This window comes from Dasypus novemcinctus, chromosome 8 (assembly GCF_030445035.2).
Source record: "Dasypus novemcinctus isolate mDasNov1 chromosome 8, mDasNov1.1.hap2, whole genome shotgun sequence".
Lineage (NCBI taxonomy): Eukaryota > Metazoa > Chordata > Mammalia > Cingulata > Dasypodidae > Dasypus > Dasypus novemcinctus.
Genome location: NC_080680.1, coordinates 25,632,104 through 25,776,282, shown reverse-complemented (window position 1 = coordinate 25,776,282; position 144,179 = coordinate 25,632,104). Strand labels below are relative to the sequence as shown.

The 144,179-nt window shown below is 40.4% G+C and overlaps 1 protein-coding gene across 1 annotated transcript; it reads right to left on the bottom strand.

The window, feature by feature from the left end:
- Positions 1-47,783: 47,783 nt before the first annotated feature.
- Positions 47,784-142,273, bottom strand: RASEF (RAS and EF-hand domain containing). The gene is made up of 17 exons (XM_004449478.5): positions 141,517-142,273; positions 100,589-100,735; positions 97,717-97,807; positions 91,500-91,595; positions 88,425-88,502; positions 85,138-85,253; positions 81,797-81,865; positions 79,825-79,909; positions 78,875-78,963; positions 71,026-71,260; positions 70,627-70,761; positions 70,363-70,510; positions 69,173-69,254; positions 67,893-68,007; positions 59,586-59,705; positions 57,140-57,216; positions 47,784-49,036 (listed from the first exon to the last, which is right to left on the bottom strand). Exons 1-17 carry the CDS (start codon positions 141,945-141,947, stop codon positions 48,931-48,933), a joined length of 2,220 nt encoding a protein of 739 aa, XP_004449535.1. The 5' UTR covers positions 141,948-142,273; the 3' UTR covers positions 47,784-48,930.
- Between the last annotated feature and the right edge of the window lie 1,906 nt (positions 142,274-144,179).

Sequence of the window (144,179 nt, the reverse complement as noted above, 5' to 3'; positions counted from 1 at the left end):
CCTTACTCATCTCCTCAAGGTGGTCCTTGCTGAGTGAAGCCAAAGCAAGCATGGTTCAGCAACCACCACTACCCACACCCTTTTAGCTTCTGGTTGGCATATGTTCTGTATCTCCTTACCCCACACTAAAAATTGAAACAGAACTTTGGCCCCAACTGACTTAAAAAGCTTATTCACCAAGGGATATTCATATCTTCATGCTAGTATAACCTTCTTACATTATTGATCGTTGCTATAGGAATCTATAAAGACAAGCTTAGAATTTTGTAAGGAAAAGCATTGAAATCTCTTCTGGCTCATGGTCACTATGTCCTTTTTTTGAGACAATTGACCTTCATGATGTTAATCATTCCATTTAAAAGGGACCAAAATACTTGTCCTGCTTCCTTTTTAATAAAGCTATCAAAAGGACTGATGAGAAAAAACCCGCTAAACAACTCCGAACTCCCTCCAAAAAGGCAGCAGTAAAACAGCAGGTGCCTCATGTGAACATACATTTGTCTTCTTTCTGTAAACTCATCCTGAAGGACACCAGGCTTCCAGCTTATATTTAATTGGTTGATTATGTTGTCACTCTTGAGCTCCTTGCCAAGTTACAGGGAAGAGTTTTCTTGGAAACCAGAGTTTCCAAACTTTCTCCAGCTATGCAGTTTAATTACATCTAGCAAAGTGACAACAGAGCTCATAATTAGCCTGGAGATTAATTACTGCTGAATCAGTCCAAACACCACAGCTACCAAATGCAACACAGGTGCTTAGGAGAAGTGAAAAGAGTTTTCTCAATACCCAGCAGAGGGTGGACATGGAAGATGCTTTATGACTCTCTTCCCATGAGTTTAAACAGACAACCTGGGCAATATGCCTTATATGCCTTATAGCCAGGATGCCCCTAAGTATTTTATAAAGAACCAGTCTGACAAACACTCCAAATAGGAACACTATACTTCCTGAAATGTACAACAGCTAGGGCAAACCTATTATATATATAAATTTCTGCAACCTCGAACTACCTTTACACCTCTCATATTGTTGAAGAGTCTAAAATTCCTACCTAAGCCACCACCTGTTTTCGGAATTGTCTTAGCTTCCTGACTGCTGTGACAAATATCATACAATGGCTTGGCTTAAATAATGGGAATTTATTGGCTTACTGTTCCTCCTGGGGCCAGCAGCATTCCGGCTGGAGGACAACCCCTGGAGTCCCTGCCCTCCTCACTCATGGTGATGTCCTCTCCTCTGGGTTCCAGCTGACATACAGCTTCTGGGTGCTCCCCATGACTTTTTTCTCTATAAGGTCCCTAGGAATAAGATTAAGACCCATCCTGATTCAGTTGGCCACACCTTAATTAAAAAGAACATCTTCAAGTACCCTCTATACAATGGCTTCAGACCCACAGAAACAGGAGTAAGATTAAGAACATTGGCGGGGGAGGTACATAATCCAACCTGCCCCCAGAATTGTGAATGAAGGAGTGGGATAGAGAAAGTCAAAAATCAAGCAGAAATTTCGGTGTACCTCATTCATTCCGTAACCTCTAAAAGTGCCATAGGTGGCTCACATACTCCCAGGCTAAGTGGGTGATGCATTGACAGAATAAAGACTCTAAAGTCAATAACCACTAGCTTGGGACATCTACATCCTGTCCAAGAATTACTGAGAGAGAAAAGGGGTATGCAGTAACACAGAGGTTTGCCAGTTTGTTTTTCACAAAAGACACTCCGTGGGTCCAACAGAGAAAGGTGGTAGAGAAAAGAGAGAACTGAGGTATATGAGACAGAAAGAAAGTAAAGTTTCAAATCAGAATCCCAAAATCGTGTATTTGAAAGAAGTTAAAGGTGTGTAGCAATAGACCAATACTTTATTCTTAAATTATGTACAAAACCAGAAACCAAAGGGAAGCTGATCTGATCGAGCTGAAGAGGCACTTTTAATGGATTTGTAAGATACATTTGTCTACTGGCTTAATTTTCCATTTGATGATTTGTTTGTGTGTTTGGAGTTGGAGTTCCTTTGTTTGGGATTATTTTTCATAATCCTAATATCGACTAAACTGAGTTCGTGCAACCCAAAGGGAAACCCATGGAAAGGAAAGAGAAATCTGAGACGGCCTTATGGAAAATGTTTAAATAAACACTGTGTATGCAAATCCTTGGGCCTAACACTTGCATCCTAGCATACCTCTGGTCGTGAGGGAAGCTGCTGCAAAGCCATTTGCCTGCCCAGGACTGGAGGAGAGAGTACATGGCTGCCAGGAGCGGAATGTTGTCAGAGCAACTTCAGATGAGCACAGCGCTCGGGGGCCAGACGACAGTGCAGCCAGCAGTACCGCCATCTGCACAGGATGCCTTCTCTGTGCTCGGCCAAACGAGACGTGTGAGCAGGTAATCTCACAGCGCATGGCTCCGTGGGCTTAAAGTCCAGGACCCAAAGGCTTCCTGGAACAATCCCAAGCGCACATGTGTACTTGCATGGTGGGAAAGTGTTCAGTGGAGGGGGCGTCTCCTTCCTACACAAATCCTGAGGCAGGATTGTTCAAATCCCCTTGATGAAGCAGCAAGCACACTAGATTTGAAACCAGAAGCGTGAGTTCAAGACTTCATTTGACATCTGACTTACTGGCTGACGGTTGGCAAACCAGCTCATTTTTGTAAGCCCTCATTTCCTCATTTGTAAATGGAGAGAACGTAGAATTTTAGCGTTCATCTAGTCTGACCATACCATTGTATGGCTGAAGAAATGGAGAACCAGAGAACATAAAGTGAATTCCCAATTTCTCCCAGCTAATTGATGGCTAAGCAGAATTCATGCTAAAATTTCCCAGCTTGGGTCCGATTTTCTTCCCCAACTACCCCACTCAGCCTCGATATTGTCCCTCTCATAGATCATGTTAGGAAACTATCTGAGGAGACAGTAATAGCTTCTGTTCCAAGATGCTGGACTGACCACACACACCCATCTCCACTGCCTCCCAGAGGCCTGGTGGAGTGACGGAAAAGATTTTCAAAAGAAGGAGGAAAAGGATGAAGGTGAGAAGAAAAAAATGAACCTTAAATTTGAAGAAATCCTATATGAGAGAAAGCACATTGAGATCAGATTGGTGGAGAAAAACACCTGTAGGAGTAGAATACATCTTCATGCAGTAGCATGGAAATATGTCAATAATGTAATGCCAAGGGAAAAAAAATCAGTGTCAAAATTATACAACTGATGGGAATCTATTTTGTGTGCAAGTAATACATTCTCATATAGTAAAAATGGCAAACACTTCCAGAGCATTTGCTTTGTTAATGCAACACTACTATTAGCACCATTTTCTACATGAGAAAACTGAGGCACAGAGAGGTTAAGTAATATGCCCAAGGTCACAGAGCTAAAATGAGTAAGTAGTAGGGCTGAGATGCAAATCCAGGCCATTTGACGCCTGAGTCCTCACCTTACCAACAACTCTCTGTTTCTAAGGACAGAACGGCAAGGTTTAAGGGTTAATAACCAGCCATGAGTTCAGGGGAAGTTAGGGGTGGAGAGTTTCAGCTTTACTTTTCTTGTCTCTCTATTGTTTAATTTTTTTTTAAAGATTTATTTATTTCTCTCCCCTTCCTCCCCGCTCCCCCCCCCCAGTTGTCTGCTCTTTGTGTCCATTCGCTGTGTGTTCTTCTGTGGCTGCTTCCATCCTTATCAGTGGCACAGGAATCTGTGTTTCTTTTTGTTGTGTCATCTTGTTGCGTCATCTCTCCGCGTGTGCAGCGCCATTCCTGGGCAGGCTGCACTTTCCTTCGCACTGGGCGGCTCTCCTTACGGGGTGCACTCCTTGCGCGTGGGGCTCCCCTACGCGGGGGACACCCCTGCGTGGCAGGGCACTCCTTGCGCGCATCAGCACTGCGCATGGGCCAGCTCCACACGGGTCAAGGAGGCCCCGGGGTTTGAACCATGGACCTCCCATGTGGTAGACGGATGTCCTAACCACTGGGCCAAGTCCACTTCCCTCTATTGTTTAATTTTTAAATAAGAATATATGATTTTTATAATTTTATGTTTTAGAGTATCATACTGTCATACTGATTGGGGTGGGTACAATTCTATGTATATGTAGCATATGTATGGATTTTTAACCATCAGCATAATCAGGACCCAGAACATCTCAGCATACTCAGGATACAGAATATCTCTATCACCCCAAAAGACTCCTCCATGCCTTCCCTTTCTAGTCACCCACACCCACAGCCCTTCCCTGGCAGGCACTGCTCTGTTGTCCACCGCTACAGTTCTGAATTCTTGAGACTGTCGCACAAAGGTGCAGTCTGTTGAGTGCAGCTTCTTTCACTAGCACAATGCCTTTGAGATTAGTTCCTTACATAATAGTTTGTTTCTTTTTATTACTCAGTAGTATTCCATCATCCGAATGTAAGGCAGTTTGTCCATTCACCTATTGAAGAACATTTGGATTATTTCCAGTTTGGGACAATTATGAAAAGAACTGCTATAAACGTTTGTGCACAGGCTCGGGTGAATACAAGTTTTCTTTTATCTGAAGTAAATACCTAGGAGTGGGGTTGCTGGACCTTATGATCATTGTATGGTAAATTTTATAAGAACCTGCCAACCTGTGTTCCAGAGTTGCTACACACTTTTGCGCTCCCACCAGCAATGTATGAAAGTTCCAGTTGCTCTGTATCCTCACCAGCACTTTGTATTCTCAGTATTTCTTTCATTTAGCCCTTCTCACAGGTGTGTTTCAAGAATGAGTTACCTTTTAAAAGATGGAAAAGAATGTATCAGTGCTGGCAGGGATAGGGCCAGTAGGTAATCTAAACTGCTGGTGGTAGAAATATAGGTAAGAGAAGAGTTTTGGAAAATTCCATTCACACATCAAATATTTCTCGAGCACCTAATATGTGCCTGCTGTGCCCCTAGCATGCACGTTTCAAAGCCTTAGGAATGTTCATGTACTTTACGATTTTTCTTGTCACTTTTGATATTCTTATTTTCCATTTTTACAGAATAGCCACAGTTTGTTTTTATAACACTAAAATGTAATAAAATGTGCAATCAAAAGAGATGATTTATTTAACTCTAATTAAATAGTATTCAGTTATTTAGACAAATACAATATAAATTCAAAATAATTTCTTTGTGAAGACATTGTCCTCCGTGGACAATCAATCTCTGCTCCGTGCCTGGCAATCTGTCTCTTTGGGTCATCTGTGGTGGCTTCTGCTACCATGATCAAAGTTCCTTTGCTTACAAGGAAACCACACTGCTTCAGCTTGGCCTCATCTTCACAGGTTCTTGGGAGATACTGTTTTAAAATGAGTTCACACCCACAGGACTGGGAGTTAGGACCTGAACATATCTTGGTGGGCGACCTGAGTCAATCTGTCACAACAGAGAGAATTTTTCCCACTTGCTCCACTGTGAATGGTTCTTCACTTTGCCATCTATGAAAAACACCTTTAACAGGTGGGAGAGTTAGTTCATTCTGTACCAACACTTTGTGAGTGATTGACAATGAGAACAGGCATAAGGGGCCACTGATTTTCTGGCTGCCAATTGTCCACTTTGCAGATTATTTATGAAAGCCAGAAGGAAAACAGAAAAAGGCCAAGAAGTGTGCTGGGCTTGGAAGGCAGCAAGAGGCTGCCCAGGAATTCAATTACAGTCATCGCTGCTGGCTCAGGACTTCCACTGAGTCATTGCCACGTCCCTCTTGCCAAACCTGGCCACAAGGGCCAAGTGACTGTGAGTTTAATGCATGAGCCTCCCAAAGGTCTCTTTCCCCTAACTCTGCATAGATTATCAACAACCGCTTCAAGGATACAAAGAAAGCAGCTCTAGGTAAATCACTTGTGATAATAAAAACCCCCATTTCAGAGGAGCTGAAGAACATGGCCCAGACTTGAAGGAAAACTAGGAAAAGAGATAATTCTCAGGAATTGCATTTCTCCAAGGAAAGTGTTAGATTCAGGGAAATATTTGCATTTTTACCTAGGGCAGTTTCACATGAGTTAGTGACCCCAATCCTCCTAAACCATTTGAAATTGAGTTGGTTAGAAATGCTTTTCATAATTCTTTTGCATAAGGTCCTAATCATAGGAGTGGAGAATTCCAAGGATGTTGATTACAAGATATCCTCTCTTAGTCCAGATGTGCCAGAGAGGAAACAGACTTAGAGAAGGGCAACAACTTGCTTCAGAACAACACAGCTGTCAGCGCAGCGTCAAGACAAGGAAGTCTTAAAAAATAAAAAATCAAATAAAAAAAGACAAGAAAGTCTTCAGACTTCCCGACCAGGAAGTGGGTCAAATGTATTTATTTTACATATTTGTTATGGCTATTATGCTCTTAATATGCATGGCTTTTGGAGATTACTGTCCTCAACTCTGACAAAGTATGTTTTTTCTTAATGAGATTTTGTTGCAGAAATGCCATTCAAAGAAGGAAAATAAGAAAGAGGAAAGGAGGACAAGGAAGAGGAGGAAGAGGAAAATTCCCAAATGCACATTAAAAAAATCACAAAAGAGTTGGGGAAAAACATTTTTTTCATTAAAGCTGTTTTTGAGAGTAAACTTCTCATTTTTACTGAGTTCCAGATGATCCTAAAGATTTTACGACCCTTTTACAGTATTTTAATTAGATTCTAGTATGCCTGTCATTTGTGGTAAGATGCATAATAAAACTGCAAATTAATTCCTCAGTCAGTTTTTAAAGAATGAAATTCTGCCACACTACTTTGACTCTTACTATTTATCCAAGAACTACCTGTGTGGACTTGGCCTTCAAAGGGAATGAGAATAAAAAGGGTCCAAGGAAATGAATGAGATTTCTGGAAGCAAAGATAAGTAATGGGTTTTCTATTTCCACAGAGTTCATTTCTTGGCTATACGAAAATATATTTAAGTTCATTTATGACTACTTAAAATCCTATCCAATTTTCATGTTATTACCCACACTCAGGTTACGAAGCACCTAAAAATAGTACATCCAGCTGACCTGACCTGTCCTCGCTGGGTACGCTCTCAGCAGAACAATTGCAAATGCCGGTTAAATCCTCCACTTTCAGGGACCTCTCCTGAAAATACCTGAGTGGGTACTTTTAGTTCAGGACTTTATGAATAATTATCATAGTTAGCGATTTCTAAGCCCTGACTGTGCATCAAGCACTTAAGAAAATAGCACGCATTAAAACTGAATTTAATGTTATTTAATGAATGTAATGAAATACATCTGTTTAGTTCTCAGTCTACAAGGTAAGTCCTCTTGTTATCCCCACTTTACAGACAAACAAACTGAGGCAAGGAAGTTTAAGTAAATTGTCAAAATCACACAGCCTTTAAGAGGTGGAGCTGGGAAATGAGCCCTTGCCGGTAAAGAAACAAAACCCACTAATGGATGAATTATGTCGAGTTTAGTAAAGAGTTCATATTTAAGTACACATGTGAATAGATAACGATAGGCAGCAAATAACCAAAAATTAGCATGGGTAACCATGATCTGGGCGTATGGATAGCTCCACCTCACTGGGCCTCTGTTAAAGCTGCTAGCCAAGCAATGAGACGCGGCTCTTTACGCCGGTCCATGCTCTCACCTCCTTGCTGACACTGATGTCCCTCCTGTGCATCCACACAGCCCAACCTCTGACGCTCACCCGTGGTGCCCTTCTCCAGACCACTCAGTGCCTTTTTCATCGTAACTCATATCCCCATTGCAAAGGGTTTAACTTCTTCTTTCAACTATTGCATACATTTCAGTCTTTAAATGAGAGAGCTTTATTGATTTAAATTTTTTAAAAAAAAATTTTTTTAATTTACGTGACTTTCTACTGCTCTTGCTATTGGTTTCTATCTTTGCCAGGACCAGATACATAATTCCTCAGCAGGCATGCCCCCTGCTCATGCTTTCTGAAAACCTGTAAATATCCTCTAGGTTTTTTAGGTCGTCCTGGCTTTAGTATCACCCGTTTCAAGAGTCGCCTATAGACCAGAACTTCTTAAACGTTAGTGTTTGTGAAAATCAGCAGATCTCATTAACTTGCAGATTCTGATGCGAAGGTCTAGGGTAATATGCCTGAGAGTCTGCAGTTTAGCAAGCTCCCAGGTGATAGCCATGCTGCTGCAAGGACCTGAAGTAGCAAGGACCTGGAAGTCTTGTCATTTTCTTCTTTCCCTCCTTACCAGTTTCTTTTATCCTTCCATTAACGTCCCAACAGCCCCTCCTTTTATCTCCTGTGCCAGCATCAATATGTGCATTATAGTCTCTTCACATGCAGCAAAATATTACATCACCAGGTTTTTGCTTGTTTCCTGTTTCTCTGTTCACCAAGGTGTATGTTTCTATGCTCTTCTAAGGACACAGTGGGCCACACAATCTAGAATTGTTCTCAAGGAAGTAATTCAGAGCAAATGAAAGAGTGAGAGAAGCACCCTCACTGTTACCCTTAGAAATGTTTAATCCATAAATAGATAGGCTGTGAAATTGCCCTCTCCTCTGCTTGTATTTATTCTTCTCTAGCAGCTGAATGTAGAACTAGGAGGAAATGGAAAATAAATGAGAGGAGGGCTTTGCCCAAGAGAGCTTTCATCAGTAAAGAACCAAAGTAATTACTGCACCTGACAAATTCCTACTCCTTGTTTTAGCCCAGCTTTAATAAAAGAAAGATTCAACAATGGCTTATATTACCTAGCATTGCCTTTAATTTCATCAAACTCCAATATGAAGACTTGCCACATTTACACCAAACTGCTTTTTCTCTTGAAGTTCATTTGCGAATGCAGCCGCTGGGGCTTTAATCATCTTTTCTTCAATCTTTCAATTCCAACACACCATGACTGATAATGGCTCTCCCAGGTCCCCTGCAAATTCGGCAAATTCTACTTCATGTCAGACCCAGGTAGTCAGTGCCGAGAAAGCACCCATTAAGAACAGAAAGGCCATTTCAAATACTTGGGGCATCAAGATTTAGCATTCACATTCATGACCAGCCACATTCAAAGGTAAGTTCCTCTGACCTGCTGGATGGGGCTTTATTTAACCAAGCTTGGAAACAGCTGGGAAACCCTTGGCATTTCCTAAATTATGTTGAAATCTGGGGTAATGGAATGCTGCTCATGTTGGGCTGCCCAAAGCTCTTAGAATAACCTTGTCAGAGCTAAGCAGATCACAGAAGTTCAAATCTCAAGTATTGAGGCACCATTGTCTCAAGGAGCAGTTAGGGAGAGCCTTGACAATGTTTTCTGCTTCCAGGATAACTCTTCTGGTATTGATGATATTTAAAGAGTTCATTTTCTCTGACTTCATCTAAGAACCTGTAGACAGCAAGTTCAGCCCATTTGCATGATTTAGAGAGCATCTAAAAGTCAGTCCACTTTGTGGGCAAGAAGTTACAAAATTTATAGTGCAGAGCTATGAGTCCGTAATTGAAATGCAATTGAAATGTGGCATCTATGAGGTCTCTAGAGTAAAAGTGTTCAAAGTACCTTGTTCCAAAATGTCAGAAGTAGGATTAGAACTGCACCTAATTTGTTCTTACAGGGCTGCTTTAAAGAGTGTGGCTGATTGAGAGTCTTCTAAAGTAGAACGCTGCCAAATTCTCTGAAATCTAAGGCAACCCCTCAGATTTCCACAATCTAAGGACAGCATTTAGAACATTGCACACTGAAGAAAGAAATGACCCCACCAAATATTACTGGGTGAACCCCTGTCACCCAGCTCAGGCCTGAGTAGGCAGGAAATAAATCTGCCTACTCCTGAGGTCTGATGATCGGTATTTTAGTAAAATGCCAAAGAATGAGCTAGAAACAAGATACAAAATTTTTATGAGCGCTTGGGCCAACAAGGAAAGGAGCAGGAGCATGGGATGGTAGTAAAATTGGGAAATTATCACAACAAAGAACTGCAAGAGTGTTAAGACAAAGAAGGAGGACATGAGGAGTTGCTTCTGTGGGACCAATGACTGTCCTTTGACCACACACTTGGAGGAGAATGATTTGGTTGAGTTCCAGAAACTCAATAGTTGGTATTTAACATATCTACTTGGACAGATGCATCTGTCAATGTATAATTGACCTGAATCACCATGGGTTTCACCTGTTTGTCGGATAAACGAAGTTCTAAAAATGTTCATAAGCAAATATTTGCTGGTTTATAGTTCCCTCATATAATTGCAGCACCATAATTAGTCATGTAATAATTAATATTAATTGAATAATCACTAATTAATCTTATAATATTGTCTCCCTGGCACTCACATCCTGCCTCCCCTAGTACTTTCTGGGCATCCTCAGAGATGCTTTGCATGAGTTCCAAAAATTGGTGCCAATTTTTCTTCCACGTTGGCAGCCACTGGGATGTCAGGTATTGACAAAGCCAGCTGAGGACAGCTCCTCATCCCTTACGTTCCTGCTGTGCCCTCCAGGAGAGAGCCACCTTCGCTAGTATTAGTCTTCCAGAAAACTAAGAGTGGTTTGTTCCTTGATAATGGCTCTCTGTGCCCTTCACTCTCCTTTCCTTAGGACACCGGCTTAGTGCAAGAGACTGACTGGGAGAAATGAACCTTCTTGTCTCTTTCATTTCTCCATCTCTTCGTCCAAGTATTTGAATCAAAATCATTCCAAAATCCAAAAGCATTGATGAAAGACATATGTAATTTGGAGCTTGGTATTAATAAAGTGGATTAAAACTCTCTTCTCAGAGCATAAACTTTAAGAGCTATCAGTAAGAATGGAAATTCATATATACACACAGTGGCCATGCTGCCAAGGTTTAGTGAACAGCTCCTGTTTTAAGTAATGTTCCTCATAAAAACACTCAGTTTTTATAGATGACATATCACAATTAGGGGTGTGGATAACATGTCACTTATATAGGAGTGGTTTAGTTAAAGCATACTGAATATAAGCTGAATGGAATATTTCACATGAGTACCTAGGTAGGAAAGACCTAGAGATCTTTTGAACCCTTTTCCTTTTGCTTTTCTTTGTTTCCTTTCATTTAGGATATATGAAAAACTCAACTGAAAAATATGAAATTCTGAGGGCTCCATCGGCAAAAATACTGTATATTCATGTATTCTTATATTTGAATTTGATATTAAATGCGTGTCATGCTTAACTTCCTTCCCAGGGAACTGAACACAACTCTATATTCATGCAAAATTAAAGTGAAGAGTGTCTCTCCCAAGAGACACACTAGCTCAGGACAGTGCTATGCCCCAGCCACCACCTGGGATAACCACGTATAGACTTTCTTCCCACGTACTGACTGAGCAGATTTCTAATAGTCAGAGTGAGTGAAGGAGGTTGGGTGAAGCAGGCAGAGCTCTCCCTCTACTCCATGGCAGACAGGGCATACTGCTGATAAGGACTTTTCTACAACAAAGAGGCTTAAATAGTGTCTAAAAGGTATTTAGTGAACAAAATAAAAGTAGACAATGCAATTGCATGTATCCATAAATATAAATTCCCAAGGAACAAACTGGACAGTCCAGAGAGCAAATGCGCCCCTCACAGCAGATTTTGTGATCTTCATTTGAAGTGAATTCAGTATTAAGGATTTCAATATTTATTGTTGTGTGTTGAGAATCTGGAGTAAAGAGACTACAAAAGTAAACAAAATATATTCCAAAGCTTCTCAATGATGGGGACCATATGAACTATCTGGGGAGCTTATAGGACTAGGGTTTTGTGGTAGCCTGAGTCATTGTTCGCGATTATTTGCATGGATGTGTAGAAGTATATGTACTGTAATTCTTTATGCCCAAGCCCATTGCCATGTGACTTAGATGGGCTCTGCTCCATTCATATCAAGCTGAGCAGTGCAACTTGCCAATGAATCGTGGGTTTAAGAGACTGTTAGAGATCCAGGTTGAGGTTTCAAGTGGCATCACTTGTTTCTACTTATTCTCTTGCATTCCTGCCATTTTGCATATGAAGAGCAGACTCTGGATAGCTGCTGATCCAGGAAGTATGGGAGACTCATCAAGCAGACCTGAAACCAACCTGAGCCATAAGGTGGAACCCAGAGTCCAGCCAAGCCCAGTCAAAGTGCATTTGGTCTATAGACCTGCAAGCAAGTCTGTGGGGTGCTGGAAATGTAGCATTGTTGCAGAAATAGCTGGCCAATAATCTCCACACCGTCATGCCAAACATGCAAACATACACACTGTCCTTCACCCCTAGTGGCTGTGATGGGGATATATTTATGATCTAAAACATCCTGGAAGCATCTTTCTCAATGTGTGCAGCAGCGGCCAACCACTGGCTACTTTAATTCGAAAGCACAAACTTGCAGGGTGGTACTGAAATTTACTCTATGATTTTCTGTTTATTTCCACTTTGTGCCACTATATAAATTCCCTTCATCTCTCCATTACTAGCTCATCATGTGATTACATGATCACTTAACACATCAATTCTTCAAAGGGGGCAATTTCAATTACACAGAAGCCGCCCAACATTGTCATTATGAAGGAAACCTAGTAGGCAGCAAAATTCCAGGCTAGATGTTCATACAGAAGAACTAATGATTACCTCCCAAGTCCACATTTCTTTAATTATAGCATCACATTCAGTAAAGTTAAGTCTTTGTCAGCTGTCTGCTAGACTCTCTAAGCTTAAAAGGTTTTTGCATTTATGGGGGCAGGGAATCTGTACCATTCAAAATTGATACGTTATAAAAGAGAAGGTTACCATCAAAGTGGAATGAAATAGATTGCACCACAGTCCTCCCTTTTAAAATAACAAATGCTCCTAAAATAGAGAAAATAGAAGAGCAAACCGTCTCTGTCATTACATAATTCTGAATCCTACACTCTCACGATACATACCCAAAAAGAATTCCCTCTACACCATGTACTCTCAAACATGAACCAGTTTGATTGCTAGTCCTGACAATTGAATAAATTAATGACAACTCTACACACACACACACACAAACAAACTCAGTGATGTTTCCAAAAAAATGTCTAATTTTTTGCGAGGCTCAGATAAGATATAATAAATAACTTCAGTTACTGCCTCTTGAGTGAGATACGACAAGATAGGCCCTAAATGAAAAGAAATACTTCTGTTTTCTCTGATTATTTCTTCTCTGAAGAATAAAACAAAACTAATCTAGACTTCTTACAAGATACTATATTAAGCTGGGCTCCATACTTGCTCTATAAACTGGACAGCATTGACCTGTGGGGCTGAGGGGAGGGAGGAGGGAGAAGAGAGAGGAAATATATCCCATTGAGGATGACTGGGAATGAGGAAATTATCCAAAGTGTTTTCTTGTTAGTACCAGGTGACCTTGTCAACTGACATACTTTCTTTCTGTGTTTGTGAAAGGAGAGGAATATTTGTCAGTAAAAGGATTGGGTTAAAGTAATAATAGATAGTATTAGTATAGTTTGATGGAAAAAAATATCAGACTGGGGCTGACGGGTCATGGTCCCTGTCCTAGCCTCACCACTAATTTTCCTTGTAGCTTTGAAATTCGGGAGATCCTCCATGATTCCATTTTATCACCTGTAAAATGCAAAACGCCTACACTGCTGTGGTGGTTTAAAGCTGTGTGTACCCCCGGAAACACGTTTTCTTAAAATGAATCCATTCATGTGTGAACCCCTTGTAAGGAGGACCTTTTGGTGAGGTTACTTCATGAAGGTGCAGCCCACTTCAATCAGGATGGGTCTTACCCTCATTGCTGTCTTTTATAAGTGGAGTGAAATCCATTCAGACAGAGAGAAAGCCACAGAAGCAAGAAACCAAAATTCAGTGGAACCCGGAAGGGAACGGAGGGACCAGGAGAGGCTGCCACGTGCCTTCCCATGTGACAGGCTAAGGACCAAGGACCGCAGGCAGCCCTAGTACACCGCAGCTTTGGGGAGAAAGCACTGTTGTGAGGATGCCTTGATTTGGACTCAGTCTCAAAACGCCCATTGTTTAAGCCAGCACATTTCATGGTATTTGCTTGAGCAGCCAAGGAAACTAAAACAACCATCTACTGCCAGTGAGTGTAGACAACCAGGAAAAAAAAAATTGGTAGACTATGCTATGCAAACAGTATCATTCTGGGTAAGTGATGCTCACCAAAAGAAAAATATGCCCACTTCTGTATTTTTATTTATGATTTGATTGTATATTTTTATTAATAATGTGCTAGGTAATAACAGAAAAAAAGGCAAATGAATCACTCTAAGTGGTTCCAGCTAACTCTTATTAGAATCTATTTCTCAGGACCAGACACCAAACTTGGTTTTACAATCTGGCCTTGACTTACCTTTCTAGAGTCATTGTCCCAGGCCATCCTCCATCTTTCTAGATATAACAAGTGGTTTTTATACCTCAACTGAACATTTTCTACCTTGATGCAGGCTAGTTTCCCTGCCAGAACTCTTTCCTATTAAAAACCAATTAGAAGGCCTGTTTGGGTCTTTAGAGGGTAGAACCCCCTTAATCCTTCCTTATGTCTTTCTCCTCTTTCCTCCCCAATTTTTTCCCAGCTTCTCTTATAGTGTCCTTTTCCAGGCATTGCTTATAGGTGTCACCAGCCCTCCCTCAAGACATACCAAACTTACCCCCACCTACTCCCCACCTGGAGAAAGACAGCGGTCCAGAGCAGCCCCTTCAGTGTCCTGCATACAGGGCTGCCGTTGGCGCCATCTGGTCCCATGGAGACTCCTCCTGCCAGGAGGAGTGAATCCTCCTTGGGAGGAGTCTGTGACTTAACTCCCTCTCATCACTCTCCACCAGCAGGAGCGAGGGAGGGTTTCCTCCTAAGAAACCCAGAGACAAGCACAACTGGTCTCCATTATAATGCATCGTCTCCTGGAGGTCACCTGTTTGGGGTTCTCTGAGGACTGCCCTCTCTACCTACACCCAGGCTATGGAGTAACGCACAGGGCTGCTCTTAGGAGCACACCACTAATCTAACAGCTGCATAACGCTCCCCAGGCTTATCATCCTGAAGGTGTACCTGCTCCTTCCTGGACCAGTTTTTATTTTACAGAAAACCCGCAATTACTCCTGCAGCCAATTAGGATGATGGCTACTGCAAAGTCCTTTCCATCGTTCTGTTCATCAAGTTTCTGCCTTGGTAGGGGGGTGGGAGCTTCAATTCATCTTGCCAATGAGGAATTTTTCTTTTTTTGAAGTCACTGGAAATTGAACCCGGGACCTCCAACGTGCAAAGCAGGTGCTCAACCCCTGAGCTATACCCACTTGGCTAGAAATAATTTTAAGTGTGTGTGGTATGTGTCTCATACGGAAGCACGTGACCAAAATAACCTGTATATTTACTGATTTTTTTCTAGTTATATAATTTTGTCTCTTTTTGCTTTCTTTTACAGTAATAGAATCCTTGGAATCCCAAAATAGCAGGATCTGGAGTCAATAGTAAGTAGACCCTCAGAACTTATTATTTTTTTTTACTTAAAAAAATTTTTTAATACTTTAGATTACATAAATGTTACATAAAAAATATAGGAGATTCCCATATACCCCACTCCCTACCCCTCCCACACTTTCCACATTAACAACACCCCTCACTAGTGTGGTACATTTGTTACAATTGATGAACACATATTGAAGCATTGCCACTAAGCATGGTTTAATGCAGAAAATCAGAACAAAATCTGAGATAAAGTGCCTTTGACCACGGCTTGATTGTTAACACTTTGCCACTGACCCAACCTGGTCACATCACTTTCCTTCTTGGTGCCTGCTTCCTTCATCTGGCAAATTATGGAATGGTAATCAGTGCTCCCTCCATCATAGGCTGCAAGGAAGAGCCATTGTGAATGCCTTCCCCACACTCAAACCCTGAATCAGACAGCACAGTAATACAAGCAATGGAAGGAATGTATCTTAGGAGTCTTAATGAATTAAAGTATTAAGTAGCTTTCAAATGCAATGGCAAATATATTTCAGAAGTTGAGTGCTATTTAACCTTAAATTGGAAAGAATTTTCTCAGGGAGAGCATGTTGAGTGGGGCATCTGAGGCTCCATGGGGCTTCCTCACTGCTGTGGCTACCTCATCTTACTACATGAACTTGGGAAAGCCACTAGCTCTGCCAACCATTCATTTTCCCCATATTCAAAATGATGAGTTGGAGTTTCTGTTTCTAATTTACCCTCCAGCCCAGAAGTTCTAAGATTCCTAACATGGGGAGGAATCTACTCCTTTCTTCTATATATAACAAAAGAATTTACCTTAGAACCCATTTCTTGGTGGCCAGATAGCCAAGAATAGGCCAGAATTATTTGTTTATATCAGGCTGAGATCCTTTTTCAAGGGGAAGATTTACCTTGTTTTTCATTATAAAATAAATTTCAAATTAAAATGTTCTGGAAATATATTTAGAGAAGGACAACAGCCCATTATCTTACTTCTCTTATGATAACAATTTCCTATAGTTTCCTCCATAGTTTTAGAAGACCATACATAAAATCATGTATTGTTAATAATAATAGTTTAAGAAAAATGAATTTACCCTCTATATATCAATTATACGACTTGCTTTGTTCTTAGAAATCCTTCCTTGTCAGCAAGTATAAGTCTATCTAATTCCTTTTAGCAAATGTCATATTCCCCTGAGTCTGTACCATAATATAGGAATCCTTTTGACAAATTTGTTTTAGCTAATTTTCCCCAATCACAAATTTTCTGTGCAGAACATCCTCATACCTACCTCTTTGTACATGTGAATGAGTATTGCAGAATAATTAACCCCAAAGCAGAGTTTGAAATCATATTTTAGGGTGCGTTTTAGTTTATTAATAAACGAACATGACAGAGTGCATGCTTATTCAAATATGGCACAACACGCTGTTGTGTGGCAAGTCATGGGTGTACAGGACATAACTTACACGTAAAAAACTTAATCAGCCATTTGCCTCAAAATGATTATATCTTTTTTAAAAATTTCTACTCCTTTGTTTGCTATAAATATTCATTTAAACACATAAAATATACTAAGCGGCATTTTGTCTGAATCCTATCTAGCAAATTCATTGATGCGTGAGGGCCATATAAGCAGCAGAGCGGAAGGCCAGGCTATTACATGGATAGATGCTCTGGAATTACTGAAGCAAGACGAAAACAATCGGGGAACATGGGGTTCTGAATATGCTGAAGCAACCACGCTTGGGGGGAGGGAAAAGAAAGGAGGAATGCTCATAAATAGGGAAAATATGGTTCCCATGATATTCCATACAATTAAGGGTAAGTGTTTTGTTTGATTCGGATAAATTGTTATGCTAGCTGCCCATCAGATATTTCAAATTCATCAAGAAGTCATGGTCATTTAACAGACATATATAATGGAAAATTTTATAGGATGATTTTCTTTTAATCACCCCGAGGTCTAATAGGGTGGTTGGCCTGCTTCCCTAATAAAATTTAAATAGCTTTTGCCTCAGGTCAAAGTAAAGTCCTCTGTCCTAGGAGGAGGTCAACCGTGACATCGTAATAGCTGCCCAGTCTCAAGAGGCTATTTGAGATCAAGGCTTCTGTTGGGAAAATAAATAATCTCACACACGCACACGTGCATTGCAAGCACCAGTTTCCAACCAAAACAAATTCCAGCCTCTAGTCTCTGTCCTTTGCCTTAAAAGGGCTTGAGAGAGCAGCTCAGGCTCCTTCTGCATCTACCTGGCTTGGTGCACCTCACAGTTGCATCCTCACCCACTGCACACGCCAGAGTTGCCCCGTAAAAGAGACCATAGCCAGACCCAGCAGCTCAGGGGCTTTCTCCAGGCTCCACAGTTATCCCATGCTCATCCCTCAGGCTGTGACCCAGACTCCCTAGTGCTGGTTCTGTGGCTTCACACCCATTTCCCTCCTCTCTGCTTCATCCATGCCTCTGCTGTAAAATCTACTCGGCTTTTTCAGCGGTGGCTTCAGCCTTGGATTCTGTCTCATCAATCATTTCTCAGGCCTGTTCCCCAATACTGAGACGAGATCCCAGGAACCAAGGCCCTCATCTGGGAGAATACTGAAACTGGACAGTTGATAAACATTTAATTGGACCAACATACACACACACACACACGTTTATAAATGTATCTAACCAGTATGATTCAACCTTGCCAGTTACTTTTCAAATGAAGCTCAAAAGATTTCCCCAGGACTTGGCTTCTCTCCCTCCATATCTTGAGACAATTTTTTCTCTATTCCCCTGGCAGTAAGGAAAGATGGCTCTGGCAACTCTGATCATTTTGAGTTCAAGCCCAGCAGGAAAAAGTCTCTGCCCTTGTTCTTGAATTCCCAACAATGCATTTCATTGTATTTTATTGACTCTGAATCCACGATCTCTGAACAAACTGTGTGGCTAGGAAACTTTAAGCATGGATTGGTTTAGACCTGAGTCACATATACCTTCCCCAGCTTCACCCAAAGCACATGGATTGAGGAGTGGGTAGAATCTCTGGGGGAATCTCTGGATTGATACCTGAAGAAGAGATCATGAATAATTGGGTAAGTGAACAAGTACCTACGCGGCAAGATAATCAAAGCAATTGCTGGATATTTTTGTGGCAAATATTTAATTAAGAAGTTGTTCAAGCAAGTGTTTCTAAAGACTCACCGAATCAGAGAGTTGGAAGCCTTAGCTCCAGGTAGTCAAAATGTGCCTCACAGGCTAACAACGGCAACACTACCTGGCAGCTGGCTAACTAGCAGAATCCCAACACCCTTGGGCCTATTGGACCAGGATACAAGATTTTCAGTCTGTACAGTAAAAATGAAAATGAACAATCTAGACTTAATGTTCATTACACGTATGGTAAGGCAAATGAAGAGTTAAACCCAAGTAGTGTGAATTCCTTTCACGAGTGATGAAATTGCAACCAGAATTGGAATTCAGGTCTCTTGTCTTTTGGGGAAGGCTTTACTCCCAGTTGACGTCACTTCTCTTGGTGAATTTTTCTTTCACTCACATTTACGTTCTCCATCTTTTTTGTTACCAAAACATACAAATCAGGAGAAAAGGCATGATAACATAATAGTTCAGAGGTACAGCTGTGCAGTGAGAGCCTGGGTTCAAATCTCAGCTCTAGTGTTTTCAACCTCATAAATTTAGGAAAGTTATTTGACCTACATCATAGAATTATTATAGGAATAGAAGTCTATAAAGCATATCTGTATGTCATATATATTTAAAAATTAATTAGCCCTCTTGTAGAGAGAGCCCAAATATTATTTTCAACATTATTTTCTACAGTATAACTTTATCGATTCATCTTTTTCATCCATAGCTTTTCAGACATCAACAAAATAATGATGGATAAAAATGAGTACCTGACATCAAGGATACTATACCCTATCAGAGGAAAGAGGGTAACAGCAAATCAGACTGTGACAAATATAAAATCATCAGCATTAATAAAGTGTCGTCAAAGCACAGAAGAGGGAGTAATTGGTTTCTCCTAGAAAAGGAGAAAGTGATGTCACAGGAAGATTTCCATTGGCCTATACTTTGGGGGAGGCCTGACGTCAATCAAGGTAGTCAATTTTTTTTGTTTGTTTTTTTTGTTTTGAGGTATCAGAGATTGAACCCAGGACCTCCATGGGCAGCAGGCACTCAACCACTGAGCTACATCTGCTTCCTACTTAAATTTAGTTTTGAGGAATTAACATGCATTTGATACTGACAGGTAAGGGCATTAAAAACTAAATAAGGTCCCAACCCCGATAGAATCGTGGAATCATAAAATGCCAAGCAGACACGGGCTTCTGACAGAGGCTCAGATGTTCACATAGATCCAACTCCCGTGCAGTTCAGTGTGACTATGTGACCGAGTTGTGAGCAATGGACAGGGACAGAAGTGATGTGTACCAGTTCCAGAACAGAATGCAGAAGAGAAGGCTCAAGAGCACCTTCCAGGTGGTGACAAGATGAAAGCATGTCGGTGACAGCACAGAGCAGAGCCTCCTTCCATCAGGTTAGACATGTAGGTGAGGGAGAAATATATTTTGGTGGTGTGAAATCACCAAGAGCTGAGGCCATCTGTTACCACAGCATGACCCAAGCCATCCTGGCTGACATAAGATGCTAATGTTATTGTAAATGACTCCTCATTTTCAGATGAGGAGACCACAGCCTCCAAAGATGGGGCCAGGGGGAATGAATGGATTAGCCTTAAATAAAATGGGAGGTAGTGTTGTGGCTCAATCCGCCTAATATTTTCTTTATTATACCTATTTCTAATCATATTTTCTCTGCTAACCCAAAGGTATTTTTCAGATATTTAATCTTGAAATCCTAACAAGGACATGTACTCTGGTGTGGCCAATGAGACTGCAATATGTCATGGGTCATAGTGCATTTCGGTATTACAAAAATAGTTGTGAATTGCCTTAAGCAAAACAAATCCATCTGTGTCTTTGCATGCTACTTCAAAGCCATCCAACCATTTGAAATCAAACATCTGAGGAATAAATGGGCTACAAGGTTGAGACTTAGAGTGTCACTTTTAACCTCTAGCAAATTTTCACAGCTGAGTGGCAAACTCCTCCCCAGCATTTCTAATAGGAGGCTGACACACTTCTAACTAAAGCAGTTCCAATGTGCCACTATAATAACCTACTTCTTTTGATTGCATTTATTTTTAATCATTATTTTCCCTGCATGCCAATCCAACCGATGCTGCCAACCCAGAAAGAGGGGGAGGGGAGGACACTGAAGACAGAGAACTGTTGTCTTGGACGGCACTGCCACCTAGAGGTTGTCCTGGAGAACTAACTCATTGCTATTCGGAAGGAAGGGGCAGCTGTTGAGTTAAATAAAACCTGACATTTCTTCCACTACATGGGGCTAAATAAAAGAATAGATTCCCTCAGCTTCACTCAAACAAAATCTATCATGAAAAAAAGCATGATCGTGGGCAGATTACGTGAAAATTATTATTATCCTGAAAGAGAGAGGGCCTGTAAGGAATGATTCAGAAGGACATTTGAAAAGTTCTTTTCATCGCAAAGGTTAGATTTTATTTGCGAGTTGAACTGAATTGACAGAATATCTCTTGGAAATGGATCATTACAGAAGTCTGAATAGCTCCATTTGGTCGGAAGTATGATTTGATTGCAAAAATAAAATTTGACCAAAATTATTAAGGCTTGCCTCAGAGGAGAGAGTATTATAGAGATAGGATAAAGGACATGGCCAATGACAACTTGCTATTTAAGTTCTGCAGATGACAGCATTTGATGGATATGTTCCTAATAAACGTCACTATTTTAAGGATAAACTCAAAAAATTTTTGTTGTTTGGGCAAGGACTCTTTCTCCTCGGGCAAGGCCATCCTGTTCAGAAATGCAAAACATCTCAAATAAACACAAGGAATTTGTGTTTCATGGAGTAGTTATTTCTAAACTATGACAACAATGAAAACACAAGTTCTGGGAAAAGATAAATTAGGCAGGCTTTTGAAAAGATAATGAATAATTTAATCAACATTATTAATAATACTGCCAATAAAAGATGGGCAGCCATCTGAGACAAATCATTCAAGAGCTCAGGAATTTTCAGCTGCAACTTCTGTGACATTTTCAGCCAATAATGATGGGATTCTCTTTGAATTTAAGGAGCACATACATCCAGGGTACCACAGACCGTGTGGGCACTTTAGATTGTATCAGTTCTCTGGGGTCAAGACTAAAGGTCAACGGATGGAAGCCAAAAAAAGATTTTACATCCCAAAAATCTTATTACCCATTCAAGTGGAAATTCAAAGCAAGGCAAGTTAATATTCCCATTCAATGGAAGATATGGTCATTTTTCCAGAAAGGCAAAAGTAGTCACAAAATAACTTTATACTTTTGAGTCCCTTGTCAGGGTTCTGGAGCCTAACAGCTTGTTCTTCTGGATCCACCTCCGGTCGGCACTGAGCCAGCCATTAGTCAGTCACGCCACGAGGAACATCCTTTTCCCACCCAGTGTTTGTGTGCCTCCCCATCCCAAACCTTGGGCAAAGGTGACTTTACTGAGGTCAATTCAGATGCCATGTCTGAGGTAGGTGTTCAATAAGTATTTGAATAAGATCGATGGGGTATTTCCATAGCTTAATCAAGCCAGAGACATTTTTGATATTGATGGGGTTCCTGGCAGCACTTCTAGCCTCCCCTAAGATCACTGGTGGCTAAAGATAGAATGTGGTCAATTGTCTATAGACATCCCTCGTTCTCCCAGAGCTGCCCTCTGGGAGAATGGTACACAGAAAAGCTTCAATAATAAGGATTTTTGCTGGTTCAAAAAAAATCATCCAAGAAAAACAAGTGTGATCTTCAAACATCATTAAACTAAACGCCTCTTTGTTGTACCTAGTATGATCCTCCGTGTGTAGGGGTGAAGGGGGGGTCATTTCATTGTAATTCCCCAAAGCTGCCACTGCTCCTGCATCATGCTCTGTTGACGATACCTTTAGTCTCATTAAAATCTAATCTATCTGTAGGTTTGGTGAAAAGGATATGAAATCATGAGACACACCTTAATATTAATCCCATTGGACCACAGGTTCTGTTTCTTTCTTTCAGAAGTATTGGGTGAATGAATGAACAAAAGAACCAACCAACAAACAAATGGAGAAACAAGTCATCAAGATCTCCGGGGCCAGTTGAAAGAAAAACATTGCTATATGCAGCCCTGTGTGAGGATCCATCCAGTGGGGCTACCATGTGATATAGAGCATTGCCTAATTGTACCCAAGTGATGTCTGAAGCTAGGAGACCATGAGCCAAGCAGATTAGAGTGGATGGGCAGAGGGCAGTCTGTGCTATCACTAGAGACCACAACTATTTTGCTTGGTTGGGATTGCTTTGTATTCTGTGTTTATTTTTCAAAACAGATAGCTGCTCATGTACATGGAACAAATCACAAAATGTTCAAAAGGATATATGAATGATAAAATCTCATTCTCACTCTGTCCCTCTGTTTCCCCATTTACCCATTTCTTCTGTATCTTTCCCCAGATAGTCCGTACATATATAAGCACATATGTGTCTACATCCTTTAAATTACAACCCACATCATATTATGCATATATCTTTATCTATCTTTTTTCCTTTAACAAGACCTATTAGAAATGGTTCCATAACAGTATATGTAGAGCTGGCTCTCTCCTTTTATGGTGTTATAATATTCCATTGTATAAGTATACTGTAATCTGTTTGACCTGTTTTCTTTGATGTTGTGTCTAAAATTTGCTACAGCAGAAAATGTTGCAACAATACATATTTTGGATGTGTCTGAATATTTTTTAAAAACTGCATATCATTGTATTTTATTGACTCTGAATCCATGTTCTCTGAAAAATTGGAGGAATCTTCAATTATCCTCTTCCTGTTCCAAATTATCCTCCAAAGAGGTGATACCAGTTACAGTACAACCTATGACTATGCCTGTTTCCCCAAACACTTGCCAGTACAATTTATTATCAAATCCTTTGAACTTACCCTGCTGATCAGTAGAAAAATCGTATCTTATTATGATTTGAACATGCATTTCTCATATGAGCAATGTTGAACAAAGTTTCTTGTGATAAATCTGACCAGTTTTTGGGATTTCTTGGTATCATTTCATAAGTGTGCAATTGAAGGGTAAGTGCCAATACTCTGTGAACCAAAGGAACTGGGTTTGGACCTCAAAATAACATCCCATTGATGAAGCAACTAGTATGTGCAGACACATTCGATCCTCACCACAAGCAGAATTTTGTTCTTCCAGGTATTCATCTAAGAAAGCCTGGGTAGGAGGTTTTTCTAAATCTACGTAGCTGACAAAGGGAAGAGCTAGAATTCAAGTCCAAGTCAATTGGACTCCACATTCTGTGCTTTTTCCAATGCTGGCTTTAATAAAATGCTAACTTGGAGTGAAACCAGTGAATCTGAAATGAGAAAATCTGTGTCCATTTGTCAATCAGTTTCTCACTAACCATGTGACCTTGGTTAAATGGTTTGACTTTTTTTTGGTGAGAGTTAGTTTCCTTGACTAATTTTTTAAAAGCTGGAGTTATTACCATAAAGTTATCCCAAATATCAGATCTTAGTGCTTTCTATTATGGCAAAAATTCAGACATCTCAAAGGCACAAAAGCAAAAGTCCTGCATTATCTAAATGCATCATCACCATCTCCTAAAATTGGAGAGCAGATGATCTTCCTATGCCTCACTTCAAACTAACCACTCAACTCCTTTCTGAGTGCCACCAGCCCTGTGCAGGAGGTATTTTCCTCTTTCGTTCTGCTCCTTAGACATGTCCCCCATCGCGCTTTTTCCTTTTCTTTTTTCTCTCTCCCACTAGACATGTTTGGAGTCAACTTGTGCTAAGGAAATACAAAAATAACTGAAGACAAACCAATTTTCTTCTAGACATCAGCTCATTTATGTGTTGCTCCTTTGTTTCAAACATTCTGAAAGTTTAAGCCTTTTCATATTTTTTACCATATCTCTCCAATTTGGCTTTTTGGATTCCTTGGCAAGGCCCTTACATTGGGTACTGTCACCTGATAATGTGGGGAAGCAGAGGGCAACCTGCTGCCCTCTTTGTGGTTAGAACAGGCAGGTGAGGGGAAGCAAAAGCTGAGTTGCCCAATGTCCCCAGCCTCCCAGGGCCAGCCAAGCTCCTTTGGAGAACAAGGTCATCATGCTCTTTATGGAAAAGATGCTTCAAGGAGGGAAAAATCTCTGCAAATTCATGGCTCAATTTTATATAACTTTTTGGCTTAACTGTCATAGGTACCCTCTCATTTGGTGGTCTGTGAGGGTGGCACCATAGCAAAGAGTTAGAAAAAACTTCTATTTTGAGCACTTCGCTTGTCAAGTCACAAGCTAAGTATTTAATTTACTTTACCTTTTAATCTAAATAGCTCTTCATATAGGTAAGATTAATGAGGAAGCTAAAACTCAAGATAGATTGTGTAAGAAGTGGCACAAGTGGAATTCAAGATAAGGTCTGGGTCTGGCTAATTTCTCAGCCCACACTGTTCACAGTGACCTCGGCCCCAACTCAAGGACTTCTATGTCATAGAGTAAGTTTTCATCTAGATCAAGAATTCTTAAGGGGACACTATAACCTCTAAGGGAGAGAAATTAATTTGGGGTAGAGGATAGCAAGGGGGGTTAGAAATCTTATACTTTTTTTATGTATAAAGCACAGATATGCAGAGAGTACATAACCAGATAATATATGTGGGGTGTTAAATTTTCAATGGGAGTAATCAGGAAAAATGTGTTCAAAAAGAGTCCTTGAGGGGACAATAATGAAGAAAAAGACTGAGAAACATAGTTCTAGACATATCCCTGATCCAGGAATTTGGTGCCTGTACTATATCTCACTGCCTCCTAGTCATCCAATGTTTTCATCAGACATTAAAAGCTCTTCAAAATCAAGGGTTGCCGAACTTGAAATGATCCATTGGTGGACAGCTTATTTTAAAACTGGAGCATTTCACTGCTATTTTTTAAAGCCAAGGTTGGAAAGCATTCAAGGCAATCTCTATTGTGGTAAGGGCACAATTCTAAGCATCCACTGGGCTGACCCACATGGACACCGCTGTTTGGATGCAAACCATCTCCTCATCCCACTCTCACTGCTGTCTCCTCCTCCCCCAGGTTTGGACTCTTTTTTCCTCCATATTCCTCTCTTTCCATCTTTGCCAAAATCCCTATCCAGAAATAGTTTGAACTGGGCCTCAGAGAACAAGCTCAGCCTTGGTGAGTTCATCAGCAAAAAGAGGGAACCATCATGGAGCCCCTCTTCCTTCTTTCCAGAAATGAATATACATTATTAATAACTCAATAAGAATTTACCACATTCACGGAGGGGAGCTGGAAAGGAGTGAGGCCAAAGAAAGAGGAAGTACAGGTCAGGCCCTCGAGGAGCTGATGATCTACACACCACGTTTTCCTCTTGAATCCTGCATAAAAGTATTTTCACATAATTCTTACCCTCTTCTCTTTGATGCCTTTAGTCCTCTTCATCTTGGTTAAAGACTCTACAATAATTCAAATAGAACCCTAAATATGACTACCATTCTTTTGAAAACTTTAATTTTGGGACTTCAGTTCTTTGAGGCCAACATCAATTGCTGCCTTACTCTAAAGATCTATCAGCATTTCCTTTCCTCAAAGTCTTTCCTACAATTAACCCCTGCCACTGAAGGTGTGATACACAGTTGTCACTATATACACCATATCTACCCTTAACTATTGTCCTGAAAAGTGGAGATGCCTGGGTTAGAGTGGGAGAATCACTACGTCTCCTTTTCTAACTGCAAGCCTGAGTTCCTTGAGGGCACAGATTGTGTCTTGTTCATCTGTTTGGTTCCCCCACCCCATCCCTGCTATTCAAAGTTCCTGTCTGTAGCAAGAATTCTGGAAATGATTGGTGACAGTGGGAAAATGAGTAAAAGAATGAGTGCATAGTTCATGGAAGGAAGGGGGAAGGGAAGGAGGGAGGGAATGAGAGGGAAGGGAGGGCAGGAAAGGGTGGGGAGAAGGAAGTAAAGAGGTAAAACAGGAGGTAAGATGGTATCCTGAAATGTTGGATCCAAATAGACAATCACAGGCCATCTCTTAATACCAATTTTACCTCATTTTTCTTTTTTTCTTTTTTTTTTCTTTTTTTTTTAGTGTTTAGAATGGATAATTTCCAAAATCCCTCCTAGCTCTGGTATTCTGTAATTTTATCCTGGACTTCTAGGTCCATGGAGAGGAGAGTATTCCTTCTGTCCATCAGCCCACTGGGAAATCAAGAACTGGTTCTAAGGAGAACTTGAGAGCTTCCAGTGCCCAAGACTGAGGGAGAAAAATCCCTACACAGACCACAGTCATCCTAAAACAACAGGAGCAGCAGGAGTTGCATTCTGTCACAGGAAAAGGCCTGTCTGACGGCCATCTAGAATTAGAAACAGAACATCAGCTACATAACAAAGTCACCCACCCTTTCCAAGGGTTTCAGCTTAGTGAGGCAAGACAATACAAAGAAAATATGTTTCCTGTGATTTTGGTATTGTTAGATACACCTTATAATCATGATGTTGCAAGATTTTTTTTTCTCCAAGAATATTAAGACAATAAATTTGGGCGATCTTTAAGACATATATTGCCTGAGGTAGGGTGCTATAGTAGAATAGTTCTTTGTCCCCAGTATTCTTTTTCTTTTTTTTTTTAATTTTTAGTTTTTTAAAGATACTTAGATTACATAAATATTACATAAAAATTATAGGGATTCCCATATTCCCTGCTCCCCACATCTCCCATACTTTCCCACATTAACAATATCCCTCATTGACTGCCAAAGTAGATACTACCCAATATAGTGGGGTTTCTGAGGGCTGTGGAGACATCCAGACACTATAGTCAGGGCAGATAGCTCAGAAGGTAGGTGCCCTGCCAGTGGACCCTACTTTAGAATTTATGTTCCCCAGTGGGACAGAGTTGATCTCAGTTGTGGTTTCCCTACACATGGCTCTTCTGTCGTTCTATTTAAACCTATAATTAGTACTAGAGTTGGTACTAGACTTAAATCTTTGGACTTTCCATGTGCCAACTGGGCCCTGAATCTCAACAGAGTTGCAACACCTGCTCTCCAGTTCATTGGTCTCACCCAGGCCATCTAACAAGGAGGTGATGATGGACAACCACCACGCCAAGAGAGTCTACCTCTGCAAGCAAGAGAGTCCCATCCATTAGCCCTATGGGATTGAAGCTCCCTCTCAATTAGAGGTGGAGGGGACATCACCATTCCAGAATCCCCAGTGTTTTTAAAATTCAGCCTGATAGGCTCTGGAATTCTTTCATTCTGCTAGGCACTCAAATGGCCCCTCTCAATTTGGAATCGTATGTCTTTCAAATCTGAGAAATGCTCTTGAATTATTTCTTTGATAATTTAGTCCTGTTCTCTCTGTTCTGTCTAGACATACTATGATTCTTACACATTGATCATTTAATTTTCACTTATTTTCTATATCACCTCCATCTCTTTATTGTTTACTGCTTCTTTTTAGGATATTTCTTCAACTTTGAATTCTAACATGTCTAGCAGACATTTTGCATTTAAAATCACATTTCATTAGCCTTGTTTCTTTTTAATTCTGTACGATTAATTTCTTATAGCCTCATTCTTTTTTCATAGAGGCAATCGCTTCTATTATTTCTATAAAGATATTAATTGTAGTGGGTTCATATATTTTAGTTTTATTTGATTTCTCTCATTGTTTCTATTCCTTTTAAACTTTTAAAAACAAATTTTATTGTGGTAACATATACAATACAAAATTTCTCATTTTCACTGCTTTCGTGTGTACAATTCAGTGATATTAATTACATTCCCAATTCTGTGTACTGTCATTACCACCATGACCAAAGCTTTTTCATCACCCCAAACAAACTCTGAATCCATGAATAACTCTCCATCCACCCCACCAGCCTGCAATGTATTTTTTAAATTTATTTTTCTGTCTTTGTTCAGTGTTCCCACTGAAATTCCATCTTGACTAAAATGCAGTCTCTCTGGAGTTGTAAATTTCTGAAAAGGCCATATCTGTTTACAGCCATTTGAACAGCTTCTAAAATGATAATCGTACACATTAACCAAGTGGCTGGTGAAAAAGCCCGTGGGAAAGCACATTCTCCCAGTTGCTGTACAGTAGAAATTGATCAATGGCTTAATCTTCCCCTGTTGATGAGGAGCTGGCCTCTTTCGTGATCTTGTCAACTAAATGACATATTCTTCAAAAATAGGGGGCATGTCTTTTTTTTGTTTTTCTTTCTTCCCAGCCCCTAAAAGAGTCCTCCCCCTAATCAGTGCTGTTATAAATGTGTAGCTGTTCAATGCTATGTTAAGTTGCAGCGATTTAGATAAACATAATGTTTGGAATGATAAATGCTAATTTCCTGTTCTCAAAGAGCACTTAGGAAGTTTTAAAAATCACCAACACATCTCATATTAAAAAAAAAATAGACCAAAGACTTTGGGCTGTATACTTATTTAGGTTTCAAAATTAGAAGGTTAAAAAGGAAACTATTAAGGAATAAAGCATTCTTCCTTGTTTAATTTAAATCACCTAATAAATTGGAAATTGTAAAAAGAAAAAGGTAGTGAGATAAAATTATTGTGGATGTTGTGGTAGAATAATGGCCCCAAAGATGTCGTCTCCTAATTCCCAGAACCCATGTGTACACTGTCTTATTTGGCAAAAGGGACTTTGCAGATGTGATTGAGTTAAGGATCTTGAAGATAAGGAAATTATCTTTGATTATTCAGCTGGGTCCACTGTAATGAAAAGGGTCCTTATTAAGAAATAGAGAGAGGCAGAAGAGGCAGAAGCAGAGAAGAAATTTGAAGACAGAAGCAGAAATTGGAATGATTCCACTGCTGGAAGGAGGCTATGAGCCAAGGTATGTAGGCAGCTGCTAGAAGCTAGAAAAGGCAAGAAATGCAATGTCCCCTAGAGCCTCCAGAAGGAATGAAATCCTACTGACAATTTGCTATTATCCCAAATGACCCATTTTTTGGACTTTTGACCTCCAGAACTATAAGGTAATAAATTTGTTTTATTTTAAGCCATTAAGTTTGTGGTCATTAGTTAGAGAAGCAATAGGGAACTAAGACATGTCAGGTGGGAAAACAAGACATAATACATATAACATATTTTTTGGCTTTTGATATTAAAATTAAGAGATGCTCCACGTAAATGAACTAGAAAGATTCATGGATTAATTGCATTTTACACTCTTTGTTGTGCTTTTGAACTTTAGCACAAAATGATCTTATTTGAAGGCCATCAGATAACTCAGAGAATTAATAAGAAGGCTCAAGAACCCAGTGCAGGGAAGCAGATGTGAATCAAGTGATAGGGCTTCCGCCTACCATATGGGAGGACCTAGGTTCATTCCCTGGGGCCTCCTGGTGAAAAAGAAGAGAAAGTGTGTCTGCACGGCAAACCAGTGCCTGCGTGGTGAGCCAAGTGCCCATGAGGTGAGCCGACTGCCCTGTAAGTGCCCATGTGGCTAGCCGAGTGCCCACCTGACAAGCCGAGTGCCTGCACAAGTGTCCACATGGCAAGCTGAGTACCTGAATGATAAGCCAAGTGCCTGTGCAGTGAGCCAGTGTCCGTGCAAGTGAGTCACACAGCAAGATGATGACATGACAAAAGAGAGATGAAGGGGAGAGTCAAGATGAAGCGCAGCAGAAACCAGGAACTGAGGTGGTGCAGCTGGCAGGGAACCTCTCTCCATATCAGAGGTCCCAGGATCGAATCCTGATGAATCCTACAGGAGAAAAAAATGAGAAGAGTAATAGACACAGAAGAACACATAGCAAATGGACACAGGGAGCAAAACAGCAGGGTGGGGGAGGGGATGGGAAAGGGGGGAAAATAAATAAATCTTTTTAAAAAAAAGAACCCAGCGTTGATTTCAGAGAAACAGAAACAAAGGGAAGTTAGTCCCCAGGGAACATAGCCAAGGTCATGCCCCAGAGAGTCTGGAGACCATTGAAGAGGTTGCCACTGCTGGACTTCCTCTACAATCTGTGTGGCGTGAATAATTGAATAACTGCCCTTCACATTCGCATTACTTCTTTAGAGCTAGGATTGGGTGAAAGCATGGGATGAGCTTAGTCTAGGTTATACACCTGCATCCTAGGGTTTAGGGAATGAGGAGAGGGAATATTCATTCCTTCCATCTTCTCTTGTAGTATGTGCAACTCTAATTCCTACTAACATTCACAAGGTGTGGGATTCCTGGTATTCAGATGCTGGCTGAGAAGAAAGTGACAAATATCCACTATAGGGTCTGATGATCTGGATCACCCAGTACAGCATATGACCAAAATATAAAATACTATCATGAAGCACTATGTGTTTGTTGTTTTGAAAAACAGACAAGTGACTCAAAAATTTTTCAGTGGAATTCTAGTATCTAATTTAGAGAGCATTTTCAAAGTTCTCTCCTCCTGTCCCTGCTGCCCTCCTTTCCTCCTTCCTTTCTTTGCTTATCTTTTCCTTTCTTTCCTGGGAAAATGTTTGATCTTAGTTTAAAAGAGACTTTCCAGGGTAACTCAGTTGAAAAGCTGATGAGTTTGTCTTTGAGAACAGGGTTCACCAGATCTGGGCAGTATGAGAAGACCACAGTGTTTCAGTGACAGCACAGAGGTCATGGATACAGCAAGGGGATGTCTGGCAGCAATGTAATTGGAAGAATGTGCTGCTCTGTGTTCCTTCTCCTTCTTCCCTCTCTCTATTTCTCAGGAGAGATAAAAGCAGACTACTTCGATGGGGTGAAATGAGTGGCTAACCCAAGCAGGAGGTCATGAAGAGGAACAGGAACTTCATCAGTACATGGTGAACAAGTGCAGCCGAGTCTAGGTTAGACTTACCAGGGCATTCTGTCTTCAGATAAAAAGGGGTAGCAGTGTCACTCTGCGGTGACAGCTCTCTTAAACCTCATTGCTCCAGTCTCTACCAGTCACTCTCCAAAACTGGTGAAGCCTCTTCCCTTCACCCTCTTCCTGGGGATTGTTGTCATATTATTGCAGTGTTGAATCTACTGCTTCTGGTATTCTGTGTCCTGTACTTTCGTAGTGTCTTTGATGGAGTATGTCTTCCAGTAGCTTCTTTTAAATGGGTGCAGGGTGTATGATTGGTAAGGCTTTTTTGAGATTTCGAATATCTGAAAATGCCATTATCATTCACATTTTATTAATCGTTTGGCTGGGTATAGAAGTCTAGGTTGGAAATCAAGACTCAGAAATCGGAAGGCCCTGCGTCAATGCCATATGGTTTCCTGTGTTTGTATTGAGATACGCACAACATTCAAACTCCTGTTTCCTATTTTCTCTCTCTTTTTTCTCTCCAGAAACATGTAGAAGTTTTTCACTAAGACTAGGGCGACAGTGACAGTAGAATCTATTAACATCTGTCCTCCTGGCTTCTAGGTAGACTCTTTCAATCTGGCAACCATGCCCTTCAGTTCTAGAAATAGTTTCAGATTTATTTGACTATGTCATCCTTCTTTCTCTGTTATGTCCCTCTGGAACAGCTATTATTCGGATATTGGACATCCCTCCTCAAATGTTTTCTTTCTTTGCACTCTTCCTTGTGGAAGACTGGGAAACCTTACCTTCAAAAAAATTTTTTTTCGCTTCTGCAGTCATGTTTTTAATTTTTAAGAGTTTCTTTTCCCTCTATGTTTCTCGTTAATAATACCCTGTCCTTGTCTCATGTCTATAATAGTTCTCCCAACTTTCTGAAAATACTGATAGATTTTTTTTTTTCTTTGCATAGGTCCTGTTCCCCAAATGGATTTCTTTTTGTTCGTTTGTTTTGGGCTCCATTTTTTCCAGGCTGGAGGTTTTCCACAAACAGCCAGTGGTTTTTGGAATGCTCCTGGGAATTTGAAACCTGACTGAAAGCTCCGAGTGTGGGGACTGGCACCCCACATTGAGCTTTACTGTAGACTGACCTGGGGGCCATTTGTTGGAGAGATGCCGGAGGCCAGTTTCTTTAGCTCTTTCCTCTTGGCTGGGCAGGACCCCAGAGAAAAGTCCTTCCATCTCCGGAAGATAAAGGTGTCAGTGTTCTGGAAGCTGAGGGCAGGGGGTGCTTTAGTTCTCAGCATTCAGCTTTCAGAATATATATTGCCCCTTAATTCCTCTTCATTTGGAATAGTACCAACACCCTTTCCTGTACCTGGCATGGCTCAATCCAGAAGCTCTTTGTTTTTCTCACTTCAGAAAATACATCTCCAGACTTTTGACAGGATAGTAGAAAGGCAGTTGCCCAATGGCATAACATGGGGGAACATACTTGAGGATAGAACTGTGTTCCCAAAAATCTTTCACTCCATCCTCCTTTTCTTTTTTTAACCCTTCGTACTACCAAGCCAGAGGAATCTGCTTCTGTCAGATTCATGAAGCAAATCTTGATAGCTCTCCACTTTCCCCCACTACTGGCTTAGGATTCAGCTTTCTTGAGTTTGGTTAACTCAGTTCTCAATTGTCCATCTACTTTCTAAGTGTCACAATTTTGTCGCTATTGTCTTCTTGTCCTTATGGGTTTAAATTTTTAGAAGAATCCATTTTACTCCCGTTTTAATGAGATTTCAGAAAGGAGAAAAACCGTGTCATTGCCATCTGGAAAGAATCCAATATTTCTGGTTTTTTAACTAGATTGTCCTTAATCTTAGGTACAGTATGCAAATTCATGAAAGTTTTGTTCTTGTATTTTTTATTTTTGCTTTTGTTTTTTGGACTTTATGCCTTTCCTTACTTCCTCAGCCAGTGTTCATAGACATAAGGGGACTTATTAGATCAGGCTACTTTCAGAGCCACAGAGAAAAGGCAGGAGGTGGACTATAAAGCACTCCTGCAAGGGCCACTTCTTACTTAAACTTCAGCAAACTTGGTGGTTAAGATGTGCTGAGCACATATAGTCTGTCTGCCCCCCCCCCCAATTCTTCAATTCTTGTTCTTTTATGAGATTTATCGTGCAAACATATAATGCAGGATCTATCCTGTTAGCACCATTTCCCCTTGCGCAGAGCTTGGAAGGGAGTGGAGAGGAGAGAGGAGGAGAACCAGGCAGTCCTTCCCACTGTGGGCTCCAGGCTGACGCACCACTGAGCCTGAGGAGGAAACAATACTGCTGAGCCAGCTGGGAGTTGGGAGCCCTGCAGGGGAATTCTCATCGCAGTATACTAAGTGTGCAGCTTAAGGAGACTGCTCGTTTCTCACCCCGAGCCAGAGATCTTAACTTAGGACCATGGACATCTCGGATCTATCCTTATTTCCACCTTGGATGGTGTAGTAATTTCCCAGGGCTGCCGTCCTAGATCACTATCCACAGGGTGGCTTTAAAATAACAGAACTTTATTTTCTCACAGTTTTGGAGGTTAGAAGCCGGCGGCAGTCAAGTTCTTGGCAAGGTCAGGCTTGAAGGAAGAGACCTTCCTTGACACTTTCAGATTCTGGTGGCTCCAAGCATTGCTTGGCTGTGGCAGCCTAACTCCAGCCTTGGCTTGCATCTTTACACGGCTGCTTCCCTCTGTGCCTCTGTCTCCAAATCACTTTCTAAGGGCAACAGTCATTGGATTTAGGGCCCATCCTAGTCCAGTACGATCTCACCTTAACTTGATTACATCTGCAAAGACCCTATTTCCAAATAAGGTCACAGTCACAGGTACCAGGGGTTAGGATTTGAATATTTCTTTTGGTGGGGCAGTTCAACCCACTACCGATGGGGAAAATTTTACGTTTATTTTCACCAAACTCTAACTGAAATTTAGCGTTTTGTTTAATAGACAGTGCAGGCAACAAACCCCAGTAGTATTGGAGACCATGATTCCAATAGAAATAATAGATATTTATAATTTACATTAGAGTGTTGCCAATGTCTCGAAATAACATTTACCTCTATCAGTAAAACAAAATTATGGTGGCCTCTAGAATTGCCCCCAGACCTTGTAGCTTGATGCACCAACAAGGCGGCACAAATAATGCTATTATCACAAATGTTTAAAAGTATTTTGGACCGGGGGGAGGCAAGATGGCGGCTGAGTGAACTTCCCGGTTACTAGCTCCTGGGGGGAATTGGCTGGGGGGCGTCGGAGACTCTTTGGGACCGGCTGTTTCGGGATTTTTCCTGGTCCGGAGGTGTCTGGACATCGATTTGGAGGGAAGGTAACAGAGAGGATCCATCTGTGAAATATACACGGAGATCCCAGCTACGTGTGGAGGATTCCCTCCTTGGGTAGGTGGAGCCGAGGCAGCTAGCACCGCGCGGAGCCCCGGCGGGCGGCGGCCAGGGTAGCCGAGTTCGGCCGAGCCCGGCTGAGCCGAGGCGGGCGGAGGGGAGGAGCCCAGCTGAGCTCGGCCGAGCCCAGCCGCGCCACGCCGGGCGGCGAGCGGGAGAGTCGAGCCGCGCTGCGCCGCGCCGGGCGGCGGGCGGGAAAGCCGAGCCCAGCCAAGCCCAGCCGAGCCCAGCCCAGCCGCGGCGGGCGGCGGGCGGGGGACCGGAGCCCAGCTGAGCCCAGCCGAGCCTGGCGGCGGGGTTTCTGTTCTTTGGTTTTTTTTTTGTTGTTGTTGTTTTATTTTTTATTTTTTAATTTGTTGTTGTTATTGTTGTTGTTGTTGTTCTTTTTTTTTTTTTCAACCCTCTCTTTCTTGTCCCCAATATTCTTCTTATACTATTTTACCTTAACAATACAATAGGTCCTACAGGAAATACCTCACATTTGCTGGGTTTCCTCACCCTCCACTGCCTCATTTCTCTGTGAATAGATTTAGCCTATCTACACTATCCCCTTTCCCCTACAACTTGATATCCTCCACCATCTGCTATCTCTCCTATATTCCATCTCCCTTTCTTTGATCCGCAAAGTGTCTAACTCTTAATTTCTAATACCTTTGTTTAGTTTTCCATCTGGTATTCGTCCCTGAAACTATTACCTTTCTTTTCTCTTTCCCTCTCTCACAAAAACAATAGCCTCTTAGTACGTACCACATTCCTCCCATATTCAGTCGTCTACCTCATTATAGGTACTTTCCTACTACTATAACTCTACACAATTTACATGATCTAACCTCCATCCTCCCAGAACTCATATTGTTGCTTTGTAAACATATATCACCAATACTACTTCACACTTTCTCCTTCCTTACACAATTGACTTTCCCCAGCACTAATACTTTCCTTTAAAGTGAGCTTAACTAGCAATAAGAAATTGGAATAAGAAGAACAAAGTGACAAAGAGAAGATATAACACTCACGCAAAAACAACAGCTAATTAATCTCCAAGACTAGACAAAGAAGCTAAGGAACTGATTAAACCCGTCAAAGAAAAAATGTTGACAAGACAGCAACAAAAATCTACAAACCAAACCAGTAATCAGGAAAACATGGCTGAATCCAATCAACAAACTGAAAATCAGGAAGGGGGGCAGGACTTCGCACAAGCAATGAAAGATCTCAGAACATTTATCACCGACAAATTTGATGAAGTAATGAAAGAGGTTAACAGCGTGAAGACAACACTTGGAGGGGAAATTGCAGACATGCGCAAAAAAATAACAGATATGATGGAAATGAACACCACAATTCAAGAAATCAAAAATACACTTGCAGCAAATATCAGCAGACTAGAAGAGGCAGAGCAGAGAATTAGTGATGTGGAAGACAGTGCATTGGAAATCAAACAGATAGTAGAAGTGGTCAATAAAAAGGTAGAAAAAATCCAGATAGGACTTAGGGACCTGAATGATAACGCAAAACGCTCAAACATACGTATTATAGGCATTCCAGAAGGAGAAGAGAAGGGAAAGGGGTCAGAAGGAGTGTTGCAGGAAATAATGAATGAAAACTTCCCAAATCTATTGAAAGAGACAGATGTACATATCCAAGAAGCACAGCGCACTCCACTGGTCATAAACCCCAACAGGCCCACCCCAAGACATATACTTGTCAAATTATCCAATGCTCAAGACAAAGAAAAAATTCTAAAAGCAGCAAGAGAAAAGAAAACCATCACATACAAGGGAAACTCCATAAGATTAAGTGCTGATTTCTCATCTGAAACGATGGAGGCAAGAAGGCAGTGGTATGATATAGTCAAGGTACTAAAGGAAAAAAATCTCCAACCAAGAATACTCTATCCAGCTAAACTAGCATTCAAAAATGATGGAGAGTTCAAAATATTCACAGATAAACAGAAACTGAAAGAGTATATCAACAAGAAACCTCCCCTTCAAGAAATTCTTAAGGGAATTCTGCAGGAAGAAAGGAAAAAACAGGACAATCAGAGATGGAGGAGAGTGTAAAAGCAACAAGAAAGACAAAAATAGAAGGGGAAAATAAAATAATACAAACAAAATATAACAAACACAAATCCAACCAAAATATGGCTACCATAAATAACTCTCTAAACGTAATAACACTGAATGTCAACGGATTAAACTCACCTATCAAAAGATTCAGACTGGGACACTGGATAAGGAAATACTACCCATCTATATGCTGCCTACAAGAGACACATCTTAGACCCAGAGACTCATGGAGGTTGAAAGTGAATGGCTGGAAAACAATCATACAAGCAAACAACAACCAAAAAAAGGCAGGAGTAGCTATATTAATATCAGACAAAATAGACTTTAAATGCGAAACAATTGTGAGAGACAAAGAAGGATACTATATTTTAGTGAAAGGGACAATTTGTCAAGAAGATCGAACAATCATAAATATTTATGCTCCTAACAAGGGCGCCTCTAAATATGTGAGGCAAACGCTGGAAAAACTAAGTGAAAGAATAGATGCATCTACAATTATAGTGGGGGATTTTAATACACCACTATCAACTCTGGACAGAACATCTCAAAAGAGAATCACTAAAGAAACAAAACATTTGAACAGTATATTAGAAGAGCTGGATCTAATAGACATATATAGATCATTACACCCAAACACAGCAGGATATACATTTTTCTCAAGCGCACATGGAACATTCTCCAAGATTGACCATATGCTAGGCCACAAAGAAAGGCTTAATGAATTCAGAAAGATCGAAATCATACAAAACAATATCTCTGACCACAGTGAAGTGAAGCTGGAAATTTGCAAGGGACAGAGACCCAGACTTCACACGACAATTTGGAAATTAAACAGCACACTCTTAGAAAAACAGTGGGTCAAAGAGGAAATCTCAAAAGAAATCAATGACTACCTTGAAACAAATGATAATGATAACACAACATACCAAAATTTATGGGATGCAGCAAAAGCGGTACTGAGAGGGAAATTTATAGCCATAAATTCATATATCAAAAAAGAAGAAAGAGCAGAAATTGAAGAATTAACTGCACATTTGAAGGAATTAGAAAAACAACAACAAAGTAACCCAACAGGAAGAAGAAGGAAGGAAATAACAAAGATAAGAGCAGAACTAAATGAAATAGAAAATAAGAAAGCACTTGAAAAAATAAACAAGACCAAGAGCTGGTTTTTTGAGAAGATCAACAAAATTGACAAACCTTTAGCGAGACTAACAAAGAAAAAAAGAGAAAAGATGCAAATACACAAAATAAGAAATGAGAAAGGTGATATCACCACTGACCCCACAGAAATAAAGACTATCATAAGAGGATACTTTGAAAAACTATATTCCAACAAAAATGACAATTTAGAGGAAATGGACAAATTCCTAGAAATACATAAGCAGCCCATACTGACGAAAGAAGAAATTGATGATCTTAACAAACCAATCACAAGCAAAGAGATAGAATCAGTCATTAAAAATCTCCCAACTAAGAAGAGCCCAGGGCCAGACGGCTTCACAGGGGAATTCTACAAAACATTCCAGAAAGAACTAACACCAATCCTGTTGAAACTATTCCAAAAAATCAAAACAGAAGGAACACTGCCTAATTCCTTCTATGATGCCAACATTACCCTAGTACCAAAGCCAAACAAAGACACCACAAGAAAGGAAAATTACAGACCAATTTCTCTAATGAACCTAGACGCAAAAATACTTAACAAAATACTTCTAATCGTATTCAACAACACATTAAACGAATTATACACCATGACCAAGTGGGATTTATTCCAGGTATGCAAGGATGGTTCAACATAAGAAAATCAATCAATGTAATACACCATATAAACAGATTGAGAGAAAAAAACCACATGATTATATCTATAGATGCAGAAAAGGCATTTGACAAAATACAGCACCCCTTCCTGATAAAAACACTCCAAAAGATCGGAATACAAGGAAACTTTTTGAACATGATAAAGAGTATATATGAAAAACCTAAAGCCAACATTGTTTACAATGGCGAAATCCTGAAATCCTTCCCTCTAAAATCAGGAACAAGACAAGGATGCCCATTGTCTCCGCTCCTATTTAACATTGTCTTGGAAGTACTGGCTCGAGCACTGAGACAAGAACCAGATATAAAAGGCATTCAAATTGGAAGGGAAGAAGTCAAAATTTCATTATTTGCAGATGACATGATCCTATATATAGAAAACCCTGAGAGATCTACAACAAAGCTCCTAGAACTCATAAATGAGTTTAGCAAAGTCGCAGGTTATAAGATCAATGCGCAAAAATCAGTAGCATTTCTATACACCAATAATGAGCAAGATCAGGAGGAAATCAAGAAACAAATACCATTCACAATAGTAAATAAAAAAATCAAATACTTAGGAATAAATTTAACTAAAGAGGTAAAAAACTTATACATCGAGAACTATACAAGATTGTTCAAGGAAATCAAAGAAGACCTAAATAAATGGAAGAATATTCCCTGTTCATGGATAGGAAGACTGAATATTATTAAGATGTCTATCCTACCAAAACTGATCTACACATTCAATGCAATCCCAATAAAAATCAACACAGCCTTCTTTAAGGAACTAGAAAAACTAACTATGAAATTTATTTGGAATAAAAAAAGGCCCCGAATAGCCAAAGACATATTGAAAAAGAAAAACGAAATAGGAGGAATCACACTTCCTGACTTCAAAACATACTACAAAGCTACAGTAGTGAAAACAGCATGGTACTGGCATAAGGAGAGACACACAGACCAATGGAATCGAATTGAAAGTTCAGATATAGAACCTCATGTATATAGCCATATAATATTCGATAAAGCCACCAAACCCTCACAACTGGGAGAGAATGGCCTATTCAACAAATGGTGCCTGGAGAACTGGATAGCTATATGTAGAAGAATGAAAGAGGATAACCATCTCACACCTTATACAAAGATCAACTCAAGATGGATCAAAGACCTAAATATAAGAGCCAAGACCATAAAGACCTTAGAAAGCAGTGTAGGGAAACATCTACAGGACCTTGTAATAGGAAATGGCTTCATGAATATCACACCAAAAGCACGAGCAGCAAAAGAACAAATAGATAAATGGGACTACCTCAAAATTAAAGCCTTCTGCACCTCAAAGGAGTTTGTCAAGAAAGTAAAAAGGGAACCCACACAATGGGAGAAAATATTTGGCAACCATATATCTGATAAGAGACTTATAACTTGCATATATAAAGAACTCATATATCTTGAAAACAAAAAGATAAACAACCCATTTAAAAAATGGGAAAAAGATTTAAACAGACACTTCTCCAAAGAAGAAATACAAATGGCTAAAAAGCACATGAAAAAATGCTCCAAATCCCTAGCTATCAGGGAAATGCAAATCAAAACTACAATGAGATACCATCTTACTCCCATAAGATTGGCAGCCATGAAAAAAACAGTAGAATACAAATGCTGGAGAGGATGTGAAGAAAGGGGAACACTCATCCATTGCTGGTGGGAATGCAGAAGGATCCAACCATTCTGGAGGACAGTTTGGCAGTTTCTCAAAAAATTATCCATAGATTTGCCATATGACCCAGCAATACCACTGCTGGGTATATACCCATCAGATCTGAAAACAAGGACACAAACCGATATATGTACACCAATGTTCATAGCAGCATTGTTCACCATCGCCAAAAGTTGGAATCAATCCAAAAGTCCATCAACAGATGAGTGGATCAATAAAATGTGGTATATACACACAATGGAATACTACTCAGCTGTAAGAACCAATACACTACAATCGCACGTGATAACATGGATGAACCTTGAGAATCTTATGTTGAGTGAAGCAACCCAGGCATTGAAGGACAAATACTATATGACCTCAATGATATGAAATAAGTTAACTGCCTCAGAAAGCTAGAGTCTGGAAAAGTGGCTTACTGGAAATCGGGGGGTGGAGGAAGGATGTGAGTTAATGTCTGTAGGGGTGGAATCTGTGATGAGCTGGGGGTAAGTATGAGCACAAAGAAGGGACAAAATGGGGGCAAGGGGTTACCTTCGGGTGGGGTTTTCTGGGTTTGAGGGGGGCTGGGGATGGGAAGAGGGGTAATATGGTCCAAGAAATAGGTGGGAGGGAGGGGCAACATACAAACATGGGAGAGTGCCAGAAGTTCATTGAGAACTAAATGTTGAGTAAAACGTATCAAAGTATAAGTAGGAGGGTTACCTGGTTAGGACGCTCAGGGGGTATGGTCTGATGCGGGACGGACTCCGGAGGGAATAGCTGAAGGCTCATTTTGCCAAGGTGGGTTCTACCATTGGGTGGGGTGGACCCATATCCTGGGGAAGACTAATGCCGTCGAATAGAGAGAACTGTATCTCTCGTGAGAAAGGACGGCTCCCAGGGCATTAGATTGGCAGGCGTTGTGGGCCCTAAGGGGAGGGGAAAATGGACGTGCAATGGATGGAACAAAGGTAAATAAGGGGGCAAAAGAGGAGTTATGTGAGAGTACACGAGGATGAATATAAAACAGCTAATATTACACCAAAAACATATAGGGGACGACAGACTAATAATGAAAACCATAAGACAAAACATAGGATAACTAAAAAATTTAGAAAACTGTACAACCTAAAGTATGGACCACATAGTAAGCACAAATGTTACCTTGTTTGAAAACTATAGTTTCGGAATCTGTACATCAGTTTCAGGAAATATGATATGAATAAGTTAAAAGATTATTGCTGTGGAAGGGAAAAGGTTTTATGGTGGATCTGGGGAAATACTGTATATTGTATATATGAATTTTGGTGATCTAAGACTCTTCTGAAGCTGGCATTATGTTGGGATTCACTTTACGGGAAGTTTTGGATCACAGAGTGGTTCAACAATGGCAGCTGAGGAATACTGATATGGGATGTTATTGACAGGATATATATGGTTGACAGGGAGTTATACAGGGCATATGCCCAGGGTATATGGTAATGTCTATATATACTCATAGTGGAAACAATTAAAAACAACAGCTGGGGGGGTACTGGGCTCCTGGCCGGGGGGTCACTGTTGTGGGCCCTGGGAGAGCAGCGGCAATCCTCCAGGTGCAACGGCAAGAACCAGGAAGGAAGGAGGGCCCAACAGTGGGCTCTTGATACTAATGGCTACACTTTTGAGCCTATGCACCTGCAATAAGAACAAGGCCTAGAGTAGCATTGTGCCTGGGGGTTTCCTCCTGACAGCCTTCATGTTACTCAAATGTGGCCACTCTCACAGCCAAACTCAGCATGTAGATGTGATGCATTCCCCCCAGCGTGGGACACGACACCCGGGGATGAGCCTCCCTGGCACCGAGGGATCACTACCACATACCAGCTGAAGAAGCAACTAGAAAATGACCTTGAATCAAAGATTCAATGCGGAACAGCAGAATATACCTGTCTACATATAATAACATGACTTCGGGAAGCGGTTTGACCTAATGTAAGGGGGAAATGGAAAGGAGAAATGAGATTATAAGGCTGAGTCTCTAAAAAAGAGTCTGGAGGTTGTCAGAAGGAATACCCCTATGTACAACTGAACAGAGTCTAAGAGACAGATAAGGTAGATACAACCCCAGGTATTGGTTCTTTTGAGGGATAAAGAGACCCACGGGTTCTATGGTCATGGCAGAAGGGGTTCACTGCCATGACAGATGGCCCTTCTTTGGAGCTGGTGTTTCTGCGTGATGGAAATGGACTCAGAGGGGATCTCTTTTCACGAGACTTGCATGCTACTTTATTGGAATTGTAGTTGGTGCTGGGCTTAAGATATATGTAGGGGATTTGAATCTCTGGACTGATAATATGACACCCAGGCCCAGAGCCTCAACAGACTTCAGCTCCTACACTTTGACTTATTGGACTTACTCCACTCAGCTAACATGGAGTTGAAGAAGGTCAACCACCACAACATGGAGCCTAGAGTGTCTACAACTAGAAGCGGGAAGAGTGCATCCAGTACCCATGTGCAATCTAAGCCCTCACTTGACATAGGTGTGCAATGGACACAACCAATCCAATGTCCACAGAGAAAATGTGGAATGGGTGTGGGAACGGTAGCCATGGGGGCTGCTGGGTGTGGGGAACGGGAGGAAGAGATGAGATGTGGAGGCATTTTCGGGACGTGGAGTTGTCCTGGATAGTGCTTCACGGACAATTACGGGACACTGTAGATCCCCCCAGGGCCCACTGGATGGAACGTGAGAGAGTCTGGGCTATGATGTGGACCATTGACTATGGGGTGCAGTGATGCTCAGAGATGAACTTACCAGGTGCAATGGATGTATCACGATGATGGGAGAGAGTGTTGCTGTGGGGGGAGTGGGGGGCGGGGGCGGTGGGGTTGAATGGGACCTCATATATTTTTTTTAATGTAATTTAAAAAAATAATAATAAATAAATATAAAAAGAAAAAAGAAAAAAAAAAGTATTTTGGGGGACAGTCTTTCAATATCATTGGTTTCTTTCTAACCCTATGTTTTATTTCATTCATTTAAAAACAACATTATTCTGAGGGGTCCTGTATCCTTGGGCTTCACAGGGGTCTGTGGTATAGAAAACTTAAGACCCTGATCTAGAAGGAGGAGAAAAGTCATGTTGAAGTCTGCACCCCGGGCCAGGTCCATTTACCCTGACTCGATGAAGTTTAAAGGGCTGTGGAGAAATCAGTCTCCCCTTTTTCACAGCAAGAGTCCCTCTCATTGGACACACCAGTTACATGAGTAAACGGATTGTTGAGCCTGTTGGACCAAGTGGATGCACATGTAGAGAGGACTGAGGCCAAACTTTGCAGCCAAGTGCAACGCTGGAAGGAAGTGGCCTCTGAACAGAGACAGAAAGGTGGGTAGGAGATAGGCGGGCAAATGTCAGGCAAAGAGTGGGGTGCAGGCAAAAGCAAAGCATGATAAAGGGCTGGAGGTGGGAAACAGCCAGGTGTGTCTGAAGAACAGAGCAATCTGTGCCTCAGTGTAGAGGGTGGAGAGAAGAGAGTTAGGAAGGATGTAGAATGTGGCTCTTCTTTGTTTACCTGGTTGGAGTTTGGTGTCAACTCTCCTAGAATGTAAACTCCCTGAAAGTCTGTCTTATCCACAAGTACAACAATGCACAAGGGCTCTAATTTCTCCACATGCTCACCAACATATTTTCCTTTTATAAAAAATTTTATTATAGCCCTCCTGTTTGGTGTAAAGTGGTATCTCACTGTGGTATTCATGCACATTTCTTTAATAACTATTTTGATGATGAGCATTTTTCTCAAACGTGCTTGCTGGCCATTGTCTTTGGAGAAATGTATAGTCTTTTGCCCATTTTTTAATTGGGTTGTCTTTTTGTTGTTGAGTTGTATCAAATCTTTATATATCTTGGATATTAAACCCTTATCAGATCTATGATTTGCAACTCTTTTCTTCCATTCTGTAGGTTGTGTTTTATCCTTGGTGACAAATTTTTTTCTGCCTCTATCAAGACTCCATTCACACCTTTCCATTCTAACTTTCAGGCCCTCAGTTCCTCTTGACTTGTTTCCTCCTTTTCAATCATCCTGTACTATATCTTATGGTAAATGATGTCCCAACTTTGTGAGCACCGAAACCCTGGAAAGATACTATTATCACCTCTATTTTACAAATGAAGAAACTGGAGTACACACATGTTGTCTCTTGCTTGAAGTTATCTACCTACTAGGTGTGAAGGTGAGTTCCAGTCCAGGCAGCCTGGTTGCAAAGTTCACATTCACGGACAATACAATACTGCCTCTTAATTATACTTTCCACAACTAACGACTGTGGATGCATGTGTTTTAGTTTGCTAAAATTTTCCAAGGCCATAGAAGAGAAGTGGCTTGGCTTTTACAGTGAGGATTTAACTTATAAGCTTACAGTTCTGACACTGAGAAAAAATGCCCAAATCAAGGCACCAGGCTCTTCCCGTGAAGAATGGCTAATGGTGATCCTGGACTCCTGTCACATGGCAAGGTACAATGAAGGCATCTGCTGTCTGTCCCTTCTTCTCCAGGTCTGGCTTCCTCCAGCGTTCTCCCTGCCCCTGTGGCTTTCTCTCTGCTCCTGTGGCTCTCGCCTGGATTCTGTTGAGTTCAGCTTCTAGTTTCCAGGAACTTCTCAGCTTTGCCAGGGTGGGGGGGTGAGCGGGGTTCCCTTTCTCCGTAATCATCCCATTTTTAAAGAATGCCAATAAGAGGATTAAGAACTACCCTGGGTCATGCCCTACTGAAGTGATCTAATCAAAAGGCCCTTAGCTGAGGTAATCTTACCAAAGCATCCAACCTACAATGGTTCACACCCGCAGGAGTAGATTAATTTTAGAAACTGCAAAGTTTTAGCAAATCCTGCCTTATTTAAACAACGAATTTTTTGCTAACCCATTCAACAACCAGTTCTATTAAAGTACCAACAGTGGGGATGCAGCAGTAGGCAAACAACCAAGGACATGGAGTGTTATATCTCATTAAATAAATCTAAGGGCAATGAGGATGTCAATAAGTTAAAGGCGGTGCAACAGGACACACAAAAGGAACACAGTATAGTTGTGATTTTCAAAGCTCTCCAAAGAGAAATAAAGAACAGACGGCCTTACTTTGAGGGTTCAGGGAGAAATTCCTGGAGGAAGTGATGTTTAAGCTAAAACAGAAGGAAGAGCAGGAGTATGAAGGGGAGTGGGGCAAGGAGAGAGGCAGAGAAGGACTAACCTGGAAGAGGTCAGGAGGATGGCCAGATAACACCGAGTTTTTCTACACAAATCTCACTCTTCCTAGCTGTCATACCCCAAGCTGGTCTACCAGTCATCCTGTTGGCCAAGATACCATGGATGTGAGTTAGCACTGAATGCCAGGGTCTTTTCCTTGGGGAATCTGACATCCTTTCCTCCCACCAGGCACCCTGCCAAGACCGGAAAAGCCGAGGGTTTTAGAGATATGGTTTCATACAGACACCTCCTAGAATTAAAATGACTTCAGGAATAAAGCAATAAAACTGAAGGAGACATCCGAAAGGCCAAAGGAAGCATACTTTATTGAATTTACAATTCAGAAAATATTTGTTGTTCCTCAGACATTTGCATTGCTATAAAAATTACACTTTATGCTATAATTATTAATGGTTTGAAGAGAAATAAACAGTATAAACGAAATACGGCCCATGCTATGAAAATGTAAACCATATAAATCAAAATCATAAAACAATTACTTAATACTCAGAGGCCTACTTAATATATACATATGAAATTTCTTACACACATACACAATAAAAACCCACAAAACCATCACTCTGATCCGATCACTGTACAAATATGAAAATAAATCTCTATGTTTAACCTCAATTTTATCTCCAGCAGGAGGGTTGTACAACTTGGGCTTATGCAAATCACATTTAGTATTAAATAATCAAATGTCACATATGTCATATAAAGCAGCAAGCAGAAAAAATAAATTATGGAAATGCATGAAGCTAAAAGTTAACAGTGAAAAATGTTTCCTTACCCAACATTCTTTTCTATGATGAAATTAAAATATTACCCAATGTGTCAGGACACATAAAACAGGAATGCAGTGTAATTGTGATTTTAAAAGCTCTCTAAAGAGAAATAGAGGGAAGGCAAGTTACTTGCATAAGAATGTAAAAATGTATCAAATTAAGTCCACATTAAAGACATTAAATACTTTTGCACTTACTGAAAATACATTAATTTGAGAACACCTTCATGAAATCACAATATTTGTAATAATCTCCTAGCAATGAAGCTGAAAGAGTGTAAATAGCTTTTCTTTTTTAAAAAAAAAAAAAAAGACGCTAACCACAGCAATAGGGTCTCTAATTCAGATTAGGTTGCTGGGCTGCCAAAATATATAATCACTTTTAAATAAAGATGATTGCTTTGATCATCAAAAGCACATCTAATAAATTTGGACATACTGGTCCTACAATACAGATGCAAAGACCAAGATAATACTTCTATATCAAATGTATACTCTTATTTACAGACTGCAAGACAAATATAAAGGGATACTTTAGGGGGAAATAAATAAAGGTAACAAGATAACATGTATACTAACACAATTCTGTGCAATTGCATCAAACAGCCTGATACATGTCTCATATGTTAGCATATATTATCTATCAGCTCCATTCTAAACTAGCTCAAGAGATACTATTTAGGCAAACAGCAGGGGCTGTTTTTGTTTTTCACCATATTTCACCATGACACAAAACAACCACTTTGTTTATATTGACAATTCACCACAAGTGTCAAGTAATTCATCCTTTTTGTTTAAAAAAAATACGTAATCTTTCTTCTGGGACAAAGAAAAGCTCTTTCTTCTATGAAGCAGCTATTCATGGTGGAGCTGCTAAGGACGGCTCAAATTTCCAGTGGAAATACTAGATGTCCTCAGTAGAGAGAGAAGGGAACCATTTTTAAAAGCTGAATGCTGTTGTGGCTACTTACTATTTTTTCTTGTAACTTATCAGGCAAATTTTCTTTTCTTTTCTTTTTTTCTTAAATGAACCTTGGGGAATTTAAGGCTTGACCATGAAAACAGTCATAAACATGAAAAGCTTGCTACATGCAATTGTTTTAATGCGACAAAAGGAATATTTAGAGCTTATATTAATATAATACAATAAATAAAAGCTATTATTTAAGCTGCTTCAGCAAGCTACTTGGAGCCTAGAACTATATGAACCCAGGTGAGTGAAATCTCTTCCTGTGAATAATTTAATTGGTTCAGGTGTCTGAAAACTATGAGACTCTGTGCCCGAAGAGGGAGGGCTCTGCAGTTTCTAGGAGAGCAAGACCAACAAGGCCAGCGGTGGAGACGGGTCACTCATCACGTCAGAGGGCTCTGCCTGACCTTCCTTAAAGGCAATTCCTATTTTCTAAAACCATGTGTAACATTTCTTTCGCCAGCATTATGCTTTTAAACCATGGGAAGGTTTGAAATAAGTGTGCATATTTTTATTTGGCAAAATGTTAAATCGCTTTAAGTGCCAGTGTATTATTTTAATGATGTAAATTACATAACCTAAAACACACCCTTTTAAAGTATACAGTTAAGTGATTTTTAGTATAGTCACAAAGTTTTACAAACCATAACTGCTCTGAATTCCAGAACATGTTTATCGTCCCCAAAGAAACTCAGCACCCATTAGCAATCACTGCTCTTGCCCCTTCCCTGGCAGCCCCTGGCAACCAATCACAGGTGTATTTGTTTTAAGTGAAGAGTGACAAATTTTTTTCCTCTTGGGCATTGTACTTTTAGCACTATATGACTTTAAAAAGTCTTCATTAAACGATTTAACTTTAATTTAAACCATGAACTTTGTAGTATTCTGAAATTATAAAATGCCCTTTTATATATACTTCTAGTTTTCTATCAAAAAGGCTATCATTATACATAAGAAATCGATTTTTCTATGTTGATGGGCACCTAAGATATTACCGTTTTTCTCAGTTAATTTCTGTTCTTATTTCAGACATGAGAAAAAGCAATCCCCTGCTTTTAAAATTTCACAAATAGCCAGCATCCTTATAAACTGCCGCCCATCCCACTCTCCTTCCCACTATTTAAAGCATTGTAGAACTTGAGAGGATCCAGGACCTACAAGGCTAAGCAGCTGGTTTTACAGATGAGAAAACAGGTCTAAAGTAGGCTGGTGACATTTCAAGATTACAAGGCTATTTAACAGCAGAGCTAAGATGAGAACCCCCTTTCACCTGCATTGAACATTTAAAGAAAGTTTGTCTTAGGTTACCTACAAAACCAGCTCACTAATATCAGTGAATTTCTTCTATGACTTTGATCTGAGCATGTGATTTTTTCCCAACTTTAAAATCACACTTTATCTATTAAGGCTCTCCTAAGGACAAGACAATTCAATTTAATCAGAGGGCTAACATCATTCATTGAGACATGGCAAGACGAGCTGAGGGTCGGGAGGGACCGCTGAGCATGGTGAGATGGCCCACATTGCAACTCTCCAGTTTACAGTGGCTGGATGATAAACCACTCCATGCAAAATCCAAACAAGGCACACAGATTCAGTACTCTGAAAATGAAGGCTTCACAGGTCAAGGATGCTCTGAATTTTTAACCACTGCAACAATTCTTCATTTGTGTTGACTTTTTGGATGTAGTCCCGGTCAGGTTGGTTACAGATTTACTGTCATCCTCATCAGTTCTTTTTTTCACTTCCCTGAAATGAGAAAAGGAGAAAGAGAGAGGGGAGGGGGAAGGAAGGGGTGAGAAGAAGTTAGTGTGGGGTAGGGAGGAGAGAATGAGAGAAGGATTACTAAACCCCAGATAGCTCTGTAGAGCTTTTTAAAAAAGTAATGCTAAGTGCTTGCCACCTCTAGACACTATTCTATATGATTTGCAAGTGTTGATTTACTTAATCCTCGTAAGACCCATGTGAATTTGTTGTGCCCTGTTTCATATATGAGAAGACCTAGGCACAAAAAGGTTAAGGAATTTCCCTTAAGTCACACAGCCAGAGACCTGACAAGGCTGGGATTCACACCATATAGGCTAACTCCTACCACTCGTGTGCTTGGAACACCAGGCTGCACACACACACACACGTACACGCCCATGCACACATACAGGAACACAGCCCCATCCTCTCTCTCCTGTGGTGGTAGGATGCTTTATAATCTGCCACAAGCACAGGTCAGAATGGGTTTAAAAGTCCAACTCCAATTATAGGACCACACATGCCTCTCCCTATATTGCTTCCATGGCCTCTTCAAATCTCTGCTCAGTTGTCACCTTCTCACTCAGGCCTTCCTGACGTGATTTAAGTTGCCTCTGCAAATACCGTCTCACCTCTTTCCCACTTTATTTTCCTTCATAGCATGCATCCCCTTCTAACAAGGATATATTACTGACTTATTTTGTTCGCTGTCTGACCCCCATCTGCTCACATGCATAACCCGGAGATCAGGAACTTCTGTCCATTTTTTAAAAATTCTTTACTATATCCCCAGCTCCTGGAACCATGCTCGTGAGGCAGAGCAATTGCTCGGTAAAAATTTGCTGGAGGAAAGAGGCTATGGATGCATAGCCACACTGTGATGAACCTGATTCATTTATTCATCACCAACCTGTGCCTTGCACTCGGTGGGCACTGAGGACACACTGGTGAATAAAATGGGTACAATCCCAATAAATAAATGAACAAATATATGTATAATTATTTACTGTTCTAAGGCGGGCAAGTAGGGACAGTGATAAAAGGTGTGTGTGTGTGCCTGGATGTGGGGTGGGGTCAGAGCCGACCCTGAGAACCCAGGAAAAAGCAGAACACCCAGGCCAGCAGGAGGCCATCTCGTTGCGTATCCGCCCCTGCCCCACCCCTTGCCTCCAAACACCAGCTCTCTCTGCACCTGCGAGTGTCCTCCAGCAGCCTCTCCTTTCGAGATGTCCTCCTGCTGTGGTCACGACTTCCTCCCTGGAGCCCAGGTGAGGGTTCTGCACCTCCTTCCCCTGGCAGCACCAGCTCTGGAAGCTTTCACAGCTGATCATTAGAAAATCTCCAAACGGCAGCATGCTCCCTCAGTGAGGGGTCCCCAGGACAGGAAGCCTGGGAATGCTCTCAAGTTGAATGAAAGACATGCTCCTTCCTTGGATGGGAGGCTGTACCTGTCGCCTCCTTTTTTCCAGCTGCTCACCCTTTACTACTCTGGCTTCCATCCCTAACTAAAGCATTTTGACTTTAACAACAAATGATGAAGAGCTATTCTTCAAAGATGGATGATAATAGAGAAAAAAATGGATCGTTAAAATCCAGAAAAATAAAAATAAAAAATAACATCTCCCTTTCACCTCTTAAGTTGCTTTTTTAAAAAATTTCTCCCCCTCACTGGCCAGGTTGTCTGTTCTCTGTGTCCACTTGCTGCTTGTTCTTTGTCCACTTCTGTTGTTGTCAGCCAGCGGCACAGGAATCTGTGTCTCTTTTTGTTGCGTCATCTTGTTGTGTCAGCTCTCCATGTGTGCGGCACCATTCCTGGGCAGGCTGCACTTTCTTTCTGCTGGGTGGCTCTCCTTACAGGGCGCACTCCTTGTGCGTGGGGATCCCCTACGCGGGGACACCCCTGAGTGGCACAGCACTCCTTGCCCGCATCAGCACTGCCCACGGGCCAGCTCCACACATGGGTCAAGGAGGCCCGGGGTTTGAACCGCGGACCTCCCATGTGGTAGACGGATGCCCTAACCACTGGGCCAAGTCCGCTTCCCTTAAGTTGCTTTTAGAGTTACTGCTAGCAGCAACGCTGGTAGAAAACTGTCTTAGTCTCCGCAACCTTATGAAAGCCCCCTAGAAAAGTGTTCTTCAAAGTATAGTCCCCCGGGTTGCTTGTGAAATATGCAGATCCTGAAGTCCCACCTTAGAAAAATTCTGCAGATTCACCTCCAAAGAGGTCCCCAAACAATTCCACCCTTCCCTGCCAGTGCATGAATAACACCTCGCCCCAGCCCCAGCAAGATGCAAAGCTAATGTCACCTCGATCACGGCTGGCTCTGTGACTGGTTTGAGCACAAGACTCTGGAGGAAATGATATTTTGGGACTTGCAAGCCCAGCTGCTAAGAAGCCCTGACCCTTGAGCCTTGAGCTGCTGTTGAAGACGGCAGTGGTTTCCTTGCGGAGAGGGGCCAGCAGCGCGGCCCTGGGGGACGAGAGGCCACCGGGGCAGGACCCCAAGAGGACCCTGGTCACACCCAGCCCAGCCGCGGGCCAAGTGGCTGTGGGACTCACAACCACGAGACGCCCAAGCAAGAGCAGTGTGGGAACCGTCTTTCATCCTATATTCTCTCTGTCCTTTTTGGTCCAAGTTGGCAGTATTTCTGCTGATAGGAAATTCTAAAGAACCTTGTATGTTTCTCATGTATATCACAGGGATTCACTCTATTAGACAAGAGGCCCTTCCACAGATCTTTCCTAGATAATCCCATCTCCACTTTTGCCTTCTGATGAAGGGCTCAGAGCTCTGAATCACATACTTTATCTCTTCAAGGAGACTGAATACTCTGACCTTTTGATCTTCCTGAGCTATTAGCAAAAGGCTGCTCAGCTGCAATCTCAGTTTTTTGTTCAGAGCATGCTTTCCTACAGTGAATTTCTTCACTTTAATGTTGTGCTTTTGTTGTTTTGTTGTTGTTTTGAATCTGGACAGGCTGAGAAGTTCCCAAATCATCAAGCCCTGGTTCCTTTTTCACAGTTCTTCCCTCAATCTCTCTCTCTCCTCTTATACTTTACTAGAAGCAGCTACTAGAAACCAGGCACCCTTCAACATTTTGCTTGGAAACCTCCTCAACTAAATGTCTAATTACATCATTTACTGGTTCTGCTTCCCTCATAGCTGTGGAATAAAATGCAGCGAAGTTTCCTGCCGTTTTCCTACAGTTTCCAAAAGCATGTTCATGTCCTTCTGAGCCTTCACAAGCAGCATCTTCATGGCCATATGTCCATCAACAGTCTGTTTATGGCGACTTAGATATTTTCTAAGATGACAAATATTTTCTGTACTATGCTTCTCATTTCTTTCTGTCCTCCCTAATAGAGCTGTTAACATCGTATTTCTATTAACAGTCTGTTCAAGACAATCTAGGTTCTTTTTTCTATCATACTCCTCAACTTTTTTTCTTCTTCTAGACTGCCCTCTGCCCAATTCCAAAGCCATTTCTCCAAGGTTAGGTATTTGTTACTGCCGACTGCAGCACCCCACTTCCCGTACCAAACTACATATTAGTTTCCATTGCTGCTGTAACAAATTTAGCAGCTTAAACAACGCAAATTTACTATTCTGCAGTTCTGTGCAGAACATGCCATTGCTGACTTTGAAGGAAAGAAAGAAGGCCAAAAGTCAATCAATGTGGGTGGGCTCAAGAAGCTAAAAAAGACATGGAAATGGATCCTTCCCCAGAGCACATGCAGCCACCTGGATTTTAGCCCGGTGAGACCATGTCAGACTTCTGGCCTACATAAGAGTTAGAGAGTAACTTTATATTGTTTAAGTCACCAAGTGTGTGGTATTTTATTATAACAGCAATACAAAATTAGCACAACTTCCAAAACAAAACTCTTGATCATTCAGTCACTCAACAAATACCCAATCTGTACCTGGATTGGGGGCCCTCAACTAGTGAGCTCTTGAGGGAGAGCAGATGTCCAAATAAATAATTACAAGGTCCTGAGAGGGGTGCTGGCTGACACGTACAGTGGTGCAGCAGGAGCACAGGGTGCCCCATAATCAGGTTGGGGGTATCTTGAGAAATGTCAACTTTTAAGTGGCAAACTAGTAATTCAGATGAGCAGTAAAAAACTTCAACTTTGCCCCTTGCTTGCTCTGTCACTTAGAGTAAGTCAATTAAACATTCTAAGTCTCAATTTTCCTCATCTGTAAAACGGCTATAATAATCATCCACACATGATTGCTGAGGATGAAAAGAGATACTGTGTGGAATTTACTCAGGATGAACCTAATACAGGAGGTTCTGCATAAAACATTAGCCACTTTTAATTACTTACTTTATTACATATTTTTACTTATTTTAAATTATTTCTATTATTTTATTATTCTCCTTTTTTTACTGCTTATTTTTACTTGTTATATGGCCAGTGCTTTTATTCAGGGCTCAACCAGGAATAACCTTCCCTCGGCTTTTGTACTGATTCAAGTTCAGTTTTTCTTAGAGACTCAATTCAGGTGCTCATCCAGCACTGAGCCTTCAGCACAATTGGCATGCCTCTCTTCTGGGAGCGCCAATGGCCTCCAGCAGCTGCATACCTTAAGGCTGCCTGGTCATAGGTTTTTCTTTTGATTGTTGTTTAATGACAAATTGCAAGACCTGACTTCTACCTCCTTGATACCTTTATATTGAGCTTAGTGCAGGGCTGTTCACATGCTGTGCACTCAATTATACGGACATGAGTAAACCTGAAAGCAAATACTGATTGGGAGAAACACTATACTCACCTCTTTCACCTGGCCTTCAGTATCCTTAATCCACTAAAAATGAAGGCATGCTCCACTTTACGGAAATCAGCTAGATAAGATTCCACACATCTAAAAGGTGTAAATCTAACCAAAAACTACCATATGCTTGATGACAGCTTGTGAAATGACAGTCTTATTGACTGATTCACATGAGGGGGGTCCAGTTCTTGGGTTGAGTTGCCACATCTGACTGAGCTTACTTGTGTTTTTCTCAAAGTTCAAGCTAATGGCCAACTGAATGCCTACCAAACTTGAATCTACTGCAAAATGCTGAAAGCTTATGGTCCCGGTAAAGGCAGATTTACTTACCAATAGGACAATGGCTGTCCTATCAGCGCAATAGGAAAATGGCATTTCTAGGAGAAACTTTTCTTGGGACTGTGAAATTTTCCAAGAGAAAGCAGAGTAGTTCAAGTTGTTAGGCAGACATTTATGACTTCCCCTCAATAATGAATTCCACTCGAGATGGTGTAAAGCCATAAACTCTCCTGGCTCAAGTTTTACGACATATGGTGGCTGAAAGGGGCCATGTTTGGATTACTTTATGAAATCTAAATCAAAAACATTCACATTTTGTATTATATCTTTCTAAAGGCTGTAACAACTTTAAAAATAAGTTTAACTGTGGAGACTGCGCCATTTCCATTTAAGATTTAGGTACCTTGACAAGCAAACCTGAAGGCAAAGTATAAAGCAAATTAAAGTCTTTGCATATTTATTTATAATTTTTAGATTTAAAACATCACTAACCTAGCTAAACTAGAGGCCTCCATAATGTAACCATAAAAACTCTTTGATAAGTGATTCAAAAGAAATTTGTCTGATGTTTTTAATACCTAAAGCTTAAAAACAAAACAAAACAAAAAAACCCCACTACGATCTGCACAAAGGGGAAAGTGCCGTAGTTTTCAAAATGCCTTAGTATACCAGGTATTTTAAGCAAATGAACAAGCCTCTTTCTAAATGACCCTAAAAAGGGCTAATACCTGGGATGACCTACCTGCCACACATGGGCAGGTGAGGAGAAAGGCACAGGCAGCTTACAGCTTCTCGCATTTTTATGATGTCATAAAGAGAACCGATTGTGCTCTCTGGGAGTGCCTGGGGCAGTTTGGAGGCATTTACCTTTATGATGACCCCATAAGATTCAGCATTGAATAGCGATTACGCTATTTAGTGGAGTCCAGGATATAATAAATAGAATCAGAGGCTGTGAGAACCTAAAACGACCTTCAAGAGCATTTTATTCAACCCCTGCCCTCATTTTACAGATTAAGGATGCCTAAAGACACAGGCACTTGTCCCAGATTCTGCAGCTATTTAGGGGCAGATTTAGAAATGGACTTTGACATCTCCTGACTCCACAATCCTCTAATGTGCTGGGTACCAGCCAATAAACCAGTACATGACCTGGTCCTGCCAAGTGGCACTCAGAGCTCCACTGCCTAATGCTGAGCTAGCCCTGAGCTCTCGTCCAGCCTGGGACCTGAGATGCGCTCAAGATCCGCGGTGCTGATGTAACGACTTCCCCACACCCATCCGCCCAGCGGGACTCGCTTCCATCCATCCAGGAATCCTCAGGGATAAACGAATGAAACGCCAATACCCCTGTCATACTTTGACTTATGTCCCTCAACAAACAAGTGTTCTTCATCTCAACCCTTGTTCCTGTGGGTGTGAACCCACTCTAAGTAGCACCTCTAGAAAATGTTATTTTAGGTGAGGTGTGGCCGAACTGAATGCGGGGGTCTTAGTCAGGATTAGGGGAGTTCTTATAAAGAGGACCTGGAGCTGAAGAAGAAAGACAGGAGGGGGCGTCACCACGTGAGGAAAGCCAAGGCACCCCATGGACTCCTGGCCATCAGCACCAGAACGCTAAAATCTTCGGTGAGAAAGGAAGCCTTGCTGACATCTAGATTTTGGATTTCCTCAAGCCTCAAAGTTGTGAACCAATACGTTCCTGTTGTTTAAGCCAACCCATTGTGTGATATTTGTGATAGCAGTTGTGGCCAACTAAGTCAATGACCGCTTGAAAAAGGGAAAATGCCTCCAACCTGGCAACTGTCCCATCTTTAGGAAAGTCAAACACAACATTTTACTGAATTCTCCTCATTTTACTGAATGTTTCCCATTAGCTCATGCTCTCTATGCACCACAGAGCCTTGGAAGCCTGTTATTTGGCCCAATATGTGAACGTTCCTACTAATCATAGCTAAAATGTATAATTCAAGTGAATCTAAACATTTGAAAATGTCTTTTTTTCTACCTCTTCTTGGTCACACTCAAAATTAGCACTGGTTTTGCTTTAAACAAAAACGATTTCCAGTAATGTGGTGGGAGGAGGTTACCTCTTCCTGACTGATATCAAAGGAACATCTTCCAAGTCTGGCCACAAACTGTGTAATGTCAGGCAATCACCTATACCCTTGGGACCTCTCTCCTCATCTCTTTCATGTGAGGGCTGTGGTCTGTTCCAAAGCCCTAGTCCAAGCATTCAATTAAGCACTATAAACACCAAGTTTTTAACTTGGTTAAGATTCTTGTAAAGCCTCACAAACAATCAGAAAAAGAATCACAAGCTTTGTCTGCAATCAAAGATCAGTGGCCTGGCCTTTTTAATGTGCATTTTGAACTATGTATACTTAATCCCTTTAGTCCAGTTAGGAACCACCTTTCCATTTGTGGCAGAAAACTGGGCAGAAGAGGTAAATCTAACAGATTTCGTTGTTATTTCCGAAGAACACCCCAAGGAATTAAAACAGTCACATTTACATCCATGTTAATTAGCAATGCAATTGTCACTCTAATCTACATCTCCAAATGTTATTTGTTATTAACATCAGTGCCTGAGCTCAACAATTCCCTTGGTAATTTCTGACAGTATTTCCAACTGGCACGGTATACAATTTGCTTTGTTGAATGTTTTTTCCCCCTTTATCCAAAAACTGTCACAATAGATAGGTGTATTTATCATAGTCTCTTGTGTTTAATGTCTGGTTCCTGGAAATGATTCATGCAAGTCAACTATCGACTTTGTGATGACATTTTACAGAAAGGTGGAGACACTTCAAATGTGCCTGCCTCATTTGACCATAGAGAGGTTTTGCCAAAGTCCACAGTGAACAAGCAGCATTACCAGTTTTCATAAAATCTATGCTGATTTGTTACACCTGCTAGGAATGAATGACGGTGCCTTCCCATGAATATTCTAACAGCAACTTCTGGTCAAGAAGTTTGACACAGGCACCAGCTAAATGAAAATTCAACCCAACACCCATTTTCCAAATAGAAAGCAAAACTGTACCGAGCAAGATGGAGAACTGCTTCCACTATATTTGAACCATCCTTGGCACTTGTTTCACAGAATAATGCCCCATAGGTCTGTAGAAAAGAAATACATGCAATTAAATGAAGCCGTTAGTTCATTTTTCCGAAATTTTACCTTTAAAATCAAAATAAAATAAAAATATAATATTTTCCCATTGAGCATGCTAAGAGTGGCTTATACCTGAGAAAAAGTGGCTCCGAATTTTCATACTTAAAAGAAAAAAAAAAGTTCGAGCTTAGTGATTTCAGCAGATCCTGGTCAAAGGATTTTCATTTTCATTTTAAAAATTTACACTTACAGTTCTTAGTTCCAAACAGTCACACACACAATGCTAAATGTTCTCTATCAAATCATTTGAGAGAGAGAAAAAGGATAAGTTAAGATAACTTCAGTAATTAAATCTCCGCCAAATGTATGTATCTTTAGTCCATTGTCCACTTCTCTTTTCAGGATCTAGCAAACTTGGTGTTGCTAAAACCAGTGGGCATTTTCCAGTCCCCTGTTATTCAGTCTCCTAGCAAATATGTAAATGATCATGAATCACATCACTCCGATTCTTCAAACTTTTCAATGTCTCCTATTCCTCTTTGGGTAGCATTCAGAATCCTCCCAGGGCCAGCAATGCCTGGCTTATCTGTGGCCCCAGCCCACCCCCCAGCATCCCTACCCATATTCCCAGTGCCGCGGCTACCCTAACCGCCCCTCTATCTCTCCAATGTTCCAAATTCTCTTCTGTCGCAGGACCTTCGCACATGCTGTTTCTGTTGCTATTATTCCCCACCCTTATTAACTCTCTCCATCAGGTTGAATGCTTTTGGGTTTTTAAGTAATCCACCTTTGGAGTTAAAATTAAGTCTTTTCTAACTCTCAAAAGCCTATATTAAATCTTCTATTACAAAACCTCATAGCACCTTCCTTGACTTTTCCCTGCATAGCAATTATCACAATTGTAATTTATAAAGCTATTTTTGTGTCTCTTTGTCTAACAAGCTGGAGACAGTTTCCCTTAGGGAAAAACTGAGTGTGCTGTGGACCTGGGTGTAGGTTAAGAAATCCTGGGGGAAGGGGGTAAGCGGAGTTGTCAATGGTTGTTCTGGAGCAACAAGAGCAAAAGGGCAGACGATGGAGAAAGTCTCCACAATCAAATCTTTACCTGTGAACCCCAAACCACAGGAAATCTACAAAAAGTCACAAAATGAACGCTTTTCTTGTAGGATCAGGTAATGCTGTTGAGTTCTATATCCAGGATGTCATGGGGTGAAATAGTGATTGCCTCAGGATGCAGGAGGCTGGAGGTCATGAGATGCATGAGGAAGCCAGAAACCAATCCAGGAACACTTAGATATAGTAAGGAAGGAAAAAAATTGGCATGCACCCAGGAATTACTAGATCTCTATGGGCCATGGGGACCAGAGTTTGGTACACGGATTACATGAGTTTAATATCAGGCTCCCCTAGACAGTAAATGAGGTGAGGGCAAGGACTGTGTCTATTTGTGTTCTGCTCTTTGCTCAGCACACGATGGAGTTTGCCCATGGCAGACACACTTAAACATGTCGAATGAATCCCCTCCACATTCCACTGTCTACTCTTGATGTTTATTGTAATTGGTTTGCAGTTCTAACATTTAAAAATGAGATTTTCTAACTTAAAATGGACATGTTGACAACCTTTTTTAAAGCACATGCACACACCTACGTGTAAATGTGTGTGTGTATATACTGCAGAGTAGTCCTTTACTGATGCTGATGGCAGATAACAGTGATACCAACATACTACCTGAACTGCTTATTTGACCCAAGGTGCATCTGAATCTTCCTATGGGTATTACAACAAATCACGAAAGAGCCTCATGGCACTCTAACCCAGTGATGATAATGGGACAATTAAACATCACCCAGGTTAAGAAAGTTGGACAAGAATGAGCTTCATCTTCAAAACAAAGGCAAAAATATTTTTAGACTATTCCAACTAAGCACAAATTTTAGGGGACAAAAGAAGTCTTCCAGTTCCTTTCCACCATTTTCTGCCCCTAGACACAGTAACTCCCTGGAACCAAACTCATCTTTTCAAAATAGGATACCCATTCATTTTCCTTGACCTGGATTCCAGAACCAGAGAAGGATTCTAGGAACTGGGGGAGAGTGGAGAGGAAGACAGGGCAGTTTAGATTCTTCTTTGTCAATGGTACTCAGTGGGGAAAAATGATGAAGTGACAGTTTAACTCATAAGGAAACTTGTCCTTGGGTAATTACTCACAAACTCGAAGGGGGGAATCACTTGAAGGGGTTTAGCCTCTCTGAGGGACAGAAGTCACGTCCAACAGGTAGAGGTTTACTCAAAGAGCCTCTTAAAGCAAAGGTGGATGAAAGCTGGTGAGCTCCTAAGGTCTCGTGCAATGTGGACCAAGTCTGACACTTACCATGGCCAGTTTTTCCCCACAGTATCCTGGGACACATTTTTGTCCCTCTGCAGCAGCAGTGTCACGAAGATCGGCCTTGTTTCCTACCAACATGATGGGAATATTCTCATGGGTTGCATCCTGCCATGAAGAAAAGAAAAAATTGTGCATATAGCCACCACTGGACAAACGATGACGAAAACTGCAGCCGCAGCCACCATTTTCCAAATGCCTCTGGTGTGTCACATGCTGTATATATGAAATATTCTAACGTCAAAATATCCGTAAAAATAGCTATATCTCCCCCCAATTATAGATGAGAAAACAAATTCAGAGAGGTTAAATAATAACTTGTAACCACAGGGGCTACAGTCTAAAGCCAGTTCTTCCTGATGCTGAAACCCTTTGGCTATACCACGCCTCTTCCTCCGGTTAATGAAAAAGGCAAAAGGCCATGGGATTAATCTGTTTTCTAGCAAAGGGGATATAAGGGGATATCTTCCAATTTCTTATCGCTAGCACACAGAGACTACAAACCAATATAAACTCAAGACGCATGACCACAGAACTACATTTGGTTGTGGTGCCCACATCATTTTCTACAATTTTCGCTTCAAACAATAGTGACTGCAAAGACAACTTCATTATCTGAGGTGCAAAATGCACGCAGAATTCCGTAATTATAGTGGGTCAAAAACAGAGTTTGAAAGGTCCACACTTCCAACTATCAGGTTCCAACTAAAGGAAAGCATGAGTCCTAAAGGTCAACATCTTTCCTTAAGGACAGTCAACTGCCAGCTATTCACTCTAGCAGATCCTATTCTAATGCCCCCATATTAGCATATGCAAATCATTACGGGGCCCCAGCCTTTTTGGTGGATCTTTGTGAGGTGTGAATGGCAGAACTAAGTCTGAGATCCCACCCCTCTCACCACCCAGCCACTCACTGGCTGTGTGACCCCAGGTCTCAGGTTTCTGCCTCCAAAATGAAGGGCTTAACAGGAGCACACCCCATCTCAGCAGGTATGAAGAGAATAAAAGAAGATAACCTGATTATCAGAGGAAAACAGGGTCCTGGTTCCTAAACAAGGGAAGCAGCATTCCTGACAAAGACATTTAGAAATTACTCCTGTGGTGCCTAAAGAAACTCAGGTATTCAGTTAGTATGGCACCATATCTGAAATGGCATCAAGAAATGAGCTTTAAAAATGACATTTTATTTCACTCCTTTCTCTTCTGCCAGTTTTCCTCTGGTATAGGGCACCAAAGTGGAGTAAGAGCAAAGGGGAGAAGAAGATAAAAGTTCTCCTCAAAGTGTTAACTGTGTTCTCTGGTGACCTCCTGGAGAGTAAAAGGGGGACCCCTTGTAAACCATTAATCAAATAAGAATTTAAGGAAGCAGAGGCTCTGAGAGTTTAAATGACTATACAAAGCCATACAGGTAAAGGCTGGCACCTCTTACAAGTCTTGAATTAAACATTGCCTTCTCAGTGAGGCTACCCTGACCACACAAATTAAAACTGCAGCCCTATAACTTTTATTACCTTTTTTTAAAGATGTATTTATTTATTTTTAATTTCTCTCCCCACCCCCCACCCCAGGTGTCTGCTCTCTGTGTCCATTTGCTGTGTATATTCTCCTGTGTCTGCTCGTACTCTTGTCAGTGGCAACAGAAATCTGTGTCTCTTTTTGTTGCGTCATCTTGCTGTATCAGCTCTGTGTATGTGCAGTGCCACTTCAGGGTAGGCTGTACATTTTTTGCATGGGGCAGCTCTCCTCATGGGGTGCACTCTTTGTACGTGGGGCTCCCCTACGCGGGGGACACCCCACGTGGCACGGCACTCCTTGTGCGCATCAGCACTGCACATGGGCCAGTTCACCACATGGGTCAGGAGACCCTGGGTTTGAACCCTGAACCTGGGTTTGAACCCTAGACCTCCCATGTGGAAGTGGACGCTCTATCAGCTGAGCCAAATCTGCTTCCCTATTACTTTCTATCATACCGTTTATTGTATTTGTTTGTTGCTTGCAACGCACGCCTCCTCCCCACTAGGCTACTAACTCAACAAGAATAGGGATCTTTGTTTCATTATCAGATATATCTCAAGTACCTAGTACAGCACATGCATATAGGAGGTACTCAAAAGATATTTTTGAATGTGTAAAAATAGGGAAGAGATCTCCCATATTATGTCCCTCCATTCAGCCTTTAGCCAAATATTCGGTCAATATGTTATTTATGGCAGATAAATAAATGGTCACAATAGCAAAGATTCATAATTTTATCACAAGATTTTACAAGCTAGTGGTATTCAATCAAAATGTATTAACTATTAATTCAAGGGATCGATTCATCACCGGCATTCTGCTGCTCAATCCTCTGCCCTCTTCCAAGGCCCCATCGTTAGTTTTTACCCATATTTACAGCAGTCATCTAAACGTATGGAATTCGCCTAAATGGGAAAGTGGGAGCCATGGGGATGATACATTATAGTCATCTCTTTTCTACTGTGAAAGTCAAATGCCAAATGGTATCTAACGTCTTTTCCTCCTAAAAAAAATTCATTTGTTTTAGTTTCTTTGGCTGCTCAGGTAAACACCATGAATGGGTCAGGTTAAACAATGGGCTTTTATTCGCTCACAGTTTTGAAGCTAAAAAGAAATTTCCGAGCAAGGTGTTATCAAGACAGTGCTTTCCTCCCGAAGCCTGGCACTCTGGAGCTGGCTTCCGGCGGTCCTCGGCTTTTCTGTCACACGGCAATGCACACGGAGGCCTATCCAGACTTCTCCGTTCTCTCCCAGGTTCCCTTGAATTTCAGCTTCTCGCTCCCATGGCTTTCTCACTCCCTGTCTGAATTTCATTCTGCTTAAATCAGTACTCCAGTAATAGGACTAATACTCCTCCTGATTGGGCTGGGCCACACTTTAACTGCAGTAACCTCATCAAAAGGTCTTACTTACAAGGTGGTCACCCTCACAGCGTGATTAGATCTAAGAACATGTTTTTCTGAGGTACCTACAGCTTCAAACCACCACAACCAGTTTCTTCCTTTCAGACCCAATGAAATGGTGAGACCAAAAGGTAAAAAGGTTAATTACTTACATGTGCAGGTACTTACGTAGTCCTGGCAGTTGGGGTCAATGGTATGTAAGGGTTATTTCAATACTCGGACTGACCTTTCGCTTTGTACCTCTTTTTCTTGAGCAATTTTACCACAATCCAAAAGCTAAGTCCAAACATTTCAATGATAATAAAAATCGGTGCTACAGATGACACTAGTGGCTATCAGTTGGTTAGGATTGCCTGTTTGCTCTGGACTCATTGCTCTATCCCAGGCGACTTGATTTGTCATCTTGAGGAGATGGCTTGCCTCTATGTACTAACTGCACCCTGTGTTTCCTCTCTAGACATCAAAGGCTTCTTTTATTAATCTTATGCTCACCTTGGTGCTTCATAGAAGAAGTAACAGTGTTGAATCAGGAAGTCCAATTCTAGCCCCAGTTCTAGCCCTAACCACTAAATAACTATGAGCAAGTGCCATGTACTTTCTATGCCTCATTTTTCTCGTAAAAAATAAATGAGAATAACAATAGGTTCCTTGCTTTTCTCAGATATATTATAGAGATAAATATGGTAAGTAGAGAATTTTGTAAATTGTTATATAATGCAAACACTTTCATATTTATAATAATTTTACATATGATATATCAGTAGAACAAAATGTATTCTTATTTACTATCACCTAAATCAACTGCACTCAGTCATTTCTCCTATTACTGCTTTAGCCAGAAAGAGAGCAATCCTTCTGTTTTGTACAGAATATGAAATATGCCCAAGTGTAGAATCCAGAGGCTAACCTGAGCTTAACCAGCAATCAGTTCCCTGTTTTATCACTATTTAACTTTAATGCCTATTGAAAATTATAGATAACACGCTTACTTGAGAAATTGTATTAGGCACTAGTTGTTTTTTTCCCCCCAAGAGCTTTTACGGAATCATAGCTTGAGCTTTAGTTTTATGTTAATTACTGTCTGTTGGCAACAGTCTAAATGTGCTCAAATCATTTCCCACTTTAAAAACATTGACTATGAAACTAAAAGATATGAAAGCTCCTCAGATGAAAGACTCCCTCTCATTTAAGCAAAAGATAGCTCATTGGAGAACTGGCTATCCATATCTAAAAGAATGAAAGAGGATCACCATTTCATGACTATATAAAAATTAAGTCAACATGGACCAAAGACCTAAATATAAGAGCCTAGATCATAAAGCTCCTCTAAGGTAATGTAGGGAAGGATCTACGAGATCTGGTAGTAGGAAATGGTTTAATAAACTTAACACCCAAAGCATAAGCAATGAATGAAAAAAACAGATAAATGGGACCTCCTCAAAATTAAAAAACTTTTGTGCTTCAAAGGAGTTTGTCAAGAAAGTGAAAAGGCAGCCTACTCAATGGGAGAAACTATTTGGGAACCCCCTATCTGATGAAGACCTAATATCCAGCATATATAAAGAAATCTCACATCTCAAAAATAAAAAGACAAACAATCCATTTTAAAAATAGGCAAGGGATTTGAATAGATACTTTTCCAAAGAAGAAATAGAAATAGCTAAAAAGCACATTGGCTTTTTAGGGAACATCACTAGCTTTTAAGGAAATGAAAATCAAAATTACAATAAGATATCATCTTACACCTATTAGACTAGTGGCTATTAAAAAAAAAACAGAACTACAAGAGTTGGAGAAGATGTGGAGGAATGGGAACTCTCATCCACTGCTGGAGGGAAGGTAGAATGATGCAGCCATTGTGTAGGACACTTTGACAGTTTCCTCAGGAAGCTTAGAATTGCTATATGATCTGGGAATCCCACTACTAGGGATATATCCAGAAGAACTGAAAGCAGGGATGTGAATAGATATATGTACACCAATATTCATCGCAGTATTATTCACAATTACCAAAAGTTGTAATGCAGGTGTCCGTCGATGGATAAATGGATAAACAAAATGTTGTATATACATATGATGGACTATTACCTGGCTTGAGAAGGAATGGAGTATTGACATATGTGACAACATGGGTGAATCTCAAAGACCTTACGTTGAGTGAAGTAAGCATCACTGAAGGACAAATACTGCATGATCTCACTGATATGAACTAGGGATATTGAGCAGACTCACAAAAGTAGGGTCTGGAAGATACATTATCAGGAGATAGCAAGGGAGTAGAGTGGTGAGCTGGTGCTCAATCTGCGCAGAACATATGGTGAGGTGGAAGGGAGAGGTTTGGCAGTAGAAGGGGTGATGGTGGTGTAGAGATATGAATGGGGACAACAGTGCTGGAGTGTGAGTGTGAGCGGCATTGGGGGTGGGTGGTTTGGGGGTGGGTCTATCCATAGATGTGGCAGTTTATTATTTATGAATTCCAAAAAGAGATTATGTTTGTAAACTGGTCGATTCTTCTGGGCATGATTCCCTTTGAAGGTATTTGATGCAGCTGAGATGTCTTTGATTAAATTATGTTAAGCTTAGGGCTTTGATTCAATCATATCATTAGAGTGACTCAGTTTGAGTTCCTGGTCTCCCCCACCCACCCCCACTTTGTGGACACTTGCTCAGAGAGAAGACAGAAGTAGATATACAGAAAAAGACATGGGAGAGGAGAGAATCTGGTTTTGATGCTGGAGCCCTGGGAAGAGTTGAGCCATTTGCCTGATAAGTTTACAACTGACCTTGTGAAGAGAACAGAGCAGCTGACCCTTGAAAGAAATGAGCCCCAGAGAGAGATGAGCCTTATGCCAGCCTACAGTTGAGATCAGAAGAAGTGGGACCATGGAGCCTTAAGAGGAAGAAGGAAGGCTGAACCCTCACAGACATCACCTGCCATCTTGCTGCAACATGTGGCAGCAGTGTTCGGTAAGGAAGTAATCTTGAGCTGGACTCTTTAGGGCTTGTGACTGTAAGCTTCTACCCCAAATAAATACCCTTTATAAAAGCCAACAAGTTCTGGTACTTTGTATCAGCACCCTTTTTGACTGACTAATACAATAGAGCTAAAGAAAGGGCTGGAGGAAGGAAGAGGTGAACTCTGGGGAGGCAGAGGACTATCGAGCATTCATTTGGCACCTATGGCAGGGGACAGTCGCTGGTGCAGGGTGTTGATGGTGGGGGAATATATGAGGAAAAATCCACTTGGGGCATGCCTCTATGGAGTATAAATGAGTTCATCGTGTGATCATAAGGTGTTATCTCAGCAGGTGGAGACCCACACAATAACCAACAAAATATTAAATTCCAATCCTGGGGAGTCCTGATATGCTCTCTAATAGAGTGGAGAGAATCTCTAGAGTATATAGGCAGCATTTAATACAAGAAAACAGACCAATATGCCAAGCCCTTGATATTAATGCTTATACTTATGAACCTCATTCTTGTAAAACTGAAACTAGCCTAGTAGTATCTATTGCGTAAGAGTTACCATCTGAAAACCTCCTTGTTACTCAAATGTAGCCTCTCTCTAAGCAAATAAATTTACTACCTTCCCCCCACCACTACCACCCTGACATGGGACAAGACTCCTGGGGATGAGCCTCCCTGGCACTGAGAGGTTAATACCAAGCACTAACCAGCAAGGTATTTGGAAGAAGACCTTGACCAAAAGGGGGAAACATTAAAAAGAAATTAGTTTTTATCACTAAGAGATTTCAAAGTGAGTTGAAGTGATTTCAAACCATTCCAGAGGTTATGCTTAGGCACATCTCAGGCAGATCTCACTAATGCCACAGTAAACAAACTGCAGTGTTCCAAAGATGATATAAATATCTAGATACTATAGGCAAGGCACACAATCCCATGAAATCCCATGAAATCAGCAGCCACATGATAGGCCTTGCCTTGGAATATATCACAACCTATTTTTCCAATGTAATAGAGTTAGACTCATTTATAATTTTCCTACACATATTCTTCTACCCCTTTTATTTGAACCTATAATTAACATTATACCCATTAAATACTTGTTCCAGAGACCTAAATCTTTGCTCTGTTCAAATGCCAGTTGATCTTTGAATCTCAGCAGAGTTACAGCTAACAACTACTCTCCAAGTTCTCAGACTCACCCTGGACAACTAACAAAATGATCCCAAAAAGCAAAGAATATCTATGCCCATCCCAAAAAAACAAAGAGCATCTATAACTGCAAACAAAAAAATTTCTTCTATCTGCCTCACAAGTCTAAGTCCCCTCTCAATCTGAAGCAAAGCAGGCATCACTATCCCCAAATCCTCAAGATTGAGGAATGAACACAAACAAGGGGGGCATGCAATCATGGACCAAAGTAGACATATTATTCTTGTAGTAAAAGAACTTGTAACACTGATATACCGATAGTGGTTATGAGAGGTTCTGTGGGCAGGAGGAGGGAAGAATAGTTGGCATACAGGACTTTTTTAGGGCTTTAGAATTGTCTTGCATGAGACTGCAATAACAGATACAGACCATACAGATACATTTTGTCAAAAGCCATAAAAATATACAGTGCAAAGTGTAAATCATAATGTAAACCATAGGCTATGATTAGTAGCAATGCTTCAATACTTGTTTGTCAATTGTAACAAATGTACAACACTAATGTAAGATGTTATTAATAAGGGAAAATGTGAGAGGGACAAGGGTGGGATATATGGGAATCCCCTATATTTTCAATGTAACTTTTCTGTACTCTAAAAACTTCTTTAAAAATAAAGTTTAAAAAAAAATTAAAAATTAAAAAAATTTAGCACAGATGTTACCATCCAGTATTTCCATCCAGTATTTCAGTGGTATCCTGGGATGTCTGAAGACTCCAAACTGACCAGAAGAAGGATGAAGACATTTTTCATAGAGAACCGGAATGTCAGCCTGTGCTTACAGCCATGTAGCGTTTCACCTCTTCTTCTCATGCAGAAGTCCTTATCCACATCCCACCAATGTACACATCCAATTGTGTTGTCTCCTTGTCACTAAGAATACCTTTTTGTTTTTAGTTACCTGCAATTTTACTTGCTTCCTACAGGCTTCTGATTTCATCTGTAAGAAAACCCAGAATCTGTATTCCCAGAAGCTCCCTTTAGTAATGTCTTTGGCTTCGTGGGAACTTGTCCTGCTACTGAAGACCAGACAAAACTGCCAAGTGACATTGAAAACTCTCCCTCTAACCCACTTCTTCCTGATCACTTGGGTCAATGGGGTCTAATCGAGTTTACCACGACAGGGAAGAGCAATAGCATTTTCTAAAACGGGCTACCACTCCCCATGTAACTTTCTGTTTCTCCGTTTGAGTTCTTACCTCAATCATGTCAACCCATTCTCGCACATTGAGGAAGCTCTTCTCACATGTAACATCATACAGGAGCAAAACGCCATCTGCTTTTCTGAAGTAGGACTTGGCAATACTTCTGAATCTGGAAAGGAAAATAGCACATGATAAGTAGTGGTTCTAATCAGTTAATCAACTTGGTGCCAACTCATTCTTTGTTTCTTTTTAGGCTCATATTTTTCTCTTTTCCTAAAATAAGTCTCAACTGAGAGGAACCTAACAGTAGCAAATTACTGTGAAATAAGTCATCTCTAGGGTCTTAAATGGCCCAGTGAAAGGTAACAGGATGAGAATCTGGCCTTCTGATTCAGAAAAGTTAATCATTTTCTCCACCAACACAAAAAGGATAATCAGGACAAAGCTCAGGGTAAGATAAAAAGTTCAAACTCAATACCAAGCTACCAGAACCCATGTATGGGACACCAAGTAGGCTGAAAGGACATACACATTAGAGAAAAGTTACTTTTGGAAGGGGGTGGGAAGGGAGTGTTGAGGGTCGCTGAAAAAAGAGCTAATATCTGTTAATATCACCATGTTCTAGAAGCTTTACAACATTGTGGTGGGGGAGCTCAGTGGGAGAAAGAGCACACTTCAACATACATGCCTAACTCTAAAACTGAGCACAATGTCTTATGAGTTCTTTTGAGCAGGACCCTTTTAACCACAAATATTTTTTCACTGTTGAAATACCTAACCTGCTAGAGATTATAAGCTCCATAAAGGCAGGTATTTTTGTCTGCTTGTTCATAGTTGAATCTTAGCACCCTAAATGGTGTCTGATGCAGAGGAGGGCATTCAAGACCTATCTGTTGAACAATTGAATGAGTTCTGTTCCTGAAGTGTCAGACAAGATTAAAATCTATGCTTAACGCTTCTGGTCACTGGCAATGAGTACAAGATATGATACCCTCATGAGGTGTGAGCCTGCTAATTAGTTCATGCTTCTGCCCTGGAAGCCAGGGTGCTGACAGGTTCTCTTCTCCACCATTTATCATCCCACAGCTAAGCAGGTCCTCACCCCATCACTTAGGAGCATGGCTTCACCTAAATTCTCTTATTAGGAAAGAAAACGTCAGCTCAGTGAAAGTTTGAAGGTCTTCCTCTCACACAGCTAGAACATAAATGGAGAAGAGAAGCCTGGGGTGTGGTGAAGGGAAGCATTCTTGAAATTTAATTAAGTATTAAAAAACTCATCAAACTCCTGGCAAGTCTTGTTTTTGCAAACCCAAGTGGACCCCAAAAGCACTTGCCTCTCCTGACCAGCTGTGTCCCAGAGCTGCAGGACTGTTCGCTCCCCATCCACAATGAGAGTTTTCATCTGAAAGTCAACTCCTGGAAAGGGAATACAAGAATGGAGAAATGGCATGAATAATTCCATTCGTTTTTACTGTCACCCAATGACTCAAAGCTCAGCAACGTAGGGAGGAATGAATACTGCCTTCCAGGAGTGTGGACTTCAAATACTTGCTGTAAGTCAGACCACACATGTCTGCAGGTTGCCTGATGGGAAAGATTTAATCTATGGACAAAAGGAAAATCTAAGCCCTATTTGCCCTAACTAGCTGAACTCAGTCATCCATGCGCACACACACACGTGAATGCGGCATGATCTCTGGCAACTGAACCAAATACTGTCATCTTTATGATTCAAACTGAAGTCAACTTTCAGCTGTTACTTGAAGGGTCTATCAGAGACAAATAAATTTACAAATATGCCCACTGAAAAGGTAATCAATCTGTTCTAACATTCCTGGCTACCATAATAAGAACTCTTTAGATGAAGAAAAATCAATGAAACTGTGCATTTCTTTAACTCATTTCAATGATCATTATGCAAACTGGGAAAATCAGGATACTACTTCCTTCCTTGTTCTGAGCAGTATTAGTCATATATTGTTGTGAATGAGAGGAAGGGTGTATATGGCTATGATTTTGACCATGAAGACAAACTGGCCATAATATCTGCCACTTTGCTAACATCAAATGGCACCATATCAGAAAGGCTTTTCCCTGTACCTCTCCCCAAATCTCATATGCATTTTTAAAATTTGCTTTTAGTCCACTTCCCTTCACAGGGATGTTAGTTACTTGAGGGCCAGAATTTTGTCTACTTTGTTCATTGTATACCTTTAGCACCTACAATAGCACCTAAGTCAAAGCCGCAGCTCAGAAAGAATTTGCTGACTAAAGGAATCTGTCATCTCAGCCTTTAATCTCGGTTAGTTGATCTGAATAGTAAGTAGATCCCTCTGTCCTTTGTCAGTCTTTCTTTTCTACAGTTGGGCCTTAGCTAAAATAGAGGAGGACCATTCTATATACAACACAGATGCAAGAGAGAGAGAGAGAGAGATCTGTGTTTCTGCGTACATAATCCCTAAAGAAAATAAAATCGAGCTAGAGAGAGGCATTTTTCCATTATTAACTGAAATGGAAATCATACCCAGGGTAGCACTTGTATTTCCACGAAATTCATTCTTGCAAAGCCTCATGAGAAAACTAGACTTCCCCACTGCAGCATCCCCAGCAAGCACAATCTTGTATGCCTTCTGTGAGCCAGAAGATTTATGGTTGTCACCTGTTATATCTGTCTAGAGGAAAAAGTCATAGTAGGTGTTAAAGATAGTGTCAAGTGTCTTCCAAATAAATGATATAGCACAAAAAATTGACAGTATTCATGAGTAAAAGTGCCTCAAAAACTACCTACCTGTGGTGAAAGTGCTGAGATCGGCTTTCTTGAAGAACCAAGGCTGCCTTCACTAACAGATCCTTGTGGCTTCCAGTCTAGGATGGAAGCCACACCTTCGGAGCCATACGTCTCTTCATCCCTTATTTCAGGAACCTATTTTATTTTTTGAGAAAGTCAACAGTTAAAAATCAAAGTCCTTCATTGCACATATACATTGTGGGTTAAAGAGAAAAAACATGCAGCTCCATCTACAGCTGATGCTATTATGGAATAGAGTGTCCCCAAGAAAAAAAACTGTACTGACTATGCATCTTATTCATAATCCTTAAACGGATTTCCATGACGGATAAAGGTAAGTATGGTGGTGGAGTTCAATCAAAGGTAAAGCCTAGAAGAGCAGAGGTTTCTGGGGCTTACATCTGTATCTGAAGCATCACCCCCAAAGCTCTCCTGCACACACTGAGACCTCTGAAAACCCCTCTGGAGCTTGTATTCCACTTCAGAGTCATACTCGTTGGAATCTCTCAGGGTAGACAATCCACTGTCGAAGCAGCTTTCTGGCAGACTGTCAACTTCGCAATTCATCCTCTGCATAGGATCGCAGAGAGCCAAAGAGTCACAGTCCTCATCCACATAGGAAGAGCGGGAGGACCTGGAAATACAGGAGAAGAAAGCTTTTACCTGAGGGCTGACAAGGCTCAGGAATACTCACGCAATGGAAGGTCAGGGATAGAATCAAGAAGACTAGCACGCTCACTTTTGCCACAAGCCATGAGATATTCCATGATTATGCATCCAGGGGAAATTAAATGTTCAAAGCAATGTAAGCTCAATCTATGCAACAGTCAATTAAAATAAAAACACTCCAATCAAACATTTAATAAAAGAAGCTATTTTGATCACCTGCTTTACTTCCTGATACAAAAATAATTAGACTGCCCAAGATATTAATGCAATTTCAAGTTGCGTTACTAAAACTGAACCATTTTACACTAATGAGGTCAAATCACTTCTGAACAGCTCTGAACATTTTTGGATAACATCTCCACTTAAAAGGGATGTGGAGAAACAATCATGATGGCATGAGAATCAATGTACTCAATGTAATTTTTCAGTTTTTCTCTTCAAACACATGAAGAACTGACACATGAAGAAGAAAATATTGTCACAGGTTACAAAGTTGAAATAAAGACCAATTGTTAAACATTTCTGGTGTCACATTTCTAATCAACGTGTTAAGAAAAAAAGACAGGCAATTAGAAATTGTAGTACTAGGGTGGTTTTGATAGATAAAGTTTTATGCCCCTAATGTACTGACACTTAGTCTAGAAAGAACCTGGTGGGAGAAGTTTCATAGGGAGGTGCCTTTGGTAGAAGTTAGAAGCCCTGACTTCAGTGGATCTTTCCATTTAGGAAACTGAAAGATTCTTCAAACAGGAGAAGCAAAAGAAATTGTGCATTTTTCCTTCACCACTACTTTTTGCTTTTCCATTGGCTATTCCTAAGAGTCTTAGCCATACTGAAATGATAACTATGAGTACGACTTCTGGAATGCCTGTTATGTGTTGGGAACCATCCACTTTGGAAATCTCATTGGAAAGGGGAACTGGGTAGGATGCACAGTCTCCAAATATAAGAAATAATAAGATATATACGCTTAGAAAAGAGAGGGTGATCTTAATAGAATAAAGTAAAAGCCAGGTAAATCTGAGAAGTCAAAAGTATTTTTATACCAGTAGCAAATGTTTAAATCTAATTGCCAAATCACAGGGGTGGTTTAACCACTGACACTCTAAATCTGCGATAAATTTTATACCATATCGCAATTTCGATAGCGATCTATGTGTGTATACATATGGTTTTGTTTGTTTCAAGTTTGATGAAATTCTCCTAAAACTGGTTTTAGGCCAATCTCCAAGCATCCTAAGAAAACCATTCTCCTTACAATGTAGTTCAAACTACTTCAGCTCCAGTCAGAACACTGTTTTATCTGTTTACATTTTTTATAAGAAGTGAAGAAGTGAATCTTTAATTGAGGAATCATCACTATGAAAACCTAGACACTAAATTACAAATCTAGGAACATGATCAGGATCATACTCAAACTCGACTTATATACATACCCTTTTAAAGAGCATTATTCCTGCATGCCTTAAGTATAGACTTACATTTTTTCATTACAATTAAAATGTGTAAAAATAGAAAACAAGTTATATTTTTTTAGAATTCTTAAAACACACACACACAAAACAAATTTACAGGCTAAAATCACATAACACCAAGAGATACAAAATTAAATTTACATCACACTTTTAGTAAGATTTCAGATTAGCCTAAAAAAGAAAATAAAATATTTAACTTCTTAAATTTAACTAGAGACCCCTCTAGGGGAACTGGTCAGTCTGGGCCACAAGGGCCCTCAAGTTACCAGGTCAATGTCACAATCAAATGAGTGCCAGGTTCTTGTCACTGCCAGGGGACATGATGGTTTTGTCCCTTAGAACCTACTGTTGAGGAGCTGTTAGTCCAATATTTATGAGCCTTACTTATTGTTTCTACTATGTTCAAAAATGAATCCTGGTGACATTTCTAAATAATTTTTAATTCTGAAACTTTTTGAAAATGAATTCTGGCGAATATAATTTCTGTTGAGATTTCTGAAATTTGCTTAGAATGGATTTTAAATATTAGTCTATAAAAATGGTATCACAGGACAACCAGCAAGATGGAAGCAGAGTAAGGAGCTCTTAGGGTCAGCTTCTACTACAGGGCAGTTAGTAATCACCCAGAGCTATCTAAAGCACCTGTCTCAGGGTTCTAAGGGACCAGAAGAGCATCCTGCAACATCCTTGAAAGAGTAGGAAGAGGAGAGACTGCTCATCTGCAGAGAAGATTTGTAAGTAGAGCGCTCCACGCCAGGGAGGCCAGTGTCCATCCTTCACTGGAGGCACAAGCCACCTCAGGAGCTGTTCTACAGCTGGAATTGGATGACCCACTTCCCAAAAACAGGGGAGAAAAAGATGGTTGGGCACCAACTTCAGCTACTGATTAGTACATTTGGTAGGCTAAAGTACAATCCTGAGAACAGCTGAAGTTTGAACCTGTCCAAGTCAGAAAGAGGCCGGTACGCGCCATCTTAACTCCATGCCTGGCACAAGGGGAAGAGGGGCGGACTGAAAATTACAGTGCTGGTAAGGACTAGCTTCTTTCCATCTAGATCAGACTGCAGCTCTAGCATAAGCCCCAGCCCCACCACCAGCAGGGAGGAAGCTGGGGGTCTGTGCCAGCCTCTCTGGAAACTACACGTCACATCATGGAGGCTGGTGATCATCCTACTCTGGTGGCACAAACCACCCCAGGCACAAGTCTGTGGCTGGAATTGGAAGCTCCAATTCTCAAAAACAGGGGAGGAAGAGACTGTTGGCCACCAATTTCTGCTACTGATAAGTAAATTTGGCTGGCTAAAGTAAAACCCTAAGAAGAGCTAAAATTTGAACCTGTCCTAGGTGTAAAGAGCCTGAAAATCACCATTTTGACTCCACCCCCAGCATGAGGGGAAGCCGGGCTGATTGAAAAGCACAATGATGGTAGAGACCGGTTTCCTTCACCCAGATTGGCCTGCAGCCCTGGCCTAGGCTTCAGCCCAACCTCTAGCAGGGAGGACGCTGGCAGGCCCTGCACCAACCTATCCAGGTAACTGCAGGTACATCTAGCTGGCACAGACCAAATAATCAGAAGTCTATAGGGACAACTGCAGTCATCTTGGACCCACACTGTATAAACTGCTGCCCACACCTGCAGCTCTATCCCCACACCAGGCAGAGGAGAAAAGGGCATGAAGCTTCATCAATCTCTCTGGGCAACTACAATCTAGGCCTGCATGACTTGGATTATTCCACACAGCTGTGGCTCTGGCTCTGTCCCTGCCCCTAGCAAAGGAGAAAGTTGGGAGAAGCTTCATTGGTCCCTGGAGCAATGAGGGCAGCTTGAGCCTCCACAGCCCATAGCACCAACTACTTTCTTGGTTCCTACTGCACAACCAGCAAGGGAGAAAGGGCAGGAAGCCCTAAACTAAAGAGAAAAACTGCATTCAGAATAAATACTCTAGTAAGCCAGATGCAAAACCACCAACAAAAAATTACAATCCACACCAAGAAAAAGGAAGCTATGGCCCAGTTAAAGGAACAAGATGAGCCACCAGATGACATAAAGAAGTTGAGACAACTAATCATGGATGTTCAAAAAAACTCAATAAATTCAGTGAGATAGCTAAAGAGATTAAGGATATTAAAATGACACTAGATGAGCACAAAGAAAAATTTTAAAGCATACAGAGAAAAATAGCAGATCTTATGGGAATTTAAGGTGCAATACATGAAATTAAAAATACGCTGGAATCATATAATCACAGATTTGAGAAGGGAGAAAGATTGGTGAACTTGAAGAAATGGCCTTTGAAAGTAAACATAGAAAAGAACAGATGAAGAAAAGAATGGAAAAAAAAGAACAAGGTTTCAGGGAACTAATGACAGCAAAAGAAATGCAAACATATGTGCTATGGGTGTCCAAGAAGGAGAAGAGAAGGGAAAGGGAGCAGAAGGAATATTTGAAGAAATAATGGTAGAAAATTTCCCAACCCTATTGAAGGACATGGATATCCATGTTCAAGAAGCACAACATACCCCCATCCAAAAAAAATCTGAATAGACCAACTCCAAGACATATAGTAATCAGAATGTCAAGTGCCAAAAACAGAGAATTCTGAAAGCAGCAAGAGAAAAGAAACGCATAACATGTAAGGGATACCCATTATGATTAAGTGCTGATTTCTTGGAGGCAAGACAACAGTGTTATGATATATTTAAGATACTGCAAGAAAAAAACTTCCAACCAAGAGTCTTATATCTGGCAAGATTATCTTTCAAACATGAGAGTGAGTTTAGAATAGTCACAGATAAACAGAAACTGAGAGAGTTTATAACCAAGAGACTAGCTTTCCAGGAAATACTAAAGGGTGTGCTACAGCCTGAAAGGAAAAGACAGGAGAGAGGGGCCTGGAAGAAAGTCTAGAAATGAAGATTATATCAATGAAAGTAACTAAAAGTACGAAAAGAGTGGTGAAAATAAAATATGACAGATAAAACCCAAATATTCAGGAATAAACTTAACCAATGATGCAAAGCACCTATTCAGAAAACAACTTGTTGTTAAAATAGATCAAAAAAGGCCTAAAACCCATGCACAGTGCTGATGCGCACAAGGAGTGCTGTGCCATGCAGGGGTGTCCCCCACGTAGGGGAGCCCCACATGCAAGGAGTGCACCCCATAAGGAGAGCCGCCTGGCGTGAAAGAAAGTGCAGCCTGCCCAGGAATGGTGCATCCCACACGAAGAGTTGACACAACAAGATGACACAACAAAAACACAGACTCCTTTGCCACTGACAACAACAAAAGTGGACAAAGAAGATGCAGCAAATAGACACAGAGAACAGACAACCAGGGTGGGAGGGGGGGAAGGGGAGAGAAATAAATAAATAAATCTTTAAAAAAAAAGGCCTAAAGAATTGGAAAAACACTCCATACTCATGGATTAAAAAACTAAATATCATTAAGATGTTAATTCTACTTGAACTGATATTCACATTCAGTGCAATCCTGAAAAAATTCCACCAAGATTTTTTAAATAAGTGAAAAACACGCCACAATTATCAAATTTATTTGGAAGGTTAAGGGGTCATGAATAGTCAGAAACATCTTAAAAAGGAAAAGCGAAGTTGGAGGACTCTCATTTCCAGACTTTAAATCATATTACCTAGCTACAGTGGTAAAAACAGCATGGTATTGGCATAAAGATAGACAGATAGACTAAAGGAACTGAATTGATGGTTCAGAAACAGACTCTCATATGTATGGTCAAGTGATTTTTGACTAACCTGTCAAACCCACCCAGCTCAGGCAAAACAGTCCATTCAAAAATGGTGCTGAGAGAACTGGATATCCATAGCCCATAGAAGGAAAGAGGACCCCTTTCTCACACCTTATATAAAAGTTAACTCAAAATGAATAAAAAATCTAAATATAAAAGCAAGAACCATAAAGCTTCTAGAAGAAAATGTAGGAAAATACCTTCAAGCCCTGGTGGAAGGTGGTGGATTCTTAAAGAGGAGGACTGAGATGAACTACTGATGTTTAATGTATGTAGATGTTTTAAATAGCTTTACTGTAAAGTGTGGAAATGTACAAAGTTGAGGGTAACACATTAGAGTGAGTGACAGCTGGGGATGTGCCTGGAAATGGTAGTCTAGGGATGTAAATGCCAATTGACAGAATGCTAGAGAATAATCTAGGGACTGAATAGCACAGTAAACCCAGAGGTGGACAAGAATTATGGTTGTTGGTACAGATGCAAGAGTGTCCTTTGTGAGCTGGAGCAGATGTACATCACTATTGCAGGTGGGAATGTGGAGAAGCATGGGAAAAACACAACTGGAGTGAACTACGTACTGTGGTTAACAGCAATAATGTAATATTCTTGCATCTATGCCAAAGATGTACTGTGTTGATAATGGGAGAGTACGGAAAACGTGTGCTAAATGTACACTATGGACCTGATAATAATCACATGATATTATCTCATTATCTGTAACAAATGTTCCACAACAGTGGGGTGTTTTGATAGAGGGGTATTGTTTGGGAATGCTGTAGATGTGCATGATTGTTTTGTAAATTTACAACTTCTGTCATAAAAATATATTTTAGAAATATATTTGGGTGGTTTGGGGGGAAAATACGCCAAATGTAAAATAAGGACTATAATTAGTAGTAAGATTTTGACAATATTCTTTCATAATTTGTAACAAACATCTCACAACAGTGCAAGGTATTGGTGGAGGGTTGATGTATGGAATTCCTGTATGATGTTACATGTCTGCTTGGTAAATTCACAACTTTTACTATGTACTTATTGTTTATGTTTGTTTATGTATAAATGATATAAAAAATAATAATAATAGGGTGGGTTGGGGGAAAAATACATTGATTAGTAGTAATATTCTGAGGATGCTCTATAATGATTAGTTTAAAATGTTTAACAACAACGCAAGGTATTGGTGGTAGGGTGAGATATGAGAGCCCTGTATGATGTCATGTGTGTTTGTTTTGTAAGTTAACAGCTATTACTATCCACATATTGTTTATGTATGTTCATATATGAGTGACATACTTGAATAAATTTTTTAAAAATGGCATCACACCCACACATTTTTAAAAAGTAGTATTTTTTCCTCAACAAGAGTAAATCAATAAACCATTAGAAATTTTTATTTTGGTCATCTGTGAACAATAAAAATGTCTTACAGATAAATAAAATTTTCTTTAAATTATCATCAATTAGCCTTTGTAACTGGCCTTCTTGAAAGGGGGCCTGACTGTTCTGCTATTGCTGGGATATTAAGTACATTATTCTTTATACCAAACGTTCCCAAGTGTAAAGGGAATGAACATGAATCAGAAAGTTACATCAGAAATGGACACCATGGAAAACTTCAAGGTACGCCTTCACTTTTAAAACTTTGATATCCTCCAAAATTAACTTTCTAACTGGCAACAATGAACATGTGTGTATGTACACATAAGCTTATAAACACATTATCTTTAAGTTTTTATTAGTAGGTCTCAAGTAATAATAGGGACCATATTCCCCATCAATTGATTGGAAACATAGCTAAATTCTTACTTTCTGGTAAGCCTCATGACTCCTTCAAATACAATATCTCATAAACATCCACTAGCACTACTGCTATTTATTTGCAACCTTTCCTTTTCCTCCAGCCTGGCTTATTTAATATTATGCTGAGCTATTAAGCATTTACAGATCATGCTGGACAGTTTCAAAACTATATATTGCAGTAATTATTTAACAAGATATTACTACCTAAATATATCATTTTTTAATTCACCATCTGCAATTCCACTGGTTTCTCTGAAACACCTCTTACTAGGCCTACTTCTAGAAAACCACGTAGGGTTAGGAATGATATAATGATGAGCATACAAAAGCCCAGTCATGATAAATCTTAAGGAACTAAATCTGTCCTCTCTGAAATATTTTTACTTTCAATTCATGCTTCAGAATTTTAAAGTAAGAGAGTAGAGAACAGAAAGAAATGGCTGCACAAAACATATTCTATTATTTTAACTCATCTCTAAGATTTCCTTTTAAATTTGGTCCAGAATTTGAACAAAAATAAAGTAGGTGTTAACATACCTGTCATAGCCCAGAGGTTGAGGCGAATGACCATTAAATTTGGGACTGCTTCTAGAAATTGTGCTACCTGGAGATGTATTATTTATACGCTGTAATATATAAATAATCTTTTGTTATTCCATGTAAACATTTTCAAAATATTTTTTTAGCTGTAGCACACTATGTAACTTCTTCAAACATAAATAAAGTTTGGTGTCTTCCCTGACTAAGGTGAGCATGAAAATCGAATTATTGAAAACATTGAAACAAGATAATTGAACACAGTCACCTCTCTATATCATATCTAAACCCTACTACATATTCCATACAGAAGTATCCTGTTTCCTAAGAACTGCAACACCAACTTCCTCCACTTTGCCTCTTCTCGAACCCTAATTTGTCTTAATGACTGGTTCTTCCATAGCCAAAAGTATGGTACTGGAAGCTCATGCTTCAAGTGGACCCCAAAGGTGGAAGAAGCTTTAAAGCAAATGCAGTCCTGGGAAAGACCATAAAACAGGTGGGTTTGGAATCCAGGACCCAGCTCTGATAATCTACATCATAAAGAAAACTCAGTGTATCAAAGCACTCTGACCTCCTCTCACCAGGGACCTTATTTCATTTTCACCTCTGCGGGACTTTGCATTTTTCTTGTATTACCGCTAATTGTGCACATCTTGACTTCCTACTAGATTATAAACAATTCCAGGTCAAAGCCCACGTCTTATACGTTTCTCTTATTTTCTAGAACAGTTAATAAAATGGTTGGGTAACATCTAGATATGTCTGCAGAGGGACAGCATTGTTTTTAATTTGGAAAAACTCTGCCTTCTCTACTATATGGAAACACCTTCTCATTATTATAAGGATCTATCTGAAGTTCTGGTCTAAGAAAATTCATGATTTTCATAATCTTCAAAATACTCTGCCACTAGACAGGAGAAAGTATATTATAAAATCATAGTGCATACCAAGGATCTGTTGAACTTGCTGTAACTGTTTTCTAGGGCACTCCTTAGGCCATCATTACTGTCATGCAATTTCCGATTAGCTGTTCTACAGATTAAATAAAAATCATATTAAAAAACGGAAAGTATTATGGGGGTAAATTTCAACACTTTCTTTTCAGGCTGTGAGTTTCAGAATGTGGAGTTACCTACTACCTTCTGCAACTTTCTACCACTATCCTCTGAAGTTCACGCACCCACTGAGATCATAATGAACTACTGAAAGTACACCTTAGTGGGTGCCTCTTCTCTCTGTAAAGCTCCCAGCACATTTTAGGAAGGAATGGATTCTGTCTTAGAACTCACTCTGCCCTCTGTGGCCCTGGCGTTTGAAGAGCTGGCATGCAGGCCCCTGCTCCCTGAATGTCTGACCATGGCACCAGCATCCTGTGCTGCTCTCTAACCCCCTCCTCATGGCTGGGTGTGGATGCCATGTGCTGGATCACGCGTCTTTGTCCTGGTTACTCCTGCATCCCATCAGGCACCATTGCATTCCAGTTAGATACTCGGATGATGATGATTTATTTTCCAGGTGACGCAGGCAAGCCTTCGCCTCTCTGAGCCTCAGCAACCTCGTCTATAAAATGCGAATGATAACAGAGGTCCGCTTTGCAGAATGGCTAATCTTCCTTCAGGTGGCAGCTCCACAGTCACTTCTTTGGCGGGCATTTCCCTGACCTTCCTGTTTAGGCTCAAGGTGCCTGTTATATGCCCTTAAAGGACATGGACCTTCCCGCTGTCACACCTTTCTCATTTGACATTTTATACTGACTTCTGTAACTATTGATCAGTTTCTGTCTTCTCCTCCTAGACTATCCCATAAGGAGGGAGATTTTTTTCCCCTTACTTGCCCACATCCTTAGATCTTGGCATAATTGACCCATAAAAGTTGGTGAGTGAAAATCTGCTGCATGAATGCAAAAATGAGTAAATGGGGTTTTGTAATAAATGAACTCTGTGGCTGCCATATGTGAGACTTATGCTCAAATAAGGTGGAAAAAAATCTGTCAGGCTTGACCTTCCTTCATTTGGGGAAACTAAACTAGAAGAAAACCCTAAATAGGGAGAAAAAACAATGAAGTGCAGAGGGAGGTTGAGGGTTTGCAGGAACGCCCTGGGAGGATGGAATTACCTGCATCTGAGTTATGAAGTTGACACAGCAGGTATATGTTTCTACTTGGAGGGAAAAACTAAGAAATAATATATACCGAGCCAAGCAAAACAGAATGGGAAGGAGTAACTGTATGCACAGTTCTGGGAGCCATGAGCAGCCTGGCAAACCTTCAGGGTACAGAGCTGAAGAGAAGCCTGCTGAGGGCAGGGTTGGGACTGTTTACAGAGGTCTTATGAAGACACACTAGACAGACCTCCTCACCTGGGAGGACTTCTGGAGAATTATACTCTAGTCCCTAGATTAAAATAGTTCACTTAGGACTAGGACCCTCAAAAAGCTAAGTGGATGATGTTGACATAGCACAACATTGTGCACATAATTAACAGCACTGATATAGGGGGAAATGTAGGATTGTATATATGGTAACAGAATAAAATTTTTTAAAGTGTCCATGGAACTACACTATACAGTGAACCCTCAACCATGACCTATAGTTAATAGGTCAATTATAAAAATGTGCTTTCATCCATTGTAACAAATGTTCCACACCAATGCAAGTTATTAATCATAGGATGGTATATCGGACACCTGTATTTTATGCATGATTGTTCTGTAAACCTACAACTTCTCTAATAAAAGAAAAGAAAGAAAACAACAAGAAAAAGCTAAGTGGACACACTGAATGCACTGCAGTGAGAAGAGATATAAAGGCCACAGACCTGATTTTCAGAAGAGAGCAATTCGTGTTATATGTGGCACACGTTTTATTAATTAAAAAATAGTCAAACTTAAATGTATTGAGCATTTTACATGAGAACTTACTGGAGCATTTCAATTTGCCTCTCAAGACTATTTCGATCTTCTGTGTACTCTCGGATTATTTCCAGATCCCTGTAAAATTATATTTTAGATTTGAGTGAAATTCAGGTGTTAAGTTCTGCCTCACCTATAGCTGTCTTCCCAGACCTTTTTTGCCTTTTTCAAAGACATGTGCCCCTGACCTCGGTCTTCTATTGCACTGGCGCCCCTGCTCTGCACCTCAGCAGCCTCACTGATGGACTCTGTTATGGGCCGACTAAGCTCTCCCTCCTATACTCCACACACACAGCTCCACCCTGTGCTTCCTTGTGCCAGGTGTCGCTCCACCTAGGACACCTTAAAGGGCAAGTTCCTCCTTTTCAACTGGATCTCGACAATTCCATCCCTGTCTCCAATGAGGCAGCTTTGATCCTCTTTGGGACCAAAGCCTCTGACCCTCTCCTAAATCTCCAATCCCGTGTACTCCCAACGACCAGTTCCTTTAGTCCAACATGTTATCACCCTGAACCTTCTCTAATTCCAAGCCTTGAATGATGCTCCTCCTTTTCTCCTTACTTATGATCCCCTCTCTTGTCCCTGCCTTGCCCCCATTCCTGCTCTCCCTCCCTCCTCACCCCTAAACCTCAGAGGAAACCACAGAAATTGGGCTTTCTTGGCTTGCTAAAAATTCACTCAGCAATTCCTCTCTTGCTTTATTACAGATCCATGGCTTCCTCCTCAAAATGTGTGTGCAGACCACTTCTCCCTACCCCACCCCACCCTCAGCATGGGCCATGACTCCTAGGGACGAACCTCCCTGGCACTGAAGGGTTATTACCAAGTGCCAACTAGCAGTGCATCTGGAAAAAGACCTTGCTCAAAAGGGGGCAATGATAAATACAAATGAGTTTTTATAGCTAAAAGATTTCAAAGTGAGTTGGGAGGTCATTCCAGAGTTTATGCTCAGACAAGCCTCAGCAGGATCTCATTGACTGCCACAGCAAACAGTGCCTCAAAGAGCGGGCTTCTGAGGGCTCTAGAGACATCCAGAAACTATAAGCAGGGAAGACAGCTCAGGAATTCAGCACCCTGTCAATGGGCCCTTGGAATTTATGCTCCCCAGCATAACAGAGTTAGACTCATTTATAGTTTCTCTATACATGGCTCTTCTGCCCCTTTTACTTGAACCTATTAATTAGCACTATACTTGATAAATATATGTCCCAGAGACTTAAATCTTTGATCCATTCATGTGCCAGTTGAGCCCTGCATTTCAGTAGAGTTGCAACACCTACTCTCCAGTTCATTGGACTCTCCCAAGACAACCAAAAAGGAGATGATGATGGACAAAACCCATCCCAAAGAACAGAAAAGTATCTGCAACAGCAAGCAAGATAGCTCCATCCACCTGCACCATGGGATCTAAGCTTCCTCTCAATTAGAAGTAGAGTGGGCATCACCAGCCCCAAATCCTCAAGATTGGGGAATGAACAATGGGCTAAAATAGACATATTATTATTTCACTATAGCTTTATTATTACTCTAGCAATGGAAGAACTCTTACCATTGATATAAAAGGCTGCAGTCATCAGAGGTTCTGAGGGATGGGAGAGGGAAGAATAGGTGTAATATGGGGGCATTTTTGGGACAATGGAGTTGACCTGCAAGACATTGCAGTTATGGATACAGGTCATTGCATATTTTGTCATAACTTACAAAACTGTGCAGGACAGAGTATAAACTATAATGTAAACTGTAATCCATAGTTAGCAGCAACGCTTCAATATGTGTTCATCAATTCTAACAAATGTACCACACTAATGAGGGATGTTGTTGATGTGGGAAAGTGTGGGAGGGGTAGGGAGTGGGGCATATGGGGATTCCTTAAAATTTTCATGTAACAATTATATAATCTAAAGCTTCTTAAAAAATAAAAAAATTAATTAAAAAATGTGTGCTCAGAACATGTTCTACCACCTCCAGCCTCTGTTGCAACTCAGCCCCATTTCTAAGCAAGCCCCATTAGTAACTTCCAAAACCACTCTTTGGATATCTGTTCTTAGGTTCTGTTCAGAATAGCCCATCTATGTGCTTTCTTGATGAAGAAACTAGAAGTTCACCAACAGACTATAGGAATTCATGTTCCCTATACAAGATTTCGGGGCTTTTACATGGTAGTCCTAAACTAGTTTTTAAAGTTATTTTTCTTCTTCTACTTTTCCTTTCAAAATCTCTTTCTGCTCAGTGGTCTGACCACCGCCCCCCAGTCCAGTCTTATCCTACCCATACTCTTGCCCCTGCTGTAGTTACTGCCTCACTGGGAACATCCCTGAGGTACTCTTTTCCCAACTTGAAAATGGGAAAACCATGCCATAGAACGTTGTGTGGACCAAATGAAGTAATGAGCAAAGTGCCAAGCATCATGCCTGGCCAAGGGCATGCCCCTTCTTCCCACCTTTACCCACACAGACCTACCCCTCCAACCAAGTTTAGCTCAAGCGTCTCATCCTTTACAAGGTTCCTCACCTTTTCTGAACTCAAAGAATATTTTTTTGATGATCACATAGCAATTCATCCAACCTATGGCACTGATGGTTAGTAGTGCTTTTGAATTATTTATTCCTTGTGCTGGTTAACTCTGGAGCCCTTTTACTTTTTCTCCACCCAACTAAACATAACTTCTCAAAGAGCTTTTCTTTTTTGTATACTCCTTGCTCATAACTCCTTATCTAATAAATTTTTGACTGCTTTGTATTACAGGACCTTATTTCTGATTGAAGTTAACAAACAAAAGCTAAGATATTCTGCTCAAGTGTACATGTACTAGGGCATACACATACAAAAGCTTGTATATGCATTTTATACTTATGTATCCCTAAATAAATTTCCATGTATACGTCCCTTATATATAAATAGATGTGTGTATGTGTACGTGTATTTGATCTTATATTAGTAACAGCATACTGCAAAACTAAAGCATGGAAAAATACAATCATTGACAGAGATCTAGTCTTCCCTTTTTTATGTTGTACAGCCAGGATTCCTACCTTCAAAGCACTATAATTAGCACTGACTCTTAATACTTCAGGTATATTCTTCTGCTTAAAATTAATTTGAACATTTATAAAGCCATGCATTGTGCTAAACAGCCCATAATTAAAATAGTTAATCCATTTGTTTTAAAAAAACACAAAAATCACTAGGAAATTTGACCTTTTAAAAGCAAAATCTTTAGAAAACAAAGAACCTATTAGCAAAGTTAATAAATGACTCTTTATTATTAAATAGCTGTTTTCTCCTCATTGATGCTCACCTGTATGTAAACACTCTACTCAAACTAAAAAATAAAATGCAAAATTTTATACCTTTCTGAATTCAGGGTCTGATCAGCATAATCACTTTTCAGTGCATCTAATTCACTTTGAAGAAAGGCTATGTTTGTCTGTGCTTCTAAAAGGTCTTTCTTAACTTTCTGATTTTCCTAGGGAAAAGGAATAATGCAGGTCATTAGACACAGAGTTTCTTCTACCTGAGAAAAATAAAACAAGGTGTCATGGAACCTGCCCACACATCACTCCCCAACTCTTCACGTCATGGTGTCCAATGAATTAATTATCAAGTCACTGTAATTGAGATTTTAAATGATCAAAGAGTCATATTTTTAAAATCTCAAAGCTAGTCTCCACTTTCTTTACACTTGACATTTCATGACAAACCATAATAGTCAAGACTTTATCATGGTGCACTGTAACATGTTACTGGAAAATTAACTGAGGCTAGACATTTGAACACCTGTTTTCCCTAATGAGCAGTATAAAGTTATTGCTAAATATTCAGTGTAGTACCCCATTACCAGGCAGACTGATAACTTTTTAGAATAAGCCCTTTCATCTCACATTTTGAAACTGTATATTGAAAAACCAGTGTGATTAGTAATTTTTGCATTTTTTCTAAAGAATCCATCATTGGAAGTTTCTGGTTCAAGACAGCAGACTGAGGATATGAATCTGTGTTCTTTCCCTTCTGAGATTCCATTAATATGAAATGCCAAAAGAAATGAACAAAAACCAGTTAAAATAATGGATGAGAGAACCATCACCAATAAAGAGATTTCAATACATTTGTGGAAAATGGAAACTGGATGGAAATATGCTGACAAAAGGAAGAAAATTGGGAAGGGAAGTCCCCTCTCTTATCCTAGCAAAGAAGGGCTGATGGCCAAAGTCAATTCCAAAGGCAACGAGAGGGCTTGCCTCTTTAAATGTCTAGGAATGACTCCTAGAAGGAAAGCTAAAGCTCTGTGATTAGCCATGCCCTACTCATTCTGCTTATTAGGATTCCAAAGTCTAACTGCCAGCTTCATACACAGACCTCTAGGAAGACACACTGTCAGGGGAGAGGCCTAAAGGCAAACAGATCTATTCACCTAGCTTCACAGGAATCCTACACCAGCTACCTAAAATGATCAGCCTATCCTTTCTATTTAAAATATGAACAGATAAGAATTCCCAAGTATATGACAACAAAAAGGAACAAGAAATAGAAAGCACAAAATAAACTCCCAAAGGAATCCCAGAGAAATTTAACCAAACTTGCAAAAATTGTGAGACACAGACATATCCAGATATGCAAAGACTGATAAAACTGACCCCCCATACACCCTTTCTGAAGAAGTTCCTTGAGGCTTCACTATAGCAAAATGAGGATGAAAATCCCAAATGTGGAAAACTGCAATTTGTTAATGTTGCAATTAAACCAAGAAGCCAATTCAAAGAAATTCCAGAATGACATATGAATAGTAGTATAAAAGCACTCAATCCAAAAATGATATTTTCAGGGGATGCCCAAAATAATATTGACAAGGAGAAAAACGATACAAATTCCACACACTGAGAAGAATCACTAATAAGCTGTATCAGTGTTGTGAAGATGGCAGAGGTTTCTCCTCATAACAAGAAAAATTAAAAAATCAACCAGCAAATCTCATAGAAATAAATAACTGTACAAGAAAGTGATGATCCAATTATAAGGCCAAGTCAGTCAAAATTTGCTGCTGTACAAAGGGAATTCATTGGACCATGAAGCCAAGAACCTACTTTTTTGAATGGCATGAGAATAATGACTGAAGAGAAAGAAAGGCAATCCTAGCTCATTTCTTGGCTCTGTCATGAAAACAATTAGAGTCTGTGGTAGTTTGCATCTTTTGTGGACCACAGAAAATGATATTCTTAGGTTAATCCATTCCTGTAGGAGTAAACCCATTTTAAGTGGGACCTTGTTTTTTTATTAGATTACTTCAGTAGGGGTGAACCCAGGGTGGGTCTTAATCCTATTACTGGAGTCCTTTATAAAGGGGATAAACATACAGAGAAAGAAGACCACAGAGACAGAGAAGAATCCACAGAAGCTGAGAGAAAGAGAGCCACAAGAGCAAGAAACTGAAAGGAACCAAGCCTGGGAAAGAGGAAGCCAGAAGCTGAAAGCAATGAGGCCCAGAGGAGAGGGCAGAGGCCAACAGATACTGCCATGTTCCTGATTACCCACAGCTGCAGCTCAGAGAGAATGCAACTCCTGGTGACACCTTGATTTAGACCAGGGGTTCTTAACAAGGCAGCATGAGCTTGAATTGAAATTCAAAAACATTATTCTTGTGGGGATGTGTTGGTGCAGGTGTGATATATTTATTAAATAATACATAGTATAGTGTGGACTTGGTAAGGGTTCATAGTTTTTGCCTGCCTGGCATAGGGGTCTGTGGAACAGAAAAGGTTAAGAACCACTGATATAGACACTTTCATGGCCTCAGAACTGTAAGCATGTAAGTTATTAAATCCTCATTGTAAAAGCCAAGCCCTTTGTGTTATAACCTTGGCAGCCTTCTGTAAACTAAAACAGAGTCATAACAAAGAAATGTTTTTTACTTTGAGAGTTGACATAAAGGCAAAATAAAGAAAACTAATAATAACTGAAAAGATGGGAATGTTACCAATTTTGCCAATAAAATAGTAAAGATATAGTCAATAGAAGATAAGAAGGGACAGAAAGAGGAAGGTTGGAGGAAGAGCAGAGCAATAATATCCCCTTCTTATAGAGCTAGATCTACAGGTCAGATTGATGATACAAGAATGCAGGGTTAACTACAGTACGTAAAGTTGAAGGACAACTAAAACTAGCTATACATACATCAAAAACTGAGAGGTGGAGATAGCAAGATATATATTCACCCATCATAAGAGGAAATCATAGTTAACTAAAATTAATACATCAGAAATAATGGTAAATTCATGTGGTTTAGTCTTTTCAGAGTAATTACCAGATCCACAATCAGAAATGGCTGAAAATTGCTATCTAGAAAGCAGACTGGTGGTGGAAGTGTTTTTCATCAAAAGACCTTTCTACAACTTTATTTTTTCCATGTCATTATTGCTGTCATTTTTAAAAAAGGATTCATAATAGAAACGGGTATAATCGGAAGGAAAAGGCTATGTAAATAACATCTTTGTTTAAAGGAATTTAAAAGATTTTTTCTAACTATAGCATTAATTTTTCTGAAACTTCTTTTCCTGGAACATGGATATAATAGCATGATTATGTTTAGAAAACAATAGACTAAAGGGAAATGCCTGTCTGTAAATGAAAAGGGGATTCTTACCATTGATAAATCATAAATTTGTTTTTTTAATGCAGACACATCTTCCTTTTTACTTATATGTTTTGATTGTTCTTCTAGCTGAAAGAGAAAAATAAAAGTGTGTGTTTACAAACCCACCTTGAATTTATCTGGTTAAGCTTAGGAATATCTTTGTATATAGATATGGGAATTCTAGAAATCTTTAATTTTCAACTTTATACAATTTCATAAACCATTAAGCTATGTAAAATCTAGGAGGATTTGAGTTTTTGTTTTAAATAATTTAAACATTTGAAAAAGAAATTTTAATTTTCTTTGAAACAACTTAGAAGTTCTTTTGGAAAACCATTCAATTATAACGCAGCCCAATCCATGCTTCTTCAAGTAGGCTGCATAGGAATCTGGACCTTTACACTCTCCTTGAACTTCACCTGCACTTAAAACTTTTTATCCCATATTATTGTTATTTGTATGTGTCTTCCATTCTGTGCCAGAGCCTAGGCTTATCTAGAGGCAGAGATAGTGTCAGATGCACCTGTGTTTCCTTCACAGTGAGTTTGCTTATTAAATAAAAGCCTGAACTAAGTAAAATTTAGAAATGATATGAAGTTCAGGATGCAACACATAAAATCATATAAATACACGCATGACCTTTGCTTGCTGGTGGATTTATTAGTAATACCAGATTGAAGTGGTTTTGGAGCATCTAAAACATAGAGAACAAAAAATTTATCTCCTACAAATAGCTTCCATCCTCAAGGAAGTGTGGAGATTTGTGGTGTCCATTTACTTAATGTGTACGTTATTCATCAAAATGAATCTCATATTTCATCAAGTGTAAGTACTTTGATCCTGGAGTTTTCTTCATCCTGCCAGATAGTGTCAACTGAAGCTTTTCACACAAGTATGTCACAACTGCCACATGGATGACCATGACAGTGGAGAGTCATTGATTCTAAGATGCACTCTGATTTCAGAGAGGATAAATTGTGGAAAGATATGAGTTTCTTTGAATGAATGGTATAGGATGATGGTAATTAAAATAAAATATGAAACCTTTTCTATGGTTCTTTATAATTTTTAACATACTTTCATAAACCATCCCTTGTTTTTCATAATAACCCTATTAGACAGGAAGTTGGTTAGAAGTGAGGAAAACACAATCCGTGCAGTAAGATGACCCTGTCACTTGACAGCTGTGCATGTGCCTTTTACCAAGTTATTTAACTTCTCTGGAACTCAGTGTTCACATCTGTAAAAGAGGGAAATTTACACATCCCTCAAAGTTTCAGAATTAGATTTTTTAATTGTGATTTTAATGAACTGGAAAGGCAATGAAACATCAATTATTTTGGCTAGGCACAGCACTCATTATGGATCCCATTTCACAGGAAAAAATTAAAAATCAGAGGGATGAAGCCACTTGTCCCTGGTGTGACAGGGCAGAAAGTAACATTGCCTGGGTAGATATTCAGGCTTTCCCACTCTTCACTCGGGCCCTTTTACTGTTCAGTGTTGTTTGGTCTTCAATGTAGGCTATATCAGGGCAAGAATCGCTCTGTCTATTCTTGCATTGAGGTTTGGGAGGCCACAGAAAAAATGAGGACAGTGGTTGGGAGAATATATGCCTCTGGCATAAATGTGGGATTGGTCAATTCAAATTCTGCAAAACATTTTGTATGTTCTAATGACATGTGAAAACTAGTTACGAGGTTGACGTTGATGATAATTTTCCAAGAAGGGTACCAGGGAGAATTCTTTATGATCCCAGAGGTTTAAATTACAACAGCTTACAAAATCCAGTTAATCATCACAATTTCATTGAATCTAAATCCTGGAAGGGGCATTAATGTCAATCACAGCCAGGTAAGCAAAGTGATGTCCCGAAGATCATAATGCCACTTTTAGTGATGATTACTTTCTAATGATCTGTCTTCAGTTTAGTGAAGATATTTCCACTAATTATGGAGACAACCCTATGCAAGATGTGAAATCAGTGCTGAACTGGAACCCCCTTCTACGGCTGGTGAGAGCCCTTTTAAGCATCTGTTCCCAACACTGCATACAGTGATGTCAACTTGGTTGCTTGGACGTGGTAACTGTGGAAATATTTATAGTATGGAAATTGCAAATGCTACAAGTTGGGGCTTCCATACAGTCCCTGGGAGCCAGTTTTTACATATTTATGTATAGTACTGAGTGAAATGGACCTGCTCATTAGACTCCAAATAGAAAGCAAAGGCAAATATTCAATCACATCACTGTTCATATATCAGTGAGTTCTCTCTCACCTCTTGCTGACCAGCTCTTGCTGAAACTTTCTACACAGAAGAGGAATATTCATTTAATTCAATAAATTCCCACTGAAAACCTACCACAAAATCTGCAGTAAGACAGGAGCAGGGAGATACAGGTAACTGAGAAACACAGTGCCCTCCTGACGCATGGGACTTGAAGACATTTGGTTGGTGGAGACAATGGAAAGCAAACAGGAATTTGATGGGCAATTGTTCAAGGGATAAAAAATATTTCTTAGATCTATGCAAAAGAGTATGTGGGGGAAGCAGCTGTGGCTCAATCAGTTTGGCTCCCTGCTACCATATGGGAGGCCCTGGGTTCACCTCCCAGGGCCTCCTTGTGAAGGCAGGTTCGCCCGCACACTGTGGAGAGCCCTGGCCTGCAAGCGCTGGGAGAGCCAATCAGCAAGGTGATGCAACAAAAAGGGAGACAAGCAAAAAACACAGAATGCACAGCAAATGGTCACAGAGAGCAGATGGCAAGGAAGCCACGGGGGGGGGGGCGGATAAATAAATAAATACAGACACAGAAGAACGCACAGTGAATGGACACAGAAAGCAGACAGCAAGCAAAAAGCCATGGGGGCAGGGGGGTTAAAAAAAAGAGTACGTGGGCCCTGAAACAAGGAAAGGAATTTAGGGGCCCTTTAAAAACAAGTCTTTCCAAGGAGTTTAATCAAACTCCAAAATCTGATTCCAACTGCCACTTAAATATTATCCCAAATGCTTTAATCATTAATAACTGAAACACACTGTAATACTAAGACTACTCCTAAAAGTCTAGCTGCCACATACCTACCTTTTTGAGTTTTTTTATGGTCACCTGTAGATCTCCTACTTCTGTTTCATACTGACGTCTGAGGTCAGTAAGAGCTTCTTCAGCTTTGCGTTTTTCCTAGAAGAAAATATACATATATATTTATTGCAAATTCACAAGGTTGATTTAAATAAACAACTTTCCGAACACATGAATGAGAAACCTTTTTTGTCAAACCAAGGCTGAGCCCAAGTGTCCTACACAGGAAAGGTGAGAAGGCACAGAGAAAAATTTATCACCGTCCAGCTTATTTCATTTCTTATTTGCAATAAGTGGAAGCTATTAGAAGATTATTACATTAACATAGATGAGAAATGGTAGTGGTTTGGATCAATTCCTTACAATATTCCAGAAAATGAAGGAGGGAATGCTTCCTAATTCATTCTATGTGACCAGCATCATCCTGATACCAAAATCGGACAAAGACACTAAAAGAAAACTACAAACCAATGTCTTATGAACACAAATGCAAAGCTGAAAAGCAAAACTTCAGCAAATTAAATTCAATGTCTATATGTATATATTTATATATATACATCATGGCCATGTGTGGTCTACTCCAAGAGTACAAGTTTAACATTAAAAAATCAACTATTTGTTAAAATGTTATTATTTACTTAATAGTGTTTTGGGGTAGATTCCATCAGATTTTCTTGATAGATAATTATACAATTTATAAATAATGATAGTTTTAATTCTTTTGTTCCAATCTAAATGATGTCTTTCATTTATTTTTCTTGCCTTACTGCACTGGTCCGAAGAATGGAAATAAAAATGATGAGAGGAGACATCTTTGTCTTTTTCCCAATCTTGAAGCCAATCATAAAATAATATATTTTAGTTCACTAAATTGTATTTTAGGCACTCACTAACCTGATATAGTGCAATATAGCCTTAACTGATGTTAAGATTTTAAAATCACCCAGAAGCAAATATCTGTAACTGTTGTGACTCACTGCACTGTAACCCAAATGCTTTGTTTCTTTGATGCTGATGCTATATTTTGTAAACTGCATAATCTTTACCTTATAACAGAACAGTAATGAAACAACTCATATCTGGCCCCCAGTTACATTCCCTTATCTTATATTGCAACCCTGAAATCTGATACTCCTATGCACAGCCCTCAATGTTTATTAATAAAATAACATGAGTAAACCCTGAACTGAACAAGTCAATTCTGATGAGATTTAATTGGTCTATCTGACACGCACATACTCAAAGATTAGACTATCGCTAATAACCCTGTCATCTCAAACCACCCACTCATCAGGCTCAAAATGTCCCTTTCTAGTCATGCAGCCTGTGAGTCAGCATGATGCCCACCTGGCACATTCCTCACTATCGTGCTATTATCTTCCCTCAGTTGTCACAACCCCACCTCCCTTTTTGTTCAATCCCACAAAAACCTTAAGTACTTCCAACTCAGGGAGAGAGAGTTGACACTGCCTCCTGTCTTTGGGAGGTTAGCCTTTGCTGAATAACCTCTTTCTCCTCTCAATATCCTTAATTGACTATCTGATGTGCAGGACAAGGACTCACTTTTGAACTACAACAATCTTAGAGAGAAAGCATTCAGTCTTTCAACATTAAACATCGTATATGAGTTTATCCCAAGAATGACAATTTGTTTTAAGACTCAAAAACCAATCAATGTAATGCACTGTAATATTCTAGAAAAGAAAAACCATACGCTCAATTCAACAGACACTGAAAAAGTATTTGACAAACTCCAACATCCACTCCTGATTTTAAAAAAATAAATTTTAAAAATCTTCAGAAAACTAATAATAGAAGAGAACATCCTCAACTTCAAAAAGGTCATCTATGAACAAAATATCATTACTAAATAATTGAGCTTACCAATTCTACAAGACATAAGAACAATATACAAAAATCAATTGTATTTCTATACATTCAAAACAATCAGAAATTAAAATTTTAAAAAAGACCATTTACAATAGCATCGAAACATGAAATACTTTGGAATAAATCTGATAAAATAAATATAAGTTCTTTTCATTAAATACAACAAAATATTTCCCAGAAAAATTAAAGAAGACCTGAACAAACAGAGAGGTATCCATATTTTGGGACTGGAATATTTACTATTGTTAAGATGTCAATTCTCTTCAAATTGATCTATAAAGTCTCATTCAAAATTCAGGAGGTTTTTTGGTAGAAATCAACAACCTGATTCTATGACAACAAAAAGCACCTAAAATAACCAAAACAACTTTGAAAAAAAATAAATGCTGAAGAACTAATATTATTGGTTTAATGACTTCTTATAAAGCAACAATTATCAAGACTTTATAAAACTGGAGTAAAGACAGACAAATCAATGAAGGGACCAGAATAGAGAGCCCAGAAATAAACCCACATGGTCCCCCGCATAGGGGAGCCCCACGCGCAAGGAGTGCACCCGTAAGGAGAGCCTCCCAGGGCGAAAGAAAGTGCAGCCTGCCCAGGAATGGCACCGCACACACTTCCCGTGCCGCTTACGACAACGGAAGCGGACAAAGAAACAAGACGCAGCAAATAGACACAGAGAACAGACAACCGGGGGAGGGGGGGAATTAAATAAATAAATAAATCTTTAAAAAAATAAAAAATAAACCCACATGAATTAAGTCAACTGACTTCGGACAAAGCACAAAGGCAATTCAGTGGAGAACAAAGTGCATAAGTAACACAGTGGATAGCCTTTTCAAAAGATATGAAAATTGGACAGTCACATGCAAAATATAAAACAAAAAATAAGAATTTCAATCCATAAACATCATATACAAAGTGAACACTAAAAGTAAAACCTAAAACAATAAAATTTCTAGAAGAAAACACAGGAGAAAATCTTTGTGACCTTGGATAGGCAGAGTTCTTAAGGATCACATCAAAGCACAATCCATGAAAGAAAAAAATTAATTAATCAAACTTTATCAAAATTAAAACCATCTGCTCTTCAAAAGACTGTTAGGAGAAAGAAAAGACAAGCCACAGTCTGGTAGAAAATAGTTACATGTCAGTTATCTGATAAAGACATTGCATCGAAAACTCAATAATAAGAAAATAGTCCAATTTTTTAAATGGGCAAAATATTTTTAACAGACACTTCATGATGAGATTTTTCTATACACCTTTTAGAAAGCTTAAAGTATAGAACTCTCAGACATTACTGGGGAAAATATACAACGGAACAACCACTTTGGAAAACAGTTTGGCAGTCTGTTACAGTTTAAACATAAACCTACATATATAATCCAGCCACTTCACTCTAAGAATTTATGCAAGAGAAATTAAAGCCTATGTTCATACAAAAATATGTACATGAATGATCATGGCAACTTTATTTGTAATAGCCACAAAACTGGAAATAACTCAAATGTGCTTCCATTGATGAATGGATAAACTAATTATGGTATATTTAGACAAGAGGATTCCACTCAGCAATGAAAAGAGTGAACTATTGATATATGCTACACGGGCGAATCTCAAAAAAATTTTGCTAAGTAAAATAAGCCACACAAGAAAGAATATGGATATGTACTTTATAAATCCATTTATATAAAATTCTTTAATTCAAGCTAATCCACAGTGATGGAAGACAAGAAGGGTGGTTGCCTGGCAAGAAGGGACATAGACAAGACAAAGGGAGGGGTATGAGGAAACTTTTTAGTTGATGGATACATTCAATATCTTGATTACAGTGATGGTTTCAGAGGTATATCCATATCTCAAAACATGATATTATACACTCTAAATATGTGCAGTTTACTGTGTGCCATATAATTTTTAAAAACTAATGTGAAACAATGTAATATGCACTATACTCAATAAGAGTCTAAGTCAGGAGAGATGAATGTGCTAGTAAACAAGGAGAAAGTGAGACTTTTCATGACTTTTGCAGATTTGAGGCAAGTAGAAAGGAGTGACAGTCATCAAAGCAAGTAAAACCGCTGGAACCAAAGCACAGCAATGAGCAGGTATGCCACTGGACTAGAGCTCTTGGGTAAAGGCAAGGAGAGGGTGGAGGTGAGCCAGGCTGACCGGAAGAAAGTTCTGGAAAATCTTCCATTAGCCTAGATGCGTTATAACAAAAAGACTGTGTTTAGAAGACATCAAGTAGACTCGGATGAGGCTGGTGAGCAGGTTTCATCTCCGCGCCAAGGCTGAAATGGTAGTAACCCCTGGAGGCCATGCCAAGGCCGAGCTCACAGCTGTGTTCGGAAGAAAGGAAAGAGCGAGTGTCCGCCAGGGCTGTGGAAGGGAAGTGAGCATGTGGATGCCACCAATTAGCCACCCCTGGACCAGAGCCAAGGATACCAGCTAGGAAGATGTTACAACTAACAAAACACAAGGTTATAAGAGTCAGACAGAAATGGGGGCTGCAATAATGTCGCCATTACCAACAACAAAGTTAGGAGATATTTAGCTGGAAGAAGCGACGGCATTTGATGACAGGCTAACAAGTGTGCTTTAGTTAAGTGTTTGATTAACGAAAGAATGGATGGATGAAAGAAGGAAGGACGGAACGCACAGATTAAATACAGTGGATAGAGGGAAAAGAGGAAAGAAGAAAATGATTTCACTGTTTCTATATTACAGAAAAAATATTCCAGACAGATGAATGGGATATCTATTGCACAAAACCCGGACGGCAAATCAGGAACCATTTACCCTGTTGGGTTGACATCCAAATCATTATTAAACTCGTTATTAAGAGATAAATGATAACAAAGAGACCCAAGGGCACATGCATAGTAAAGCAGTTTAAGGGGAGTCTGAAAGGAATCAAGACAACACGGGGAAAGAGAAAGGAGCAGATGGCAGCAGGCACGGCTCACCCACCACTTCTCAGGGACAATGCTAAGTGCTTTCTACCGGTTATCATGCTCCAACCTTTGTTCAAGCAGGCAGGTGGCATTTGGGGGACTGAACCGTGGACCCCAGTTTGGACCCAAATTGGTGTTAGTCCGCATTCTGGTAGGTGTGGACTTAACTGTAAATAAAATCTCTTCAGTGTTGCTGCCGTGAAGGTGTGGCCCCACTGAATCAGGTTGTACTTTAATCCAAATTACTAGAGTTCTTTATAAACAGAGCGGAAGTCAGACAGAGAGAGAAGCCATGTGGAGCAGCCAGAGCTGGAAGTCCAGGGAACCTGGGAGAGAAAGGAGAAGATGCCACCACCATGTGCACTGCCATGTGCCAGAAAAGCCAAGGAACCCCGCAGACGGCCAACCAGCCAGGAGACACCCACCCCGGGAGGCAAAGACTTCTAGCCTTTGAAACTGTAAGCCAGTACAGTCCTGTTGTTGAGCCAACCCATTGTAAGGTATTTGTTTTAGCAGCCAGGAAACTAAAACATGGCATTACCCCATTTTAGAGATGGGACAATAGAGGCTCAAAGATCTGGTGCCACCTAAACAAGGTAAGAGGACAGCCAATATTCAATCTGAGGTCTACTGAATGCCAACACTCAGGCCCTTTCTGCTCTATTCCACTACCTTGCAGAGTTAATGGAACAAACAAATAGATAAAAGTGGAATTTTTAACCTAACATTTACCTACACAAAGAAATACATCCGTTTTCTGTTTACAGTAAACATTAATCACCCACAGATATTTTATAAGGAAAAAAGATAATTATTTCCTCAGTGGAAATCACTGAGGCAGCACCCAACTTTCAGCTTTAACGAGTTCCTACAATGAAGAAGAAAAGGTGTGTTGCATTGTAAAATTCTGACGTTCAAAGACAGGATTTTAATTTCACTGTAATCCAGATTTAAAGTTGGCAGTGGACGATGCCAATGAGCTAGTGGCCCAGGGCAATGAGAAAGCGGCTTGAAGACATGTCAAGCCACTTTCTCTGCTGAAGATAGGCTCTGCCTTCTGCTGCAGGCCTCAGCTCTCATGTCACCTCTCCAAGGAGGCCTCCGACCTCCCAAAAGAAAGCAACCTTGACTCCCCGCCACTATGTACTACACATGCCACTTTTTCTTCATTGCACTGTTGCAGTCTGAAATTACCTGATTTATTTATCACTTGTTTATAATCTGTCTCTCTCCCTAACCTATCTCCCCAAAACACAACCACTTAAATAGGCTTGCTTCACCTATCCCCTATACCCAGAAGAGCACTGGTATATAAAAGGTACCCCATAAAGTTTTGTTCAAGGAATAAGCCAATCCCAGAAACTCACATCTTTCCGAGTCTTGTGTTCTGCTGCCTGAATCCTCTGATCCATTTCCTCTTCCAACTCACTCAGCTGCATGGCTGCCTGGTCCTGGGCTCTGAAATCCAAAAGGATGCATGTCTTTGACTTGTAAGATGAAAGAAAGTTTAGAACTCCTCTATTTCAAGCCCTGTATTATACAGATGAGGAGATGCACATCATTCAAACTAGTATTCCCTATTCCTTCCACAGAGAAAATGTGATTGGTAATTTGTCCACTTAGGTGCAAAATTACATTAAAACTAGATATTAAATAAATGAAATTATATAAAATGATATTTAATAAAATTGAAGCAAAGAATAGGTAAAGATATTAATTCACTGAGAATCTCAATAAATTCTGAAAATCCTATTTGCTGACATGACTGAACTACAAAACAGCAAAAAGATGGTTTAAATTTTGAAATTGTATTATTTAAGACTCACAACACTACATGCTAAAGTTAGAAGGGAAGAAAATAAAAGATCTAAACAATACTTATTTCTAATTGGTCCTCTGAAGTTCTAGGCTATAGATGAGGCTACCTTTTAGAAAACTTTTGTGCCTTTTATAAATCAATTAAACCTCTATTTCTAGAGTTAGAGCACTCTGTCTTGCCAGAAATGGAAAAATTTAGGTGAGAAGGGTTCCAGGGTAATTCAGTTTTGCAATTGTCTAGTATGGAGATATCTGTCACCTTGCAAAAGTTGGGATTTCAGATTAAACCCTAAAAGAGAGAGAAAAAAAAAGAATTATTCTCGCTCAGCTACAAGTCTAACTATTTAGCTTTTCACATGCATATGATTTGTCTATCCAAATAGATGTTACATCACTCCTAATGTGAGATCATGAGATTTTGACAGTCAATTCACCTTGACCAATGATACCCTAATAACAGAAGGTAGAGAGCAGTCCTTATATATAAAACTGGCTCTCAGCTTCCAGTTTGACGGGCTTCTACTACACCATCCTACCTGCTTTTGACTTACTAATGCCCTCACAACACAATTTGCTCATGCATTAGTTTACTCTCTACATAAAACTCCAAACCAGAGTTGGGGCATGGAGAAGACCCCAAACTCAATTCTGGAATAGCTTCTTACTGTTTTTAGCTCCTGTTTATTTCCTCCTCACTTCTACATTCTCAAGTTATGTTAACCATGTTTGGAAAGACAGCTCATTGCTGTTTACAAATACCTGCTACAGGAATTACATAACCCCATAGCAAATTTTTTTTGGCCAACTCTGGGAAAGTAAATAATTGGGCGACAAATCCTTCAGGACCATTTTTTTAAGCTGCTCCTTGAAACATCAGGGCCTGCTCCTGAAGGTGTTCTCTCTGCCCTTCTCATTTCTGAGCAACTCTTTTTTTTTTTTTTTTGGTACATCAGGGAGCCCATAAAGAGCATTTGCCCCAGCCATTCCTAATTCTCGGGCAAATGCCTGGAGCACTGGGGCTGTGCACTACAACTTAGACCAGGCTCTTTCCATGACTCTTCTACTTTCCTGACCAACCTGAGGTGAGGAAGGTCCTTGGCTGAGTAAGAATGGGAATGGTCACAGGTGGTCTGTACCCAGGCGTGCACCTATTAAAACCTGTTTTAACAGATATTCACAGGATCACTGAGGACTGAGTATGTGTCTGCTAGTCACCCCTCAAAAGAGGCCAGCTCCGGGCTCTGATCCTCACTCCTGAATTATCTCTAAGATTTGGAGATCTGAGCTCTGCCCTATATTAATGGAGGGCCCCCAGAAGGCAAACTTGAGGGAAAAGATCAAGGTCAGGAAATGAAAATGTTCTGAAGAGACCCCCGTGAAGAATTTAACTCTTATGACTACATTTCCCCTTATATATTTTAATTCCCTTCAGTGACTCCAAAGGGTCAACTCTAACAGCTTCATCACCATGTTGAGGCAAAGAATAAAGAGACTGAGGAGCTGAAAAGAAGTGGGACCTGCAGCACGTGCCCACCCCCCACGCCCACCCCCACGCAGAAAGCACCCCATCGAAGGGGCCGCACCTACAAGTTCTAGAGACCAATGGGGCTGGGAACACAGCGCTGGGGCTGCGGGAAGAAGCACGTGGCTGGGAGAAGCATCTCTGCAGCAGAACACCCAGGATGTGCTAGGGCAGTGGTCCTCCTGGGGAGCAGAGAGGCTGACACTTAGTGGTAATAACGCAAATGCTGCTACTGCAAGGGGTTGCTGTCAGAGCCAGTAAGCCATCCCCTGTAAGCCAGCTGTGGCTTACCTAAACCAACTGGACTAGAGGAAGGGTTTAACAGTTTCTGGTGTTAGTTCAGGTGGGAGGGCCAGGGGAGGAGGGCTAGAAAGAGGGAAAGCAGCCTTGCTCAGCAGCCACCAGGTCAGAGGGCCTGCATCCACCACCTCAGCTATTTAGTCTCAACACCCTGAACAGGTGAGTTCTTTTCATCGGCCTTTTGCAAATGCAAAACCTGAGACTCAGGTTGATTAGGTAACCTTCCCATGGTCAGACACCACTAAGTGACAAGGCCAGGCTTCAAAAGGAGTGATGCTACCTCGTGAGACAAAAAGTTTCCTATATGGTTCAATCAGCTGGATGTAAGATTTTTAAAACGTCTCCAGCTTTTTATGAATTGAATTACTGTCCTAGAAGAGTTTATAGAATAGGGTGGCAGTGACCTGCTGATTGCTGGCTGACCTGACGAATCACTGCCTGACTCAACTGCCCTCGTGCTGGCTTCGATTAGACAGCTCTCGATGGTTGAGGTTTAAGAAGCCCACCTATATCGCAGTGTGATAATGCCGCTCAGTCCATGTGCCACACAGGTCAGAGAGCAAGTTAAAGAAGCACTTGGAAAGGGATGATTTCAATACCTCTTCACGGCAATGGCCAGGTTTTCCATTTCTGTGCTCTGAAGTTTGATCTCACGGATAAAGTTCTTTATAACATGTTCGTACGGCTGAATTAGTCTTGGCTCCACGAGGTTGATGTTTTGATACAGGGTACTAACTTGCTCTTTTCTGCCAAAAAATATTAACAATTACATTAAGCCAATAAAAATGACATAAGAAGGCAAATTTGCAGGGTATTTTTAAGAAAGAGACACATAAGTAAAGAACCAAGGAGGGAAAGAGCAGTAATGATAGAACGACCTAGAGTGAAGCAAAAGACAGTGGTCAGAGACGGTGCTGCGGTATTCTGGATATGAGAAGTCGGAGGCCAGTGAGAGCCCTGGAAATGGATAGGGAGGGGCTGATAGGGAAAGGCATTTTTTGTCACTGCTATTTTTTTCATTTTTTGTATTTAATGGAAAGGTTAATAAAGCTACAGAAAAAAAAAATTAGGCTACAAGACAACACTTACTTAATTCCATGGTCCTCCAATCTCTCTTGAAATATGTTTTAGCCTTTATACTCATAAGAGTAGATATATCTATTATTTTATATTAAGATTTCATATAAATCCATATTTTATATGTATTTCTATGTGACAGCCCTTATACTTGTCATTGAATACCTTTTATTAAAATATAAATAATATTAAAATAATATTATATTATATAATATATAATATATAATATTATAATATTATATAATATATAATATTAAAATAATATTAAAATAAATTTAAATAATATTAAAATAATATTAAAATATAAATAATATTAAAATATAAAAAATATATTAAAATATAAAAGTGTTCAGAGATATTTCCATCGAATAATCAACAAGACTTGGTAACTGATCTGCTAGAGCAGAAAAGGAGAGGCAGTGGGGCTGGTGGCACCCTTGACTCCCAGTTTGGGAGAAGCAGCTGATGCACCAAGTGGAACCTAGTGTGAGCTACGGACAGCGTGCTCTTTATTTGTAGGTAATGAAGTCCACATACCTCAGCTGCTACATGGGATACCATCTCTGTGTGGGGGCTTAATAACCGCCACTATTACCCCACCAGGGACAAAGCTTCCCTGGATGGGTGGGCTGCTGTTGCCCTCCTTGGACAGCTCTCTCCAGCAGACCATCCACTCCATCCTTCCTTCTCTTGACCCTAGTGGAGAGCTGAGCTTGGCGATAGTTAACACAAGCTGTGGCTGTGTGGTGACAGTGGCAGCACTTTTTCAGAACAAAGAACATTTAGGCCAATTGAAAGAAATGCCAGGAATTCAGATACTATGAAATCCTTTGGGCCAGAGCTGATAATTTACCCTAAGCCCAGCATCACAGAACTCTGCCAATTCTCAGCGAGTTTAGACATGTTAAGGATAGACAATAATCACAGTAAATCTCACTGCTTTCACACATTGCATTAGTTAAGAAGTCATCTCCAGTGGCTTGGATAACTCTTACATTCAGTGATCCCTTGCTGTGATTTTGTGGGTACTCCCCTGAAAATGCAAAAGCCCTTCGGTCACCTGCCCATGACATAGAGAGAGTCCTCTTATAAGGTTAATAACTAGAAGCCCTTACTAGTATCCAGGTGTTAATCATGTTCTGGCAAACTTTTGGGAGGGCGTCTACAGGAACCATGAAGGCTGAAGACACGTCACAGTCACCTGTGATAATGACACCAGAACGACGGTCACAGATGACCACTGAGAAACCCTGAGCACAAAACCCATACCCACCTGTATTAGTCAGCCAAAGGGGGTGTTGATGCCAAGTACCAGAAATGTGTTGGCTTTTATAAAGGGCATTTATGTGAGGTAAAAGCTTACAATTACAAGGCCCTGAAGAATCCGACTCAAGGTCCCATAAGAGATACTTTCTCACCCAAGTCAGTTGCCACGTGTTGAAGCAAGATGGCGGGCGATCTCTGCGAGGGTTCAACTTCCTCTCTCAGCTTCAGGCTTGCATAGGGCTTGTTACTTACTTTCCAGGCTCAGCTGCAAACTACCAGGCAAATGGCTCATCCCTCTTCCTGGGACGCAGGATCAAACTTCTCTCCTCTGTCGTGTGTATGGAGCTCACTCTCTCCCTCTTCTTGTGTCTTCTTCTGTGTGTCTTCTGGAGTGTCCATTTATATAGCCCACCAAGGGGGTGGGGACTCAACCTGAGTCACACCCTACTGATAGGGTCGACTTAAAGCCCTCATCTTAACATAATTTAATCAAAGGTATCTCAGCTGAATCTAATACAATCAAAGGGGCGCCCACAAAGAGGAATAGACTAGTTTACAAACATAATCCTTCTTTTTTGAAATTCATAAATAATATCAAACTGCAACACTACCCATTACCTATATTTAACAACTGGTAATGTTTGCCATTTTTGCTATTCACTTTGCTTAAATATTTTAAAATCAATTAGAAAAAATCATGACAATTCACTCCTAAAAAATAAATAATCCATACCCACCCACTCGACCCACATTCTCTGTTGAAGGCAGCCTGTTGTGATGCTAAGAGGCATGAGAAACAATGAGATAAGCCCAGGCCTCAATAATTTAAAGGCTGCGCCCACAGTCAACTCCCAATTGGGACAGATGATACAGGTAGGTATAATACAAATCGGCATTGTAATAAAAACAGTTCTATTTAGTGAGTGCTCATTATTTTCTAGGTATTGTGCTAAACAGTTTGTATGCATCATATTTTTTAATATTCACAGCAATCCTACACAACAAGTACTTCCATCAGCCCGTTCAGCAGACATGACAGGGCTAAGGGCCCAAGGCCACACAACGATTAGGTTGCAGAGTTGGGAGTCACGCTGCAATCAGCCACAACCATCATAATGCTGCCCAGCTACATTGAACATTTGAACCCTGAGAGAAGAAAGAGGATGCAAAATCAACCAACAGAACTATGAAACCTTTCAAAACATGACGTATATATTAATGCGGAAGCTGCAAGGTGAGTCCATGCAGCTGTGAACTCTCCCAGGTTTGCTGGTATAAATAAACTGCTCGAGCGAAGCATTATTAATAAATGCCGCAGGAGTGAATCTCTTCAGTTGGTGACTTGGAGAACGTTGCCCTCCCTCCCAGAAGGGCTGAGCGCAAATGCTGTATTAGAGAGCGGTAAAAAAAATAAATCTCTATGCTTAACGTGACCCGTGTTATTTCAAGGCACCACAGAGTCTGTGAGTTCTTCGCCTTTTGTGATTTACAGATCACCAGCAGTGTGCAAAGCATCAAAACCCCTTCTTCAAAAGGAACCTGCCCATCAGGGACAGCTATCAAGATGCTGTCACCCAGCGTCCCTGCTTACTGGCTCAATGTGCAACAATGAAACATTCAGAAGTGGAGAGCTCAGTAGATCCCATGACTTCCTGCAAACTTTTAAAATGAGAAAGACACGGAACACTTCCCAAATTCCCATGGGTCCTCTGCTGATCCTGGCATTTTAGGAATATTTTACAGTAAAGTATGTAAACAGATTATTTAAAAAAATATCTCCCCCTAGCAGCAGTTTTGTTGTATGATTAGTTGCTGTATCAGAGTCGCCTGGACGGTCACTTATCCAGTTGCTTCTTGCAGAGCACAAACAGACTTAATTTCCCAGCACCTCCAGCAGGCAGGTTGGATCCTTGTGACTAGTTCTGGCCACTGCAATGTGAATGGAACTATGATTGCCAATTCCAGGCAGGGCCCTAAAATCCTTTGCACGATCCTCAGTTCATATTCTCTCATTCTCATCTCACCCATTCCCCCCAACAGGTATCTTAGCTTAAGTAAGGCTATGGCAAAGCCATATGATAGAAAGTGCTTAGATCCTTGAATCACCACATGGAGGAAACTTCATGACACCACCTGATCACATCCATCTGCCTGACACGTGAGAGAGAAATAAGTTTGTAAATGTCACTAAGACGTGAACACTGTCTGACATAGTCAGCTTGAGAGTAGAAAGGTGGCATTATAGTTTCCTGTTTTGCTTCTTGATCATCTTCTTAAAAATAACAACAACAAATACCTATAATAAACTACTGAGAAAAGATTGGAAGTATCATTTCTTCATATCATAATATACAATTAAATGGCTTTGGATATAGTTTCTAAATGATGGGCCACTATATAGTTTCATTAAAGGAAACTAACTGTAATTCCAGAATCATTATTATCTAGTATCCCAATTTATTTACAGCTTCCTTATTCACCCAAAGATAATTAGAGAAAACCAGATGTACTGGTCAGCCAAAGGGGTGCTGATGAAAAATACCAGAAATTGGTTGATTTTTATAAAGGGTATTTATTTGGCGTAGGAGCTTACAGATACCAGGCTATAAAGCATAAGTTATTTCTGTCTCCAAAGTCTGTTTTCACGTGTTGGAGCAAGATGGTTGCCGTCATCTGTGAGGGTTCAGACTTCCTGGGTTCCTCTGGGCTCAGCTCCTCTGTTTTCTCCCCAAGGTCAGCTATAGACTATCAGGAGAACGGCTCTGTCTTTCTCCCCAGGGCTCCAGCTTCAGCAGCAAACTCCCACATTGAAAGCCCTCAACTCTGTCCTTTGCCATGTCTTTTAACTATGAGTCCCCACAAACCAAGGGGTGGGGACTCACCCTAATGACATGACCCAACCAAAGCCCTAATCATAGCTTAAACACACCCTGGTACAGGCCAGATCACAAACATAATACAATACCTATTTTTGGAATTTATAACCATGTCAAACTGCTATACTAGATTAAAATATTTCCTCATCACCTTACTTGATAACTTTATATTAACTTAGTAACAAATCCTCTGGGACCAGGGTAAGTCTTTACCACCACTGTCCACTCTCTTTAGAAGGGTACAACATGATTCTAAGGAGGCATTTATTGAGCACCTTCTATGTGCAGTTCAGACACTGATTTAAGCATTTAAATGAATGATCTGACTTAATCCTCAAAAGAACCCAATGAAGAAATACTTACTATATCCTATTTACTGCAGAGGAGACTGAGGCAGAGAGGTAAGTAGCATCTCAGTAGCAGAGCTGGAATCCCAACTCAGTCCATCTGCCCCAGAGTCTGGCTCTCTGGAAGGAACTTAAGTTTACATGCCAAAAGTAAGTGCTCATCTGGTTTTTTTGGCCATAAGTATATGCCTCAGCTTAAGAAAATCTGATGTACATAGGTTCATCAGTTAATTGGTTAATTACTTCTGAAGATGGTGAACAGGATTATCCGTGTCACAAAAGGAAATCTTTCAAGAATGAAGGCATGACTGAGATGGAAATAAAATAACCTTATAAAATTTGGCTTACTTAAAGCTATTTGGGGAAAGCTCCTTGTATATTCAGTGAGGCACCCCACCCCCAATCTCTCGGTCTATGTGCTGCATTTGATCTGCTTCCACAGAACTGGAGAACTGTCTGGGTTATGCCAAGAGACCACAACATAACACATTTGGCCATTTTTATACCTGGTAGGAAAAACATAAAACCAAAACATCACTTTCTCATAGTAGGACATAATATTGGGTCCCTCTATGCAAGATTTAGCCAGGTATACATCCGTGGATTGTACCGTACAACGGACTTTGTGCCACTCCTGGATGCCAAGAAAATCTTTTGTTCCACTCCTGAGGGTGTAGCAGTCGCTGGCCTCTCCCGGTGTCCTTGTGGCTGACGTCAAAGGTTAAACAAGCAGAGGCCACACAGAGGCTGCAAACAAGGCTCTGCTTTCTCCTGAGCCTGAACCAGCGTGGCACACACGAGTGCTGAGAAGCGCGCCCAGTGGTGACAGGGATCAACTGCTCCTTTCATTCATCGAGTGCATTGCCTCAGCCAGGGCGATTACACTTGGAGTCACAAATACTGCGGAGAGGTGTTTTCAGGTGTGCCAGACAAATCCAAGATAGATGAAGGGTCACGTAAGAGGCATTAATCAGCCAAAGCAAAAAATAAAATAAAAAATACCTGCTTCCCTGCTGAACCACTAACATTAAAAAAAAAAAAAAGAATTTCTCTCTGAAGAAAAGAGTTGAACTTCAATCAGAGAAAAGTGCACCCTGAATTACCAACCAGCCCTTAGGTGTTTAAAATCGGAGCCTATTCATCTTCTTGTTCAATAAATAATAAGATGATTTGGATGAAAGAGAAAAGTAATGGCTAGTGACTGATGAAAAATTCAAAATTTAACACTTCTGGATGATCCCTGGGAAATAAGCATTTTTAAATTGCTAATAGTAACTGAAGCAAAGGGGGAAATTATATGTACTTAGAAGGAAAAAAAAAAACAGGTATACGTAGGAGGTGTGAAAAATTCTGAAGATCATACATTTCAAAAATATGGTTTTATTTAGAAGAGTTTATAATATAACCAGGCTGATATTTAAAACACCTGGATGCCCCTGGTCTCAGAACACCCCTGGAAGGCATCAAGTGCAGACAAACTCACTTCACGCTAAGCACACAGCGACCCAAGAGTGTTGGTAAGAAAACTGGCCCTCAGATTCGACTCTTGGTGCTTTGAGCATTAAAATAGGCTGCTGGCCTATTTAGATAGAGATCTAAAACCCAAAGCAGTGTTTAGTAATCAAAAGCAAGCATGTATTAAATTCCAATGTCTACATCATTCTTCTCTAGGTGCCACCACAAGAAAATTGATGTACTGACCCCCTAACATCTGAGCACGGAAAATCAAAACATCCTTGCCACCGCGGAGTAGCATGTTAAGTTCTGGAAACACCAGGCTAAGAAAGAGACTCAGTTCCTTCCTTCATAAGTTTCACACATGATTTACAAAATGCTCAGACAGTACACAACAGGTGAGCATGGCCAGGTCTGGGGGAGGGTGGGAGTTACCTGGAAAGCTGCATTCCAGCAGAGGCAGGAAGTGTTATAGAAGTTGAGAGAGGTTTAATTATTTGCGTATAGAAAGGCTAGGGCTCAGGAATGATTTTGAGAAGGAAAAAAATGACTTATTGACAGCCGGCCGGACTTGGGAGCTTTTTGTTTTAAACCCAAGCCTCAAACGAGATTTTTGAGTTTTTTTATACAGAGGAAGGGCCAAATTGTTTTTGTTTCAGTGCTCAATAAGCTTGAATTAACATGTATCTTTTACAATTTAGGTACGCTATAAGCATGGACCTTATACATTTTAGATAAGCTTTTAGCACATTCGGTTTGCATTTTTCCTGACTATTTAAAGTTTATAAAGTTTGCATTGCTAAACTGTTTCTCCAGGACTGGAGTTGTTGCCATGGTCACCAAGGCAGGGCTGCCGCCTCTTACTGTCCCACACCCACAGGTCAGGACACAGACAGCTTAGGTTATCCACAGAAGAGACAAACAGCCTCCCACCCATAGCCCACATCATTTTCCCCCCTTATGCCAAAGCTTAACTTGCTAAGTTTTGGCATAATTATTGTTGCAGTTATGAGGTAAGTGGCTATTTGTTGTTTTCATTGGTTACTTTATTAATTTTTAGTGAGGACTTAAAGACAAAGTTTCTGGGTAGTATTCACGGTTTATTTTTGTTTTTAGAAGAAGTTTTTGTCCTGGACAGTACAATCCTGGGGATGGGGTACCCCAGCAGTTATTTTGGGGGCTACTGGCACTTACATGGATTTTCCGTTAGGCTTTGATCTATTTATTAATTTTATTTTATTTTTAAAGAGTTTACTCCTTTAACTTTAAAGGGGTGCTGAAGGGAGATGATTTTTTTTTTGTAACTGTTTTCTGCTGGCCATGGGTTGTAGTTATTATTTAACAAGGTGTAAAACCTTTATTTTATTTTAACTGAAGGAAGATGGATGTGGCATTTTGTACAAAACTAGATGAAGTTTTATATGGTTAATAAGATGTTTATTTTGAAAGAAACAAACTTAATTAAAATTTTGGAATACCCATTTTTAAAAGAGGATATTGGATTACAGAGGTAGACAACATTAGGTGCTTATAAAGATGGCACCCTTTTTTTAAAAACTGGTGGGAACAGTATATATATATATATATATGTATATATATATATACACACACACACAGTATATATATATATTTTTTTAAGTTATTTATTCTTAGAGACAAATTGTAACAGATACTTAGCTTTGTGCTAAAGATGCATTTTAGGCTGTTTAATGATTGGCACTCATGTGCTCTGTTAGATGTTCCTGGTGAACTGGGACCTTTTGGGCAGTTGGTTTTATTCTGAGTTAGTGCACCAAGTTGGAAATTTTTTTAGTTTTTAGTTGTGGGGGTGATTAGAACTACAGAATAAAGTTGGTTTTTTTTACATTTTGGTTTTAATTGTATAATTTTTGGTAATTTTGATTGTTTAATAGGTGACCCATTATTAACAAGCAAGCCTTATTTTTGCTACACAGTAGAGTATAATAAAATAGTAGGTGGGCTGAGCCTGGCATCAATTAACTGGCTACCTGCAAGCCACTGGTGACCCCACTATTTTTTAGCTAAGACTGCCACTTTATTTTATAGACATGTTTATTAACTATTTAGAAAATGAAGTTACCAGGAACTTAGTTTGTTTAATATATTTTTGTACCTGATTTAGAACAGAAAAGATAGCATTATAATTATTAGGCATATATTTAGTATAAGATAAAAGTACAGCACTTAATATTAATTAATGAATTACTTAATGCATAAGGATTTTGAGTTGCAATTAATAGTTTTAAGTTTTACGTTTGTAATACTTTATATGTTATTTCTTTATGGGAGCAGGCCATAAAGTTAACTGTGTTTAAGTTTTACTTATGGTATCCTGGTAATTATGGCTCCATTTAGCATGTTTTTTACACAGTGAGCACATTGCAGCATCGTTGATTTTAGAGAGAGTTTTCAGTATTTTACCAGCCTGGTGCATAGTGCTCATCGGCTGCTGCAGGAGCTTGAAACTGCAAGGTAGTTTCTGTTGACTTCAGGAGCATAACCAGAGGCTGATGTATAGCAAACATTTTTATCTGAGGGGTTAGTGACCTGCTTAGCCAATAACTTACATGGAGAGGCAACCTGTAATGTATTTAAGGCCTGGTTTGAATGCACAAGAGAGTCTGACTTTGTTAAAGTTTATTTTTTATTTTTATATATTTTAAATATTTTAATGCAACACATTATGTATTAAATGACTTTGTTTACTTATACAATTTTACCATGAAGATAATAGTAGGTATTTTACTTTAGTGAAAAAAAACTATTTTTCATTGTTAAAATGAAAATGAAGATTTTTAATAGAATTAAGCTAACTTTTTATTACTATTTACTTAAATATGCACCTTGTGGTGGCCTTTAGACAGGTTTTATTATTACAAAGTTATTTTTTGCTATCAATATCAATCCAGGTTTTTAGTTAATAATGATTTTTAGAACTAGAACCATTTAAATGTTTTTAGTTTGGAAGTATGTTTTTATAAACTCTTTATAATTGACCACAACCACATAGACTAGTTACTTTACATTTAAATAAACTTATTAAATTACAATTACCAACTAAAGAAGCTTACTTTATTTACTTTAGAGAGCATATTTACAATCTTATTTTTTAGCTTACTTTCATTAACATGAACTTACAATTTTTATTACTCCAAAGATTTCGTACATATAATGTTCATTTATTTAATGGGTATTTTATAAACTAAGGGAGATTACATTCAAGCTAAATAAACTGAAACTATTATAGTTTATGCAAGGAACACTGTCCTTTTTTATTCATGGGAAGCCAAAACTATTTTTTCTGTTTAAGTTTTGAAACTGCAAATAATTTAAAAGCATACTGACTACCAGGTTCTGAAACACATTACAATTGCATAATTTGTTTAATTGTAATCCAGGAAAGATTTTTTCATAGCTTTTATGGACCTTTTTAATTTATTGAAATTTGGCAACAGAACCACTGACCACTCTTATTTCAAGGTTGTTAAAAGGTTTAAACTGGGAAATTACAGGGTAAATTGATTTTTAATTTCCTAGGCTAGTAGATAGGTTTAATCTGCCACACCTAGTCCTGCCCTCAAAGCTCTTGCAAAGAAAATGCCTTTTTTTAAATAGTTTTTATAATCAGACTTTTATATGACTTTTCCATCCTGCTTAGTTTAATTTGGGCTTCAGGAATATTTATTTATATATATAATTGCATATTTAATTTTTAACAATTTGAATAGAGCTCTTTTAAAAATTTTTATTCGTTAATTTGATATTATTCTGATGTATGACGATATATACTGAGCAAATAGGCAGACACAAATAGAGTTAGACACAGAAACACAACTTATTAATGTTACTTATAATTTGCATTATTTTTATACTGTTAAGTTTAATTTGGGTTTCAGAAATATATATTACTTATTTAATCCTAATAATTTGAGCAAATAGGCAGACATGAAGAGTTTGACACAGAAACATAACCTAGTTACTTAAAACTTTAATTTTTACAAAATAAGTGTGCCTGCAAAACATTTTAAAGACTCCTGAAAGTTTTCTTTGATTTGTACTATGACCATGCAGTTTTGCAAAAGAATTTTGTTTTTTAACTAATGCTTATAACCAAAATGTTCCTAATGCTTTAACACAATTTTTTTTTCAGAACCTTATATTTTTCTTTGAATTTTATGAGAGAAAGCAGGGTTACTAATACTAACGGGACAGGAGACAGGGATGTTTTACATTTGCTTTTCCCTGCACTTTAGGGGCAGAAGTTGTTATGAAATAACCATAAGCAAAGGCAAGGGGTGAGGCTAGGCTTGAAGTGACCGTAAATGAAGATAACGTTAGTTTAGAATTTACACTTACAATAATAGAGTCAGGCTAAATTTACCCAGTTATAATTTCAGTTATTTTTTTTTTTGCTGTTTTATAATATAAATGCATTTATAAGTGATTTTAACTTTTAGTTACAGTTTTTATTAAGTTTTAACCTTAAGGTGAATTGGATACCTTTATTAATTAAGCTACGAGAATTTTATTAATAACAATCCTGTGAAGTTCTGCCTTTTCCTAGTAACAGAACAAATTTTTATTTGCAAGTTATACATTTAATTTACCAGCAAGAGAGTATTGGCATTTAAATATTTATTTTTAAACTACCTTTTTACCGTGAATTTTTAGGTGCCAGCAACTGACAAAAGCTAAACAGATTTTTTTTCTCTGTAGTTTTACAACCTTGATGTTTCTAACCAGACCATTAAAAAGGCTATTAAGTGATTAGAGAGTTATTGTTTTAAGTGATAGCCTCCTTTTCTTACACAAGTTTACAGTTTTAAAACATTTCAAAGCATTTTTACATAGTTTCACAGAGACAGAGAGAGATTTGGAAAAGCAGAAGAACCTGGGCAGAATGCAAATTTATTTTGGCCTTTGACACCCTAGGGAGGGAAATTTATTGCATTTATTTTGATCCCCTTTATTTCCCCTCTTTCAGGTAGTTGGGTGCACAGCGATCAAATAGGAATGCAGTTTATGAATAGAAGGCGTGGACTCACTGGAAAGGGACAAGCCACTCCCCCATTTCCAGCTTTCTATCAAAATGGGCAGAAAGAACCTACTCAAATTCGGAGCCCCTCCCAGGGACCCAGCCACCCTGAGTGAGGCAGCCCCAAGAAACCTGGGTGTGTGACGCAGACATGGACGGCCGCCAAGCCCCAGCAAAGAGGTGGACCAGAGACAAAACAGCAGAGCATGCACAAACATCCAGACTCCACAGTTTTGCCCCATAATCAATTTACCCCCTTTCCAATGGCAAAGGAGGGTTCCAGCTCAACCAAATTTCACCACTTTTACATAACCACACAACTCCAACACCAGCATTTAGCTGACACAGACAGAAGCACAAAGGTTACTAATTTGACCCACAAGTTTTATGAATATTTTTTCAGCACGGCTGCCCCCATAGCCATTACAAACCTTAGAAAGAGAATACTTAACATTAACATCTGATATAAAGCAAATTCATTCACAATTCAGCACCATAACAAAAAATTCCAGCTAGATCTTTTTCACTGTTTAACTTTACACCCAGACCTAGCTTCACTAGAAAAGCCGATTCAGGATGTCATTTTTCTATAACCAAGTTTTTCAAAATCCAGACCAATTTCCAGGATATTAGGACTCAATTTATAAACATCCTTTTTTATTATAATTAAGCCTCCCCTTTTTCACTGGAGACAAGACCAGTACTAGATTTTAACATGCAGTTAGACAAACCCAAAACACTAGGCTTTTTACCTTTTTTTCTCCTTTTTCCAGACCTAAAGAAAACGGCTTCCCCTCAAATTTCTAGAGTTACTAGGGTTCTCTCTCAGGAGGTGATCAGGCTTTCTCCCCAGTAATTAAAGCTAGGGTTTTTTCCAACTATGCTCCCCCAGGGATTTTACCTTCCTCCATGTCCGGAGTTTTTTTTCGTTCCCAGAATTTTCCTTTAAACTTTCCATTGCCCTCGATTTTCATCAGGAAGACTCCAGTGGAGCCCACATCTTTTCCGGATTAAATTTAATCCAGGGGCATCCTGATGATTGGGGTTCACCTAAGTCCTCCCAGCTTCCTCGGGGATCTGGAAGGGGCAGCAAAATACGACCATCTCTGGCCTTCGTTTGCAATCCTGGACGAACCCCCAAAAATGTTGTAGAAGTTGAGAGAGGTTTAATTATTTGCATATAGAAAGGCTAGGACTCAAGAGTAATTTTGAGAAGGAAAAAATGATTTATTGATGGCCGGCCTGATTTGGGAGATTTTTGTTTTACACCCAAGCCCCAAACAAGATTTTTAAGTTTTTTTATACAGAAAAAGGGCCAATTTGTTTTTTGTTTCAGTACTCAGTAAGCTTAAATTAGCATATATCTTTTACATTTTAGGTAAGCTTTTAGCATGGACTTTATACATTTTAGATAAGCTGTTAGCACATTTGGTTTGCATTTTTCCTGAACATTTAAAGTTTATAGAGTTTGCATTACTAAACTGTTTCTCTGGAACTGGAGTTGTTGCCATGGTCACCAAGGGCAGGGCTGCAGCCTCTCATTGCTCCACACCCACAGGTCAGGACATATGAAGCTTAAGTTACTTATGAAAAAACAAACAGCCTCCCACCCATAGCCCACATCAGAAGGACAAGTAGATCAACCTAGGCAAAAGTAATCAGGCATCGGTAACCAGAGAGGACTGTGCAAACCATCAAGGCAGAGGGTGCAGGTGGGAGCAGCACAGGAGCCACCGGTATGTGGAGATGGAAGAAGCCAGGAAGCTGGAGAGTTGCGAGTGGGGAGGGAGCAGAGTGGAGGTGTCTCGTAAGGCTGGAGGAGTTCTGGAGCCAGACACGGAGGGCCTCAAGCATCTTAGAGACAAGGAGGGGCGGTTATGCTGAAAGGGAGGGAAGCTATTGGAAGAGAAGGCAGGATCAAGTTCACATCATAACTATTACCCATTTTCACCCAGTTTGGGCTGAATCAGAGAATTAAGCAAAAGATTTTGAAAGATTTGCTGTGATAAAAGTTAATCTCAGGTCAATGTAATTTAATCCAGCAATGTGGCCCTCCAGGAGTCTCTCTGTCTTTTACCTTCCTTTAGTATGTATCAGCAGAATTATAGACAATTAAAATATGATAACATAATTATTTCTCTTCAGGGATAAGAACAGGTATATTTCCACTACATGTAACACCAGTTAACCTTTATAGATGTCCTGATCGAACCATACATTTAGTCAGTAAATGGAAAGGCTTATCCTTTTTCCCCACATAAGTTAAGTAAAAATGGCTGATTTCAAAATGTACTTTTATTCCGTAGTACACATACTTCCAGAATAAACCCCAATTAATTGGCAAACAAACTCCAACAGCCGAATTCAGCTATGTTGCTAGAACAGGGTAACGCTGGTTCTCTATCTGAATTTAATTCTTTCTTTGTAGACAGGATGTGCCTTTGCCCACTAACAACTTTCAAGCCCACTGCCTATGACTGGAAGAGATCTCAATCTGTGTTCTCACAATGGGTCTCTCTCATTCATTAACTCAGTTACAGAATGGCGATCTGGCTCCTCTATTAGAGAAAACACACAATATGCTCATCCACTTGGTGTCACCAGCCTGAGACTTGGAAAGACAAGCCCATCCAGTATCCTGAGCTCTCTTGGCATCTGTTTTGCTGCTGCTTAGTCAAGAGATGAATCTAATCCAAGTATTAAACCACCAGTGCCTGACCTACGGCCCCTTGCCCAAATCCATCTCCTAAAGTAAAATTCTTCCCAGGTTTGCATCACTCTGAAAAGTGTTTTATTTACCTAAGTACTTATATCAGTAACATTTCCCAAAAGCAGACTGCAAATGGCTTGCTATTTAAAATCACTGACATTTAGTTACTGGGAGTTAGCCAACGGAGAAAGGAAGACACAAGCAGGAAGTGGTTTTGTGTTGAAGGTTTGGAGAAGGTACAAACTCCAAAAGGCTGAGGCCTTTTTAAATTATGAATGAATGGTATATGGGGTAAGTGTAATGGTCTGGCAGAGCTCAAATACTTCCTGCACCACATCCTAGCGTAGTGACTCAGGGCAAAATACTTAACTGCTAGAGCATCAGTTTCCTCACTCATAACAGAACCTCTCAGATAGGGTTGCCGTGAGAATTAACCTTAACAAGATGACAAGAAACAGACAGGCCCACTGTAGGTAGTCAATAAATGTTGGCCATTGTTGTGATTTGTCATTACTCTTGACCCCGCTAACCAACTCAGTTAGAAAGAAGTAAACAGTTATCTGCTGTTAGTGTCTCTATGTTTCATTTTGAGAAAGGGCTAGAAGTGGTATGGTGTGGAAGCCCTAGGAACATAAATGTTGTTGTGTAGGTACCAGTGGAAGCAGCACTGAAAATGGGAACTGGGTCATGACCAAGGTCACTAGACAAAGCTCTGCAAAGACCAGGAGTTGGTTTTAACTTTTTCTGGAACGCATCAGTCAGAAAATATTTTTGGCTTTGCAGGCTGTACAATCTCTCTTGCAACTACTCAGCTCTGCCACTGCAGTGTGAAAGCAGCCACAGACAATATAAAAACGAATGCGCTTGGCTGTGTTGCAATAAAACTTTACACAAACAGAATTGGCCTTCTTTTGCTAATCCCTGATATAGTCCATGCACATAAGATCCTAAGCATGGGGATGGGGATGGGGCAGTGCAGACCTAAGCCTCCTGTCCAGGAAAACAGATCTTTGCTCACATTGCCTCTAGGTCCATATCAAGTGTTCTGATATATGGACATCACATTGTTAATGTGTTAAACAGGCATATGTGTTTGTGTGTATATATATGAATATGCACCTCAGCATTTAAGAGTATTTATCTAACAATGCATTTAGTTGCTCAGCATCTCTCTTCTGTCAACTCACCCTGAGTCAGGTTAAATGTACACATAATCTAGTAAAGTTCATGGCAAGCAAATGGTGAATAATATTAATTTTCACTGGAAATTTTCCATTTTGGGAAGATAGGTGTTTGATGAGGAGATAAATAGTGCAATATTGTTTCTATGCAAAATTTCCCTTTGCTCTGCCACCTTCCCAGATTTGCTTGGAATTATCCCAGTGTATACTTTTTGTCCTGCATCCTGTCTACTTTAGTATTTGTCCACTATTTTCACTTTTTTAGCCAAGTGTTATTAACAATTGCATTAAAATAAGTCAGGCTTAGTTTGAATGGATCTCACCTTTTCCTTCTGGCTTCTGCCAAGATTGCACGTAGTGGTACATGAGAGAGCTTTACAGTAAAGGACTGCTTATTAACATGTGGCTAAATCAGAAACACCATCAGTGATAAGCCAGTCTCTCATTTCCTGGCCCTTTCCAGACACAACGTAACTCAAACTTGCCTCTCAAGAGCAGGAAACAGAGAACTTGCTGATTAAACACATTAAGCTTGGACAAAGGAAGCTGGAGATGGATGATTCTCTCAGGTCACAGATGGTGGTGGGAGGGACTAGCTGCCTCACTGGCCATCCAGAGAATCAGCTGGTTGAGCTGCCATATGAAGGATGTACAATGCCGCAAGGTAGAGGGAAAGCAGGAAATCACTCATGTGGTGTACACGAAATAGGTAGAGAAAACAGAAGTGGAACAGTCCTGCCACAGAGCGATAGGGAGTTACTAGGATGCTCTTCCTATAGTCATTTAACTGATTTTTAGTTTAAAAGTACAACTATTTTTTTGGGTGGTACTGCTTTTATGTTTTCCAATTAAACCTTTTGGCAGCAATGCCCTTATCAACAAACCTAAATTAAAAAGTACATGTTTAAACACAAAATGAAGTAGCAAATTTCCTTTCCTTGAGAACACTGATGATAAATGTGTAACTTACTCAAAATGTTTCTTATCTATTACAGGTAACAGTCTAAGAGACATGGAGACTAAACATAATTTAGTATCCTGTATGGGATCCTGAAACAAAAAAAAGGGGGACTGTTTAAGTTTGCTTAAGGCAAACTAAATACAGTACAATACACCAGAAATGAGTTGGTTTCTACAACAGGATTTATTAACTTATAAGCTTACAGTTTCAAGGCTGGGGGAAGCCCAAATTAAGGCTTCAGGCAAAGCTCTCTCCCCAAAGGCCAGCTGCTAGCATCCTGGACTCCTGCCGGTGGCAAGACGTGGCAGCTCTGCCAGTCTCTACCTTCTCCTCCAGGCTCACTTTCTCCCCAAGCTCAGCTGTGGGCATCAGGCACATGGCAGTGGCTGCTCATCTCTCCCCTCTCCTCTGGGCCTTGCTGCTTCAGCTCCAGCCTGCTCCATCTCTGGCTTTTCTCTCCCAGATTTCTGGAGGCTTCTCTCTGTCTCTGTGGCTTTTTTCTGTGTCTGTGATTTTCATTCCTGTTTATAAAGGACTCCAGAAAGAGGATTAAGACCTACCCTGGGTCATGCCCTACTGAAGGGACCTAATCAAAAGAAAATCCCTTAATGGAATTTAATCAAAAGGTCCCGCCTACAACAGGTTCACAGGTGAATGGGTTAAAGAACAGGATTTTCTGGAGTCCACAGAAGACTCAGACTGCCACAAGGCTATTAGGTGAAAACCAAGGAAATATGAATAAAGCATTAGTTAATAACAATGTATTGGTCCCTAATTGTAACATGTATCTCATACTAATGTAAGATGCAATAATAGGGGGAACTGGGTCTTGGTTATATGTGAACTCGGTGCAATGTTTACAAGTTTTTTGTAAATCTAAAACCATTCTAAAAAATGAAGTTATTTAAAAAACTTATGGGAGGAGTGACATCATCAACATGGTGACATAAGACATCCCCTGGAAAAATCTTCTCTCAGAATCAGCTAATAAAAGACAAACCCCACTTGCTTAGAATTTTGGAGGACAACAGAGCCTGGAGAAAGACCCCACAACTGCTGAATCACTGAATCAAAGAAAAAGAAAACTAAGAAAAATAATCAACAAAGGTAGGTAGGAAATTTCCATCCCAGACCCACAGGTTCCCAACCCCACCTCCCCACAGGACCCTCCCGCCAAGGTGAGAGACTGTAGAGCACTCACTGCAGCAAGATAGAACCCCATGTAAATCCAGGCACTGGACCCAAGGCCACAGAGACCCAGGGCAAAACACAAGCTGCTTGCAAAAGAGTACCCAGGGCAGGCGGGAGGACGAATAAAAGAGAGACCACAGCAGGACTGTGGGCAAGGGGAGTCCTTACTAAATCCATTGGTTGAAACACCTAAACGCAAAACAGACTTTTCTGGAGTGACCCGCTTTTTCTGGATTTACCCGATCTACACGGAGCTGCACTGACGGCAGGATAACCTAACAAGAAAGAAACCAGAGGCAGGAAAGATTCACAGAAAAAAAAGGCAGAGAAGTTAAAACTAAACTGCTATAAAATAGGAGAGTCCCAGAACTGAAGAGTATAAGGTAAAGGGGACACTGAGTGAGGGGAAGAATTTAAATAAATCATAGGAGCTGGGAAAAACTTCGGCACAAGCTAAACAAAACAGATCAAGATTCACAAAAAAGGGACAGAGAAAGGAAGCTTCCTCCTGGAGGTGAAACAACTGCACAAAAACTGCCATCTTAAAAATTATACCTCTGATCTAGGACAAGAATCAGATAACAAAGAGCTGAGAAAATCTGAACAGTTAAATAGGGGCTACTCTAAAGGTCTACAATAAGTGGCACCAAGCCTCAAAGAAGAGCCTTAGCACAAGATCAATTAACAACAAAATCCTAGACAAGAGGGAGAAACAGACCTTCAGAGTTAACTTAACAAGATAATCAGATACCCAGACACTAGCAAAAAATTACAAGCCATACTAAGAAATAGGAAGACTAAGGGCCAATTTCTCATCGGAAACCATAGAAGTGAGAAGGCAGTGGTATGATATATTTAAGGTACTGAAAGAGAAAAAATGCCAACCAAAAACTCTTTATCCAGAAAAACTGGCCTTCAAAAATGAGGGAGAGTTTAAAATATTCACAGATAAACAAAAACTCAGAGTTCATCAAAAGACCAGCCCTACATGCAGTAGTAAAGGGAGTTTTGCAGGTTGAAAGGAAAAGACAATAAAGAGTGGTTTGGAGTAGTGTGGAGAAATGAAGATCTTCAGTAAGGGTAAATAAAAAGATAAATCCAAAACCCAATAGTGTTATATCTGCAATATGCAACTCTACTCTTTAATTCTTATAAGAGTAGGAATAAAACTGAAGAAGAAGAAGACATATTTCCTGATAATGGACATGCAAAACATAAAGTGGCAAAGTGGGACAAAAACAACATAATAAGGGGAAACAAAGAGATATGGGAGCAGAGAACACATATGCTATTGAAACTAAGTTGGTACCTTTTCAAATTAGTAGGTTATAGCTGCAGGTTGTATACTATTAACCACAAAGAAAGTATTTAAAAAGTATACAGAAACAGGGAAGCGGCTGTGGCACAATCAGATGGGCTCCCATCTACCACATGGGCAGGCTGGCCTGCACATCGTGGAGAGCTGACGGCCTGCACACCACGGAGAGCTGACACAGCAAGATGATGCAACAAAGGGAGATAAGCAGACACAGAAAAATGCTCAGCAAATGGACACAGAGAACAGATAACAAAACAAGCCGCAAAGGGGGGAGAATAAATAAATAATCTTAAAAAAAAAAAAGCAGTATACAGAAACAAGAAAGGGACGAGTCAGATGTATCACAAAAAAAATCAACTATATAGAAAAGGAAGTTGCAATAAACAAAAAGAGAGACAAAAAAAGATATGACATTAAAAAAGAGTTTGAGTTTTTCTGCCTCATAAAGTTATGAGTTGGCATATTATTAACTGCAGTAATTCATTTCAATAAGATATGAAGAATTCCCATATAGGTATTTGATTATCCAAAAAGGAAAGTTGTAATATAAAAATTAGAATAATGTTATAATTAATTTCTATTATATTACAATTATTATTTGCATTTATAAATGTTTGTTGCTATACTATCTATTTCTTATAATTGATTATATTAAATCTAATCTGGCCTTACACTCTCTTTTAAAATTTATAATTTATTTCAACCTATTTTTCTATTTTATTTAACACTTTTACAATAAAGGTGTTTTTAAGAACTTGAAAAAAAAGTCATTGATTATACACTTTGGACAGATCATATGGTATGTGAATATATCTCATTAAAACTACTTAATAAATAAATAATGTGCAAGAATAGCCAGAAATAGAAGCTATATACAGCAGAGGCAATAGAGAGATTGAGAGGGGAGGAATTTCCTTGTGTTTGTTTGTTTGCTTTATTATTATTGAAATAATGAAAATGCTTTAATAATGATTGAAATGATAAACACACAACTATGTGATTATACCAAATACTACTGATTGTACACTTTGGATAGATTGTATACTTTATTAATATGTATCAATAAAATTGATATATAAAAACCAAATGACAAAACTGCATGTTAATGGATTAAAAGGCATAATCAAATGACACAGGTTGGCAGAATGGATTTCAAAGAGCATGAACCAACTATATGTTTTTACAAGAGACTCACCTTAGACTCAAAGACACAAATAGGTTCAAAATGAGAGGATATGAATAAAGATATTCCACATAAATAGTAACCAAAAAGTAATGGGCAGTTATACTATTATCAGAAAAAATAGACTTAAAGTCAAAAATTTCATAAGAGACAAAGAAGGGCACTATATATTAATAAAAGGGGCAATCTACCAAGAACAAATACCAATTGTAAATATTTATGCTCCTAATCAAAGTGCCCTGAAATATATGAGGAATACACTGGAAAAACTGAAGGGAGAAATGGCCACCTCTACAATAAGAGTTGGAGACTTCACTACACCACTGTCATCAATAGATAGAACATCTAGACAGAAGATCAATCAGGAAACAATTTGAATCACATGATAAATGAACTAAACCTAAGAGATATATACAGAACACAGTACCCAAAATTGGCAGTATGATCAAGTGAGGCATATCCCAGGTATGCAAGGATGGTTCAGTGTAAGAAAATCAATCAATGTAATATATTACACCAACAAAATAAAGAGGAAAATCCACATGATCATCTCAGCTGATGCAGAAAAGGCATTTAACAAAATCCAGCATGCTTTCTTGATTAAAAAAACAAAACAAAAACCACTGAAAACACTAGTAATAAGGGGAAGCAGATGTGGCTCAATCGCTTGGGCTCCTGTCTACCATATGGGAGGCCCTGGGTTTGCGTCCCAGGCACTCCTTGTGAAGGCAGGCTGACCCTGCCTACAGAGAGTTAGATGGCCCTTGCCCGCAGAGAGCTGACGGCCCGTGCCCGCGGAAAGGTGATGCAGGAAGATGATGTAACAAAGGGAGACAAGCAGACACAGAAGAACACGCAGCAAATGGACACAGAGAGCAGAGAGCAAGCAAGGGGAGGGATGGATAGATAGATAGATAGATAGATAGATAGATAGATAGATAGATAGATAGATAGATAGATAGACAGATAGATAAATAAAGATATAATTTTTTTAAAAAACACTAGTAATAAGAGGAAACTTCCTCAACAGATAAAGAACATATATGAAAAGCCCACAGCTAACATCATAACCAACTGTGAAAGACTAAAGTTTTCACTCTAAGATTGGGAACAAGGCTGTCACCACTATTATTCAACATTGTATTGGAAGTTCTAGCCAGAGGAATCATGCAAGAAAAAAAGATAAAAGACATCCTAAATGAAAAGGAAAAAGTAAAACTTTCACTATTTGCAGATTACATGATCCTATATATATAAAGTTCCAAAAATCTACAACAGAGCTAATAAACAAATGCAGCAAAGTGGCAGGGTAGATCAATGTGCAAAAGTCAGCAGTGTTTCTATACACTAGTAATAAGCAATCTGAGGAAGAAATTTTTAAATATCCATTTACAAAAGCCAACTGAAAAAAACAAAAATCTAGGAACAAATTTAACCAAGGAGGAAAAGGACTTGTCCACAGAAAACTACAAAACAATACTAAAAGAAATCAAAGAACACTTAAACAAATGGAAGGACATTTCATGTCCATGGATTAGAAGACTAAATATCATTAAGATGTTCACTTTACCCAAAATGATTTACAAATCCAATGCAATCCTAATTAAAATTCTAGTAGCCTGCTTTGCAGAAATGGAAAAGCCAATTATCAAATTTATTGGAAGGATAAGGGGCCCCAAATAGCCAAAAACATCTTGAAAAAGAAGAATGAAGTTGAAAGACTCAAACTTCTTGACTTGAAAGTTATTACACAGTTACAGAAGTCAAAACATCATGGTTATGGTACAAGGATAGCTATATCAACCAAAGGAATCAAATTGAGAGTTCAGAACTATAGTATCTATGGCCAACTGATCTTCAACACGGCTGCTGTGACAGTCTGAAATTTTGTGAATCCCAGAAAAGATCATGTGCTTTGAACTAATCCATTCATTTGGGTATACGACCCTTTGGTTACATTAGATTCAGTTAAGGGACTGTTTAATTAGATCACTTTTTTTTTTTTTAAGATTTATTTTTATTTATTTCTCTCCTCTCCCTTCCCCCCCCCCCCCCAGTCGTCTGTTCTCTGTATCTATTCCATGTGTGTTCTTCTGTGACCACTTCTATCCTTATCAGCAGCACTGGGAATCTGTGTTTCTTTTTGTTGCATCATCTTGTTGTGCCAGCTCTCCATGTGTGCAGCACCATTCCTGGGCAGGCTGCACTTGCTTTCGTGCTGGGCAGCTCTCCTTACGGGGTGCATTCCTTGCACATGGGGATCCCCTACGCAGGGGACAACCCTGCATGGCAGGGCACTCGTTGCGCACATCAGCACTGCACATCGGCCAGCTCCACATGGACCAAGAAGGGTTTGAACCGCAGACCTCCCACGTGGTAGAAGGATGCCCTATCCATTGGGCTAAGTCTGCTTCCCTAATTAGATCACTTTTAATAAGATCACTCTAGGGCCTTTGATTAGACTACGTCACTGAGACATAACCCAAGTTAGGTCTCTGCCCTAAGTTGGAGCCATAGAAACAGGGAACAGAAAGCAGAAACACACAGAGACAGAGAGCTGCCATTTTACCTTCCCATGTGAGAGAAGACTCCAGGATCACCTACAGCTGCAGAAAGACAGAGAAACCCCAAGAGGCTGAAGGAGAGGCCAAAGGCTAGAATCAGTGGAGAAGGTGAAGCAATTAGGTCCTCAAGAGGCCGGGCCCACAGAGAAGCTTGAAGCTCAAAGAGAAGGTGAGCCTAGAGGAGAAAGCAGGGAGAAAATGTCAGACCCACCATCTTGCCTTGCCACATGGCAGAATCTAGAGTCTGCCAGCAGCTGACTTCTGGTGAGATAGCATCTCTGATGATGCTTTGATTTACACATTTTCCCCTAATAAATCCCTATTGTAAAAGCCAATCCATTTCTCATATTTTGTTCCCAACAGTTTAGCAAACGAAACCAGGTGCCAAGTCCACTCAGTTGGGAAAGAATAGATGATGCTGGGAGAACTGGGTATCCAATGGAAAAGAATGAAAGAGAACTCTTATACCACATTCAGTCCTCTTATCTCATACCATATTCAAAAATTTACTCAAAATGGATCAAAGACCTAAATATTAGAACTAGGAAAAGCATCTGCAGAATCTTGTGGTAAGCAACGGTTTCTTATACTTTACACCCAAAGGATAAGCACCAAAGTAAAAAAAAAAAGATAATGGAATCTTATCAAATTTCAAACCTTTTTGCATCAAAGGACTTTATCATGAAAGTGAAAAGACAACCTACTCAATGGGAGAAAATATTTGGAAACCACATATCCGATAAGGGTTTAACATCCAGGATATATAAAGAAATTTTACAAGTGAACAATAAACAAATAACCCAGTTAAAAATGGGCAAAAGACTTGAATAGACATTTCTCCAAAGAAGATAATACAAACAGCTAAAAAGCATGTGTCAACTGCCCAACATCAGTAGTGCTCAGGGAAATGCAAAGCAAACCACAGTGAGATACCATTTCATACCCACTGGTGTGGCTAATATTAAAAAAAAAAAATTACAAGTGTCGGAGAGGATGTGGAGAAATAGGAACACTCATTAACAAGGTTCCACTGTACCTCATCATTGTACAAAGGTTTCCCAGTTACCCTGTCAGCCTCCACATCCCTTGCAGCACCCCTAATATATGAGGCTGGGACCTGGGGAAGGACAAGCTGGTACAGAGTCAAGTGGAGAAGGCAGTGCTTAGAGCTGGGTGCGTGGCAGGCAAAGAATTGATGGAAAGAAGACAAAAGAGGAACAGTGCTGACAAGGAGTAAACAGATTCTGAGCCTTGCTGGGTCACACGGGCAGGGAGGTGACAAACGATGGACAATCTGATTGTCAAGCTATAAAGTGTGATCCTCTTCTACACACAATGAGAAAGGAGATTCCAGAAAGCTTCCTGTGCACATGAATTCCACATGCAAGGCATATCCTACTCTTTATCCTGCTCACTGCATTCTTCTTCATTTGTTTTCCCCTTTTTAACTCAACATCATTTCCACATAGCCTACTTTCAGAAAACCAAAAAAAAAGAAAGAAAGAAAGAAAATAAGGTCAATAATCTTCAACTCAGAAAACTGTCTTTCCTATTAAGATTTGTAACTACTATTTCTGATAGACAGAGGCTCCTTCATTTACTTCCACCTCAGTTTTGTATTTTGGGGGGTTGAGGTTGCTGAAATCTGAACTCTAGCTTAATGATTAAACCAATGTTTTGAATCCTGAATATATTTCTACAACAACAAACACAGATGCATTATTAACAAAAGAAGATTTAAGTTTATAAATACATATGGGGCCTCAAACCACAAATTAAATTACATGATTGTATGAAGAACAGCACAAACTTAAAATATTAGATTACACAGATAACCCATACCAGCCTCTATAAAAGATAAGAATTTGCTTGTCTTCCTAAAATCTCCAAATAATTTCTTAATATACTACAGAAAATGCATACCAGTAAAGAGCAGAGTTTCTATCCTAAAATTAGCTATATTCTGATTTAAGTACATTCTACTTGTTCATTTAACAAATATTATATTTCCTGAATTAGTATTTATTTTTTTATTGAACACTGATGTATTAGTCAGCCAAAGAGGTGCTGATGCAAAATACCAGAAATTGGTTGGTTTCTATAAAGGGATTTATTTAGGGTAGAAGCTTACAGTTACCAGGCCATAAAGCACAAGTTACTTCCCTCACCGAAGTCTTTTGCCACATGTTGGAGCAAGATGGCTGCCAATATCTGCCAGGGTTCAGGCTTCCTGGGTTCATTTCTCTCTGGGCTCAACTCCTCTGTTTTCTCCACAAGATCAGCTGTAGGCTATGAGGCTCTCTAGGCTATGCCTCACTTCACAAGGCCAGCTGTAGCCCATTAGAATGAACAGCTCATTTCTCTTCCCAGGGCCCTCTCTCTTTCCTCACAATCAAGCTCCTCTGTGTGCTTACTTTCTGGGGCTCCAGCTCAAGACTGCAGCATCAAAAACCCAAAATCTGTCCTCTGCCATGTCTTTTATCTGTGAGTCCCTACCCACCAAGGGGCAGGGACAGAACACCCTACTGACGTGACCCAGTGAAAGCTCTAATCACAATTTAATCATGCCCAGGTACAGACCAGTTTATAAACATACTCCAATATCTATTTTTGGAATTCGTGAACCATATCAAGCTGCTACAACCAACTTCTAATTTTTGTAAGTGGTTGGCATTTAATCATTATCTGTATTGTGGAGGAGTAACTGCTTGGTGCCTAACATTTTCTTCAAAGTTAAATATTAATCTTACTCTAGATTGTGGATGATACTAGCAGGAAGATGTTTGGAGACTCTACTGTAAGCAGCCAGTTTTGTACTTATAAAAAAGCCTCTCTCAAAAGTTACGTGAGCTTGCTGTGAAAGAGCATGTAAATAAGAGAGCGTTTCTATAAGGTGATCACTGTCTTTGAATTATCTTAAAATCTAACTATCCATGTACAAAGCAATGTTTGTATAGCAAATATACAAAGAAATGTTTTACAGAGAAAGAATGTTTTCATCTACTTTTGATTCTTAGTACAGTTAAATCAAAATAAAGTGCCCACCTGCGTTGGGAGTTGTTTCAGTGATGGACCTTTTTTGAGGCATGTATCACTGATTTCTACCTACCTTGCTACTATCAAACGTAAAGGGAAATGAATAATGGTTTTCCAGTCTCTCCGTTTTATGCAAAAAGAGAGACCAAAAATATCAAATCGAAGCAAAAGTAACGGTAGATATTTTCCTAAGAAGTTCCTGAACACATTCTCCCTTTGAAATAAAAATGTCGTTGAAATCATTAATTTGACAATTTACCAGTTACGACCTTTTGAAAGGCCCAGGGTCTCTCGCAGGGATGCCAGGGTTACGTTCCACAGCTTGAGATACACACCACTTACTAGCTGTCCACTTCATCATTTCCCAACATCTTACTGGAAAGTTTACTTTTTCATCTGATTTTCTGAAGAACCAAAGGGTGATTTTCTGGGACTTGGTTATAAAAAGAAGGCAGCAAAAAGTCCTATTGAAATCTGGCCTTTTCGCATTATTCAAGGATCGGCTGTCCTGCCAGCACTGCAGCTCACTAAGAGAGCAAACAATCTTTAGATCTGCAAACTATCTCCTGAAGGAATCTGACCTCCACCAGCCAGGAGAACCCAGAAAAGAAAACTGATCCTCTCTTAATTGAGTCTTCCTCTTCACTCACCTCAGGGGTTCATCAGATAACAACAACAACAACACAAAAGAAACCATTTCAGTGAGCTGTGTACTTTTATCTCAGTTTATCTTTTTCTTCCTAAACCTTTAAGGTTTCCTTGGTTTCCAGTTCTGTTTCCCTGTGTTATGAACTGCACTCCTCTCTGCTTAGTTAGCATCCCCTCTGAGCAGAACAGTTGGCAAAAAAGCTACTAAACAAAATGGAAATAGATGCTTAATAATTGCTTTAAATCCAAGTAGTACAGAGAAGGCTATAATAATATTATTTCAATAATCTTGCTTGAGGCGGTACAGAGAATCCACAAAAAGGTAGTAGTATTTGTTTACCTTCGTGTACTGTTTTTCATAGCATTTGACCAAGACTCAAAAAAAAAGAAAAAAAAGGAATACAAAGAATTTCAATAGCCAACTACTTGGCAGGCGCAAGCACATACCATGATAGACCATCATGGTTCATGTCACATTTAGCCCAGGCTCCCCCTTGGTGAGACGCCTACCTCTTACTCATATTTGTACTAACATAACTCAAAGTTCCATGTTCATATTTGTAACTGACATCACTGAAAAAGGTAATTTAGAACTCGAGGGTACTCTAGGGAGCTTTCTACATGAACAAATTTGAAAACAGAGTAACACATGTAAGTAAAAACTGTAAAAAGAGGGGAGAGGTGGTAGCTCGGTAGTTGTGAGCCTGCTTCCTACCTACAAGGTTCTGGGTTCAATCCCAGGTACCACCTCAAAATTAATTAATTAATTAAAAAGAAAAAGTGCAAAAAATCAGAATAATTTTAAAATGATGGCAGCACCCCAACCATCTGAAACTCAGGTATCTGGAACCATAGAGAAGCCAAAAGGAAGTTAAAAACCAGGATAGAAGGAAAGCAGCCTCTGGAACACCACCGCTTGCTACAGGAATAACCTGCATCCAGACAGGGCTTTGCCTCTCCTCTTTCTCAAACACAACGCTAATGCATTTGATTATTTGCTTTCTGAATCTTCAGCAGATCAAGATGCCCAAGAAGGAAGGAAGTACTGACAATAATAAAATGAAGCCTGGCAACCTGACTTCAAGAACAGAAAGTGCACACTGGGGTTCAAAAAGCCGGGCTGAGCTACATCTCAGCAAATCCTGAGGATATCACTCTGTACTGCCCAGGAAAAAGCCAGCCTTCATCATGATGACCCGACTTAGCAAGGAAAGCTTACACTCTTTTGCAAATAATTATTAAAAGCAGTGCATTTGGTGCATCTTACCAAAAGACACGTCACAGACTTTTCACTGCAACACTATTTGTAGCAGCCATAAAGTAGAAACTATCCAAATGTCTATGGATAATAAAATGGATAAATCAATTGTGGTGTCTTCATACAGTGGAATACGCTACAGCAACAAAAAGCTCACAAACATAATGTTGAATGACAGAAGTCAAATACACTATATGATCCATGCACACAAAATTAAAATTAAAAAAAAAACAAAAAAAAAACAGGCAAGGGGTAACGACTTCTCTTGGAAATTGTAGTAATGGAGGGAGCACAAGGGGGCTGCTGCAGTGAGATAAAATGTTCTGTTTCTTATCTGGAAGGCGATTGTTCCAGCCTTCAGTCTGTGAAAAATCAGCAAATTGTACTCTCAGGCTCTGTGCACTTTTCTGTATGCGGGTTTTATCTTTGAAGAATACACAAAATAATCAAGTGACATATAAATTATTTATCTTCAGTAAATTCACAAATGCTTCCAAATTCATAATTCAAATGACCAGAGGCAACTCAAGGCAAACTTTGTGAACCGAGTGAAGTTTATCTTTTCTACCTCAGTTCGGCCTTCCCTTCTGGGTCTTTTCTACCATTTTAAACAACTCCCAAGCAAACATGGCCACATCCCATACCCTCAGTTCTCATTCCCTAAGCAAATTCCCTTCTTCAGAGCAGCATTTCTCAAGCTGTAATGTGCATACCAATTATTGGGAAACTTGTTAAAACTAAAGACGCCACTTTAGTAGGTCTGTGATGGGGCCCAAGACTCTGCATTTCTAGAAAGTCTCCCAGGGGTGCCAGAGCTTCTGGTCCGAGAACCACACTTTGCACAGCAGAGGCTTAGACAAGATGAGATTCTAAACCAGTGTCCGCTGAGTTCTTGGAAACTGAACTGGGAATATTAGCACGGGTTCAGAGGAGTAGCTCTCTATGGCTGAGGTTTAGGATCTAAACCAGGTGGAACACTTCAGGGCTTCCTTAGGCTTCTCACATTACTTCCTTGTTGGCAACTATCAACTCGGAGACAAAAACTATTCGTTGGGAAAGGAAGAATAAGAACCCATTCCTACACTAAGCGATTTCTTACCGTTTCCCATTAAAACTTCAGCCTTTGGACTTGGCGCAATGCCTTTCAAAGAGCAGGTGCTCACCTGACATTTGCAGGAGGGAGGGGCTAAGGTGGTGAGCAGGGAGGGAAGAAGGAAAGCAAACAGTTAGTTTGCTTGGAAAGTCCAGTGATGTCAAATGCTGATGTGGCCTGCCAGGTGGCTAAGGTTGTCCAAATCCAGGACATCTATTCTGTGAGGTGCTCAGTGTAGGAATATGGATATTTTGATGAAGGTGAGACTGAAGGTTGAGGATGGAGGAGCAGACAAAGATGAGTAATAAACCCTATTTTCCGAGGGGAGGGCATCTCAGAGTCATAAACAGTTGTAGGACAAGCATTCTCTTGGCAGACAGAAAAATTTTAATAACTTCAAAGTCTCCCAAGAAATGTGTTAGGTTGCTTTGGACAGTTTAGGCATTTGGAAGGGGTGCAGAGATGACATGTGTGTAGGAATTTTTCCAGATTCAAATAAATATTTGTGAAATGTTTGAAAGATATTTTGTAAGCTGGCAACAGTCAAACATGCTCTCTCAGAGCTTTCAAAACTGATGTGCACAATATAGGGTATTTCTAAAATGTTTTACATATCACTCAACATAATGAGTCATTTTTTAAGGCCCTGAATACTCATCCATACCATAATATTTTCATTCCTGTCAGGGATCATTAGAAATGTAACACATGAACTAATCTGTGGACATTTATGGACTGACAGATTCATACTAACCTGGAATCAACTTAATCATTATCCTCTAGGAGAGAAGCAATTCATTATAATTGTAGACCAATATAAAAGCTCAGCTTCTGTATCCACAGAATCAGTCTAATCCTCATTTCTTGCTTTGTGCCTTGCTTCAGCCCCCATGAACTTGTACCAAGGCTAGGACCGCTCTGCCACGAGGCGTCCTGCTGTAGCATCAGTTAGCTCAGGGGTTCTTAACCAGTTTTGTTCCACGGACCCCTTTGCCAATCAGGTGAAAACCGCAGACCCCTTACTAAGTCCACACTCTACTGTGTATTATCTAATAAATATATTCCACCTGCACCAACATGTCTCCACAAGAATCATGGTTTGTTTTCTTTTAATGTCAATTCAAGCTCACGGATCCCTTGTTAAAAACCCCTGAGTTAGCTTACTCGCTAGGACAGCAGGTGAATGATGCCAAAGTGGAAGCTCCTTGATGGGCACGTTAATGTTTTACGTCCTATGGGAACAGCCATCCGAAGCAAAGCCCAGGATCCCATGGCACGCAGCGAGCGCAGGCCACGCAGCGCCGGCCACACTGCCCGCTCGCCCCGGGTCTTCCTCTCCCCGCTGCTGGCCATCATGCTTGGACTTGGGTCTCTCAGATACCTGTACATTTTGTCCTTAACTCCACACCTCAGCGAATAACCTTTATACCTCCTCCCGTTGAGCTACCTTCACCTTCTAAAATGAGAAAGAAAAAAGTAAAAATCCTCCACTTGCATTTTTGAAATGTCTACAGGTGTTTCTCTGGCAAGAATCTGTTGGGGGCTGCAAAAAGACACGTTCGCATCTCTATCTGCGATCCTGTGGGTGTGAGCTCACTTGTCAGAAGGATCTCTGAAGATGTCATTATTGGTTAAGACGTGCACTCCTTTGTGAAGAGGATCTCCAAATATCCTATTTGGACGAGGCAAATCAAATCAGGGTGTGCCTCAATCCACACAATAGAGTCCTTGTATGCAAAGGAAAGTGGACCAGGAAGTAGATGTCGGAGGAGAAACAAGGAGAGAGAAATCGCCGTGTGATAGAGAACTGCTACAGCCTCTGAGAGGGGACAGCCCTGCCAAGACCTTCATGTTGGACATCTGGTCTCCAAAACCATGAGACAATAAATTCCTGCTGTTTAAGGAAGCCCAGGATGTGGTGTTTGTCATAGCAGCCCTGGCAAACCAAGACAGAATCTAATGTGACTTTTTTTTTTCATTGTGCCAGTATTTTATTAGGATGGTTTGCTGAGTTTTGTTGAGTATCCTGATTATAAAGTTGCACAGATATTGAGTGGTCGGCCTCAACCCTGACTTTATTTTTCATAAGCTTTGCACGTGCTTGCAGAACATGAATTTTATCAGGGATGCATAAACTGTGTTAGAGCAGAAATGCCTACCCTATAATTCATTCATTAACAACCTCAGGCTAACCATAGCTGTCCGAATGAAGTGCATGCTATGCCTACAGATGCCCAAGAAGGGAAAATAAGAGTATTTTACACCACAAATACCAACACTATCTATGGTATGGCCATCAAAAAAGATGACATATTAACACCCTACAATATGGATTTTCTAAGCAAATGGATTGTTCTAAAGGAATTTGTCCACCTCAGGCCAAAGCAGACCATAACTCTGTTCTACAGATGCCAGAACTACAAGGTGACCACATCACGTCAGGGGATGAAAGAGCGCCATGGTCCATGCCTACGGGAAAGGGTCACAAATCAGTAAATGCCGCTGACAACTTCACACAAGCCCATCTACCTTCACATCAGGTAACTGCAGGTGGCTGCATTCAATTTCAGAATGGATGGCTCGTTTTGCCCTTTCTGCTTTATAGCAACACATTTTAAAAGCACTCTTGGTCAAAAATACTCTCATAATTAAATGGCCACTTGACCATGTTTCATGATTATATAGGATTAGTGACAACAAAGGGGTATCACCCAACATTCCCATAAAATGCCCCTAAAACTCAATTTCAAAAAATTGAAAAATTGGCGGCAGACTTGGCCCAGTGGTTAGGGCATCCATCTACCTCATGGGAGGTCTGCGGTTCAAACCCCGGACCTCCTGACCCATGTGGAGCTGGCCCATGTGCAGTGCTGATGCGCGCAAGGAGTGCCCTGCCACACAGGGGTGTCCCCCATGTAGGGGACTCCACGCTCAAGGAGTACACCCTGTAAGGAGAGCCACCCAGCGCGAAAGAAAGTGCAGCCTGCCCAGGAATGGTGCCGCACACACAGAGAGCTGACACAGCAAGATGATGCAACAAAAAGAGACACAGATTCCCAGTGCCGCTGACAACAACAGAAGCGGACAAAGAAGACGCAGCAAATAGACACAGAGAACAGACAACTGGGGTGGGGGGTGGGGGAAGGGGAGAGAAATAAATAAATCTTAAAAAAAAAAAAGAGAAAGAGAAAAATAGAAAGAAAAAAATAAAAAAAAATAAATTGAAATTGAAGAGAGTGGCTATTCTTAAGGTGAGGGAGCTCCCATAACATGTTATTGTCTCACCTAAAAATGGAAGACAAGGCCTGACACGTATGAGTACATTTAAGGGGCAAAGCTCAACAGAACGTGTATTTGGGAATTGTCCCCCGAAAACAAGATCTGCAGATTCTGTAGCTCTACTAATTGCTTATCCCTGTAAAATGGTTTTGGTGGTTTTTTTTGTTTTGTTTTTTTCCTTGCCTAAAAGACGAAATAATCCAACAATGAAGAAAAAAATACCACTGCAGTACCAGAATATATGACATCACATAAGTAAATGGGTTCATTTTTAATTATTACTCATTCTATTCTGATTGGTTTGCTTTACTTGTGTTGACAACTGTGAAAGCCAACTATTTGCGGCTTTACATGGGGAGAAAAATGTCAGCATAGAAAGGTATTCTGAGTATCGTAAGGCTCTCAGAGCTCAGCCTCATCCAGGCAGGGCAGCACAACGTGGAGGCAGAAAACACTGCACAGCCACATCTGATGAAGCTGAACAAGGTAACCATGCAGATGCAAAGTGCAGATACACCCAGGAGCAAAAGAGAAAGTGAGGACAGTCTATCTTTGGGTCAAAATACTATTCGCCAACTTAGAAGAGGAAGTAGCACAATTAATGTTCTAAGTTAGAGTGCCATGGAAACACATGCTCATATCAACATCGATTTTCAAAACAAGATCACACCTGATTATACCTGATTATACCAAGATTATACCTGAATTTTCCAAGGCACGTCACAGTTTGCAAGCTGGATAGACTACGTATCCCACATAGGTGTTGTGACCTATACAGTACATTCAAAACTTGGAATTTCCATTTAAAACCTGGATTTTTTTTTTTCACCTTCTCTTAAAAATTGCCATCAGCAGCAACATCCAGCCTGGCCCCTGCAGCTGATCAGAGCTGAGGTGGCTGCCCCCAGCCGATGAAGCAGACCTTTTGCTGGCCTCAGAGTCCATTTCACTGGTCCATTCTACCTACCCAGCCCCTAGGCCTCTGAGTCTGTGAGTCCTGCTCCCACCCAACCACAGCCCACAGGGTGGAAAAAGGGGGAAGGAATCTTTGGGATTATTTGGCAGAGCCTTAGAGTCTCCCTCACTGAAGCTATACTGTCCCCACATCAGATAAATGGAATTTTGGCATACTTTGACCTCTTGAGGGAAGGTATGAAGATATGACTTCTCTATTTTAGAGAAGAGGCAACTCCCTGAGTTTAGCCAGTCTGTTTGATTTCTGACCACCACCAAGAGCTGGTCACAGACCATTCACCTCAGAATTCTTTCCACTTTAAACCCTCACTGGTCTTGTCACCTCTGGATAGAGAGAAACTGGCAGTAAACTTTTGATTTTTGACAGGATATTATTTCAAAACACTCAGTGCCTAGTGCAATCCCAAGCACATTCAACAACAAAATGTTTGTTGAATGAATGAATAGATGAATGAATGAATTAAAAGCATTAGAAAATTGTAAGAAGAGTTTCTTCTGTGGGAAAATGACAAAGAAGTTCCTTGTTTAAGACTTAGCAATATAAGATGAACTTCTCCCACAGTATTATGCCCTGAATTTAAATGGTGGATGGGATCAATACACCCTGAAAAAAATGGAAAAACCAATATTCTCAATCTAGTAGAATTCCTGAGGATTTAAAGTCCCTTTAGAATAGTACTTCTCAAATATAACTACTATGTAGGCCTTATTTTTTTTTTAATTCCTATGGAGTCCAGAGTTGACTTAAATATTGTTTAGATAACATTATTTCACGATGAATAAACATAATTCAGATATAAACTCCTTATGCTTATTGTTCTATAAATTTATAAATTTATAAAACCAAGAGGAATTATGAAATCAGTGAAATCAGAATTAGCAATATTCATCTAATCTGACAGGGGATGATGTCATTTTGCTGAAACATCAGTTGGTTCTCGCAACTTCAGTGTGCCCCTTGGAGCACACTGACACAACCATGTGCCACGGGAAAACCACATTTTCACATCATGTTTCCACTGAGGCCACAGCAAATCCTCTAGTGTCCCAGCTCTGGGTTGTCCATCACCTTCAGTTTACTGGAACACATTATCACAGACTGAGCCCACCTTCCTTCCTTCCTTGTTAGCTCATGGCAGTTAACATAGTCCTGGGGGATGCCCAAACTATATTACATACAAACAGAGGCTGGTTTTGAAAGTATGTCACCAAATCTGAAATGTAGGATTCATCTAGGTAATTCTGAATGTGGTCAAATCATTTTGTTTCATATTACCTTCGGAAGGAAAAAAAAAAAGTTTTGTCTCCCAAGCACACATGTAAAGACCCCAAAGGATCTGTGGTACCCAGTTTGAAAAAACATTTCTTGGTATTAAATGTCCACACTTGGATTTGAATCTCTGGACTGACAATATGATAGCCAGGCCCTGAGTCTCAACAGACTTCAGCTCCTACACTCTGATTTATTGGACTTACCCCACTCAGCTAACATGGAGTTGAAGAATGTCAACCACCACACCATGGAGCCTAGAGTGCCTACAACTGAAAGCAGGAGGACTGAATCCAGCATCCATGTGGAATCTAAGCCCCCTCTTGACATAGATGTGGAATGGACACAACCAAGCCAAGGTCCACAGGAAGGAGGAATACAGTAAGGATTAGAGTGGACTTAATGATATTCTATTCATGAACTACTGTGGTTAATAATCGAGAAAATGTGGCATTGGTATGAAAAAGTGGCCATGGTGGCTGCTGGGTGCGGGGAATGGGAGGAAGAGATGAGATGTGGAGGCATTTTTGGGACTTGGAGTTGTCCTGGGTGGTGCTGCAGGGACAATTGCCAGACACTGTATGTCCTCCCATGGCCCACTGGATGGAACGTGGGAGAGTGTGGGCTATGGTGTGGACCACTGGCCATGGGGTGCAGCGATGCCCAGAGATGTACTCACCAGATGCAATGGATGTGTCATGATGATGGGGGAGAGTGTTACTGTGAGGGGAGTGGTGGGGTGGGGGCAATGGGGGTGAACGGGGACCTCATATTTTTTTAATGTAATATTTTTTTTTAAAATGAATAAATAAAATAAAATAAAAATAAATAAATAAATGTCCACACTCTGGGTGTGTGGCTTTCTGGCATGCCAGGAGTGATGTTTCCATTCATTATATTGCACCCCCAGATTCCCAAGATGTCAAAAACTCCTGGGTATTTAAGAAGGAGAAAAGATAGAAGGTGAGGAACACGTCTATGTGGTCTTGCTGGAGCCCAGCACCCAGCAGGCTCATCAATACTGGATGAGTTAAGGAAAGAGTGGAAGAAACATACTTGAGCTAGTGCTTCTGGAGATCCTGTTGTCATAAGGGTTAAAGTTCACTTTTCTCTTTTTATAATTACTCTGACAAAAGCAATTATAATTTGGAAGACCCCAAGTGTTTGCAAGTTCAAGCAACGAACTTGTTTGTTGGAGGAAATCATTCCAAAGAGATGTTATATGTCACAGATAAATTCCACCATTCCAACCTCCCTCTGAGAGACAGTGTTTACTTTCCATTTTACAACCTCTTATGAGACTAATACAGTCAGAGAGAAGCAGCTTGAACACCCATGATAAATAATCTCTTCCCATTTCGTCCTCCCAACTACACATGGCAGTGAAGTGCTACCTAAGCTGTAATAAGTTATAGATGTAGTGAGAATTTGCATATGCTCCTAGGAGGCAAAAAGATGTCTTGAGCCCCCATGGCATTCTAACTGTTTGTATCATCTTAAGGTTCTTGTTTCAGCCTTCCAGTCTCCAAATGCCAAACAAGGCAGATTAGCATGGTGCAGCTGCTTCCCTTTTAAACGAATGGAAAAGGACCATGCAACCTGGGCACAAATCAAGAGACAGATAAGGAAATTTAAGTTTGAAAAGTGATAGACATAGTATGACCACAAATATGAATGGTAAATTAGAAAAAAAAAGAGTAAAATAAACTTTCAGGTTAAAAGAAAGCTGAAGAATCTTAAGCCCTTTCTTTTTGCGAAGACCATAAGGGCAGAATAAATCATCACTTTCCAAATCCTGAGAGCAAAAACTGAGCAATCAATGAAACTGGAGGATCTGTGGCCCATGTGGCCAAAGCCAGAAGACCTCAAAGTACCAGAAGGAAAATATATTCCTGCCTGTGGTAATGGCAGAAATGATCGCCTTGCAAGTAAATTCAAATTATCAGAACCAGAAGGAGAAGAGCCTTTAAAAACCAGGCCATGCAGACACCGTGGGAAGGGCCAGGAGCCAAGCTGGGAAGGTTCAAAGTAGCAAGCTGTGGTTTTCTTAACAGACAGGTTTCTCCCCCCTTGGCAAGGTAATGATAGATATAATTGCAGAAGAGGACAGATTAAAAAGAAGAAACAAAGCACCAGGCCGGCAACTGTTGGAAAATTAAGGCCCATATACTGGAACCTGGGTTCTAAGTCCAAAAGAGGCAGAAGACTCTTTGGAAAGCCTATGGCTCCGGTACAGAGAGATCCCAACACAGGATCCAGGGAAAATAACAACCTTGAGCCTCCTCCGAGACTGAAGTCCAACTCACCATCATGTTTCAAGGCTGGAACAAATCTCTCTCCTTGGATGAGCTCCAGATGTTACTGGCTATGTACATGGAAAAATATATTTATCTTTAAACACAACAACCGTTCCAAAGCACCAGGATGCTCACATCTGATCTCAGTGAGATCAAAGAGGGAAGGGCTGACTCATCTCTCCCAATTCTCCAGCCAGCTCAGGGCCCCAAACTCAATAAGTGGGAAGAGAAAGGAAATTGAGGCAATAGCTAATCGATTTATCTATACCCCCATCTGTCTGTGGGCCTCTCTGGCTGGCTCTCTCTCTGTGTATCTCTTGCCTTCCCCCAACCTCTCTTATCAAGTACCATATTATGTAAACTACATGAGCTCATGATGCAACCACACCCTTCCAAAGCAGGTATTCACACTGAAAAAGGGCTATACTGGAACCCTACAAGGAGAAGTAGAAAAGAATCCTTTGACCTGTACTGAAACTTTGCCTGTGGCAAAGTAGCTTACATGTTTTTAAAATTTCCTATTCCATTTGTAGATCCTTTCCTCTTGATGTTAATAATCATCCTCAAGTAGACACGATGGGTAAACTGTTTTGCCAATTTATACACAATTCACTCATGGGGAGACTTGGTTCTTCTCAATTTTCTTGTTTCCAAATTATTCAATAACGACTCACAGTCAACTCTGTATGCTTCAGAATCCATGGGAAACAGCTGTTAAATTTTGGTGTTGGAACAAATCCTGCCCAGCCCTGTCTTACAGGTCACCCATCACACTGGCACTTGCTACACCACAAATGCCCAACCTGGCTCTGAACCCAACTTAGCTGTTGCTGAGGTAGCTGTGCCAATTCACAAATCCATCATGGGTCCACTGCCAGCAGGACCCTCATGTTTCTGTTTGTGAGAATATGGGGCCCTGCGTTAATTTACCAGAGGGAATCAATTCACATGTAACACACAGAAATCACTGCAAATGAAGCTGAGAAAACCCTGGGAAGCTTCGGCGCCGACTAGAAGAGAGAATCAAGCCCCACACCTCCCTCAGATACTCAATGCACACACAGTCCTATGTCCCTCTCTCCTTGACAATCTCTGAACACCACACCCAGCTCACATCCAAATGTCATGTTTAGTTGCCTTCCTTGGGCAAATCTGGAAAAGGTGACCATTTGCAAAGGAACGTTGAAAACCAAGCAAAAAAAACATGTGAGGGAATCTACAAAAGAAATGAAGAAAATGCTCAGAGAATGAACTAACTGTACTCTTGAGGTACGGATATGGGAACCAAGGACTAAATGAACGCAGGTGTGTTTGATTCATTCTGAAAACATTTACTGAGGACCTACTGGGTATGAAACTCCCTTTCACCAAGATAAGGACCCTGGAACCACAAATTGTCTAGACAGTGTTATTTCAAGTCATGCCCTCTCCTTCTCCCCCCATATTCTCTCCCCACCTCGTGTGGACTTTTCTTGGTACAATCTTCCTTCCTGAATTCTCTTACATAACCTTATCTCCTAGCCAATTCTGGTTCCACCTGCTGGTTGGCCCAATTCCAGCTTACCAGCAAGGGGTGACAATATCCCTTCCTGATCTCAGAGAACCTTTACAAATGCCAGGCTCAGGTGAACAGGTCATGCAACAACTTGGGACGATCCTCTTTCTCAGTCTAAGGCAGGGGTTCTTAACCATTTTTGTTACTAAGTCCACACTCTACTGTGTATTGTATTATTTAATAAATATATCACATCCACACCAACACACCCCCACGAGAAAAACGGTTTTTTTTTTAAATTTCCGTTCAAGCTCTTTGACCCCTTGTTAAGAACCCCTGATCTAAGGGAAAGGGCCCCTCAATTTCCTGAGAGAAAACTGAAGTTATGATTGTATCAACACACATTCCAGAGGCCATTCACATCCTTTTACAATTCAATATTATCTTCTCTTTATATCAAAATTATTGATGACTGGGGAGTTTAAATCACAATGACAATATATTGATGAAAGAACAGGAATGAAATTTTAAGTGGAAACCCTGTCAACACTACCACTCAACAGGAACCAACATTCTTACTTCTAATATCTGTTCTTCCCAAACTGGCCATGCGTCCCCCCAGGAGGGTACGCGGTAGCATGCCACAGAAGATGAGATGAACCGATGGCTGGGAATAAAGCCACAAGATTTAATGGCATGTCCACCTGGAGAGAGAATTTTCCTCTCAGAATAAAATATAATATTTTCAGTAAAACAAGCCTCATGGGGTTACTGAACAACGTGAACAAATGCATGAATTTTTTAAAACTGCAAAGACATGTCCAATTTGCAGCAGTTTGTGGAGCTACCTCCAACAATAACAGAGTTTCCTGCAAATAACTCCCTTGCTTTAAATGTTCCTTGGTAAAAAAATATTGAAAAATATTTTCCCCAAACTATGAACTTCTTGAGAGCAGGACGCGCATTTCATCTTCCTTTGTCCCCTGGAACTTAGGGTATTATCTGGCACACGGCACACAAGCAGTGATGCCTGTGCAATGAATTTAATGGGAATAATGTCAAAGGCTTTATAAAGAACAAAAGATTTTTATCAGACTTGGACGGGAGGTAGGGAAGGTGAACAGCTGTAGGAGGAAGTGGAGTAGAAGCAATCCAAAACAGCTAATGGCTGCCATGGTAACAATCAAATAAAGTAACTCCGTTTAGTTCTTTTCCACTCCAACAAGTAGAGGTTGGCAAACATTGTACTTGTTAATCTCACATCAGAAGGGGGTGGGGCTCAGGATACAGGCCGACCAGGTGACAATGGTGCTCATAAAATTTAATAACCTCTGAAGAGTTTGGAAAGGGATCATGATAACAACAATATCACCAATAATATTAAGTGCTAGTTTATTTGTACTGTGATGCTAAAAAGGTCATTTTAAGCATTTAAAGGTTAAGTGTCAAACATCTTCAGGTGGATTTGACAAGTGTGCAAAGTTCTATGCATACAGAGAGATAGATAGATAGATAGATGATAGATAGATAGATAATTAATCTTTAACATTATATGGACTTACCCCGCCTCATTTTTATAAAAGTGTCAGTTTTTAAAATTAGTTCAGCCCAAACCAAGTTACACATGAAAGCAACTCAAAGAGTACAGTTAGAGCAATGTTTAAATGTTTCTGATTTCCTGCTGGAGATCAGAGTTCATTTAATTTAGTTCATTTGTAAAGAACAGAAAAGGCAGTGCTGTTACCCGCCTTCTCTACACAATCCCTCTCATACTGAAGTGAGTCACTCAACAAGTTCAATGCTTCCCCTACTTTCCAAACTGGAGAGAGACGGTGGGAGGAGGAGGAAGTAAGGCCGGGCGCCCTGCGGCTATAAGCTGTGACCCACGCGAGACCTCTGGAGGCTCCAGGGTCATTTTCTTTTCTGATCCCTTGGTCTCAACTAGGGAAACTGCCAACCAAAATGATGGTTTTCATATCTCCTTTATAATGGCAGCCAGAGCTTAATAAAATTTCAGCTAAAATCCTAACAAAAAGCAAAAAAAGCCCACCAAAACCTCTTTTTTTTTTTTTTTGGTATGAGCATTAAAATGTTATTTCCTGAGGAAGAAATGAAAAGAGCAGCTCAAGACATACCATGACACTAAAGCAAGGAAAGAATCTCATGGAAAAATAATCTGAGCATCTGTCCCTGGAAGCCTGAACTCTCACCTGCAGACTCCCCTTTCCCCTCAGTAAATTACACTGTCTAAGCCTTAGGAGCAGAGAAAATATCAGTGTATCATTTTATTCTGTTGTATGAAAAGCTAGAGTTTTTCAGTTCACATCTGGGATGGAATCCCTGATCTTTCATTAAACGGGCATTAACGAGGTTTCAATTTCTGGGTCTGAGCTCCTCCATCAATGAGAAATAAAAACGCTTACCCGCCAGGGTTGTTCTGAGACAACCCTGAGTGAACTCCCTCATTTGCCCAGTAGTTAGCCGGCAACAATGAATACCCTTGTCCAGTAACTGTTTCCTTTTCTACAGTCTCGGGAAAACTGAAACTCCAAAAACTACTGCAGAGAATGGCAACCTGGTGAAGGGCCCCAGCCCCAGCCGCGGGGCGCAGCTGGGAAGCTTTGAGCAGAGGCTGATGTAACCGCGACGCGGTGGGAGCCGCAGAGCGCGCGCGCCTTGCGCCGGGCACAACCTCTGCGCGCCGGGGCTATACGGTCTGCCCCGCCCAATAACCGCGGTGCCTTCGGAAGGGCCCAGGAATCAGCAAGGGAAGCTTTCTCCCCAAACCGTGACTCCTAAACACAACTCCTTTCCTTAATTGTAGGCGAGCGCGTCTTGGAAAGCTTAAAGCGAGTGGGTGAATGAAGGAAAGCAACTCAGAGAAGAAGAGGAAGGTCCGGCGAGTCCGCGGACGCACAGTTTAGCAGGAGCGACGGGCAGATCACGGAGGGCAGGAAACGCCACCAGCTCCCCCCGCCTGCAAACACGCACCTGGGGATGAACTTGGCTTCGTCCCCGAGTCGCGCCTGGAAGTCCTGCCAAGCCCGGCCGGGGCTCGCCGAGCTCGTGTGGGCGCCCAGCACGGCCGCCGCGTCCTCGTCGCCCGCGTCCTCCTCACTGTCCCCGGGACCCGGCCCCGCCTCGGCCGCGTCGGGCGCGGGCTCGCGCAGCCCCCAGCCCCGGCGCAGCGCCCCGCGGTGGGCCCCGCGGAAGCCGCGCGCGAACTCCTGGAAGGTGATGGCGCCGTCGCTGTCGGCGTCGAGCCGCTGGAACACGGCCTCGGCGTCGGCGGGCCGCACGCGCAGCTCCGCGCAGAGCGCGCCGAACTCCTCGCGCTCCAGCCGCCCCGAGCGGTTCGCGTCGCAGGCCGCGAAGACGGAGCGCAGCCGGGCCAGCTCCTCGCGGTCCCCGTCCGCCTCCATGCCGCCCGGCGGTGGCGACCGATAGCGCTCCGGGGCGCCGCGCGCGCGCGCCTGCCCACGCGGGCTGCGGCGACAGCGGGAAGTCCGGGGCCACCTGCTGCCTCCGGGAGCCGCGGCCAGTTCGGCTCGTCCAGCTGGTTTGGCCACTAGCGGGAAAGGGCTAATCGTCTGGGCGGGTCGAGGACGGCCGGGCGGCGCGCTCCACGCTCGTCCCCGCGCGGACCCCTGCTGGCCCCCTGCAGGCTCGGGAACCGGTGTGAGCGCGCCCCTGACCCGGGGTTCGGGGTCCAGCGCCGCAGAGCCACGACTGAGCGCGCGGCAAGGTTGCACTCGCCGCTTTGCTGGCGGGCTCGGCTCCGCCCAGCTGGGGAGGAGGGGCGCCCGGCCCCGGTTCCCACGCCTCCAGAAGCCGGGCTGTGCTTTCGGTGCAGGGTTTTGGCGGGACCCTGCATTTGGGACTCTTAAATTTGGGAGTCCAGGCCGGAACCAGGGGTGCGGCAGTAGTGTTGCCAGGTCTTGCGGCTTGTATATAGGTGTGCTCGGCTACAGCCAAGCGCTCAGCCCTCCAGGTGTGGTGCTTACCTGGAGTGTGGGAAGCTAATAACTGGGCAGAAAGGGAAAGGAACGTAGCCGTAGGATTCTGAATTGGTTAGTGTTACGTGAATGTTATTTTCTTCTAATTCTGGAAAATTGAACTTCTGTATATACAAGGTTTCTTATAAACTTAAGTACAAGATTTGCTCTAATTTTACTGGCTTTTATTGCCAGTCCATCATTAACATCTAGTTTATAATACGTTAGAAATCATATATCTCTTCCAGATCCCCAAATCCAAACAATTTTTCTCAGTCCTTGCTTCCTCAACCTGAGAGAAAATTAATGACTAAAAGCTCTTGGCAGGCAGCATACTTTCCACAAAGTTTGTGTGTTATTTAATCAAACCTGCGGAAATTATATATCCAAATGTATGTTACCCTTTGAGATTTTAAATACTTATTTGTACATTACTACTCTTTCTTTAGCAGCGATTGCTTAATGGTTACAAGGACTTTAAAATGCATCCGTTTTTTGTTTTGTCTTGTCTTCCCATTGCGAGAGACCCTTACTCTTTCCTATGGCTTATGTTTATGTTAAGTGATTTTCGTAGCCTGTGAAAATGCGTTTAGGTTATTTTTACTTTATTCACATTATCCATTCCTTATACTTTTTAGACTCTCTTTCATTTACCATCATTTCTTTTAAAAGTTATGACTCTCCCTTTTATCTTTACCGAGTCTCTTTATTGCTTCATACTTTGATTTTTTCAATATGTTAAAATTTTTACTTTTTAATATGATAAAAATGAAGTGGGAGTTAAATTTAACTACCCTTACCCTCCAGGCGAGTGTTCTTAGACATAAAAGTCAAGTGCTAAATATCTGAGAGACTGTTTCTCCTTGAAAAGTACAATAAGCATGGTCAACACCCATCCACAGCATCTACTAGACTGTAAATACTGCTAATCTCTATCAGTAAATTTAACTGGAAAATTATGAGAGGAATTCCATTAGAAGCCCTGTTCTTTGCAAATTAACCTTTTCAGCTTCCTAACAGGTAAATGAATATGGTTCTATAAAATTGGACAGCTAAGATATTGAAAATAATTTGATCACTAGCATAGTATAAATTGTTAGTGATTTTTGAGTTTATGTGCCTTTCTATTTATTCTAAAGACTGATTTTCCCATATAAAGTAAAAGTGGATAGCTTAGTAATACCTTTAAATCTTTAAAAATATACTTACTAAATGAATCTTTGAAATATTATCATTATAACTTTGTAAACTAGTAATTATCCATGTCTTTCAAAAGAGATGAGTTAATATTTTTAACTGCTTAGGCAGAAGTCCTTTCTGTTTTTTTTTTTTTTTTTTGGTTTGTCTTTTATTTCTCTCCCCTGCCCAGTTGTCTGCTCTCTGTGTCCATGTGCTATGTGCTCTTTTGTGTCCGCTTTGCATTCTTGTCAGCAGCCCCAAGAATCTGTGTCTCTTTTTGTTGGATCATCTTGCTGTATCAGCTCTCCTGTGTGTGCAGCGCCCCTCCTGGGCAGGCTGCGCTTTTTTCACATGGGGCGGCTCTCCTTGCAGGGTCCATTCCTTGCTCATGGGGCTCCCCTATGCAGCAGACACCCCTCTGTGGCAGGGCACTCCTTGCGCGCATCAGTACTGCACGTGGGCCAGCTCACCAAATGGGTC

What these genes read in the sequence shown, in the direction of transcription:
- RASEF (XM_004449478.5), bottom strand. Translation starts at nt 141,947, where the DNA reads ATGGAGGCGGACGGGGACCGCGAGGAGCTGGCCCGGCTGCGCTCCGTC. An exon ending in CTGGCCATTGCCGTGAAGAG is followed by an intron (nt 97,808 to 100,588) that starts GTATTGAAATCA and finishes TTTGGATTTCAG; the next exon opens with AGCCCAGGACCAGGCAGCCA. An exon ending in TCTCAGCACTTTCACCACAG is followed by an intron (nt 70,511 to 70,626) that starts GTAGGTAGTTTT and finishes TTTTTCCTCTAG; the next exon opens with ACAGATATAACAGGTGACAA.